This window comes from Pavona decussata, unplaced genomic scaffold, assembly GCF_977016875.1.
Source record: "Pavona decussata unplaced genomic scaffold, jaPavDecu1.1 SCAFFOLD_223, whole genome shotgun sequence".
Taxonomy (NCBI): domain Eukaryota; kingdom Metazoa; phylum Cnidaria; class Anthozoa; order Scleractinia; family Agariciidae; genus Pavona; species Pavona decussata.
In genome coordinates, this window is record NW_028145628.1 from 3318505 (window position 1) to 3423449 (window position 104945).

Sequence of the window (104945 nt, forward strand, 5' to 3'; positions counted from 1 at the left end):
TAACCTCCATAGTTTCCAGGACCTGAAGTACGCCGAAAACTCTGACATTATATGCGTCAATAAGACATGGTTGAACCAAAATATCAGCAACTCTGAAATATTGCATTCTGGCTTTACAATATTTAGGAGAGATCGGTCTGATCGAGGTGGTGGTGGAGTTGTTATCACAATCAAAACAGCCTGCTTCAAAGCTGTCAAAGAATTAAAACCTGAATCGGAATTAAAACCTGAATCGGAAGCCGAGCTGCAACAGCTTGAGATCATTTTTGCCGAAATCACTACGCTTACTGGTCAAAGAATTTTATTCTGTTTTTGCTATGGGCCACCCAATGAGGACCCAAGGTGGATGGATGTATTCGGTAATTTTCTGCATGAAGTTTGTGACCAGTTTGACAATATGGTAATTTCGGGTGGCTTTAATTTGCCTAATTTGCCAGACATCCTCTGGGACTCCATGGACAGCGCATCGGGTGTTAACGAACTCGCCTTTATTGAAACCCGCCTCTTGACATGCACACACTCAATAAAAAAAAACCCACTTGTGGCAACAACATACTTGACTTTGTAATCACGAGCGTGCGGAACCGTGTCAGTGTAACCGACATATTGTCTGCTTTGCCGCTCGCGCGCGTGGCTCACTCCTCGAATATCATGCTTTTTTTTTCCCGCACATTTTGAGCAAAAGAGAGACTACAGAGTTAATTCTCTGATACATCTTCCTGGCTAAGTGCAGTTTGTTTCTCCCAACGCCAACCCCTCCCCCCTCTTCCTCGTCTTCTCAACCCACCCAACCCCCATTCTCCTGTAAGAGAAGCGAGGACCACTTGCTGACAGGAATCATATGGATAGCATCTTACGCAGAAGCTGTTTGGGTTCGTCACGCATTCCTCCCCTCACGTTCGTCAGTGGGGGGAGGAATGCGTGACGAGCGCAAAGAGCTTCTGTGTATAAGACAATCTCATGGTAGGCTTCTTTTTCCTCAGAGTCTTGTCATGTTCATATCTCTGTGGCTGCAGCGCAGACTGGTGTGTCTCGGTTTGGTGAAATCAATCCTTCTTGGAGGTAAGTGCTTACAGAAGTCGCTGCTTTCAGCCTTTTGGGATAGTCACTTGAAAAGTAAAGAATATAAGTACAAAAATATGAAAAGAATAAAACAAAAACACAAGGCTAACCATTAGCTTAATTGCCACCTGACTGGCAGTAGTCTTAATCGGAGGATCCCCAGGCTCTCGAGTAATTACTGAGCCCAATAATGTTGTGTATCATCCCTCATTCTACAAAGTTTAACACGATAAGCGGTTATTCCGTGTGACTGTGGTAGACAAGAAACTTTACTCCACATCATCTTCCTCCTTCCAAGCCCTGGTTGTTCAAAGAGCGGATAACTTTATCCAGTGGATAAATCGTTATCCAGCGGATAAAGTTAACTCCAACAAAAACATTTTATCCGCTGGATAGCGATGTATCTGCTGGAGAAAGTACTCCACTCTTTGAACAACTGAGGCCTTGTGTAAAAAGGGGTCCAGCGGTCCAATGTACAAGGGAAAAGGGTGCAGTAATACTCTGATTGCTTTATGCCAATTCTGTGTGGGTGTCCTGTGGCATAAGTAAAACTGTACTCACGTAGCTTATAAACATATCTTCACAGATATTCCAAAACAGAAAATCTGGCTGATGGCAGCCCCGAAATGATGGTTTTCTCGCATCTCCTAACCGAACCGCCTTGTGACAGAATGGAGCGCTCTCATTCACTTCTCGAGGAAGTGAAGGGCTTCGACAGAGTTAGCATAGATCTTAAACGTTTTCCGTTCCTCTTCCCGGTGATGACGCCAAAGATTTGTATCCTGGAGAAACATACTCTTTGTCTTGGGACGCCAACATGGCCGCCGTGACGTCATGTAAAAACACTCTATACAGTAAAGATATTCAAAAGCCCTTGAAATACACCGGATGATGTAATATTTAAAACGTTTTAGACCCGATAAAACACGTGCTGCGAGTTTTTTGAACAGCTGCAAAATCATTCCTGGAAAAGCGTGTGTCAAGAGAGTTCATAACAATGATGCTTTTGTGAACGTTGGAAATAAGCATACGAGAAAAACGTTAAGCGCCGCATACTAATAAGGAGGAGGTTTTTATCGGGTTTTAAAACCACCGCACGTGATCTTTTATCGACCATTTGATAGGTCAGTGGGCTTATGGATTATTGAATTTTTGAAAAATATAAAAAAAGTGCATAAAAGGTCTTATAGGATGGCATGAAATTCACAGCTACCAGATTTTTAGCTACCCATACTACCTTTCGGCTCGGTCGCGTAAGATAGATGCTTTTAAAACTGATAATAAGAGGCCATTTCATAGCTGATGTGTACGTCATTACGAAAACGAGGCTAAGTGCAAAGCTTTCCATGTGAAAATTAGTGCTGTTTTTATATAAATGAAAAGTAAGCCTCGCTTTCATAATGAGGTTTAAAGTAACTCGAAATTGGCCTGTTGAAATAGCTATATTTCAGAAATAAGTAGGTGAAGAGTCATCCAGCCCTCGTTTATTAATTTAAGAGGCTTTCATAAGGGGAAGAATGAGTCGATTTGTAACTGATAATATGAGTTTTAATTGCTATCAAACCTAAAGGAATTCTTTAAAAAAAATGTTCTCTAAATATGTCCTACATACTAAAAATAATAAGTTATTAAAGGGAAGTGATTATATTTGTATGGTAACAAAATCTGCCTTCAAACGGAAAATGTTATACAGTCATCGATACAGTTTGAATGGGAAAAAAAAAACATGCAAATGAGACTTGCCATGTTAATTAGCAGTTTTCCAAGTAAATAATTTTTCTTATGAAATTAGGTTTCGAACTGTTTATGGAAATCTCCTCGAGAAAGTTCGCTTCATCTTCGGGACTGATCGCGCCATCGTCGGAAGGCTTGGCTCTACTTGACTGACCAGTAAATAGTGAGTTATACTTAGTAATGGACGTTGCGGAAGGGCTGCGTTCTTATATCCTCGATCCACGACTTGAACCTATCCCACAACCGTGAAGGGGTACGTACGATGTAGAGGATTTGGCAAGCTACCTTCATTACAGCATTCGTCACGGCTTGCCAGCATGTTTTGACAGTGGTTACAAATATGTTGAAGCAAAGCAAACACGTCAGAAAACACACGAAACAGATTGACAACGTAACCATAACAACGCCTGCGACGACAGAAACCGCTGCACATACGATCAGGAACGCGGGCCCAAACATGATCACCAAGGTTACAAGAAATGGTGATACCATCAAAAGAAGGATAGTTGCATATGTAAGACAAAGCATCGGGGAGTCAAAAAAGAGGCTCTTGTCTTGGTTTTCCGAGTTCGTTAGCTCGTGTCTTTGAAGCCATGCTTCTCGTGCTCTGAGCATGCGTACAGTGCACACAGTTCGATTTAGCCCAGTCTGAGCTATAAACTCCATCACTGTCAAGGGCATGACCTGAAGAATAACAAGCCGAGGCAGAGTTAATAGAAGCAACAGTATTTTCCTAAGGTGAAGTCGAAGATAAAAATCTACAGCTTTAAGATAAACTTAACTCAAACAGATCTTTGTTAAACTTAGGCCTTCTTTCAACACTAAGCTTATTAGAGAAGCGAAAATGTTGTAACTTGAAGTTGTTAAGTCAATGTTTTTGAATTCTAGAAATCACAAGAAGCTAATCTAGAGGTTGTTCAAAATATGACTTTTCGCAGACAGTAGATGGCACTCACTTCAACGGAAGCTGTCTTTCAAACGCTTTTCTTTCATTCTATGGAAACGTACTTTTCCCTTTTTCGTTTCGTTTTAAGCAAATTTGACTTTTTATTCCAATATTCCTATTTTTCGTTGATTGTGACTCACCTTTTAATATCTTTCACTCTGAAGGACAAGTTTGTTTGTAATCTCGAGACAAATGTATCTTTTGCAAAACATTTCCACCCTAAGTTTACAAAATTAATTGAATAAGCGAACTGTGACGTAATATTAAAAAGTCACATAATTCAATTATCAATTAATTACCTTATCAGAGTGGGTTTCAATCGAGTGTCAAATTAATTTTGCGTTAGCTTTGGTTTTGTTGACTGCGCTCTGTGATTGGTTAGCAAACTCGCGCCGCCCTCTCAACCAATGAGAAGTAAAACCAAAACCAATCGTACTTTGCTCACGCGTGTTTTCCCGCGCTTTGGCGTCTGATACGTGTATTTGCTACGTGTATGCGCTGTCTACGTCAGTTTTGATTGGTCGGAGTAATTACTTTAGGTTAAATTTTACGAATCATTGGAAAACCGCTATATGGAAAATTTTTGCCATAAGAAATTTGCGCGTTCGCGAGTTTCTCAGATCGTGAGCTGAATCTGATGTGGCGAAAGAAAAAAGCTCATTTACAAGAACGTTCCTGCAAATACTCCAGCGTCGCGCGCGCTTAATGTCGCTTTCTTAGCCGACGTCATCCGCATATTTCAACTTATCTCGTTCCCAGTGTCCGCGGGAAAGAGCTCGGCTGCAAACATGCACGGCAATAACGTCGTGCAAAATCCCATTGTTGTTATCAGGTCTTCCCATTTTTATTGGGGATGGGGGCGGGGGGGGGGGGGGGGCATGGGTATTGAATAATTGGAAGGCCACTTTTCACTTTATGGGATTCAGAGTCAGAGCTTCCTCTTTTCGTTTCTTTTCCCTTTTCAACCGATTTTAACAATAAAAGCCGTTCTTGAACAATAAAACTAAATATCATGAATTCCTGCTACAAATGAATGGATATTTAATACTCAATTTTATTCACGAATTTCATTACGTCGCTAAAATATATAGTTGTGCACCTACAAAATATATCTACCTTCATTGATAAAACCACCACCTCAAAATTACTATATTACGAAAAAATGTAAGCTAGCTGATCTGTTCCAAATGCATTATTGTGACTGAATATGCCATATTATAACTACCATATTATTTTTTCCACCGTGAAGCTCGGAGGGTGTGCAAACAACAATTGCCAAATGACAATATTTATCAAAAAGCTGGGTCATTGTCTAATGCAATTCCAGGGATTTGACTGGCTTAGCGACCAATAATTATCTTCTGGTTGTTCTTGCAAAGCGAAAATCAGCACGATCTAGCAATATTTCTTGATTGTTTTTTAATAAAACAATTATTCCACTCGCGCTTGTTGGATATGAGATGATTATAGCCAACTCGGCGCGCAATCTATCATCTCATATCCAACGTGCGCTTGAAGACTATATAGAGCGGTTTAGTGTTTTGGTGTAAGCAAGGCGCCAATGAGAAACGCTCTCGCGTTTTCCCGCGCTTGGCGCCGGTTACGTGTATTTACCTCGAGCTCTGATTGGCTCACTGCGCTATTTCTTGTAATTGGCCACAAAACCGCTCTATTTTACACTTTTCTGGACAAACAGTTAACGCATCAACTGTCAAGCTTTTCAAGAGAATACTATTTAAATTTGCCATTTTGTCACCAGCTGGACAACGGTAGCAAAATTTAAAAGCGACAGTCGAAAATAGTGACGTCGAAAGCCGATAATAAACTGGGATGTCTACACAGTTTAGCGAAAACCAATCTTCGGTTACATGTATTTGCTTCAAATTTTGACTGGTTCCTTTCAGTATTTACGTCTGAGTAATTCATTTGGTTTCATGACACTCATCTGGAAAACCGCTCTGAATGCCGCTTCTAACTTTAACGCCCGATTAAGCCTGATCACAACATTGAGTTTTGTTTAACCTACAACATCGTTTATTCCTTATTACTCCTGTGAGATTTGAATGATAATTTACAAAATTCCTAACATCTTGTATCTCTAAACAGTTCTCAGGAGTTGAAAAAGCCCACCCAGATAAATTTATGCCTTTCAGAAATCGGTGCATAATAGTTGTGAAGTTTATGTGTAACATCTTATCGCATTTTATATTTTCAGTGTAAATTTCTACCTTTTCTGTTATGTGATGGTATGGTATGTTACGTTACGTTATGTTATAGCTTGCAAGCGGTTCCGTTTGTGCGTTTTTCGCTGCTTGACCACACAGAAATTCGGTCGAGAGCGAAAAAAGGGAGGAGGGGGAGGGGAGAGGAATTTCCTTCCTCTCTCCTCCCCTCCCCCTCCCTTTTTTGACGATCTCGCCTCAATTTCACGTGCATCCAAAATACGGAAAGCAGAAAACTCCACGGAACCGCTTGCTTTGTATGCTAGTTATGTTATTATTCACGTCACGTTATGTTAAAGCCTAAATGTAATTGCATGAAAAATATATTTAATGTCTACGAATGAAGCAAGTCCCGTCTACTGCCGTGGAACCGTCATGAAATGGCGTGCATCATCAAAGAGCTCCCAAGGAGGGAGGGGCTGGTCCTTTTGGTGCCATGGGAGCGAGGCCACGCTTGCTGAAGTACTCTTGCACTTGTTTGGGTATTTCTGCTAACACGTGTTTGGCGAGCAATGCTGGAGGTTGCTGTGAAAAAAGCGCAATGAAGTACCACATTAGAGGTACGCTGTGTAAAACCAAACTAGCTTCCCCGACATGTTTCGGGGGACTGAAGAGATCGTTAACTAAGGTACAAAAAACAACAACAACAATCTCTAAAGATAATGTTGCTAGCAAGTATAGATCAGTGATTTGTACCACAGTTCAACGTTTACAAACTCTTTTATTCGAGTTCAGCTGTGTTAAACTTTGACTACAACTTCGGTAACTCAAAAACTTAGCGTTCTTGAACAGTTAGCAGAGGTTTATTGTAAATTCTCCAGACTGACTGCTCCACCCTTTTCATGGTTCAAAATGTCGCATAATCTTGCAAACCGCTGTAAAACAAACGCGCATTGTACTCACCGTTTTAAAATCTCTGTAAGGCACAAACTGGACTATATCTCGTTCGGCATAATGATGGCCACAACGTAATCTGTTGAAATGAAGACAGAAGGAGTGGTTACTTTGGGTTTACAGCATAAAAAGCGGTTGTGACCACTTTAAAGTATTTCACATATTTCGTATGATCTCGTGTGGGTTGAGTTTGTTGTTGGTTCTCGTCCTTGCTCCGAGAGCTTTTTCTTCGGGTACTCCGGTTTTCCCCTCTCCTCGAAAACCAACATTTCTAAATTCCAATTTGATCTGGATTATTGTCAAGCACTTTATCATGAGCCTCTGGCTCGGGTGACTGAGCAGGCACTTGACATTAAATTTACTTATTTATCTATTTATTTATTTATTTATTTATTTATTTATTTATTTACTTGTTTGTTTGTTTGTTTATTTATTTATCTACTACTTAATCAGAATTCACGCGAGGATTTGAGTAAGGGTATTTTTTGCTGCTGTTCTTGAATTCCGATTGAAAACCATTGAATGATCGACTGTAAGAAAATACATTGTGGGGATGTCGTGATACATATCTGAAAATATAGCTGAATAAAAGTGGTCACAATTTTGCGCACTGCGTTGTAAAACGATCAGAAGTGAGTGAGGTGCTACAGGAGAATAGCGGGGTTGGGCGAAAACACAGGGGTGGGGAAAGTCAAGACAAGGAGAGGGGTGGGCGAGGCAGATGAGGGATAGGACGATCAAATGCGCTTTACAGTATGGGGACACTCCAGATCGAATTGCAATTTGGAAATGTTGGTTTTTGAGGAGAGAGGAATACTGGAGTATCCAGAGAAAAACCTCTCAGAGCAAGGATAAGAACCAACAACAAACTCAACCCACACATGACGCTGAGTCCGGGAATCGAACTCGAGCCACATCGGTAAGAGGCAAGTGCTCTCACCACTGCGCCATCCCTGCTCCCCTAAAAGTGTTGAATGTAGAGTTGGATGTTGAGTCACAACCTCAATTCAAGCTATTGTTGCATCTCTCACCTTCCTTCATCAGCGTCCAGTTCATTCATGTCTTTGAAATCAGCCGGACCAACACCCACAATGATGACCGACATGGGCAGACGAGAGGCTTTGATGATCGCAGCTTTAGTATCCTCCATGTCTGTCAGCACACCATCAGTCAAGAGAAGCAGCACATAGTATTGCTGTTAAGACAACAACAACAAAATATAGCCGTGAGACGGTTCACAATTTCCCAGGTGATTAGGTTTTTATCTTACTTTGAGCTCACTTAAACCTTCACAAGAATACACATCAAATCCTTCGCCTACACATTTCAGAGATTTAGGATGGCGTTTACAGCAAACGGCAAACGCGAGATTCGCGTTTTTGTTTTCTTTTACAGTCAACCCAGGTCACGCGTGAACGATATTTTTGAAATTTGAACGGAGTTTTGAAATTTACATGTCAGTTTCGAAAATCGCCAACGAGATTTCAGATTTCCCGTATAAATTTCCCTAGTTTATTGACGGTATAAAGCTATGAATTTTTCTTTACATTGCAAAATTGAATATTTCAAGAATAACCATTGTTTCCCAAGTATTTTGAACCTTTTTTTCAGTTAATGCGTCTTTTTCGGAACATTTCCGGCGAAATGTCCAACATTCCATTCACACGTCGGACATTACAAAGAGAAATTCGAATGTTCATTTCATTCTTGGAAATACTGTTCACGCGTGACCTGGATTGACTGTAAAAATGAGCACATAGATGAAAATAGTGCATAATAATTCTGGATTTTGATGCTAACGCAAGACTACTGTATTTTACTGAGAAACCGAAAACAGCGAGCGGCAAATATAGGATAAACATGGTCAGTGGTCATTTCTGCCGTTTGGGGTAAACGTAATCCTAGATCTCTCTGTTATCTGGGACAAAACTGGAGTACATGTGATAAGGGCACTGGTCATAACAAGTTTGTTCGAAAAGGACTCACCTTGTCTGGAGTAGGGGGGTTATCGAAGACACTCCCTATCTCATGAACATTACCGACAAAATTTTAAGATTGAATCTCATTGTCATGGTTTACTGCAGGATAGAGGGATTTGAGTTTGAAGAAGGGGGATGGGTCCTGTTCGAGTATAGTTGTTGTGACCACTTCCCTACGTTGTAAGGTTTCACCCTTAAAGCCCAATATTGACAAGCATCTCATTTCTCCTTACAATTCCTTACACTTTCATTACTCGATACAGCAGGGTTTTCATGTAATATGTCAAAAACGAGGGCGAGTGCTTTATCACGGGTTCCAAATACTGAGAAACAGATGAAAGCACGAGGCCGCAGGCCGAGTGCTTTCATCTGTTTCGAGGTATTTGGAACCCGTGATAAAGCACGAAGCCCGAGTTTTTGACATGTCTTCTCAAATGAAACAATAAGAAATTAATCTCATTAAAATGCAAATGTTTGATCTCAGATGAAAAACATGTTTCATCTCAGATGAAAACCTGGTGGTGTTTCATCTGGTGTTTCATTGGGGTATCAAGATTCATCCACCTGACCGAAATGGAGGTCATTTATTGGCTTTTGACTGCATGAATTATTAATGAGTTTGAGAATACTGTTTCAAAGACAGGTACCATGTTCAGAGTAAATTGGTGCCAGTACTCAGGTCCTGGCCTCTAATGAGATCCCTTAACACATTCTCCCAACTATCACCATGAGATTATACAGGAAACACAAGGGAGAATATGGATGCTGATACTAGGGATCAAGGGTTTACAGACCATATACATACCGACGCTGTGGGATCCTTGCTCGCTTGCTCAGCAAATCTGCTCACGTGATTAACGATTGGTGCAACATTTGTTGGACCATAGAGCTGCACTTGACGAATACAGTTCTGATATGCAGCAACGATCTCTGCGATCCCTGTACAAGAGAATTATGACTATGACTTTACTGAATAAGTGAACGACCATCGCAGTTACGTTAAGCTCTTTAATTTTTTAATTCCATCCTGTCTAATCCCTCGCACAAGCTGTATAGCTTACTGCCTTCCAAGAATGAGTGCCAAGTCAATTTAAGGAGTCAGCACTCTTTTACTACACGGCGCCTCCACACCATCCATACTCGCAATTGTTTTACCTACACTATGTCCATAAAGCAATGATGTAATATTGTCTCCTTTAATTATATATTTTGTCCCTTTATATTTTAATTCTTGATTTATAGTATGTTTTAGCTTGGTATTGTGATTCATTCGTATATCTTTCATTGTAAATCAGAAGTAATTCAGCCTGTGGCTGCAAGGTTTTTGATTAATCAACTATCTATCCAATCTATCTATTCTATCCACGTTTGATTAGTTACGAAAGATTTCTTTTTGCAACTACTTAAGTTGCGTACATAACTGAACTGGTCATTCACTTATTTATTCTTTCACCCGCAGTTCAAATATATGCATTTTATGTATTCCACTTCTATGACTTGACTGTAATGCATTGCATTTACAAAGCAAGAATAAACAGATTCTCTCACAGACTACAAATGTTTAAGCCGTTTCAAGCGTGGGTTCCTTGACGACAAAACTGAACAAGGTTTTCGATTCAACTGACGATCAACGTTTAAACATGACTCTAAAACCAAGCCTTACAGATTCACGACCAGTCCTAACATAGCCCTTCACAATGGCATAAACGTTTCACGTGTCCTGTACAAAAAGATGAATAGATGTGTCGTTTTGCAGTCAGATTGATCAAAATCTCTCAAAGAATCACTACAAAAAAAAGTTAAGTGACGGGCTCGCATCAGTATATTTAAGGCCCACCTTCATTCAAAAGGCCTTGCGCGCGGCGATTGTTGTTTTCGATTATCGTGTAACACAATATTTTTTCTGAGTGAGGAATCTTCTAAAATCCATTATAATCTGCATTCATCTTGAGGATAAGTGTCAAGAAGCTTGTAAGAACAAATTTCCATCATTAGGCTGTCGTTACCTTGAATTATTAATGAATTAATTGTGCTGGCAAAACGGGACTTCCTTTCGTCGTTTTAAAAATTATTATTTGATAAGTAGGTAGAAGCCGAATCTGGCTTACCATTACAGTATGGATTGGTGGCATTAAAATTCAAAGGAAACTCATGTGAAACGTGCATTTCTGGAGGGATTCTTGCACCAAATCCTAAAGCTGGAAAATACTTATCACTGAAAAAAGGAAAAGAAAACAATATACTTCGTGAGCTTCTGATAATCATTTTAGTTCCCCTTAATATTAGATATTGTAAGCATTTTTTAACTCAATCAAAGGCATATTTTTAAAATGCATTTTGTTCTTCTCTGTGTTAATCCAACTTTATTTTTCCCTCACTGTTTTGATAATGTTGTTTACAATTTACGTTTAGGTTTGTTAGTCTGTTTGGTAGTCAAATGTTGATGCATCCCATACGCCACACTGTCGTGTGCTATATTTAAGAACTGCATAGTGATGATGATGATGATGATGATAGTGAATGACGACAACGATGATGATGACGATGATGATGAAGATAATGATGATGATGATGATAATGACGATGATGACGATGATGCAATAACGAGCAGTACTTAATCCTGTGGTGCTGTATGCACTGTGCTCAGATGTTCTACATTTAGAATCTGTCAATGAAATCCTAAAAGGAACCTAATGGACAGGACTTTGCTGTGTTGCTGTCCGTTATAATTGCTAAAACTTATCTTGTGAGCTGCTGAAGGGTTAGTAAGCACTTCTACAATCCTAAAATATGAGCATATCTTCCATGTATGGTACACTTAAGAACGGTTTGCTGTAAGGACCGACTAAGCGTATACAAAATAGAAAAAACCGATTTCCCCAAACTTTGCCAGAATAAAGGGCTTAGTGAACTACCTCTAAAAATATAAGTTTCATTTTGTTTAGAGCTTTATTTATTTTAGGGGAATTTTTTTAAGATTTTACCCATGGAGGCGGGCTAAAATCACGCCGAAGTAGGCACTTTTGTAGAAGCTCCCTTTTATACAAGGAGCCTTTTCTAGAAAAGATTAACCCAACAGAAGGAACAATTTTATTTTCTTAGATGACTAGCGGCGTTAAAGTTAAATAAAACGTAAACATGAATTTTTGACCGATTTTTTAAGTTGCGCCTTTTTACCGGTGATTATAACAACCTAATTTTGGCTAAATTCAAGGACAAAAAAAGCATTTTGGTACATCGCTTTGTCCTACGAAACTACACTCCGGGAAAACATAATCATTTCAACTAAACATTGATCGAATAAAAAATTGGGGTAAATTAAACAGCGAGTTCTCAGAGCGTTTTCAAAACATGTCACTTCAGCAATTAAGAGCGACCTTTGACCTTTTATATCGAGGGGAAATATAAACGAGAGCTCATAAACCTTGACTTTTCTTCGCCGGAAGACGCTTATTTTTACTCTGCTGGCACATTTTGAGTAAAGGAAAACTACACATTTGAATTTGAAGTTATGTACTAGCTATGAAAGATAATTTGAAAAGTAAAATTAGCAATTCAATTCGACTTTGCGTAGGCGGTTCCGATTTGTTTACTACGAAATTGCGATTTTAAAGCCTGTTTACAATACAAATACGGCATCAACTACAAGATAAACCTCATTCTACTGAATGATTAATAAATCCTTCTTACCTTAGAGATCTTTTCCTGCCTAAAAAACACGGTCCGTGTTCATTGCAAAAGTGTATTGACCGAGATCGCGGAACGCCTCAAGCCAAAGAACAAGTTAACGAAACCACAGGACTGCCAGGAGTACATTTCGTACTGAGATGTGTACTTACATCAAGTTCGGTATTACTATGACACGTCAATTCAAAACACCTTTTTTTCTTTTCGGACACTAAGATGTAATATCTTAATTACTTAAAGATCACGTAAATTGAAAAGAACGCCGTGTCCCGAAAGCTAACTTCTTTTGTTCGTTGCACGTTGTACTTGCTGAGTGTACAGTGGATTTTTTCGTGGTTGGCTACGACCACCGGAGTCAGTGGTGCTTATATATGGCTGTGTGTGAATATGGGTAGATTGTAGGGGGAACATGTGGTTCAAGTGTGAACAAATTAGCCAATGTGAAAAGCTTAATCCTTGCAAAGTGTACCAAATCCACGCAAGGGCATCTGCGTTATTGCAACACTCGAGACGCTATGTAAGACTGAAGCAAAGTTGTTTTCGGCACGGGCAGGTATGTTTTAGTGGTGTGTACTGTGTTTATGAATGCCCAACATAAATTAATTTAAAAATATTTACTCTCAAAACAAAGAGAGTTTTTTTCTTTTCTTTTCCTTCTTTTTTAACGTTGAAGGTTACAATTAACCTCTAACTCAGCTAACGTGGTTAAATGATTTACGTTTTTTATATCAAGAATCGTCACGGATCAGTAAGTTTTCGTTTATCTTTAAAGCTTGAACATCTTCTAAGGAGTAATTTTTAAACCAAAACCCTTCTGTAGCGAACTTAACAGAGGTCAAAGGCCGCAAACGTTAGTAAACATTGCGATGTTTTCGATGCGTTTACGAAACGCTTAAAATAATTTAATTTAATTAAAACTTGTTTAAAAGTCACGAAACAACTAAGCTACGGCAAACGTAAAGGCAAAAAGCTTTCTTGTTGCTCTATAAATATGCAAAGCGAAAAGTTTCCCTGATCATCAATACTTAAGTCCGTGAAGAAGGATTTTTTGCCTAAAACCACAAAAGATGTACGGACGAGCATGATAGCCTTGTTTGTTTCACAAGAAGAGAACGTGACTTATTAGATTTGCAGGCCTTCAAGGAACCGAATGTATGTGACAAGAGAAATTGAATTTATCAATTCATTCAGGTCGGGGGCGGAGGCGGGGGGGTGGGGGGGGGGGCAACAAATGTGGGCGGTGGTGAATAAAATATTAATGCATTCCATTTTTCTATATGTTAAAATTTCCAAGGTAAAAAGCAAGGTAAAGTACCTGTAGTAATTGACTGTTTTACCGTCAAAGGCATTTTTGAGAAAAGCGAAAGTCACCTTGAGCTCACTATTTGACCGAGACATCGGGACACACTTGGTATCAGATGGCGTTCAAATAAGAGGATCTGTGCCGCTCCCATTAGATGGGCATGGCATGGGACGTCAGTGTCAGGGGAGAAGGGAATATCATCTATACATGCTAACGGCTTTTTTGGGGCGTCTACAGACGGATTCCACCCAAGGTTGTAGCACCTCATATTACTACTCACCCGAGACAGTCGCCGTATCCCTATCTATAGTTTTGGTTGAAGTTTATTGTTTTATTATAATTATTACTTGTTTGTGATGCAAGGAATTTATTTCTATTTCTGTATCTTTTTTCACTTAAGACTTCGTTGGATTGACAGCAAGTGGTAAGATCACAAGAAAGAAAAAATGGGTACAGCCACAATGTGGAATTAGCCTATATCATTCCCATTTTTGTCGCAGTTTCCTAAAAGTCACGGAGATCTGACAAGTCGCAACGTTTGTCATATAAAGGTAGTTCATTATTAATGAACAGTACAGTGCAAAACGAATCACTGTTAAATAAATAAAAAGAGCTGTGCGGTCCCGGTATTGTACAATTTTATACAGTGGGATTCCTGTGGCTTTATTTGGTTAATCGTTTAGCGATCGGGCGGCTTAATAATTTTGCAATGAATTCGAATGCAGGCTATGTCTTTTTTTAGTCAAGAAAAGATCTCTAAGGTAAGAAGGATTTATTAATCATTCAGTAGAATGAGGTTTACCTTGTAGTGGATGCCGTATTTGTGTTGTAAACAGACTTTAAAATCGCAATTTCGTGGTAAATAAATCGGAACCGCCTACGCAAAGTCGAATTGAATTGCTAATTTTACTTTTCAAATTATCTTTCATAGCTAGTACATAACTTCAAATTCAAATGTGTAGTTTTCCTTTACTCAAAATGTGCCAGCAGAGTAAAAATAAGCGTCTTTCGGCGAAGAAAAGTCAAGGTTTATGAGCTCTCGTTTATATTTCCCCTCGATATAAAAGGTCAAAGGTCGCTCTTAATTGCTGAAGTGACATGTTTTGAAAACGCTCTGAGAACTCGCTGTTTAATTTACCCCAATTTTTTATTCGATCAATGTTTAGTTGAAATGATTATGTTTTCCCGGAGTGTAGTTTCGTAGGGCAAAGCGATGTACCAAAATGCTTTTTTTGTCCTTGAATTTAGCCAAAATTAGGTTGTTATAATCACCGGTAAAAAGGCGCAACTTAAAAAATTGGTCAAAAATTCATGTTTACGTTTTGTTTAACTTTAACGCCGCTAGTCATCTACGAAAATAAAATTGTTCCTTCTGTTGGGTTAATCTTTTCTAGAAAAGGCTCCTTGTATAAAAGGGAGCTTCTACAAAAGTGCCTACTTCGGCGTGATTTTAGCCCGCCTCCATGGGTAAATTTAAAAAAAATTCCCCTAAAATAAATAAAGCTCTAAACAAAACGAAACTTATATTTTTAGAAGTAGTTCACTAAGCCCTTTATTCTGGCAAAGTTTGGGGAAATCGGTTTTTTCTATTTTGTATACGCTTAGTCGGTCCTTACAGCAAACCGTTCTTAAGGTACACCTACAACCCACAATCTCTTGATTCACTCCAACGAAGTGCTAACGCTCAAAACGTCAGCACTCGAATCTCTCTTACGGTGGCCAATTTCCCTTTAGTTATCAACTCTGTTGATTAAACCAAACATTCGTTTCTACTCCCCACCAATACAGCACTGCAGTTCCCAGAGTTTTAAACTAACCCCCTTAAAGGGAACTTAAAGGGAACCTCCACTCCTACAACAAATTGAACGTAAATTGTCGGAAACAGTGTCTAAATTTTAGTTTAAAAAGTAGAAGTGACATTCAAGTGTGCTAAAAATTAGAATAAGATATGATTGTCGCCTATTTTCGATTTTAAATTTCCCAGGCGCCGCCATTTTGGATTTTATGACGTCATACAGTTGCCACTATTGTCAGTAAGCAGAAGTTCTTTTGTGTGTTCAACAATAGACCAATCGTATTATGTCATGAAATCCAAGATGCCAGCGCCCGGGAAATTTAAAATAAAAGCAAAAAAGGAGAAAATCAAATGATGTTTTGTCTGACAGAGAAATATTATTTCCATGTTTTCCAATGCAATTTGAATTAAGATTTTTTTTTTTTCAACAATTTAATGCTAATTTATTTTACGAGTGGAGGTTTCCTTTAGGTAAGGTAAGGTAATGATGGAGATCTAGCACATGTTACACTGAATAACAATGACAATTATTTGATATTAGTCTGTATTTTTTTTACATCTTTCAGTGGGAAAAGGCCATATGTAATCCTCATACAAAATTGATTCAAACAGTGTTTCTTACGAGTCATAATCCTGGCAGACTTCTCCAACAGCCACCAGCGCCCTGACGTACTCATTAGGTTCATAAGGATTCATATAATGCAGTGACTGAGGATGATTTGGATCGCCATTTGATGCTGTGAAGTCTATACCAACCTGTATTTTACCACAAAACAATCAAAACCTGATTGAGATTTACTCAGTCTAAAAGTTTCTTATCAAAGGAAATGTTTTAAGGGGGAAGTATCACAGAAATTTGGAGCTACATCAAAAATGCCAAAACGTTTTTTTTAATCAACAGAAACCTAAAAGTATTGCTCAAATTTGTTGAAAAAAGTTAGACGAACTGTTTTCAAGTTCTTCTGTTTTCGTTTCCAAAATGCACTAGAACAGGTCATGAGTTGTTCCTTTCAAGAATTCGATTGATTTCTTTTTCTTGATGTTCTAGAATTATTTTCAATTGTAATTAAGTGAACGTGTTGTCACACCATTTTAACCACAAAAGGTCAAAATCTCTGTGATACTTCCCTTTTTTAAGTAAATTTTAAAATTTGCAACAGAAGGATTGTTCCTAAAATATGAGCTGGTAGGGAATATATCCAGAGTTTGGCTGCACAGACACAAAACAGCCTGCCTCTGTAAGTCTTGAGTGCAGAGAGGGAAACAACTGACAGCTTGTGTGAAGATGATTATGAACTGGGGTATAAATAGCGAGAACATCGTTTAAGTAAGAAGGGACTAGGCCATTAAGAGCACAGAGAACCTTACAAGTAAACAATCAATTTTTAAACAATTCACTGATCCACTGGTAGCAAACAAAGAATTTTAGTATGGAGGTGATGTTATCATGTCATCTCCCATTAATCAACAAACAAAAAAAAAAATAAGCAGAACCGCAAAGTTTGGTATCTTACCGTGAAGTTAATTTGGCATCCACCCATTATGTAGTCCAAAAATGTGTGCACTTTGGTAATCTAAGGAGCAATGTAACAGGTAATATACAATTACAAACAACACATTTATTGAAGAAAGGACAGGAAAAAAGATGATTGGAGAATACATTTCTGAGGACACTGACAAGGTGGGAAGGGGTAAGGGAGGTACTCCCCTTAATATAAGCTGTAATATTACTATAACAGCTCACCAAAAGGTATGGTTTTTGGAGCTGTTTTGGCCTAAAATAGGGTAAAGATTTTTACCATTTTGGTCTGAAAGTCTCAAAACAGGTATGGATTCTAGCCTGGGGAAGGTGGGGGGGACTCTCATATCAAAGGGGCGGGGATGCTTGTCGGAAATTTTGAATTTAACCCCTAAAGGAGACCAATCTGGGCATGGCCCAAGCTTTTTTTTGACCCCTAAAAGAGACAATTTTAAAACACAGACAAATATATATTTTTACATTTCTTCACGTACAACCCTAAATGAGACCTTCACCGCTAAATATAATGACGTTTTTCGCAGAGAACCCTAAGTGAGACCAAAATCCGAAATTTATACCCCTAAGCGAGACGACGAACATCCCCGCCCCTTCCATATGAGAGTCCTCCCCCCCCCTCCCCCGGGATTCTAGAGATCAGGTCTCCAAATGGGCTTGAATTTTAGAAGCAAGGATACCAGAAAATTACATATTTTGGTCTGAAATAGGGTCAGAGTTTGGAGAAGGGAGCCACACTTTCCAGCCTGTAGAGGTGGCAAAATCATCTAAAAAATAATATAGTTGAACAAACTTGAAAGCAGGTTTCAATTGCATAGTTACATTGCATTGACTGATGTACAGGACTCCTGAATTCACATATCCTTTTTTCTTTTGTTTCTTCTTAGGATTCACCAAGTCAAGCCCTTTCTGAAAATAATCAAAGATCATTCAACCATTAAAAATAATCTGAGCTGCAGTAGGCCACAACAAGTCAAGCTACAAGTAATAATCTTATGGTATTGTAGTACGTAAGTGGAGAATGGAGAGGCTGGACTGGAGGATAACAGAGATAGGAAACTAAATGAAGATTCACAATTTGAACAGAGGCAGTTACCCGAGTCATGTTGAAAGAAGAAATCAGATCCTAGTCACTATAGGGATTAAAGCTTAACCCTTTCAGTAAACCCCAAATATCAAAGAACAAATTCTCCTATCTTGTTCCCCTACTTTTCTTATAAAAGTACTGGAGAGAAGGTATTAAAATATCAAGAAAATTCACCTTGGGTGATCATATCCTAAATTCTCATAACCTAAGGGGTTAAATAAGCATTGATATCACAATCAGAAATTTGATGATTTCTGTTAAAGCTCAATTAAAGGGGCACTGTCATGGCACTTTTGCTGTATTTTGGTCAAAACTTTTGACAAAGAACCTTTTTTCTTATGTGAAATTGCTATTACAGCACCAGGAAGAAAATATTAAGGGATTTCTCTGAGAAAGAACAAATTATAAAATGTTAGCAACTTCTCTACAATTCATAGGAGGAACTTTAAAAAACTGGCAAATTTTTTCAAGTTGCAATCCATTTCCATCCAAGCCATCCACAGCCGGGTGTCTAGAAAACTCAGCCCTAGAAAACTCAGACCTCAGACCTCAGACCTAGAAAACTCAGACCCCCCAATTCTGGAAAACTCAGACCTACAAAACTCAGACCCCCTTCAAACCACATGTAGAAATCTCAGAAGAAAAAAAGGTTGGAAATTGGAATACATTTTCATTACTGTGAAATATTATACGCTATATCGGTACAGTGTCTGCCTTTTATTATTTTACAACTAATTGCAAGATAACGAGAAAGATAACAACAATGTTCCCTGTTTCGTCTCATGACACAAATTTGCTCTTTATGAGAATAAATCGACTGATTGGCATTTGTAAATTTCTAAAATAATAAAATATTTTATACTTAAAAAATCACGGCTCGTGTCAAATTGTCTACAGTGACAATCGCCTCACTTGACAAGAAAACTCAGACCCCCCAATTCTGGAAAACTCAGACCTAGAAAACTCAGACCCCCCAATTCTGGAAAACTCAGACTCCCTTCAAACAACAAAACTCGGAAAAAGAAAAAAACGTGGTTGGAAAATGGAATTCATTTTTTTATACGCTATACAGTGTCTGCCTTTTATTATTGCAAAATAACGGGAAAGATAACAACACTCCATTCCTGTCGTCTCTGACACGAAATTGGCTTTTTATTCGAAGAGAGAAGAAAGCAAAATCCAAATCATGATACCCCTAAATATCTCAAGGACTAAAATTGTCTCAGGTTGGTGCTAACAAAAAAATCGATGGTAAGTGTTTGTAATCGACATATTGTGTTAAAAAATCATTTTACACTGTCATGTCGGCTGTGGCTTGAGCGGCGTTGTGTGACAGTCACGCGACGTGAACAGCACATGACGTTTTGGCGCGGTTTAGTGGTTTCATGTTTCTGTTTTTGCTTTATTCTCTCTTTACGTTTATTTATTTTTCTGAGTTTTGAAGGGGGTCTGAGTTTTCCAGAATTGGGGGGTCTGAGTTTTCTAGGTCTGAGTTTTCCAGAATTGGGGGGTCCGAGTTTTCTTGTCAAGTGAGGCGATTGTCAATGTAGACAATTTGACACGAGCCGTGATTCTTTTAAATATAAAATATTTTATTATTTTAGAAATTTACAAATGCCAATCAGTCGATTCATTCTCATAAAGAGCAAATTCGTGTCATGAGACGAAACAGGAAACATTATTGTTATCTTTCCCGTTATCTTGCAATTAGTTGTAAAATAATAAAAGGCAGACACTGTACAGATATAGCGTATAATATTTCACCGCAATGAAAATGTATTCCAATTTCCAACCTCTTTTTCTTCTGAGATTTCTAGTTTGAAGGGGGTCTGAGTTTTGTAGGTCTGAGTTTTCCAGAATTGGGGGGTCTGAGTTTTCTAGGTCTGAGGTCTGAGGTCTGAGTTTTCTAGGTCTGAGTTTTCTAGACACCCATCCACAGCCAAACATTATTAATTAAATAGTAGTTTCTGTGCAGTAGTAGGGTTATTGTTTACAAAACTGAACCATTATTTTGACAATTCCATCGATTCAAATATGGTTTTTGTCTATTCAAAGTGACACAAAAAATACGTGACACTGCCCCTTTAAAGGGTTAAAGACAGTCAGCTTACCCCAGACTGTTTTGTCTCTAACAATTGCCGCAGAGTAGTGTTGGTTCCCCCAATATAGTCATGTGATCCATCATCGTCATAATCATAGCAATCAATCTGGTTAATTAAACAAAAACAACGAGAGAAAAACTTAATCAGTAATGAAACGAGTACATACCCCGGACTCTTTAGTGTCAATCATTTGTCGCAGAGTAACATCCACACAACCAATCATATCATTATTGTCATCTTCATCCCAGTCATAACAGCCAATCTAGTGACGTCAGAAAACGCAACAAATTATAAAGGGGTGTATTAGCAGGTGCCGCGCATTCAAATTTATACAAAAAGGCAGTTGTTTAAAATTGGAATTAAATTGAAATTTAAAACAGTGAGGGAGAAAAAATCTTACAAAAATAAGCTAAATGTGATGTGTTGAATCAATGGGCTGGTTAGTTCGTTAACCCTTTAACTCTTAATATCAAAGAACAAGTTCTCCTATCTTGTCCCCATACATTTCTTCTAAAAGTACTGGGGAGAAGTTATTAAAATAACAAGAAAATTCACCTTGGGTGATCATATCCTTAATTGTCATGACCTCAGGGGTTGAATAAACATTGTCGCGATTGACGTAAATGCAGTTAAATGCAATTTAACTAAGTTAACAACAAAGAAAAGTTGGTATTCATTGGGCGGTCAGTAGTTCTTGGATGCTAGTTCATGCACAGAGCATGGCATTGTGAGGAGTAGCATGTTCGAGCGTCCACGGCGAAGCGTAGCAGTTTTTCTGTGGAGTTTCTGGTTTGTTTGTATCTGCTTTTCTGAAATCAGGTAGTTCAAATGACGGGAATGGTCTTGGGGACAAGCTCCCACATGTTTGATCTCTTTCGCATCCTTGGTTATTTTATTTAATATGACTTTAATCATAAAATGAATTGATATATGTACACTGTAGCCTTACCCTTATTGTTCCATCATAATCCCCACTGCAAAGAGTGTGAAGAGGGATGCTAAATGATTTCCACGATGGATTGAGATTGTTTTTAATAACCTGTGAAGTCAACATAAAATTAAGACCCCAGTGGATAAACAAAAATCACTACAGATTGTAAAGTGGAGGGATTTTTTGGGAATTTTTTTAGAAACTCTCAAATGCTCAACATATATATCTTGCTTAATTAGAACCACAAGCAGCCAAAGAACATTTTGTTATCATAGAGAAGTCATCCTATGGAATTCCTTACCAAATGATCTAAAACTTTGCAACATTGCCTTAAGTCTTGCCTGAGGATAAAGCAATTTTATTATTTTGTAACTCCACTTGATACGATGATTCTTTAAATTATTTATAGATTCATTTTATGCTTTTGTTGTATTGTTAGTATTACATTCTATTTGCATACTTTTATTTGATCAGATTTCTCATTAGAAGGCGGGACCCAGGTACCATGACCAGGATACACAAGAGTCAGTAGTGCCTACTTTTAAACTGAACATAAAGAAATTCACTTCAAGTATAATTTTCTGCCCAGCTACTCTCCTATAGATGCCCCCCTACTTCAAAACTTAATGAAAACCTGTTGATAATTTTTATTTTACATAATTTTATGTATAATTTATTTTTTACCTCTGCAAATCCCCTTGGGGAAGTGATAATAAATTACCTAATGTGCTATGTACTTTGTGAATTTTAATTATTTAGCTCTTATCCCGCTTACCTCAGTTCGATGGACAAGCAAAGTTCCACCATCAGGTTTCACTTTTGATATTTGGAGGAAGGGATCTGACTTTCCAAGAAAGTCCTACAGTAATCAAAAAAGAAACATGGAACATTAATAAACATTTTGACTCTGTATGACTTCCAACAGTGATTTATCAGAGAGTAGCTGTTAAGTTCATGAACACTGTATTGTCTTTTTTTGTTCCACAATGCAGCTTGTATCTTACTTCAGTGAAATGGCCCTGCAGAGAAGGGAAGGGGGGGGGGGGGGGATTGGGGACTCCAACATAAAAGTGACAGGGGTGATTGTCATACCTTTTAGCGGTTAAAAATTCATGGTTTGGTACCCCTTATGGTGCTAAAATCTATCAAAGGCTCCTGTGAGCCAACTCGTGAATGCAGATGACACATAGTAATTGAAATTTAGACGGATACGGAAACTTCCTTGAAAGCTAAAAGAAACTATATCTTTGCCCGATTATGTAACGAAAAATAACCATTATTGTACTCTTGTATTCTGATGCGCCGATTAAAAAAAAATCACGTGTTTTTTCTGATTCAAAGTTCATAGAAGCACGCCATGTGCAGCTACGTCATGCAAATTCGTGTCCCCGATAGTCCAGGGCTACTGGATTTTGCGATCGGGCTAGTGGATTCTAACCATCACTTGCCCGATGGGCAAGTGAAGTTTTTTTGGGAATTTAAATTACAAAATTACTGTAGGGCAAGCCGATCTCACAAAGGGAAATCTGTTCAACAAAGTATTGCATTACATTTCATGCCCGACATAAACGCGTGAAATTTTTCCTTTGGAGTTCAGTCCACGTTATCATCAAGTAAAAATAATGAACTATGACAAGCTCTTGCTAAATAAGAATTATTTATCGACCGCGTCCGTTTGCTTTCCCATAAATTACCAGTTGTAAATTTCGAAAATGAAACATTTTTTCCCTTTGAAACCTCTATGAAAGCTGACAAGATCTTAAAGTGTTCATTTCACCAGAAATTTGCATAATTTTGTTTACGATGTCAATGATGCGTGACATGGCACGTTCCGCTTTCGCGTGCAAACTGACAAATTAAATTATTTTTTAATTAAATTATTTCTAAATTAAATTATTTTTAATTCTTAAAAGAAACCGCACTTTGTAGAAAAAACGAAAAAAACCCATAACTTTGCTCAGATTCAACGAAAAATTTCCATTCTTACACTAAAATGATTGTCAAATTATTCTCTACAGAATGAATGAGAGAATTCTGACGCGTCGTGAAAAAAATTTTCACGTTTTTTTTTTTTTTTTTCACTAATTGAGTTTACGACCCCGGACTTTCTGAAAAACTAAAAAAACTTGTAACTTTGCTCAGATTGAACGATAAATCTCCATTCTTTCACTGAACGATCGTCAAATTATTCTCTACATATTGAATAAGAATTTTCTGATGCGCCGTGAACAATAAATGTTCGCGTGTTTTTTCCCCTAATTGAATTTAAAACTCATTCACTGCGCACGCCCGAAAGTTAACGACAAAACCGACCGACCGACCGACCAAGTCAACAGTCAGCTATTGCTATAACTCGTTCATTGCGCTACGCGCATTCACGAGTTAAAAATGACTTCCATCATAGGCATGGTGGAACATTTTAGGGAATTGAGCAGAAATATACATGTATGAGAGGAAGCAAAATGTCAGTCAACTGCACTGGTACCTCTTATGGTTAAAAATTTTTTCAGACCACACCCACAAATCAGAATTCTCGTACCATTTAGGGGTTCTTTTCAAAATTTCCCATGATCACCCCAGTAACTTTTATATGGGAGCCCCCGCCCCCCCGGAAATGGCTTTTAAGATACAAAGACTGAGACATTCGTACTAATTATGGAAACTTGGTTATGAACAAGACATAAACTAACACAGAAGTCCAAAGGGTGTTGGCCATCTTTTTGCCCCAACTACACATACCAGCTGTGACTGACACAAGATCCCTCACATAACCCCACAAAGGTAAGTACGAAGAGGCACTTTCAGGATCATTTTGACTAATGATCAACAGATGGGCAAATTATCAGGGAAGACACTAGCAAATTCTGGCACCTTTTTGTCCAAGTTTGTCGCTCTAAACGTCAACTGAACTATTTCATTTCCTCCTTTTAATTCCTCTGCATACACCTGCAAGGAAACAACAAGTGATCAACATTTCCTTGCTCAACTACAACCAACAACACTTTATTAAAACAGACAGTTACAAGCTGGTTATATACCTACCCGCAAATAGCTTAAGCTAGTCGAGGCAGGTAGGTATGTCTATACTCAACTAAATACAAATAAATTTGGTGTTTACAAATTAACAGCCACAACTAAAATAAAACTTTCCTCTGAAACTTCTCTGTTTTTAGAATGTATCAAGCACAAATGTACATGCATTGTTGACACTTTGAGCTACAGTGGTAACCAACATCTAATAATGTCTCAATGTCATTGCCTGATGAAACCTTTAAAACAGGAGAATAAAGGAAATAATCACCCAAAATGAAATGCCGTAGACAAAATCTCCCGACTACTAACATAAGAAATATATAGAGGACAGTGAGGAGAAAATATATGTCGACAATTGGGGCTGAAAGGGTTAATGACTGGTGCTGTTATCTGTGTTATCTGTGCTGTATCATTGCACTCACTGTAATTGTTCCAACTTGTCGACCTTTTATTTTCAAAGTCTGGGCATAGGATTTCTTTGCAACTACCTGTCAGTGAAAAACAAAATGAACCAAAAAAATTAATTCATTTTGACAGAAGGGCTTGGTCAAAAACTAGCTAAGTGGAAATCTAACTATAATATGTCGAGATAAAAAAATTTTGAAAGTTGAAAACATTAAAAATTGTTCCAACTTGTCGACCTTTTATTTTCAAAGTCTGGGCACAGGATTTCTTTGCAACTACCTGTCAGTGAAAAACAAAATGAACCAAAAAAATTAATTCATTTTGACAGAAGGGCTTGGTCAAAAACTAGCTAAGTGGAAATCTAACTATAATATGTCGAGATAAAAAAATTTTGAAAGTTGAAAACATTAAAAACAGATGATGTTTCGACGTTGAACTAACGTCATTTTCAAGTCAAAAGTGGAAATTTGTCTTTAAAATCAAATTGCTCCAAATAAATTCTAACTTCAGTTGTATTACAGGCTGAACAATATATCCTGCAAGAATCATACTTTCATATTTTATAGTAATTTCAATCTTATAAGGTTAAAATTTTAAAAATTTATTAGCCTGTTTTTTAATACTTCCAGCAACTCAATTATAAAAAAATAGGAAAAATTAGAAAAACATCATCTAGAATGTTCAAGATCAAAAATTAGACATGGAATTATGTTAGCATTCTTGATCATAGTAGGTCTGCCATATTAGCACAAATTCAGTGCAATCTTGTTTTCGTTGCCAAATTCTACTTACAGTTCAGTAGCTAGCAGTTTTCAACCAAGCCATTCAATTGATAAATGATACATCCTAAATATCCCATGAAACAAACTATCTCAAAAGAATAATATAGCATAATATATTCACCAACCATACCTGTCCAAGTGTACATTCCATGTCACCAAGGAAATCGTCATCTCCCAGAGTGCTTGTCTCATTATCAACATCATAAACTGCAAATTTCAGTTTCTGAACCATCTCAAAATAGTAATCCAAAGTAATTCCTTTGGCAAAATCTGGGTTGAGATTATTCTTTATCTTCTCTGTCCTTGCATGCTACAAAAAAAGAAACACACATTTGTTAATAAAATAATACACATACAGTCGACTCCTGATAAATCAAACCTTCGCTAACCACAGGGAGTCCACACAAACTATGTGACCGTTTGTATTTTGAATTTATAGAGGCAATGTATGGGAATATCGAAAAACCTCGTATTATCGTAATAGATTGCGATAGATATTCTCATTTAACATCAAAATAAACGTATCCTTCTATTACGCTCGAGTGAATGTTCAACGCCGTACCCTTCAAATGGCTAAAATCGCCGTCTTCAACCTCAGGAACGACAACACACAACATTTAAGGTAAAAATACGTTTATTTTGATGTTAAATGAGAATATCTATCGCAATCTAGTACGATAATACGAGGATTTTCGATATTCCCATACATTGCCTCTATAAATTCAAAATACAAACGGTCACATAGTTTGTGTGGGCCCGCTGTGCATTAACTCGAACCAACTTTTCTTACCCTTCAGGTCATCTTGTATATAATTTTACCCTTGATAACTTGAACTCCCGATGACTCGAACTTTTTTCAATTTCCCTTGACGGTTAGAGTTATCATGAGTCGCTGTACAATTTTCTTTCATTGTGTCTGATAAATTATCCAGGAGCTACTCAAAACCCCACCCTGTCTGATATTTAACAAATCGATGGCAGTTTTCTAGTATGGTCTATACTGTTATAGACCATAATTATTGAAATGAAATCATAAAAATAATGTTCAAAACTTGGTAGTGAAATCAATCACCTCCAACTTGTGGTTCCACTTGAGTTTTGAACATTTAATATGCCCTCATTTTGGTCTATAAGAGTATAGACCATAGAAAAGTACCATCAATTTGTTTTTCCACAGAATTGGCCTTATTTTCCGTTGAGAAAGCGTGCATTACATCTGACACCATTTTTATTGTCTGTACTCTTATATAGATGATAGCTAGGAGCTAGGAGTGTAAGAATTTTGACAGTTATTGTAAAATGTTAATTAGTCCTCCACAGCACACTGCTACTACTAATTAAGTGTTGTTCCAGATATACACGTATATCCAACCTTCTCCCAGCGGAACAAGTAGCTTTCCCTTAAGGAATAACTTGATATACACTGTATCACCATAGAAGCAGAACAAATCTTTTTGTTGACTTTCTAGTTTTTCCAGCCATGAGATAGAAAAAGTTTGTTGGCATTGGCAACATGAATGAATCCATCTGATGCATAGCATCAAACAAGCCACCCATAATTCCATGCTGTTACCACAATAGCAGGCAAGGATCCAGACCAGTTTCCACCAATTTACAGAAAATGGTTAGATTTTTCAGCAAACAATAAATAGATATTTTAGAATAAAAAAAATTTCCCAGGTTTAAGTGTTTGGAAAATCTCTGTCAGTGTGACTTGAAAACCCAGGAAATGGCACCTTCAGCAGTAAAAATCGGGGAGGGGAGCCAGGGGAGCATGCCCCCAGACCACCTTAGAACCTGATGCGCTTTGGTGCTTGCATCAGTTTTCCTGAATTCACACATGAAATACCATGGAGCATGAAAATTTTGCGAGAGTTTTATTTTGCGGATAATTTTGGCGATATTTTGTGGTCTGCGGGAACCAATGTTTGCCAATCGAGATGACTGAAATTTCTGGTGGGAATTAATTTTTGCGATTCATTGTTCAAGTAGCAGAAAAACCATGCAATCATCGAGAATGGATATAAAAAATCTGGCATCGCAAACGCCCTAGCAAATGGTGTTCCTTCAGATGACCCCATTCGTGCCAATCTAATGTACTGAATTGCTGTACACTTAACATTTTCTGTTCTTTACACATTGTTTTGTTTGCAATACAGACTACCATATGTGTCTAAGCTCTGGTTGCCTTTTCCAATGGAAAATCATGTTAATGTTCTTGTTTAAGGCCAATTTATAATGCCCCAGTGGCACAAGTCTATTACAAGAGACGTGTTTAATTTGACTGAAGGGAATTATTTTTTGCAGCAGGTTTTTTTTTCTGTGTGAGCTAATTTTTGTGGATCAAGGTCAATCCACAAAATCCACGAAAATTAGAACCCGCAAAATTTTCATGCTACACGGCAAGTACAGGCACCATAATTGGCTGCACCACTGTGGTGTTCTGTTCTCTGTACATACTATTATTAAATACGTTATTTTTTTTTATCATCTACTGTCACTGTATGTTTGTTTGTTTTTGTTGCTTTTGGTGAGATTAAATATAATAAACTAATTTTTATTACCTAATTTAGTGTGGGCAAGTTACATGACGAAGGTGACAGAAATGAGGGCTGGAATAAAAGATAAGATTAAAAACTAGTAGTAATCAAAGATTATAGGGTGCGTTCGACACCTTAAATTGAACCAATTTGGCAAAAATCGTGCACTTTCATGTTCGTTTCAATGTGAATATTTGTTGAGCTGTTTTTTTTTTCTGTTTTTTTTTTCTGTATATTACCCAAAACTAGCATCTTATAGCAGAATATTTCAATTTTTCGTTTCAAATTAATAACTGCGTGATCGGAAGAAGTTTCGTCCAATTTCTGTGGAATTGTTCAACAAATGGAGAGAAATGTAACAAAACAGTAGTAATTACTTTCCTTTGTCCCACTGCAGCCCTAAATTGTGCAATTGTATGGCCTGCTGCGTGACACTTTTTTAAGTGGCTCTTCTGTCCTTTTATATCTGTACATAATGTGTAACTACCAAGGTGAAATATTTGCAATAAACGAAGCTGAGTTTAAAATTTCAGCGGCTACGTTGTTGAACTTAAAAATAATAGAAAGTATTTTCGGTCCGCCTGTTCCGTGACACTGTCGAACTTTAAAACAATGCACATCATTTTTGGTAAAACGCTTTCAATCTTTGAGAAAAACGAAACTTACAGGCCAGCATACTATTTTGGTCTTCTACTTGAAAGGTATTTTACCAAAATGCCACGAAACTTACGCAACTATAAAGCCGTAAAAATGTCGAACTGAAGCGAGCTAATTTGCATACAGTTTTGACAGACATCGCAGGGCCAAAGTTATTAAAAGAGCGGATAACTCTATCCAGTGGATAAAATGTACTCCAACCAATAGATTATATCCGCTGGATAGCGAATTATCCGCTGGATAAAATAATCCGCTCTTTGAATAACCGGGGCCTGATGTCAGTTTCTGATGTGTGTATATTTCAGATATTTTTGTATTTCCATTTGATACTAACGAGGGTGAAAAACCCTCTTTACTCATATTGTAGCATCAAATGAGGAGATTAAAAGGTTTCTGAACATAGCAACAATTTTGATGAGCATGGCCTTTTCGTAGTTCCACAGGCAACAGGTGTGTAGCGCTGTCATGTTGGATGAATTTATTTCCCACAGAAAATTATTTTTATTACTGCAGCCACAAAATGTGTAATCTCTTCAATGCAATCTTTCACAAAAAAATTTCTGAAAGAAAGGGAAAAGATTCTGCAGAGATATTTCCATCCAGTGAATATTGATGAACATTGCAGTTGAAATGTGATCCGGTACCGCACATAAAACTTTCCCGATGTATGCAAATTTTGCTCCAACAAACTGCGTCTGTCAAGATTCCAACCTGTTGCTGCCTAGCAACCTTCCCTTTGTCTGACGTCATTCATACTTTGTGTTTCCCTGTTGCCTGGCAACATTACATTGTGATGTCATCCACCCCTGCAAAAAAATCTGCGGGGGATGCCAGATGTGCGTCCCAAGACCCATCACCCATCGACGACAAAAAAATCTTGACTCAAAACCGTATTAGGAAGCGTTCTTCCTACGTCGAACGCAAAAAATCTTGTTTACGTACTAGAAAAATATTTTATTATATTATTTAAGACCAGCTTGTTGTAAAGGGAAAATTCTAAGTTATTTATTAATTAAATCTTGACAACGAACTCTCCTATCTAGAAAGCAAAATATTAACTTTCGAACTTTGCTTTCACTTGCCGCCTGTGTACATATAAGCTTTATATATTATAAATAAACTTAAATTAAATTCTGCCTTCAACCCACCAGCTAAAATGTTCCGAAATCGAAGGGAATCTATATTTAAACACCCGCTTCAAGCCGGAATCTCACCTCAATCCACTTTCCATTTGCATCTTGTATGTAGACTGCACACATAGGATCTGATTTTGACGTAGTATCCTTATCAAGGAGTCCTCTACAAGACACATGAAGTTCAACGCGAGTTACACACTCCGCCATATCAAGTCAAGAGACCTGCAAACAAGCACGATTTCGATCAACAGTTGTCCGGGCTACTCTCCGTGCGTAGAACACCTTGACTGTTTGTCAGTAACGTTTTTAGGTGTGCTTCACGTCAGACGGTCGGAAGATGATTCTTTTACAGTATGACAATGTCTTTGATTTCTGTGACACTACGGATTCTTTTTCTTGTGTTATTTTTATGCAAAGGTTCCTCGAGGGTCACCACTCCTCTGTTTTCGTCGCGGCAAGGAGTACTGGGAACAAGTTTAGCGAATTGGCTTCTGGGATTGGTTGGTCAAGGTTACAGTTTACGATAAGCGCCTCTCAGTTTTTAACCCCAACTCGAATTTATATTAAAGCTTGTAGAACTGGATATTCAAATATTTCACTGGTTTGCTAGAGGTCAGGATCCCAAAAGTAAAAAATCGAATTAGACACCTTTTAAACTAAAAAGTCTGAACATACACGGCAACTTTAAGATCAGGTTAAGGTTTTTACTTTGACAACCGAATGGTGTACATGTTTAAAATTAGTATTTATGACAAAGGCAAACTCGGAAAAAATTCGAGTGCTCCTATCAGGAGTCGAACCTAAGACCACCGATTACTAGTTCGGATGCTCTACCACTAAGCTACGGGAGACTTGTGAGAGCTAAGGCCATTAAACTAGGTTCATGGGACAAACATCCTGCATACTGCTAGGATTGGAATGTCAATTGTGGCATATGCGCAATGGAAATAATGTGATGGAATATGTTAAGCCTGGTGAATAAATGAGAATGATGTATTATTCACTAAATGACAAGTTTAATAAGTTTTTGATAGGTTTTGTTTACAAAACATTTCAAGGTTTACCAAAAATTTTAAACTTTTCTTTGAGCTGTCAAATAGTAAAAACCTTATTTTGTTGGCTTTTACGTTTGACCACGGCTAACGCCGCGCCAGTCTTCAAATAACTTGCAGTTTTGAAGAATCTGCAGGACCCCCTGTTTAAAATAGTGTATTGGCGTGAGTAGCCAGCTACACACGCCAATACATTGAGTCACACAATGAGCCCAATGTGTGACTCGACTACCGTGTAGCATGAAAATTTTGGGGGAGTTTTATTTTGCGGATCGGCGACATTTTGTGGTTTGTGGGAACAAATTTTTACGGCTCGAGATGACTGAAATTTCTGGTGGGAACTAATTTTTGCAATTCATTGTTCAAGTAGCAGAAAAGTGACCGGCAATCATCGAGGATGGATGTAAAAAATCTGGCATCGCAAACACCCTAGCAAATGATGTTCCTTCATGCAGATGACCCTATTCGTGCAGATCTAATGCACTGAATTGTTGTACACTTGACATTTTCTGTCCTTTATACATTGTTTTGTTTGCGATACAGACTACTTTATGTATCTAAGCTCTGGTTGCCTTTTCCGATGAAAAATCATGTTAATGTTCTTGTTTAAGTCCAGTTTATAACGCCCCAGTGGTACAAGTCTATTACAAGCCGGAAGTTTTTAATTTGACTGAAGGGAGTTATTTTTTGCGGAGTTTTATTTTGCGGGTTTTTTTTTTTTCTGCGGGAACTAATTTTTGCGGATCGAGGTCAATCCGCAAAATCCGCAAAAATTAGAACCCGCAAAATTTTCATGCTACACGGTATATAGGACCTTCTAATTAATATGACAAAAGAAAAGACAAAAAGAGTTCTACTCTCTAAAAGCACAGCATTGTGTGTTTTATTAATCTATTTACAAGTAAAAATAATAATTTACATATTTCGCTTTTAATTGCCAAGGAATTTAAAAATTATTCACCGAAGTCGAGGTAAATATCTAGTAGTATAGACCTTATGGTATTCCAAAATGTTCGTATTCAAATTAGCCCTTCTTACCTCGTTCTTAAGCTCCAAAATCAAAATAATATTTTACCTTGAACGAGGCAAGAAGAGCTAATTTGAATGCACACAAAATAATATTAAAATGGAAGTCACTTTGGAATAAGGTTTTTTCACCATCACCACCGTGAATAATTATTTTAGTATTTTACCAAAACAGCTGGTCACTTTCTTTCCAGTCACAAATTAGCGAAAAAATAATTGCGCACGAAAGTCCGATTAGCCAATGAGAGCGCGCGAAAGTCTGATAAGCCGATCAGAACACACGAAACACATTATCCACTGGTTTGGTGTTTACATATTAATTTTTATCTTACATAATCATAATTTATATGTCGCAATGTCTTTCACGTTTGTACTCAGACTGTTTTAAAAGTCACGTCCCAACAACTACAATAATCCTTAATATACAAAAGAAAAAAGAAAATGTCTGTTCCTAACTTCTTCTCAATTTCCAACTTCACTTGAATTCGTACTTCAACTTCCGTAACATCTGCAAATATGTTTTTTTCTCTCCAATTTTATTGCCATTTTAATTTCAACGTCACGCAATGCAAGCTTAAGATAGAGTTTGTGACGTTCTCGAATTCGTCCAGTCTTCGCATTTTCTGAAATACCCTTAAAAGAGATTTGACGTATCTTTTCCCCTTAATATGTTCTTGCTTTCCATACACATTTAAGTATTATATTCCTCTTCTGTTTCAAGTAGCACAAGGAGAACATCCATCGATGATAATACAGCAGATAATACAAAACTTATACAAAGTTCAACCCTGCTTTACGGACATCTGCTGGCCTAGTATGCAGACCTCGTTACATGTATCTTGCTACCAAACCATAGATGTCTCTAAAATTAACCTGCTTGATACGGACGCTCCGTTAATATGGACACTTTTTCTGGCCCCAACAGCGTCCGTAACGGAAACAATGCGACTTTAAAGCAATATTCTCAAATTCTTCTACTAGGAAGGTCTTTGACGGTCCACAGTACAAAAAAAAAATAACTTGGAGGTTGAAGCGGCCAAATTTCTCATCACTGAATCAATGATACTTAAACACATTCAGACCAAATATTCACGGTGGACTGTAAAGGAAACACTGTAATTTGAGGGGGGGGGGGGGGGGTAACAGATCCCTAACAATTGGCCACAATTTAACTGTCAGAAACGTCGTGCTTCTTAGATGACAACTGAGGACAGGAGTCTAAGATTTAAACTGATACCTGATAACTGGCCGAAAATTTCGCTGATAACTGAGATTCCAACACTACTCATCCAGACCCTCTTATTTGCTGTTTGACGGTTAAAGTTTCATCAATTTAGGTTTTGACGCTCTACCCTGTAGTTACTGACACGATTCCATATCATAAGTTATTCATATTCATCAGAGGATTCACGATCTTCAGTGGGTAGCGCAGAGTATACGTAGGCTGAATGATCATTCAGAGGATTCACCATCTTTAGTGGATAATTGAGCAAATCATACTTCTCTTTACAAACTTGTATAAAGAATCACGTCCTAAATTCCATATCATAAGTTATTCATATTCATCAGAGGATTCACGATCTTCTGTGGGTAGCGTAGAGTACACATAGGCTGAGTGATCATTTCCCAATGTTAGTACATGGAAATCCGCACTGCTGCAACAGAAGGAAAAAAAAATAGAATCGCTGCAACTTTAATGCCGGTGTTAGTTCGATAGTTTGTTAATGTCAGTTAGTTTGTTCTTTACTTCAATTCGTTCGTTAGTTCACTACTTCATTCGTTCGTTAGTTCGCTACTTCATTCCTTCGTTAGTTCACTACTTCACTCGTTCGTTAGTTCGCTACTTCACTCGTTCGTTAGTTCGCTACTTCATTCGTTCGTTAGTTCGCTTCTTCATTCGTTCGTTAGTTCACTACTTCATTCGTTCGTTAGTTCGCTACTTCATTCGTTCGTTAGTTCACCACTTCATTCCTTCGTTAGTTCACTACTTCATTCGTTCGTTAGTTCACTACTTCATTCGGTCGTTAGTTCGCTACTTTATTCGTTCGTTAGTTCTTTCTTTCTCCTTGGTTGGTTCGTCAGTCGTTTATTCGTCCCTTCTTCCGTTACTTCGTCAGTTCGTTCCTTCGTTCGTTGGCTCTTTGGTTGATTGGTCTGTTCGTTCGCTAGTTCGTCGGTTCGTCGGTATGTCACTTCCTTGGTTCGTTAATTCGTTGAACCGACAGATTGTTAGTTCGTTACTCATTAGTTCATCAGTTCGTTCGTTTGCTCGTTCGTTTGCTCGTTCACTCATTCGTTCGCTCGTGCGTTCGTTCAGTCGTTCGCTCGTTCATTCGTTCGTTCGTTTGGCTTCCTCCATTTATGTGCGGCTGCAAGGCACAACACGAAAATATTAACAGATGAGTAGGGCGGCGTCAGGAAGAAAATAAATAAAAAGAGGGTGGCTCACCTTCTAAAGAAATCTTTCAGGAATGTCCAGTAGACCAGAGGACCAAATAAAGTATAATACACAAACATGGTAAGATCTAAAATGCTGCAACAAAAAGGAAAATAAACATTGTTGTTCTGTACAGTGTAGGAATGAGGGCAGATGCACTTTTTAACCTCTTCACAGTTCAAAGCACCAGATTCCAAAACAAAACAAAAACAGAACGAAAGAAATCGTGAAAGGAATAGCACCGCTAAAAAGCACTGCTCATTTCATTCCAAGACTTCATCCGCAGCGTCAAACGCAGAGAATCACCTTGCACGGTAAAATAAACAGCACCACAGGAATTCACTGATGAAAAGCTTTTATTTGAATGGTAACACTTAGGGGTTTTATCCACAGACTCAAAAGTTAGAACCACTTTGTGCAGCATAATAAACGGCACCATTGGAAAGTAATGCTTATTAGCTCTCATTTGAATGGTCACACTAGCTGTTACACCGGACTTCATCCACAAACTCAAAAGATAAGAAGGCATTGCTAAGTAGCTTTTATTTTAATGGTTACTCTTTGGGATTTCATCCACAGACTTAAAACTTAGAACCACTTTGCGCAGAAAATAAACAGCACCATTGGAAAGTACTGCTTATTAGCTTTCATTTGAATGGTCACAATACCTGTTACATTTTCGGATTTTATCCACAAACTCAAAAGACAAAAGGCACTGCTTAGTAGCTTTCATTTGAATGGTCTCCCTTTAGGATTCAGTCCAAGGCATAAACATGAATGCTTGGTTTATCAACCGAATCGCGGTAAAGAGATTCGAGTGCTGGCGTTTCAAGCGTTAGCCCTTCGTCAGAGCGAATCAAGCATTATTGTGGGTTGTATGTGTTTATATAGTGAGCAGTGGAGCTACGCTATTGGTGGGAGCATGGTAACCAGGAAACAAGAATAAATTTTGTAGTCGAGTGAAAAGCGTTCGTCGATTCCTTGGGGATTAAGAGTGCCGATTCGACAGATGAATTTATATTCTAAAATTCTACGGGTTTCGGTGCTACCATGATGAAGAGAAATGCCACAGACTGCCTGGGTTTGCCTCTAGAACTGACAATATGGATTTTAAGTTTCTCTGTATTGGTGCATTGCATTTTAACGACAAGTTTTTTCTTCTTCTCTCCTGCACAATCACGTGCAGATTGACTGGTCGTCGCGTGAGACATGAGACGTTTGTTCCTCTATACTATCATTGGCGAAAAAGATGAACTTGCTGTTGAAATCTACACTGTTCAAATTTGTAGACTTGGTTCATTTTACTTACCACAAACTTTCAAGAATCCTTTCATGTAACAACAAACTTGCACATCCCTGCACGACGTTGACAACACAAAGAAATGCGCAATAGACGTAAAAGGATCTTCTTGCTACAAAAAATAAAAACAACTGAACCACTGTCAAAGAAAATTTGGATTTTATTCCAGAGTATATAATGGCATGTGCATGCACCACGTGTATATAATGCAAATGCGAATGCCCGTCAAACATGGCACACATAATTCACCATTGAAGGATACATATGTTCCTATAACAAAGAGATTTGACAATTGAATACCTTTTGTGAACATATTATCATTATTATTATTATTATTATTATTATTATTATTATTATTATTATTGTTGTTGTTGTCGTTGTTGTTGGTGTTGTTGTTGTTATTATTATTATTATTATTATTATTATTATTATTATTATTGTTATTGTTATTATTATTATTATTATTATTATTATTATTATTATTATTATTATTATTATTATTATTATTATTAGAAGAAGAGATAAACAAACAAAGAACAAAGATACACAGTAAAAAAAACAGTATGGCTGAAACAAGGCCAATCACAGTGGTCCCACATTTCACAAATGAACGGAAAACTGTGTCCTTCAGGCGGAGTGAGGTCCCTTGTTTTTACGAATTTCCGTCTTTTATTTCGAAAAATGAGCTCAATCGCACCAACTGCATATAACGTTTTTTGCTCCCTGAAAGTAACGAAAAACTGAAAGTAGCGAGCCACAAAGGCTTCTAATTCTGAAAGTAATGATTAGGTCGTTGCTTTCGGAATTTTACGGTGTTAATGAAATTGATTTAAAACACAACTGGACTAGCTTAATTCTTACCAGGTATAATACAACACTCCCTTAGCTTGGTGCACGGCAGAATCACAATAATAAAATAAACCTTTCGGGAAACAAAAGTAGCATACATGTTACCAGTGAATTAGGGAGCTTTAGCAACGACGACAGCGACGGCAGCAAAATAGTCACTATTAAAATGAATTCGCGTTATTCAAACGTCGTCGCGATTATTCCAACTCACTTTTAACTTTTTTAGTTGAAATTTCCTGGGTTTGAATTCTTAGAGACCGCACCCAAGTTTAGAAAGAGAAAGGAAAGTTCGTCGCCGTGTGTTTACGTCCTCCACAAAAACATCCCATCACTAAATTTCACCCCCCACCCCCGCCCCCAACGGAAGGTTTTTTGTTTTACACCCCCATCCCTCCAGGAAATTCCAGTTTTGCCTCACATTTTGCTTCTTAAATTTTAGCTTCTCAGACCACCCGCCCACTAGGAGTTTCCAATGGCCTTCCATGGGGTGGGTATGCACAATGCCTGCATTTGGGGATGTAAAAGAACCACTAAGGATCTTATGAACCCTGGCTATGTACGACCACCCTCAGTGGACCAGCATCTGGCCAGCTTGGCGTGATTTCTCTGAAAGGCTTCCGAGTGAATGAGATCACAATTCTTTAACAGCAACTATTAGTCAATGGGATCAGCCGGGTGGTGGGAAATGTGTAAACAGTAGCTGTGAAGCGCCAATAATCACAAACTTTGCTCCACTTGTCTCCATTTCAGACATCTCAGAACCATGAGTAGATCAGTGTCCACGCATACACAGCTCATACACAGGAAGGGTTTTAGTTAGGGTTATTATCAAGCTAGGGTCTCGAGAAAAATTCCTTTTTGCTTACCATAGCCAAGAACAGTGATGTAGAAGACCAAAACAGTGATCCACCATGGCCGTATAAGTCGTAGTGCCTATTACCATAAATTCCGTTTACTCCAGGATACCTTAGAAATTCAAGGGTTGCCTGTTGAGAGGAAAATAAAAAAAATATTACTAGTAATAATCGTAGATTAGAGAGTGCGTTCGATGTCACCAGGCTATCTCGATCCCAGGCTCCCTCTCTTTGTGGTCTTTGTGATGTCATCCGCCCCTGCAAAAAAATCTGTGGGGGATGCCAGATGTGTCTCCCAAGATCCATCGACCCATTCACGTCAAGTCCCGGGGTCAAGTCCCATAAAATCTAGATTCAAATCCGTACTAGGAAGCGTTCTTCCCACGTCGAACGGAATTTGCCTTTCTTTGCATCTGCTCGTTATCGCTTCAGTGAGAGTGAATTAATTGCTTCTTATAATCTCCTTGGACTAATAAGAACTTAGTTTTAATTCGTTGTATGTAAAGTGTTAATTAATTAATGAGTACTGAACGGTGTTTCAATATAGACATTTTCATTTACCAGAATATTGAGGAAAAGCCCGCGAATTTCTCCTTTGAATTCTTTCTTAGGTAAATCTCTTATACGACACACTATCTCATTCCATAGTCTTACACCAAATTGCGAAAAAAGATTATATTGACTGCTTTTATCAGCAGTGGGCAAACAGGTACATGGGTGAGCCAATAGACTTAAGCTTAATTGTCCAATCTTTGTTTTCTTGTCTTTTAATTGCTAATGCTTACTTATTTTATTGTGTGCCTATCCTCCAATGTGAGGCTCTAGCTTGAGGCGGGGAAGAGGTGCTTACATGCATATACATACATACAACCTTTAATGACATGGTCGTGCATAAACAAAAACCAAATAATAAATTTATAGTAAATAGATTAAAATATATTTAGTAAGGAATACAATCTAACATTCTTCAAAACTAAAAAACATTTAAGTGTGGAAGCATGTTAAGGATCATGATGAATAAAATATAGCTGTGATGATGATGATGATGCTGATGATGATTGCATTCAGCATAGAAAGAACGCACTCGTAATACAAATTGGAGTGGAGATTTTATGGGACAATGAACGAATGGATCTTGGGACACATATCTGGCATCCCCCACAGATTTTGCATGGGCAGATGACATATCACCAACTTAGCAAAGGAAAGAGAGCCTGGGATCGAGATCATCGAATGCACTCCCTGATCTTTGATTATTACTCGTAATGATAATGATAATAATAATAATAATAATAATAATAATAATAATAATAATAATAATAATAATTATAATACTAATAATGATAGTGATGATGACGATGACTGCAATGACAATGATGATGATGATAATCAAGTGATGATAATGGTTTAATGATGATGACGATGATAAACGAACCTGTCCTGATGAATAGACTATAGCACATATTGATGCAACAATCAACACCCTCCGTACTCCTTTCCTCCCATCACGCATGTTGCCTAAAGTAAAAGAAATTTAATCCGATAAAGCTTTAGAGATAACGTTAACCCAAAGCTTTAAATTGACTTTACAACCTTCAGCAACCACAGGGTGCCCACACAACCTCTTATATAGGCCTCTTATAGGCTTCCCTCTCAATCATTTTTAATGGAATCAAATTACGGATAAGGGTAATTTTAACAATGCCCCTAAATTTATAACTACATGGGGGGCTGGCCTCTACATCTTGTGGAACAGTAATCAGATGGCCCACTAAATCCTCTCTGAACAAAACCTTAATAAGGTTCCAAAAAGACCCTTAGATGCTGATAAAAATTGTTGTACAATACAACATCATGTTTTACTGACGGTATTGTCATTTCATGAGGAGTACCATTTCTAACCACTTACAAAAAGACCTGAGGCTGACACCTATATAGCTTTAATAAGGTTAATTTGCACTTGATTACCTGCCCATACCCCAAATATGATCACACTCAACTCCACTGCCAACAAGAAACAGCTCAAAAGTAGCCAAAGAATCTGACAATAAACAAACATAATATTTTTGTCCTAAAAATATTATTAGTTATATAAAAATTAAGGTCAACACATTTGTGTGGAGTTCTTATGCCATACATGCATCTAAATAATTATTTTGAATATGCTGTTGATTTATGACAACCAAATGTATGGAGAAATTTACAAGAACAGGCCGACCAAGGGTAAGTTTAAGGACTTTTTTTTAAAAAAATAATGATATAAATAATAATAATAACTTTATTAACGTGTTAATCCATCTAGCTTACAAAAATATGTAACCTAATTGAGGACATCTATCTTCCTATCACTGTTATTGCAAATTGATTATTAAACAATATCAAATATACATGTATATTAATTGATTAGTTAATTAGTAATATTAATAGAAAATAACCCTATTCCTGAGTAAAAAATGTTGATACAACATATCTTATAGCATGAATTTTAATTCATAAGGATATATATACTAATAGGTCTGGAATAATTTAAACTAAGTAGAGTTTGACTGCTGCAAAAATGACAATTTTTACAATTCTCTGTGTGTTCTACCCACAGTATCGCGCAAGAGTTTGTTGAAAAATTGGTCTGCCTGTCCACCAAGTCACAGGGATACTAAGTATTCAAACACAATTTTTTATTTTTCAAAATCTTACCTTAGTTGGCAGAGCATCTTTGTGACACTGATTAAGAATGGATGACAAAAGCATGGACACAAAACATCTTACTATGCCAACAATGCAAACAAGAAAGACCTAGGGGAAAAACAAGACATCATGTACATGTACACATCATATATGCAGTTTTTTTTTTCCTAAATCATATTAGATCATTCTCAAATAAATGCTCTGATTATATTCCTACAAACTCTCATGCTTTTTATTGCAGGTCTCACGCCAGCTAGCTCACTCTTGTGGACCAATTTCTCATGCCTGGTTGAAAATGTGAGTTATTGTAGCCTTAACTGACATAATCTCCAAAAATATGTAAACTCAAACCAATGTGAGAAATGAAAAGTTTGTTAAAAGGTTTGATAAAATTGCCCTGAAAATCCGTCTCTCAATAAAAATATTGACATTGTCTCCTTTATATCCCCCTTTAGCAGTGGGACAAAAATGAAAAATAATTGCCCAAACTACTATTTGAAGAAAATTATAAAATCAAATTGGTGTATATCACAAAATTAATTGGGCACAAGTGACCTTTTTTTAAGAAAAAAAAGAAAAAAAATTAGAAATTATATATAAAAATAATAATTAATGTCACAGCCTGGACAACCTGAAGACATGCAAGTCATAAACATCCCATTAAAAGCTTACCATGGAATAAACAGTCTTAACAATGGGACACTTAATTTTATAAAGCTGTACTTGAGCAACTCCAAGTCTGTACACGAGAAACACCAGGAACAGAAAATTTGGAATCAGAAGGATGACATCAAAAATCCGGATAGCACTGAAAAAATAAAAGGGAAAAATAATGACTATTTGAAGTCCCTTTAGGAAGCGTTGAAAGTGAGAGCTCATTGAAAAAGAGGAAGCAAAAAACAGAAAGAAGATATCCAAGCTCACACTTTGTTCATGCACTCCAAGTTTTGGTTTTTTCACTTGCTCACAACAATTAGCTGCATAATGCACGTTTAATTGTCCAGAATGGGACAGTCTAACAGTCTAAGTGGGAATGTGGTTCAAAATAATAAAAACACGTTTTCAAACCATATTGTAGAGAGCGCAGGTATTGCAGGTATTGAAGCGGTGAAAGCACTTGCTTCCCACTTATTAATGTGGCCCTGAGTGAGGTTTCAAGGTGGGAGTTTGTTAATAGAGAGATTTAGCTTCACGTTTACGGCTAATGCCAAACGGGAAATGTCCAGCCGCTGTTTGTTCCAAAATGCATAAACTTGTGCTTCTCGTACTCACTTCTCTCTTTTTCGTGTTTGCTCAATAGCTGTCGCCCACTGGGTGAAGATAAGCTTAAACCAAAAAAGCTTCATTGCTTTTCATCAAAGAGAAAATTTCAGCCTGACGTTTGCTGTTTGCCGTAAACACGATGCTAAATCTCTCTATTGGTTCTCATCCTAGCTAGCTCTGAGGTTTTCTTATTTCCGGTTTTCCTCTTTCCTCAAAACCACCATTTCCAAATTTCCAATTCAACCTAGAGTGTCCTTAGTTATTGTTCTGTGGGGAGGCGGCGTGGCCTAGCGGTTAGACTTGTAATCCAGAGGTCCTGGGTTCAAGTCCTGCTCTGACCACTTGGATTTGTTTCGCGGTAGCCCTGTTTTCAAATCCAAGGCCACGCTTTGTAAATTTGAAGGGGTGCTTGGAAAAAAGCCCTAAGTGACTTCTGATAAATTGCTAGATTCTCATTCCAAATTTCATTGTATTTACTTGTGAAACAAAAGGAGAATTTGACCTTACATCAAAAGTCACTTAGGGCCTTATATTTTCATGCACCCCTTCAATTAGCCAACTGGTTTGCCTCTCACCAGTTGAGATTTTTAACAAATGCTGTGTTCAATTTTTACTAATATTAATTTTAGATTTAAAGTGTCCCCAATTAGCGCCACAGTGCAAAACACTTTGACTCTTAATAAAGTCATTTAATTATTTATTTTTTAGATATATATTCTTGACACTTAAAGAAAGTGATCTTAAATTATATAAATTTTGCCTGAATTAATTTATTGGGAAATGTTTAATCCCATTTGAAACAATGCTTCCTGGCTGCAGTTTAGCTACAAAAACACTACCCAGTATATATAGCATCAGACTTCAACAAAACAGCAACCAAAAAATAGGTACAGCACCTTAATTTGTCTCATATTGCATTTACCTTTTCATATTAAAATTTGCTTAGTTTACAAATTAGGGTATCAATGATAATTGAGTTTTATATATTAAGATCAAGCTTCAATATCAAGATAAGCCAGACTTCATAATGACCTTATAATGATCCCACATAGTGGGGAATTGATAAAGCCTTTTTGAAATAGTATTTATCTAAATCCTTCAAGATGCTGCATGATGCAATATGGAAATCCATTATTTTTTAAATTTATAAATTATGGTGTGGCCTTTGGCTGTCTCCATCAGTTTACCTAGCAAGCCGAGATCTTCCTTAATCCAACAGAAACGAAAAAAAAGACGAAAATCCTCGCATTGTTGAGCAAACAACGGACTTGGCTTTCCGGCGAGATTTATTTCAATTTTACCCACTGGAAATATAAAAACAACAACTTTAAATATTATCGACAACGAGCAGAGCTTACCTGTGATTTACCGTGCCATACAAAATGATTTGACAAGGAAGAGAGTCGATGTCTTCATCAGGAACTGAAGTTGTCGATACATTAGGGGGAAGAAGGCTCGAAATCACATTCGACGCCATTTTCAGAATCTTCTAGAAAATATTTATATGCTCTTGATCGTCAACTTGCATTGATTGCTGCAGGGTTGTTTACAAGTCCGCCATTTGGCTCAGTGCACCGGAATACCATTTTATACCACCAGTACGCTCACACAATCGGCAAATATTTCATTGTGGATTCGTTGTTTAAGCCATCATCCCGTGAAAACCCAGGCCAAAGGCAAGTAATTCACTTCTGTAAGAAATAAAGAACCTGATCTTAATTTCTAAGCAGACGTAAACACTAGGAACAATCATCACACAGTCACCACGAAGTCGCGTGACTTGGCCCAGTCCTTCGCCGTTAAACGGAGTGGCCCAGTTTTGTACCTATGTTGAATTTGATAATAATCGATTTCATTTCAAATTTAATTTAAAATGTATACTGACTCTCTTATCTCGAATCTTTCGGTTTTAATTCCACTTCTGTTCTAAACGTGAAATTGATTTTCAAAGCAAAACTCAATCATAAGGTAGCATATTTGAAAAAAGGAAAAATATACTAACAATTGCAACTACCGAGGTAACAAAACAGGAAAACAAATTGATCGAAAAGTACCAGCGTTATCGTCGATCCCACGTGGAAAGGATTGCGATCAGGCTTACATTACAAGATGGCGGCCAAGTGGTAGATAAGATATTTCGAAACGAACGGCCGGGATCCCAAGGTCTTCCGTTCGTTTCTTCTGTTTGCATTGGTGTCGGCTCTTCGTGGCGCAATAACAACCTTAATTGATTGATTGATTGATTGATTGACTGACTGACTGACTGACTGACTGACTGACTGACTGACTGACTGACTGACTGACTGACTGACTGACTGACTGACTGACTGATACAGAGAAAGAAAAGGAAACGGGGAAGTTCGAATGAAGCACGAGTTCCTATGTCATCCCGGGGCCGGGAAGGAGCTTGATATAAGGGGCTTGTCCCGCAAATAGCCACAAAGCTAATCGAGGCGGGACAAGACGAGCACGAGAACATACATGTAATGGAAAAAAAATTACAATAAATTACAAACATGCTGGAAAACGGAAAAACTTAACTTTACATAATAACGCAGATTTAGATAAGGCTATGCAACATAGGGCAAAGGCTTCTTTTTTTTCCCCTGCCCTCTCCACAAAAAAATAGACGCCTGATTGCTGGCATGAAGCGATCATCATCATCATCATCATCATTTATTTGCTTTACTAAAAAAAAGAAATCATTAAATTTGCATTAGTGGCGAGGAGACTCAAGAAACCACCAGGCTTATAAGAGAGGCCACTTCGGCTGTCATTGATACATAGGAAATATGGTGCTGCGTAAGTGCAGCTTGGTCAATTCATGATTTTATAGATAACTGAACTGCAACATTTTTGTGAAAAGACTAAATGAAGAAGTAATTGATATTGGGAGAGAGTTTCAGATTTTCGGACCTTGGTAAAGGGCTGTAAATTGCTTAAGATTTATGCGACAAGAATGCGATCGATAGCCGTTGTGGTTGGCTGTTCTGGTGCCATAATTATGCACTTGGCTACTTGTTAAAAATAAATTCAGAAACATTGGAGGTATTAATTGATTTTGATAATAAACCATAAATTTGGCTATTTGAAATGAATTAACTTGGATCGGATCGATCGGGTGGAATGGAGGGGAAGAAGGGAGCGAATGTTAACGAAGTACTTAACGACATTTTAATGCCAAGTATGTCCAGCACTGCTCGTCACTCTTCGGAAGAAATTATCTGGGTACGACTGAGATTCGTGAGAGAATTGTATGGTTTTGTCCCTTCAGCGTATAAAGATAACTCCCAATCTGTGTTCGGTATACAGTTCGTTATTTACCTTACTTCTAAGACGAAGCTTATACTGACAAGTTAGTGAAAGCTATATAAGATGTAATTATTCAAATTAAAGTTCATTTCCGAAAGGTTTGAGTTGAAAGCAGGGGCACCCAACGGATCGTTTCGGTAAATTATCTGTTCGGAAGGCCCTTAATCAACTACAATTTTCTAAAGGGAATTTTCACCTCGAACGTACATGACATGGGAAATTTAAGGCCTAGTGTTTTCGGATTGATACAAATTTGGTTTCAGGTACCGAAGAATGGTCAGCTAAGATTTTCGGAAAGGAAGTAAGACCTAAGGTTTTCGAGAAATGGACAAAGATGCCCTAGTAATTTCGAAAAGACTCAAGTTCCCCTAGAATGACCGAACAGATAAAAATATTATAGCGCGGCCTGAAATGAACCTACAGAGCTTTAAAGGCACTCCAGATAGCCTAAAATTGCGTTTCAAAGGATTTGTATATGTAATAGGACTACATGCTGTCCAATTTGGAAATAATTGGATGAGAAAAATTCCGAGGAATTTTGGCAGTCCGAGGAATTTTTTGAATCCAATTATTTCCAGATTGGATAAGCATGTAGTCGTATTACCTATTAATTATATTGTGTATTATTTAAGGGTAAAAAATAAAGCTGATTTTGTCAGGAATATATTATTTCAAAACATCTTCGGTATCCAAATTAATAGGTAATTTGGATCGGTATCCAAATTAATAGTTAATTTGGATCGGTATCCAAATTAACAAATAATACAATGGTTGCTTGAATGGGATTTCTGACTAGCAATATAATTAGAGAGAAACTGTCGTTGGGTGCCCCTGTGAAAAGTCCCATCAATTATGTTGGTACATCAAGATTAACGATCGTTCGTTCGTCTTTCCATCCGTCCGTTCGTCTGTTCTTTCGTTCGTTCGTCCGTCCTTTCATCTATCCATCCATCCGTCCGTTCGTCCGTCCCTCCTTCCTTTCGTTCTTTCCTTGGTTCGTTCATTCGTTCGTTTATTTTTTTTCCAAAATGGATCAACCAGGTTGATCCAGACCAGTTCCCACCGTTTTCCATAAAACGGTGGGTTTCAAATAGATCTTTGTGAAATTTTGCTTGTCGAAGCCAAGAAAGTGTTACTCAACATCATAGTGATAAGGAAAAACCTCATTTGCATTCACTTTCAACACACTTTTACATTCGCGACTACAAAACTAGTTTCGTCAATAGACCTCGTCATTTGGCATGTAAAAGTGTGTTGAAAGTAAATGCAAATGAGGTTTAGAATAAAGAAAATCCCTGTCGACTGACTTGAAAACCCAGGAAATGGCCCTTTCCGGAGTAAAATTTAAAAAAAATTCGTTGTGTGCTATCATGATTGTCGGAAAACGGTCACATTTTTTTTCTTGGATCTGCGCCTGTCAACCACTGCTCAAAGCAAACGGGAACATTTCAAACAGTGCTCAATGTTATAAGCCGCCAAACTTCTGCTCTCATGATCCACGCTAAAAGTAAACTGGTATTTATAAAGGTCGCATCATAACCGCGCCCAGGTCAGTTCAACGTGTCCGCAGCTGTTCGACTGTTCTTAGATTGCTCTGTCCATCGTGTTAGCAAACATGAAAGCTTTTCCTATTCTTGTTCTTGCTTTCTTGGCCGTTTGCATCCTGCCCTCAGGTAAGTGATGTTGCAATGTTAAATATAATTACAGTAATATTTGTTAGGTGCAGATTTCTGCTTGCCAGCCTGTGAAACCCTTCAATCCCATGACACGAGGCAAAGAGGAACTAAGGTGAGGAAGAAACTCTCCTGTTCCAGCGTTCTTTCACAAAATCCATCAGCGAATATCCAGTATATAGTTAACAGCTCCTTATTGTCTAAACATTTTTTTGTTCGCTTTGGTCAAGTTCCCGGGCCTCTTCATCTCATGATCAAGATATTTATAATATACTGCAGCTGCAGCTTATCGCCACCACGTGGAGACTCATGCGATCAACATTACTGAAATTGTCTGGTAAGTCAAGTCACTCAAAAAATACAAACTAGGTTTGAATCGAAAATCAGAAGCATGGATTTCCTGCCTGAGCAGCTTGAGAACCTTAAAAACCCCGAGAATTCCGTAAATTACTGCTGCCTTCACTCATTTGTATAATCATGATCGTAAGTGGAATTTTAATCGGACAAGGTAAGTATTCAGGAATTTTAATTCTCGATCTATCTCGCAACCAGTGCACAATACCGTCCCAAAAACATTTTAAGCATTCATCCACCCTCTCATTTTACATATTTTAACACACTCGAGAATTCCGTAAATTACTGCTGCCTTGAGAGTAATCTTTAATGAGGAAACCAACATCACGAAAGTGGTTTACAGAAGGGTCCTTCACTCATTTTGTTGAAGGAACTTTTTGGGGAATTAGCTGGGTTCACTTCAACAAAGATCCAATAGCTTTTTCAGTTGTTCGTCTTTATTACTCTGACAAGAGTTCAGCTTACTCTGCTCAACAATCACTTCTCTACTAAAACTAGATGGCACCCATTTTTATACTGACTCGACAACCATCTGCTTAACGCAAACTAAATCTTACGCAAGCTTTCTGTGATTGGCTGCAGAGAACTTATTTGCATCCGTGCCTTCGATCTATTAGTCAAGTCAAAGACATCTTTCTAGAGAAATATCACCACAAAGGTTGGGTTGTCCAGTCAATACAAAACAAGGAGACCAATATAAAAATTACAAGGTTCAGACTTATACAATCAGGTTTCACAAAGATAATCTGAAAAACAGTAAAAGTTGTTGTTTAAACATTGTACAAGAAGTCGATTCGTTGAAGGTGTTAGCCTTCTTCATCGAAGATGATTGGTTAAAAGTTTCCATAAATTAAATGAGTACATGGTCAACAAAATCGAAAGTTCGAATTATACATTCAGTACGTGGCTAATAGCAAAATTACAACAATAGATATTTATCTTCACAATCACTCTAAGACCATAGTATTTACTTTCAAAAACACCTTCTATTACGGACATTATTATTTAGATATCTTCATATTTAAAATGAACATCAACCACCATGAATTCGGTAAAAGAACCCAAGAAAATCTACCAAAATTGGCTAAAAATAAGAACAGTAACAATTTCCTGGAATAAACCGTCGAAGGCTCAAGTTGAGGAAAAACTTATAAAAAGTAAGGTAAACAAGGTGTTATCTTTTGTAGGAAACTTAATTGAAAATATTTTAACGAACACAAGTGCTTCCGTGGAAACATACAGCTGCTCATACCGAATTCATGACAGGAGAATTTATACATTAATCACACATTAAGAACATCTAAGTCGAACCGCGAGGTATTATTTCTAGAGAGCTGCATAACGAGTCAACTGGTCTTTTTCTGATATTCCCAAAATATAATTTGTAATAAGTTGAAACACCAAATAAAATTCCTTTAACTATTTTAACCCCAAATAATTGTGCTGTAAATATTTTTCATAATTGTCAATTTTTATCATCTAACAATTTGAACAATCATGATCGTTAGTAGAATTTTTATCGGACAAGGTAACAATGAAATAAAGCCCTCCGGGTTAAGTCGCGGCTGCCAGTACACAATACATCCCAAAAACACAAATAAAACTTACAAAACAATTCAACCCGAGATGCTTATTTTTCGACCTCGTGCTCAAAAACAGCGCGCGTGATCATCTACTGGGAAACCTAAAACTTAGGAGGCCTGGAGCGAGGCTGCCAACAGAAGTGACCGATCCAGTCTCATTTTACAGGTTTTAATGGGTAATAAGGATAGGTTACCATTGCGGAAAAAGGAAAAACGTCTTGAAAAAGCAAGCAACGTGCAAACACACTTGAATAGTCCAATTTCGATATATTAAAATTCAGCCTAGTTGTTCGTTTCTGTCCAATTGGCCAACCGGGATTAAACTTACAAATCGAAGTCTATACAATAAAGAATTGAAAAATTGCCAAAATACTTTTGAAATGTTCGTGGCTTGTCTGACGCGGTGTTTCGTCTCGGCCAAGAGACTCTTCAGAGACCTTCAGAATTTATAGGCAAACTCGTTGAGCATCACACCCAAAGTCCCGTTCGCAAATTCAATTCAAATTCGAAGTCAGTAATAAATTTTCAAACACAAAAGAAAAAGAATACATCCACGACCAAACACAATCAAATTCGCCCCAGACTGAACGCTAGACTTCCTGATTTCGTTTAATGTCAGTTTCTTTTAAAATTTGTAGGACTTGCTCGATCGTTTGCCTCTACGAAAACTCATAACATTGTAATGTTCTTAAATTTATTAAAAAAATGAAACCAGGATAAACATATTTCTGCTCTCACAGGTGACTTAATTCATAAACATTTTTGTAAATGCCGCATTCCCCACGCGGCCGGTGTGTAATTCGGCAAGGTAAGCGTTTTACAAAAGTAATCCTTCTCTCCCGCCTTCCTTTACATTTCACTCTATCCCAGTCCCTCATTTGCCTACTCGAGCGTGAAAAGAAGCCTCGCTAGCCTCCCTCGCAGGTGCTCTTTTGGCTCGTCACGCAATCTTTCCTCCTGGTTCGTTGGAATTGGGGAGGAAAGATTGCGTGACAAGCCAAAGGATCTTCTGCTAGGGAGGAGGGTCTCAATGGGGTGCAGGCATTTATGGTCGACGGCTAATATTTTAGCTTTTCTACGGCTAACGGCTAATTGCTCTCCGTTAAGTCAACTACTTTTAAAGTGCAAAATTAGTTTCCATTGTTGCAAAACACATGTTTAAGGACTGTAAGTCTCTAAGGACCTTACTCGGATGATAACCGCCTAATTTAGGGTACATCAGCCACTAAACAAGACACAAGAAGTCCAAAGAAGCGATCTCGACACCCCTAAAATGCAAAGAGTGGATAGCCTTTTTTTTTTTTACGATTAACTTTTTTTTACGACTAACAGTTAAAATTTTCCATTTTTTTTTTCTTACGCCTAACGACTAAAATGTTTTGTCATTTTACGGCCAACGGTTAAATTGAGACCCACAGGCTGATGTTTCGCTTGCTTCATTGTCCCTGACCGAAGTTTCTCGTAAAGATCGCATCAAAAATTGCCTGATTAAACGAACACTACAAGGGGTCTTGATAAGATGATTTTGTTGGAATTTTAGGGGAGATATTTCCCCCGAATTAATAATTCAGATTTCGAAAACAAAAAGAAAAACCTTTGCAATTACTATATTGGATATTTGCTGTGGTTTTCCCGTCGATTTGACCCTGATTTCGATACGAAAGGAGGAGAGTGATAAAAGCTGATCACTAAATTGCCCTAGATTTACATCAACAGAAACTCGTAACATTGTTAATCGGCGCATGCGTTGTTCACCTTGACTTTTCGCTGATCCAAGCTACCAAGCTCCAATCCCAAGCTCCCTCGCTGCCTTTCCGCACTCATTCGCAGTACACGGTTTCCCCAACCTCGTCCTCAGGGTCTTCGAGATATTCAAAATGGCGGACGACGGCAAACCCTTAGACGCGATAGAAAATAGAGTATTTTGTCACGTAACAAACTTGATTTTATCTTTCGCTTCACGTTTTCTGGGATCAAATATGGCTGCCGTATCGATACTATCAATACGCGTTTGAAACGCGAACAAAACGCGCGATTTGATAGCGAAGACGAAGAGTGTGTCACGTGACAAAATTTTGCCGCGCGTCCCGTCCTTCCCGGGGGTCTTCGCTGCGCCGTCCGCCATTTTAAATATCGCGAAGACCCTGGGGACGAGGTTATGCCTCCCATTCCTCTCCAGGGCCCAGTTGTTCAAAGCCCGATCAAGCTAATCCCTGATTAACGTGAGCTTTGATGTGAGTTTAATTAATAATCAATAAAGATTCTCCAAAAAGTCGATTAACTTTTAATCGTGGACTAGGGTTAATCGGGTTTCGAACAACCGGGCCCAGGCTACTAAATGAGCAGTCCGTTGGATGACTTTTATAATTAAGCAGCGATTTCACGCCTGCCGTTAGTATAGAACCCCTTTGCATAAGACAGTTTTTTTAAGTTCCTCCTTGGAGAAATCCCTTAATATTATTAATTCTCGTTGTGTGCCTGCGTATAGCGACATTTTTCTCTTTTGTTTCTTGTCTGGTAGCTCTTGCCGTGCAGTGTTACTTATGCAGTGACATTCCCTTTGCGTTCCCTGGAGTGAGCAAATGTGACAGTAACAAGTGGAAAAATACTACCAGCTGCTCTGGCGCCTCTGAAAGTTGCATGACCATAAAGTTCAAGTTGACATCTTCTCCAAAGATGCTAGTGTCACGTAACTGCACTAGCGGTATGTCATGTGACCCACAGAGCAACTTCTACAGTAAGTACAGAGGACTTTAAGCTTGTGAAAGAAATGCGATGTTATGTTTTAAGCCTAGTGAATAAATGATAGATGTAACTTTTTCTCAGTCAGTTACAAAGACATCAGTACTCCGAAAAACAAAATCCGAGTGCTTCTAACAGGAGTCGTACCTAAGACCTTCCAATTACTAGTTTGGATGTTCTACCCACTGAGCTACATGAGACTCGTGGGAGCTAGTAGGCCATTCAATCAAGTCTTTTTGTCGTAAAGTCATCGGTTCGACTTCTGTTGGGAGAACTCGGATTTTCTTTTTTCAAAATTAAGTATGTCTGTGTCACTTACTGAAAAAAGTACATCTGATCAACTCAAGCCAGTTCTTGTACACTCAGAGAAAGCTCATTTGTCCCATCTTTTATTATTTAATCATTTTAGTTGTTGTGGGTTTTGTAGTTCGTTGAATTTTACTGGTTTTACAACCTTATAGTGTGACAAAAGTAACCTCGATCTCCGATTCAATAACTATTCCACCTAGCTCTTCGTATTGGAAGGCAACCGAGCTGTGTGTCATGAAGTCAACATTGGTCTGTGTTTGAGTTTCAGGTTGTATATTTCTCAAGTCACCAAGCAACTGTCTTTGTTTGTCTTTATACAGTTTGCAAAATGATGAACAGTTCTGCACTCGCCCATTGCGAGGCGCGCTGTTGTCAAGAAAACCTGTGTGACCCGTATGCCCCAACCACTACCTCAAGCCCAACGAATGCTGCCTCTACTTTACCGGCTGCGAGTTTTGGCGCCATTGTGGTTTATTTTGCCCTGAATATGTTTGTCTGGTTCAACTGAAACATACATATATAGTCTCAGTTTTGGTTTTTAGTTTTACCACAGGATACTCAAAGTATGGAGAGACATTTAATTTGAATCGTGTTAACCTTGACTTAATTGGATTTGTAATGAGTTTAACCGAGTAATCTGTTATAAGAAGCGAGGCATATTCAGTGCCCAAAAAGGTCCAAAAAGGCTTTCAAAAGCTTATAGTAACAACTTAGGTAAATCAAGACATTAACTAAACATTGTTCTTATGTGTATTGGTAGTACAGTACGGCGTTTTTCATTTTAAGTTTTTGTTTCTCTTGTCACTGTTGGTATCCTAAAATAAAATCACGCTTTTTTATCTTTGGTTTTCTTGGTGAATCAGTAATTTAGTATTAATAAAGCCCTTCGTTTATACTGAACAAGAAGCTGTTAACAGCTTATACTCGGGCCATATTTGACCGCGTGGTGCGTAAGCCTACGATCTTTTAGCAGTGATAACCTCCAGCATCGCTAACTCCCCAAAATCGATAGATACAGAGATATATTGAGGCAATCTGAAGTAAACACCAGATGGTATTGCATAACTTGCAGTCAGAATGAAATATAGGGGAAAACGAGACTTGTTAAGTAGAATACCTTGTGCTTCATACCGGGATGCTTTAATTCCAGGGCTTTAATCCTTACGTTTTCACCTTTGATTTGGAGACAGAAACCATTTGTACATTGATTATTTTTCAATACTAACCGTGAGTCAGATATGTATCTGTGTGACCCGGGTCATGATGACCCTAAAAGATGGCAATTTTCGGTGTGATCGTCGTGAAGGCCACATTCAAGTGTTCTACGCTTTCTACCAAATCTTGTGGTGATCTCTGGCATTGAATTAAAACGCAAACTTTTGCGAGCGTTTTCCGTCATAATTGTTCAAGTCCGGGTATTTACAGGTTTGGACAGAAATTATTTAAAGTATAGTCATTAAAAATTTCTGAGATACTTCTCTTCATGAATGCTTAAGTCTTATTTTGAGTTATTTGCCTTGCATCCGCCATCTTGTATGTGACACGTTATTTGGTCATATACAAAGTCTTATGCATTATCTCTTGGACAATCGCGACACAAAAAATAAAAAGAAAAAAAGAACGCGACCGAGAACTTAACTCGGCGCCTCGCGGCCTCACCCTGTTTGTTCGATCGATTGATCGATTGACTGACTGACTGATTAATTGATTGATTGACTGACTAACTGTCTGATTGATCGATCGATTGATTGATTGATTGATTGATTGATTGATTGATTGATTGATTGATTGATTGATTGATTGATTGATTGATTGATTGATTGATTGATTGATTGATTGATTGATTGATTGATTGATTGATTGATTGATTTAAGGTGGGGCTCTACCTGAATTTGAGTGAAATTTGAAGAGGTTTTAAGAATGGATAGAAGAAAGAAAATGATTTTTTGAACGCTAACAGACAGTCGATAACCACGCAAGAGTACCCTAGGTTGTTAGTGGACTAACTTGGTATCTGTCTATTAATTATTAACTACAAATTCTAATTTTAAAACTTCACTAAATCTTCAACATTTCTTATTTCTTTTAATTTTACCAATCCTTCAAGAAAAATTATTTCCTTCCAAATATACCTAAAAATCACCCAAAAATTCATAAAACACCCCAAATCATTGATTTGTGTTATGAATGGAGGTTTTTTTGTATTGCTTGAAATGCAAACAAGATATTTCCATTTGACCGATTTTAAGTGGCGTGAAAACGGCTTTCAGGTGAACCCCTACCTTAATGTAATGTCTGAAATTGGCCTTGTCCGAAAAAAACACTTATCTTTTAGAAGTCCGTCTATTGTCTCAATTAGCAGTCCATTTCTCTTCGGAGATATCAACACAATAATTAGGTACTATCTCAGATTTGAAATAAAATGAACTTTTTCATTCATGCACCCATGCCATTCATCGAGAGCCGGAGTGTGACGAGCTGGTGGAGATAGGTCACGTTTATCTGGCCATTCCACAGGCAACCCAAACGTAGGATTTAAAAGTGTTACCAGCCCTGACCTGTTAACTACTTCGTAAGGGGTTTGGGCGGGAGTGGTATGTGTGAGGCGGTACTTGGTAATTGGTTCGTTTATTTTCTGGTGGCCTACGCTGCTCATGACCGCTCCGCGTCAAAAGTTATATTCGAGTGGATACCAGCACAATTTTGATGTGTACCTCCCCCACCCCCAGCTTTAACAAACTACCCCCTCCTACCCTGCCCCACTCTCTCCCTCGTCACGGGTGTGCAGCATTGATTTGTTTTTGCCCTTACTTTAGCAAGCACGTTCCGACTTATAACTCTCGCGCGAAAAAAATTCAGACATATGTTATTTCTCATACGTTCCTCCTGGAGATTCGGACTTAGCACTCTGAAAGGATCTAACGGGTTAATAGATAAATTCATTAAACATAGTTCTCTTTACACAGTTCCGGTACGAACACAACAATCTAAAGGATATATTTTTGAGCATAAACAGCATGAAAACAGAGCAAAGGGGTATAAAATCTAACACCTAGAAGGTTGTACATTTCCACGTTTTCCCAACGAATTCCAAAACTCGTGTTTTGAAGACGACGATAATTAAATGTCTTTAATTTGTAATCCTCGCGAATGGATTGACATTTAACTGTTGAGCATTTTTAACTTTAAATGCTTCTTGTAAATTGCTTAAAATTGCCGGTTTTTTGCACATTTATCTAAATTATACATAATGGCAAATGTTTGGAAGGAAAACATCTCCGTCATTCTTCCCTCCCAAAGTCAGAATTCATTCATGCGAACATTATTGCAGTTTTTTTTCTCTCACCGTGCGCTGTATACATATCCAATGATCAAACCCTTTGTAATTCTCCGGTGCTATGCAATTAGAGCAACTACCCATTCAAACTATATTATAATCATTTTTAAATGAAAGCTTTTTATTATTTTTAATTTGACATGTCCACGGCGGGAATGCCAACAAAACCGCATATTGGGAAGATGAATCAGTGATCAGTTTCACGGTTCCACATACCCAGTTGTCATTTTAGAAGAAATGTTTTAAAATTAAACTATAACGTTTTCCACCAACGTTTGTGGCAAGTTGCTTGGGAATTTCAATGCAAATTGTACTTGTGGATGTTAAAAGCATGTGTAAATGGAAGACTACATGTTAAGTTTGATGCCAGATGTCTGTGAATGTATTGTATTTTAAATTATTCATTTGTGATGCGCGCGCAGGCAGGCTGGCCTGCTTCAGTTAGCTTGCACTATCGGCACCTGAAGACTGAGAGAGAGGGCAATTTCCTGAATTTTACAGACAAATCGCAAAAATGAACTTCATCTTGGTGTGTGGACTAATCTTGTGCTTGTTTCCATTCGGTGAGTAAGTTATCTGAAGCACATAAATTTTCAATCGGTACATTCTGCATATTTTAAGTAGATTTTTTAGGCTCAAACAGGGCCCATGACTCCAAAATAGGAATAGCGGGGAACAAAATTTAGTTTTCTGCGGATAAGAATCTAATATCGCATCATTTTCTCCACTTCCTCGCATTAGAAACTGCGAACTTTTTAGTTCTTCAGTTGATGTTTATTTCGTGATATAAGAGATTTGTGGTGTCGATGTTATGCCTCTGTTAACTCATTTTGAAAAGTACACTCCCAGTTTACTTGAATGAAGACTATTTTCTTCCTCATAGGCATTACAAACCATGCGTTAGTAGATGTGCATGCCTGACAATTTTCGGGTTTTTCGTATCAACACAGTTTCACATGAAATTGTAGCGTTATTTTGGATAGCTTCCCCTGTCAGGCAGTTGCACCCTTTTAATGATTTTGCAGTCGATTGGAAATTTATTTTTCGTGAGAGTAACAAAATGGTGAGTCTATTTGATTTATCGCGCTGCATGCTGTCGACACGATCGGCCTCAAGCATACAAGCTTAGTAAACGTTGTTGAGTGAGCGAAAACGATCACATCGATTCACATTTAATATATTGGGCGTTGTCTGTTGACATTTTTTTTAAAAAGTCTGTGCGGCATGCACAGGTGTAAAATCCCAGCTAATCCCCTATCATTCACCTGTATTCATAAATTTCCCTCGAGCAAAAAGTTCCTCGCTCGATAAAATAAAACAATCTGCATTCAACCCTAACCGAAATCCTGAGAATAAAACGAAACAACCTTATAACTTAATCGTATCTGTCTGGCAAATATTTTCTCAAAACAATTATGAATTTAACTAAAATAATATATGCACGCACTTTCTACATATATAATTCACTTTCATGGCCAGCGAACAAATTAAGTTATATATTTCTGGGTATACTTTCGTTTTCATTTTCGAGCAACTCCCCAAAATTACAAATATACATGTAATCGATGATGGTACAAAATATCTACCGCTCGTAAAAATTTGCGAAATTAAGTTGTCACGGAGTAAAATTTACCAAATCAAAATTAGATAAGAGAGAATATAAGAGTTTAATCTTCTTTTATTTATTTTTTTCTGTAGATTTAAATGTTAGGTCTAATCGCTCCTATTCCTTCTCGTTTATGTTTTCGTTTTTTGTTTATTTCACGCGGAATCAAGCCAAGTGCCAACGCGCTTTTTTTATGGAATATCATAACGTAATTGTAATTTAGATTAGGTCGCTTCTCTGACTAGTCGGTCTTTCTTCTTGTGTTAAGATGCACGTGTTTTTCAAAAGTATTTCTTGGAGTCATTTAATTTTTCCCACTGGTCACAAGAATATAATCTAAGGGGCAGTTAAGCAACCTAAATACTGAATTTATCACAGTAAAGAGGAATAGTTTTTTTTTTTCAATTTACCAAACTCACTTTGCGCCATAAAACGAGCAGCTGCCAGTCTTCGTGAAAACCACCAAAATACGACGTATTGAGTCAATCGTTCTCCTACATTTTGTCTCCCAGCAGAATCGAGATTCTATAAATCCATAGCCCAGTGCATTCGTCAGGATTAATGTACATTTCATTTCAACGTAAAACCGAGAAGAAAAACAAGGCATAATTTTTTCACATTAGTCCGAGTTTGCTTATTTGCATAACTGCACTATCATCAGTACATTACAATTTGAACGGTTTAAATCTATCAACCAAGGTGACCAATAACGAGAAAGATTAGGCTTTAAAATGACATTTCTTAATATTATTATCAGTTTTAGATCAATCAACCGTTTCTACGCAATCTGCAATTTTGCAACTTGTTGTCAAATAAACCCATGTTGACGCGTGCTAGAGAACGAAACACAAGCAAATGTCAGACTCGTTGGCAAAAATTTCTACAGTGTTGGGGAGCAAGGTCACAATCAGTTGGCAACGTGTTTTGTTGTTTTTTACGCTCACATACGCCACCTTATTTTTGTCAACTGAACTCGGTGAGGATAAGAAATTACGGTCATAATGAACACAATGGGTTAAATTTTTTTTTCAAAGATCGTTGCTGACTGCAATATAAATATGAAGACTTCATTGAAACAATTAGCTTTGGTCACTCTCTTTGGCACTTTGGCACAAGATAATACACCGCTGACTGCCGGCATTATTGAGCTTGTGTAAAAAATTACCATTAATATGTGGTTTTATTATTTGCAGAAATTATCTAAGTGTTCGTCATTTTATCACTTATGCATAATGAATAAAACAATTTTCATATAGTATTCACATAAAACATGGGTACTATTCAGTAGAAACCGTTGAGATTTTAATCAGAGCTACTTTGTCTATTGTAAGTTCCTTTTCAATAAAGCAACTTAAAGTAAATTAAACTGATACCAAAAGAGAGTCAAACGAAATTGACGCGACCATAGGCACCGCCCTAAGGTCCAAACCCTTACATTTTTATATACCACATTTTAACGAAAAAGGTAACCTTTCATGTAAAAGATTAAAAAGTACCGTGAGGCTAGCTGCGACAGATAACCGATCGAGGCTGAGTACTTTTTTTAACCGGGCACTGGTTTTGTCAAGGTTAATTGCTCCGTTTGGTTTTAGCTGTTTTAATTGCGGAAGGACAAAAATATCTCAGAGATCGGTAAATTTCGGATGGCCTATCAGACAGAGTTGCTGAAGCTGTGAAGCTGAAGATGAAAAAGTTTTAGTGAAGCAGCCAGTTAAGAATCAATTGTTGAAAAGTGATTATTAAGAATCCAGCTGGTTATTGCCGGCTGAGTTGTCGTAGAAGCTCACGCCATCATCCTCAAGACAACAAATGGGTATCATACGCTTTGCCCACCAGACCATACTTTTGGCGTGTATTCGTATTTTCTCGAGTTTGATCTAGCTTGCAATGGACGCTGTAGGGGGGGGGGGGGGGGGGGTTATTAAAAAATATATATTTCCATGAGAAACGATTATCCCTCTTTGACTTCGTGTGCAAACTAGTTTGCAGTTCAATACAGAGAAAACGAATACGGTCTATCGATTCTACACCAAAGAACTCCTACTTCCTGAGAAAGGCGGCAACCTTATGACGTTATAAAATCCAAAATGGCGGCAAATGGAAAATTTATACGTGAAAGTCGGCAACTGAATCACATCCCCATGCTATCCCCATTTATTTCAACTATTGTTTTGCAAATTTAGACACTATTCCCAACAACTTAACGTGTCAATTTGTTGTTAGAATGAAACTTCACTTTTAAAACCAGGTTAAACTCTGGCCTGTGTGCGATTGAGTTTCGCCTTTTTAATAATTCTACAGCTTCCTCGCTCAAGTGCTACGTTTGTGGAGATCAAAATAGCCCCTGTGGAGATCCTAACGTTAAAAGCAGAGATTGCGGGTTTATGGAAGACCGCTGTTTTACAATGGTCATGAGTATGGGCCAAGTAACTCAAGTGAAAAAGAACTGTTCTAATGCAGCGTTATGTCCAGAGTCAAGCCAGGGCAATCGTGAGTAGAATTATTATTATCAATCAATCAATGTTTATTTTCAAAAATAGCATAAGTAGTGGTTTGCTTAGTACCCAGGCCTCTTTCCTTTTTTTTTTTTTTTGTTGTACTTGACAATTTTATCATACAATTGCAATGCATTATTCAGCAAACCTTACATACGACAAGACGCTGTAGGAGATGATAAAAGAAGCAGAGACCGATACAACGTAGAATTACGTTTTAAAGGTTACTATATTTCGGCTGGCCAAACCAGCCTTCTTCAGTCTCAAACATACCCTGAGGAAGAAAGGCCGTGCCTTTCGAAATATTGGAAAATATACTTCCCTGACCGTGAAATCAGCCTTGCTCTTTTTTTTAGATTATTTGCTTTACAATTTTTTTGCTGATTAGATCCTTCACTACAGGATCCGGTACGTTTATTTTGTCACGGTGGTCCTTGCAAACACAGTTTATCACTGGTTTTTACTGAACATTCTTCAGGTACATTTAGAATTTGCATTGGGACATACGCTGTAGGAGAGTATACTTGGGGTCGTTGTATAAGGCGTATTTGCGCATGTACGCTAGATCAGTCCTTGATGACAGGTGAACGATAAAAGGCTTCCTGAGTCTAAGGCATCACTTTGTATTTACGATAAACGAGATGTAGTTCAACCGGAAATGTCACGCAAAGGATGAGTAAAGCCCAACACATAACTTAACATGTCGGGTGTTGTAGCCATTTGTGCATCTATCATAAAGATGAATTTTTGACGACAAAGGAGTATTTTTGCTAATACCTTTCCACACAAATACGCTTTAATAATTATCCATTTAACAGAACGACAACTTAAACTTTGTCACGTTCGCGATCAATCGACAAATTGTAACCGGATAGTCTTGCCCCATTCTCGTTCCCAGAGCGTACGATCTTTTGGTCAGCGGTTGGCAATTTTAAAAAACGTTGGGGCTCTGGGGACGAGAATGGTTTTGCCCCCACTCTTAGTGCATGCGCATCAGAGCCCGATTGCACTTTTGAAGCTTACGAAGAAAACAGAGTTTGATACTTAGGTTCCACAGGCCACAAGACACCCAAGTAATGACCTCTCTTTCTTCAATACATTATTTATAACACACTGCTTAATACTTACCGCTACTTACTTACACTACTCTACATTGCTTACTAAAATCACTCATTTTTTACTTACAGCACATTACAGAGGGTACTGAAGGGATGAAATGATAACTGGGATTTGGAAAAATAGGATTTGGGTACTATGAACAGGTGCACATCCCGAAAAATGTTAATTTTTTTTTTTCGATAATGCGAGAGCCGAAGGCGCGAGATTCTAGGGAGAGTCCGACTCCTTCATAAAGTTTTTGAAATTTAACTCCTTAAAGCTAAGTGCCATTTGCTGTATGGTTTTTAGGTTACCGGGAATTTTTTTTTAATCTAAAAATATATATTTCTCTCCGCCCAAATACACTTTAAAAACCTCGTGTTAAAGACGTTTCACGCGAACAACATCCGCCAAAAAAATTCTGAAGAAGAAAGGCCGTGCCTTTCGAAATATTGGAAAATATACTTCCCTGACCGTGAAATCAGCCTTGCTCTTTTTTTAGATTATTTGCTTTAAAAAAATTCTAACCTAAAAATACTCCCACCCCAATCGCAAATGTAAAGCCCATGAAGGGTCTTCGCGGCTCCCTGTCACAATTACCGCTGAGTAACTTGCGTAGGTGGAGGAGGGGGTGGGAGGTACCGGTGGGGGTTAGAATGAGGAAGAGGATAGCAAATGAGTTGAGATGTATACCAGCATGGTGACTGCTTACGCTGGTGAATTTGATACAACAGAGAGATTTAGAATTGCATTTACGCCAAATGAAAGAAATGACCACGTGACCATGTTTATCCTACATTTGCCGCTCGCTGTTTCCAGTTTCTAAGCCGTTAAAATTAAGTAGTTTTGGTTAAGCATCAAAGGCCAGAATTATTTTGTGCTATTCTCACCGTACCAATTGACTTATTTTGTCAAGAAAACAAACGCGAATCTCACTTTTGGCCAGGCAGGCAAATAAGATTTTGAATAAAAAATGTTTCTTATACACGTATCTAAACGCTTTTGACGGTTTTTATTACAGTTTGTAACCAGATGAAAGGATCCCAGCCAGGCATGGCTTGTACATTCACCTGCTGCGAAGGGGATCTGTGTAATAACGCTACTGCTACTCCTGCTCAGCCATTGCTATCTGCCATTACCCCAGCGGTCCTCCTGCCATCGGCCGTTGCTACAGCGGACACTGCCTTACTGGCAAGCGTGGCAGTGCCCACAGTGTCATCGATCAGCGTTTCAGCTGACAACGCGTCCTTGCCTAGCAGCAACACTACAACCAATACTACCACCTCCCCCCCGGGAAGCAACGAGCCACCTTCCGCTGGCGTCCCAGAATTCACAGCAACATTTGGCGCAATTTTTCTTGGAATAGTACTGGCTAGTATGGCTGCTTTGGGCTACCTTTGAACAATTGAATCTGCCGTAAAACTGGAGACGCAACTTTTCCTGCTTAGCAGAGGTATCTAGATTAGAAGCCCAGGAAAATCCCTTAAAAATAAGATGAAATGATTGTAGTGTTTTCATTTGTTATATTACATTAGTTTTTAGGATTTGCAAATTAGAATTTTAGAATTAACTTAGCATTTATATATGCAAAGTTTTAAGAGTAGTAGCTAAGAGTAGTATATCATGGTGTTCTTAACCTGCATTGTAATATTTTTAAGAAGGGCTCCCTTTGACAGCAGGAACATTCAGTCACTGATAGGGTTACTCTCAATAAATGAAGGCCTCTCTTTCTTGTGTGAGCGACAGCAGCGTCTGAAAAGTATCTAAAGCCCCATTCACACCAACAAAACATGTTTAATTAAACCAGGTTTAACAAAATGAAAATTAGTAACAGAAAGCTGAACCATTGGCTTTGACATAGGATTCAAGTAAACTGTAACTTATGCTTTCATTTGTGCTAAATCTGTAGTCGACAAAAATCCGAAAGCGGCTTTTATGAAGGAAACAATTTTAAACTGTGTTTAACTAAAACAGCTTTTAAACGTGTTTAAGCCTTGGTGTGAATGCGGCATAAGTTTTGAGGAGATGCGAAGTTTACGTAACAGGACGGCTGATGTGGTGGGACGGCAAATTGTGCTTGTGTGACCAACGTGACCGCCAAGTATTTGCGACTCTAGATTGTAACATTCCTACCACTCGTGGTTTTCAGGTTGTCACAGATGAGAGAAAATCAGTTTTAGTCGAAAATCGCCGAAAAATGTGAAGGTACAAAGATGTCATGTTGGTCACACAAAACGATATTTCACCGTCCTCTTCCCTCAGCCGTCCTGTTGCTTAAACTTACTAATATTTGTTGGGGACTGAGTCTCGGTTGTTTTATTTTATGCGCCAGCGAGGGCGTGAAGACAATGGTAACCCTATAAGTGGTAGAGCATCCGAACTAGTAATCGGAACTCTTAGGTTCGACTCCTGGTAGGAGCACTCGGATTTATAATTGCAATAATTTTCTATTCTTTCCAAGATTGTATGCTTATTATCTGACGGTTTGATTACTGGACTTGTAAATATTTGTAATTTTAATTTGTGTTTTGTTTATCGTGGCGTACCTTTAAACTAACTTACAGCTATCTCAGATGCGTTTTTATCTAAGCAGACTGACCACGTCAAATCAAGTTATAATTGTAATTGTAGTTGCACTTATGGTTTGGATAGACGAGGAAACACTGTTGCAGACGCAAATGTTGCTCAGTTTAACCGCGCGAGAAATAAATGTCAGTACGGACGCAAGAAAAGGTTTTGAATCAGGTCAAAAGCATTCTTGTTTCGGGACGCAACCCTAAGTTTGCTTCTGAAGCGTACGTTTCCCAGTTTAGCCAACGAGGAAACAATTATAAAGACAAGTAGCTAATTATCTAAGATTGTAGTTAAAATACTTACTTGTAGTCAAAAGATAGCAGCAAGAAATTTATTGAAATATACGTCCGGAAATCATTCATGGAGGGATTAAATAGTTTTGACGGAATGCGGGATACGGGATTTCGGAAACTGAATGTAAGATGCGCTTGCATCTAAAGGGAAAGATTTAGCTTACACGAAGGCAAGGATTTGGTGCGCTCGAGGGGAGAGATTTGGCTAGTGTCGAGGGAAAGATTTGTGCGCGGAACAAAAGACTCGCAAAGGAAAAGGAAATGTTATTACAACGAGAAAAGTAACGAGGCAGATTCAATTCAACGGTCTTTATTTGCAATGCGTGCTCTTGCACAACCGTACTATTCCATAACGAGCCTTGTTTTTTAAATTGATTGTTTACAAATAGAACGAAGCATGTTCTGTTATATACAGTCTTTACTAACATTACTGCGACAGGGCATAACTACAAAATTAAGCTGGCGATACTTAAATTCCCAGCTAACAAATGCAAAGTGTGGCCCAAATCGCTATAGGTTGCGCTTTTCAAGGAAACGCCAATAGGTATTGGACCACAGCGTGTGACCTAAGAGTTAATGCAATGTCTGAATCTTTCAAAAGTGCCAGTAGTCCATTTTCAGAAATGGCTGTCCGTTCGGGCCATAAATACACTGCAAGCAGACGGGATAACGTGGGGGAATTCTCCCCTCCATAAGTTACGGTGTCTGCCGCCACGAAGGGTGTCGTTTTTAAGCTGCTTTGGCTTGAAGAGTGGAAACGGTAAGGATTTTAGAGGCCATGTCTGACAACGGGTACTGGAAAATTTAACATTTTATTCTGATACAGAGTCAGGGTGTGGAGGACTTGCGATATCCTCACAACATAAAAAATGCATGTTTACAAAACATGTTTCTAAAAACAAATAACAAGCTTTTAACCAATATAATCAGTCCTTGAAACCTACTGAGAATCCGGCAATGACGCCATAACTAAACTATCAGACTGATGAAGGGTCTTTAATTATTACATAAGCCAGGGTAACACCTTTTGTCAGTTCTATTCCACAGAGATATAATCCTTTTTTTTATCCGGAGATAGTCAGTCACAACTTAGAACTTAGAATGTAAAAGGCCATTTCCGAGTTGCTGTGAACCTCATTATGAAAGCGAGGCTAACTGCAAAAGCTTTTCATATGGAAATTAGTTTGCATATGAATGAACACTAATTTTCTTAATAAAAAAGAAGGAGAAGAAGAAGATATTTTTATTTAAAACAGGGTTATTCCTTCAGTAATTATAAAAACAAAATTACTGTTATCAAAGGAAGCCCTTTCATAATGAGGTTCACAGCAACTCGGAAATGGCCTATTCTAGCAGATTCTACGCATCCCCTGACTTACAAGGATGTTGTGGTAGTTGCGCCCTGCACTAACGAGCAGACACCTATTTTTCTTAGTTAGGGATAGTAAGGCGAGCGAACCACACGAACGCGCGCGATCCCTCCGCGCGTCGAGTCTCCTCGCGCGGTCGCGTGGTTCGCTAGTTTTGCATACTGCACTAAGGGAAACAAGGGATTGCTTGTCGCGTACAAGTTTGTTTCATACCCTTTAAAGTTTGTTTCTGTAATTTAGGTTGTTAACTGGTCAATATTTCTTTTACATTACTCTGTCAAAAGTCAAAATCTCACGTGGTTAATAATGCCTGGGCTCAAACTGGTAGCCGTCAACAACAAAAAGTGAAACTGAATTAAGACTACATTCCCACTGGCAGAAACTGCTTGCACTTTGTCTGTATTAGCCAGAGTGGTGCGCAGTGAGCTACTGAATAACACACGTTGCGTTTTTCCAGAAGTCCAGGATGAACTAATGTTAGTCTTGGTTGGTTTGGAAATTTGGGTTGTTGAAGATGGTGGCACACTTATTTTCAACGCGCGGGTCAGTTTCACGTGACTCGTTATCGCACGCGTGATGTTCGCACGTGTTATTGCACTTGCAAGGCTCACACGCGTTCCTCGCGTGACAGAGCTTCGTGTTGGCTGCAATGTCTTGTTATTACAAAGATTTCCAGTACAGCATTGAATTGAGCAGGCGTTAACAAACCCGTATGTGTTGTCACAGTGTAAGGTTTCCAAAAATGTACAATGCGCTAAAACGGAGCAGTTCTTTATCTTCTCCACTATCCTTCCGATCAAAGGATAGTCCATAATCTTTGTGACAGTGTAACAGGAGTCGTACACCAGTTGACCGGAAGGCTTGCATTCAATCTCGGTTGAAGTGTTCTCGCATTTTGTGTTGAGGACTCCTTGACAAGAGAAACACCTGATTGACTGTGCTGTGGACGAATTTAGCAATAGTGACGTTAATTAAGTTTTGTTGGTTTTCATCTACTGGGAATTAACCTGGCCTTTGAATGGCACGAGTTGTCTTTGATCGGTATGACACAAACAAACCTTCCTGTTCCATCCTTAAACGTTCGTGAACGCTTAGAGCAGTTTTCGTTAAAATCAAAACCAAAGTAATTATTCTGGCCAATCACAGTCGATGCAAACACTGCAATAAACCAATCAGAATTCGAAGCCAACACATGTAACCGGCGTCACGCGTGGGAAAAAGCTTGTGAGTAAGCCACGCTTGGTTTTGGCTCATTGGTTGACAAACTGGCAGGAGTTTTGTCAACCAATCACAGATCCAGGAGCCCTGAACTCCTGACAAGAGCGTTGTAAAGCAAAACCAAAGCGAGTGCACCATTACTTTAGATATTCAATTAAAAATTCTCGAATTTTTATTACAGTATACATTAAACTTTGTCTAAAATTGCGCACCCGTATTTAAGAGTACTTTTCTAGTTTACCGGCTGAATGATAAGGTTGTGGCGTGCGGTTAATTATTCGCCCCGTTTTTATCTGGCAGTTGTTTAAGACTCGTGACGCCCCCAATGCAAGGATTAAGCTGATATAAATCATGCCTTGAATGCTTAAAAATCTTATGGGACTTAAAGACTTATGGGTTCTGTGTATTAAAGTTCGCTAATCCAATCTTGAGTGAATTACTAATTAAACCACGTAGGATAAACCACTGGCGCCAAAATTCTTACCAGGAATAAACATTGAAAAATACAGATTATATCGTTTTAATTTCATTTCTTGCTTTCTATCAACTGTGGTTTTTGTTCACTGAAATAGCAGAAAAATCTTCAAGGCGAGGAGGCGGGATTTCATATCAAAAAGAGATGCCAGTTTTTAGTAATAAATGTATGTATAGAGAGAAATTCAGTTCACTGACGGAGACATAATTAATGGAAGAAAAGAATATGCAATTGATAAGAAAAAGTTGAATGTGTGGAAGCAAAATGAGAAAGAACATTGAAGCATTTTTCCAGGGAAATTGATTTAAGTTAAACCTCAGATCTAAACGTTAACTTCCACACTTCACGACAAAATTTAAGCGCTTATAATTAAAGCGGAATTAGTTTCGTCCTCTTTCCTTCCGTTTTTCTCACGCTCTGTTAGTTCTCGCTTTAATCAATGTAACATTTAAGTTGTGTTTGACATGGATATCATAATGTTGATCCATTTACCACGCAGCAACGCCTGATCGATATTAATAAAGGTAATGAAAGTTTAAAAAGTGCGGAAGATTATCGCGTCACTCAAAACTAAAACTATATATTATTTTCACTTGTTTGCTAAGGAATTAGGTGAACCGCTAACAATGATTTGTTGTATTTGATAGATTAACAGCGTAGGTAATGAAACTCTAATGAAACTCGACTTCTTTGAAAAAATAAACGAAGGAGGGACAAGATTCCTTTATTGGCCAATGCATGAATAAAGATGAATGTAGATACAAAGATTGGAAGACATTTCAATCAATAATATTTTTCTTGCAGAAATTTAAAATCATTGATGGAAAGAGGAAAAAACTATCGAAAAAAAAAGTAAAATCACACACGTTTCCTGCACCAGATCAGTATTGATTTAAATTTGTTTCCACAACGTGGGTATTGGATTTGACTTCTGAACTTCCGTGAAAGATATTCTAAAAACAGATTATTGGCCGCAGATGATATTATGATATAGCCCAGCTTAATCTGACAAGGAATCTCACTTGTACACGCAAAAGTGACGATGTTTCGGAAAACCTTGGGGAAATGACGAAGGAAAAGCAATGAAGAATTCAAGAGAGACTGTTATATTTACCTGAGTGTGGTATCTCGGCTTAGTTTTCGGCAAAAGGTACTTTTTTACCTCAGAATCGATCACGTTTTTATTAAACACAGAAAACTAATTACCGCCAAAGAAAAGGGAAATGACTGATATATATAATCTACACACTCTCTTGCAACAATGGAAGATATTAGGCCGCAATAAGTTGTTTGGTAAACACTTATGAGAGTTTCACATGGCCTATACAACAGTTGAGGCAAGATCCCGGGGAAGATGAAAACTCAAACTTGAATAAACTTCGAAACAGGTTAAGGAATAACTGGCGTGTCCAAACTTACCCTGTCAAACTGCAATGATGTGGTTAAGTTTTGAGTACAAGAAAGGCTTTCTACGTTAAGTGAAAACTTGAATCGAACACGGCATGTTAGCGAAGCTCGTTGCTAACTTCAGTAGTGTGAAAACACAAAGTTCGTGATAAGAGGAACATTGCTAAACACTTAAAGCGGAAAAAATTGAAAGGCTAGCACGCAAATAACATCTTGACCACCTCGAGAATAAAGATGAAGGAAAAAGCGCAAGACTGGGCTTCCTTAGGATACATGACGAATGAATAACTTATATGTTTGTAAAATGAAAAGAAAAAAACTTACCCGGATTTATAATCAAAATAGAAGACCATAACAAGAAAGCGATGGTTGAAATGAACCCCATCTCAGCAGCTTGTTTGTACGGAATGAAAGCACACGTATATCTTACAGCTCTGTTTCAACTGCTTTCAGCCAGTTCTATGGCGACTCCGCCCCTGATGTCAAAGGGCATTCTTGACGTAAAGTAGTTGATTCCTCATTCAATAAGACTTGGATTTAACTTGACATTCTAATTACTTTGTAAACGAAAAGAGTTTCGGCTGCTATTAAAAACGCCTTTTGGAAAAATAACTTTTCACTTCTGACGAAAAGGATACAAAAGTAGAGGAATACACCCAAAGTTAGACAACGTAGGTTCAACAAAGCAAGAGCTGATATGATTTCTCGTGGGCCGCCCGGAGCAATTGATTTCTTATGCTTGGGTTTTTCTCGTAAAGACTTTACTTGTAGATTTTCTGTCCTCTTCCTGTTCTTGCATGTTTCCGTCGCCGTGATCCTTCGAGAAAAGGTTTAATTATATCAGTACAGTCGACTCCCGATAACTCGAACCCTCGCTAACTCGAACCTCGCGCTAACTCGAACCAATTTTCCTTTCCTTTCAGGTCATTTTCTATATAATTCTACCGTCGATAACTCGAACTCCCGATTACTCGAACCTTTTTCAATTCCCCTTGAAGGTTCGAGTTATCGGGAGTCGACTGTAATTACAGTGTAATTTTTCTTTTTTTTCTTCTTTTCTCGCCTCAGCTTTCTGCGCCAATACCTGAGTTGTAAGCAGTAAGACTGGTAACGAGAATGAGGCAGCCTCTGTCTTTCACTGAGCCCGCGATGCCTTCCCATCTTGCTTTGTTCTGCCACGTCTCTATTCAGAGGGTCACCATTTTGTCCAAATTTGCCGGATTTTGATCACAAAATGCAGTATTTACGGCGAGACAAGAAAGACGAGGAAGACGGTAAAGGATTTTTTAAATAACGATTTGCCATATATCTGAAGAAATAGTTTGTAATCACAAGTTTTTTCTTGGTTTAGGGTCACAATCTAACCCATTTCAAAATCTTGACAAGAGTGCTGTTTTACAGGAGGTAAGGGTGATCTTGATGTTTTACATCAAATTCATCTTTCTTTTAGCCTTCTTTTCATCATTTTTAAACATCTATATATACTTAAAAATTTTATCGCGTTTTCTAGGCCCGAACATTCAACGAGACTCCGATAAATCCACGAAAATGCATTCATATCTTGACGAAGATTCTATATGTTCTCAACCAGGTTGGTGCAATTTAATCTGTTGATGTTTGGATACCAGCTTATATTTGTAAAAGAGGGAAATGGAGTGGAGGCTTCTGAGAGAATCTAAAGTACAATAATTCCCCCAAGATTATGTTGAGGAAATTGAGATTAAAATGAAAATTACTTGACATCAATCATATGTATGCTGAGACACCCTATACCGGCCAGGTTGTATCATTTTTATGTAGGTTATGCCAAAGATCTTTGGCATGGGTTTCCAAATCACTCGGTTTTCTGGCGTACAATCATGGTCTTTGGTAGCAGCGTAGGACTGAGGTTATGCCTGACCTTAGATTATCTCATAGAGGTAATGGCATGAAGAAAAATTACCTGGGCTTTTGAAAACTTCAACCATTCAAATGAACTGTTTTTGTCCAAAAATTTCTAAAATTTCTCTCCCAGTGTAGGAATTAGAGTCTACGGGTAGATGGCATATATTTTCCTAGCTAGGCACATTGCGGCTGCTTGGCGTGGAACTTGGAAATTCTTGGTGTATCTTCGGCATGGGATGTACACGGAATGCTCCCTGGCTTTTACCCACTACATTTCTCACTACCGTTTCTCTATTTCAATAAAATTGAGAACTTCCCCATGAGAAGTATGATTTATGAATATATACTTTTGATATAAAAAGGGCAATTATATAGCTTGCTCATATTATAGTGGTAAATTTGTTTCAAGGAAAATTTAACTTACTAATCATCCTTTTTAATGGTTGCTTTCCAGGGACAGCACCTTGGTACAACAGAAGCTACAGAAGCTTTCTTTGCCATAACAAAGCTATTTCAATCCAAAGATGTAAGCTATAAACGTTCTTCAAGTACACTACAGCAATGGCTGCTTTTATACCAGAGGATGCATTATCCGTATGGATGAGCTTGGACAAACATTTTTTGTTCATCTGGTTATGCGTCTTTAGTACAAAGATGGGCACAAGACACATTATGCATCTGGACAAACTATTTTCCATTGTGCGTTCAAGATGCACAATGGAAGATAGTTCGTCTAGATGGATAATGCGTCTTGTGCCTGCCTTTATACTAGATCAGAGACGCATAACCAGACGAACAACAAAATTATTAATGTTTGCCCAAGTTCGTCCAGACAGATAATGCATTCTCTAGTATAAAGACAACAGCCAATATTACATATATACAGTTTGTGATAAATAATTTTTACGATTTCATACACATACAAATAAAGAAGAACAAACAAGAACACATTGCATTGTCATTTCAAGGGCTGAATCCTTTATAAGGTTCATTTATAACCTAAGGTTGTCTGACTCCTAGCCACTAAGTTACCCTACTGTTAAGTCCAAGAAAATGCTAGGCGGTATAGCTTTTGTGGTGGCTGCTTCCAGGGTATGAAATCTTCTCCCAGAGGAACTGAGGCTCTTCAACTGTATGGACACTTTCAAAAGAAATCTTAAAACCTACTTTTCTAAACTAGTGTATTTTAACTTTACATGTAACTTGCCATATTCATATAACATTTAATATTGTTATAAATTTTGAAATGGCCATATTTTTGTAGGTGTATTTTATTTTGCTATTGTGCATATTGTCATGTGCATTTGGTCATTTTCTTGCTCGTATGGAAAGTATGCAATACAAGTTAATAATAATTATTTTAGTAATAATAGAAACTGTCTTTATTTACTTTGGTAATTAGGTGATGCTTCGTAGGATGGTTTACTTGGCTATTAAAGAGTTGGCAAACATTGCAGAGGATGTCATCATTGTCACCAGCAGGTAATGAATCTATTTTAAATTCTAAGCAAGCACATCAAAATGCTGTCCAGACTTGGGAAAACAGAACTTGATGTGCTCAGTACATAAATCTGAAAAGCAGGCTTGTCACAGTTATTGCAAGGATCTCATTATGATATTCCATGATCACCTAGAGTGACTTATAAACTTGAGCGAACAGAGTTTTCTACCTTACACCTACTATGTGTTATTGATTTTTCCCATCATTTTAAGATAGAAATAGATTTAGTTTGATAAATGAGCAATTTCTAACATTGAAATTGTTTTTTGTAGCTTGACAAAGGACATGACTGGCAAGGTATTTTTCTTTTTTTGTTCTCTTAAACCTCAGTGTTGTTTTGTTTTTAACTGACTGTCGAAAATTTATATGCAAAGTGTTTAAAATAAAATAAATAAATTTTGTAAATTTTTATAGAGATGATCAAATACACTTAACAGTATGGGGACAATCTCCAGATCAAATTGGAATTTGGAAATGTTGGTTTTTGAGGACAGGGGAAACTGGAATACCCAGCAAAAAACCTCTTGGAACAAGGATGAGAACCAACAACAAACTCAACCCACATATGACGCTGAGACCGGGAATCGAACCCAGGCCACATTAGTGGGGCGCAAGGGCTTTCACCACTGTGCCATCCCTGCTTGCCTACTAATTATATTTAGTTATGGCTATGTTTGGTAATAATACTATGGTGTTTGTTTACAGGAGGACATGTACCGTGCGAGTGCCATCAGGGCTCTTTGTAAAATCACTGATGTAAGTCAATGGCTGATTTGTTATGATTCTTATGAATAATAATTATTGAAACAATGAAAAAATAAAACAACAAATGAAAAGAAACCAAAGAGGAATTGGCATGAATGAACAATACTATAAATGAATTGCAGAAGAAGTAATTTTAGTGTTTATAGTAGATGAGGTTCATGCTATTTGAGCTGACCTAAATTACTTGGAAATCACCTCAATTATTTAACTGCAATCATTCTCCTCAACTTCAACTGAAAGAATTGGATTCATGTAGAGAAGAAGTTCCAATACAGATTACTGTAGATTACTGTAGATTACTTTATTTTCAAATGCCATTCTTTTTTTTTTTTCGTATAAATTCTTTTGACCATCTGGGGCAGCTGCTTTCAGCCGTCACAACTATTAAGTTAACTTAACTACAAACTGAAAAAATAGGCCTTTGTAGCCCGCAGTTAGCAGAGCTATTCTAGGCGGGCTACTTAAACTGACAATATATAGTTAATAAGCTCGCACACACACACCCACACACACACACAATTAAGCCAGACATACATAAATTGCATTAGCCTAAGGGGAAAAATAACAGGTCAAAGAGAAAGCTAGTCAGTTAAAATACAAATATAAGCTAGAAAGGTCAATGTAGCCCCAGTCAACATTGGTCTCCTCAGTTTCAAGTATTTTCAAAAGCAGCTGAGTCAGCTTGCATTTAAAAGGTGCTTTTCTTAGCTTGCGACATGTACATAAATAGATAATATTATTCTGTCACTTTTGTTTTGCAGAGCACAATGTTGCAAGGTATTGAACGTTATCTGAAGCAAGCCATTGTAGACAAAAATGCCAGTGTGTCAAGTGCTTCTTTGGTCTCCGCTCTGGTAAGTTATGTTTTACTTCAATGTGTTCACATTTCTCTTACACCTCTTTTTCAACTACCATTAGATATGACTCATCTCAAAGTTAGTCACTAGTTCCATCTTTTTTGTGTATGTGTGTGTGTGTGTCTTGGTTCCAGAGTCTCACTGCCAGAGATGCATACATGCAGTGTCTCTTAGTATGATAACACCTTAGTTTAGCACTCTACTTGTCTTTCTGCATGTACCTGTCTAGTTATCTGCCACTTAATGTGCCACACCCTTAGCGAATCAATCAAACAATCAACCAGGTGCAGCACTGAGAAACAGAGGAAATGTGCATCACACAAGGCTTATATTAAGCTACCTCCAATTTAACTGCAGTGCCCGGCCTCACTAAACCTTCAGGGCCTAGATTGACCTCACCAGTCATGAGTTTTTGGACCTACAGTCCCAGTTCATCAATCTGAAATTGAAGTTGTGGTCATTTTTTGGAAACTGAATGAGGAACATCAATTCAATAAATTTGACATCATTCAATTCCTTAAGCCAAGATGACTTGTAAATTCTGATGGAGTTTACTGTATTTTGTTGCAGCATCTGATGAAGCCAAACTATGATGTGGTGAAACGTTGGGTGAATGAAGCTCAGGAGGCTGTATCAAGTGATAACACCATGGTCCAGGTATGGAAAGTCCAGGGAATTGTATCTACAAAATTATCACTGGGAACTTATTAGGATAGGTCTGGTAATGTAGTTGAAGCTTTTAGCTAGAAGTTGAACATTGGTTGTGCAAGGAGCACATCTCCAAAATACATGTACAAGAAGTGGCACAAAATTATTTTTTTTTGTAACTCATGGAGTGATGTTCTTTTTACTTCCTTCAGTATCACGCTCTTGGCCTTCTGTACCATGTAAAAAAAACAGATCGTCTGGCTGTGTCCAAACTCATCTTCAAGTACATCAAGCAGTCCTTGAGATCTCCTTATGCTGTGTGTATGCTGGTAAGCTCTTACACTATAATAAGGATTGCCTATAAAAAAGCTCTAAATGATCTCTGATAAATTGCTAGATTCTCCTTCCAAATTGTCTTGTATTCACTTGTAAAACAAAAGGAGAATTTGACCTCACGTCAAAAGTTATTCCGAGCACCCTTTCAGTTATCAGTGGTGAAGAATTTTACTTGTATTGGTACAAAAACTCGTCCAGTAAGTGCTCAATCTGACAATATTATGTGCTTTTTTTCTTGTGCCCTTGCTTTAGATACGTATTGCATCAAAATATCTTGATGAGGAGCCTGAAGGGTAAGTGCATAAATGCTGTGTATTAGTGTGTTTTTGGATGCCCTCCTTTTGAAGAAAATTTTGTTTACAACTATTTATTTGCTATCATTTTGTATTGGACAGTGCTAATTTTTTCCATATTAATTTTTTTTTTGTTATTTCAGTGCTGAAAGCCCCCTATATGACTTTTTGGAGAGTTGCTTGAGGCATAAGAGTGAGGTAAATGCTTTTACATTAGTGTACTATACATGTCTTTCCTTCTTTGTTGTCACTGCATTCAGCTACAAGATCATTAGGTAATTTTCATTTGGTGTGTTGTTTATGCAGATGGTGATTTATGAAGCTGCTCGAGCGCTGGTGAATCTTAAAAACCTGAAGTCCAGAGATTTGTGCCCTGCAATTTCAGGTACGGTGGTTTGTTGAACTGTTTTGATGAACAGTGACAGTAGCAAATGCCACTGCAGTTGTCCCTGAATTGTTTAATTACAACATAATGTTTCAAAGTGAAAATATTCTATATGAATGTGGGATACGAAAACAGATGTGAAACATCATCTGTTTTCCTAAGCTAAAATGAATGTGATCATGTCCAGGATTTTGATTCAGATTATCAGGTGAACTGATGTTGGTGAAAGATAACATGAGAGAAAGTCTGGACTGATAGCAGAGATACTAAAATATTTGTTTAAAATGGATGAGTAACCAGGAATATACATATTAAAAGCCAAAAGTAGCTAAGGAGTGAAATTTGTGCAACAGACTGTAGTACTATTCTAGCTTCTCAGAATACTTCCTACCCTTTGTAGTATTACTGACAGTCTGATTAATGCGTGCATTTGCATATGTTCCTACAGTGCTTCAGCTTTTCCTGAGCTCACCACGCCCAACCCTAAGGTTTGCTGCGGTGCGTACATTAAACAAGGTCGCCATGACGCAGCCTATGTCAGTGACAACTTGCAACTTGGATCTTGAAAACTTGATCACAGATGTAAATCGCAGCATTGCTACACTGGCAATTACTACACTGCTCAAGGTTGGTTCTTGTTTACACAATGCTTTCATCTCTAGAATAATGCTGTCAACAACAACAACAACTTTAAAAAAGCATGGGTTTATGTTAAGAGATTTGTGTACTTCTTGTTTTCAGACTGGCAATGAGAGCAGTGTTGATCGTTTGATGAAACAGATCTCATCGTTCATGTCAGAGATTTCTGACGAGTTCAAGATTGTGGTTGTTGATGCCATCAGGTCAGTTAACAGAACACCACATGAGCAATTACTGTACCAGTAGGAAAAAGTGTTACAAATTTAAATATAGAATGGTAAATATATTTACAATTCATTCAGAATTAATAATCTGTTGTTCTTTGTCAGGTCATTGTGCCTAAAGTTCCCCAGGAAACACCACGTAATGATGAACTTCTTATCTTCGATGCTGAGAGATGAGGTTTGTGCCACATGTTAGTGTTGATCCCAGGTATCTGTTGAAATGGCTTTTCTTTCACCTTTTTTCATGCACTTTTGGTTTCAGCAAGGGATTCACAAAACGTCATCACATGATGACAATTTGTTAACCTCCAGATCAACAACATTGGAACTTGTGATGATTGAATTATATAAAACCATTGACTCTAATGACAGGGTCAGAAAAACATTTTTTGTTGGTAGTTGTACGGGACAGGCTACTGCACGTTTGCAAGTTCTAGCAGTGCATGAAATGGGCTGAAAAAAAGTTATTTCATCAGATGTCTGAGATCATTAGTATGTTGAATTGTTAAATAATGTAATTTTCTTCACCCTCTCCCCTTCAAGATATGTTTCTTGAAATTGACAGTTACTTGCATTACTTGTAATGTGGTAATTCCTAGCTAGTATGTAGTGAGGAGTTGATTGCAGATACAGGAAGGTGCCATTGCTGCAGCTGTCTAGTAAATGCCGATCCCAACCCCCCTCCCTCTGCCTCAAGATTATGTTTCATGGTATTAAAGAATGCTCAGTTGTGATGGTTGATGATTTCAGGGAGGATTTGATTACAAGAAGGCAATTGTTGATACAATCATCACCATTATTGAGGAGAATTCTGAAGCCAAGGAAGCAGGTACAATGCTATTTTGTCATTTGTTTACAATTTCCATCTTACCTTTCTTTGCTTTGATTTGAGATGCCTTATCTTTTTCTCATTATTTGTGCATAAGGTGTTCATTGCTTGGAGACAATGAATTATTTCCAGCAACCTTTTTATCAGAAATATGTGTATTTACATGTAATTTCCTTGTCGTTGTCATCATTATCACCATCTTTCTTGCTATGCTTTATTTTGAGATACTTTACGTGCTTTCCATTTTGCACGAGGTGTCCCATTTGGAGCTTGGAGACAATGAATCATTTCCAGCAACCTTTTTTATGAGAAATGTGTGTATTTAATTTCCTTGTTGTCATCGTCGTCATCACCACCATGTTTCTTGTTATGCTTTGTTTTGAGATACTTTATGCTCTTTCCATTCTGCATGAGGAATCCTATTAGGTGCTTGGAGACAATGAATCATTTCCAGCAACCTTTTTTATGAGAAATATGTGTATTAAATTTCATCGTCATCATCATCGTCGTCATCACCACCATGTTTCTTGTTATGCTTTGTTTTGAGATACTTTATGTTCTTTCCATTGTGCATGAGGAATCCTATTAGGTGCTTGGAGACAATGAATCATTTCCAGCAACCTTTTTTATGAGAAATATGTGTATTAAATTTCATTGTCATCATCATCATCATCATCATCATCACCACCATCTTTCTTGTTATGCTTTGTTTTAAGATACTTTATGTTCTTTCCATTGTGCATGAGGAATCCTATTTGGTGCTTGGAGACAATGAATCATTTTCAGCAACCTTTTTTGTGAGAAATATGTGTATTAAATTTCATCTTCATCATCATCATCATCATTACCACCATCTTTCTTGTTATGCTTTGTTTTGAGATACTTTATGTTCTTTCCATTGTGCATGAGGAATCCTATTTGGTGCTTGGAGACAGTGAATCATTTCCATCAACCTCTTTTTTGTATGAGAAATATGTGTATTTAATTTCCTTGTCATTGTCATTGTCGTCATCACCATCTTTCTTGCTATGCTTTGTTTTGAGATACTTAATGTTCTTTCCATTGTGCATGGGGTGCCCTATTTGGTGCTTGGAGACAATGAATCATTTTCATCAACCTTTTTTACCACCACTGTTATTTTTTTTTATTTTTTCACTCTGCAGGACTGGGTCACCTGTGTGAGTTCATTGAAGACTGTGAACACACTGTTTTGGCCACGAGAATCCTTCATCTGTTGGGCCGTGAAGGACCTCGCAGTCAGAATCCATCTAAGTACATCAGGTTCATTTACAACAGAGTGATCCTTGAAAATGCTGCAGTGAGAGCAGGTACACACCATGGAGTTTACATGAAGTAGATAAATAAAAATTAAGGTTAAAAACAATGAAAGTGACCAATCACTTTGTGAAGCCCACAGCGCTTGCTAATGCTGTTCTTTTGTTCAATTATTAATTTTTCTCAAGAGATCAGTCAACCAACAAGCTCATTAAATTCTCAACTCAAGACTTGGAAGACTTGTCTATAAAGTCTTGAAACTTGACCCGAGACTTGATTCTCAAACTTTGAGAATTGATTGTCAAAATTGTCGAAAACTGAGAATTGAGTCCCAACACTTGGGACTGTAAATTTACGTTTGAGTAAACTACCAATGGCATCACCGTAACAACTTTTTACTCAATTCTAACCCACAAATCAGGTCAATCACTTGAATGATGTTGCTATAACAATAATTATCCTTAAATTTTAACAAAAGTTACTTGTAAGCAGACCTCCTTCATCAGGATCATAATGTAAGCCAACTACTGATACCTCTGAGTTTAAACCATTATTGTGTTCAACTGCTTTTAGTCTCAAAAAAACGTAGCTTTCATGTAACTGAAAATTTGGAATGATGATTACTAGTAGTTAGTTTTCCTAAGGAACCTTCTCTGTTATTCATCAGCTGCTGTGACATCTCTTGCCAAGTTTGGAGCTCACTGTGACAGCCTGTGCTCCAGCATCTTGGTGCTGCTGTCAAGGTTGGTAGAAATTCATTTTGAAAATACCGGTAAAGAATAGGTTATGCTGACCAAAGGAGAAGGCCGTGAGTATTGTTCAGTCGGGTCCTTCAGATATAAGAAATCAGTAGAAATCCCCACAGAAGTACACAGCTTAGTAGTATGTACTGAGAGCCTCTCAGAATAAAACAGGAGACCCAACTGCTGAGATTGAAGTTGTTTTGTACATAACAAATTCTTCTGTATGATCTTGTAAACATGTCAAGGAAGGATTGTCCAGCAGTCCCACTGGACACAAATTTGGTTTGTCCCTGACAAGCGAGTGAGTGTTATTATCAATTCAATTCAATTCAATTTATTAAAGCACATTTTTCACGAAGGTAAGGCAAGAATGCACTAGCCCGCAAATAGCATAGGCTAATCTAGGCGGGTAGTGCAGTTGATTAGTATATATTTACAGAATATAATTTAAAGATATACCAATAATTAATGTGTAATAAGTTAAGTAAAAAATAATGACTGTCTAAATTAAAATTAAGAAAGTTTCATATTAGCTAATCATACCACTGATATTGAACTTTTTAATCAGAGTGTTGACGTCAACATAAATATCCTCTTGATCAAGAACTTTTAGTAATCTGGTCTGAAGGCATTTCTTAAAGGAGGCTTTAGTTTTTGCACGGAAAGATTCCGGTAATTCATTCCAGATTTTACAACCTAATCTCGAAAATGAGTGGCTCAGTTGTGTCAGCTGATGAGACCAAGATGAGACACCGCTGAATCTGTCTTTTTTTTTTTTAATTCAGGTGTCTTCTGGATACTGATGACGAAGTGAGAGACAGAGCTACGTTTTATGTGAATATTCTCAAGGAAAAAGAAAAGGCATTGTCCTCTGGCTACATTTTGAACGGTGGGTAAAAAAATTCAGTTAAATGTTTATTAAATGGGTGCTTGTGATCAGTATGATTAATATCGTTGGAGGGGGCAGTGTTTTCTGAAGGTAAAAACCACTATATTTTCAAAATTCTAGTTTGATGCAACATCTGAGGCAATGTATTTTTTGTTGTTATTGTTGTTGTTTTTTGCAGTAAGTGTAACCCTTGTGAAACTGCGTTTAGTCAATTTCATTTATTTTGTTAATTTTCATTTCTTCTGTGCCCTAAAGTCGTGTTTTGAATACTCAGGCCTCCAAGTGTCGATTGTTGGTTTGGAGAGAGCTCTGCATGCTTATGTAAAGGACTCTTCTCACACCGCACCGTTTGATCTGAAGACAGTACCTCTGGCTACCACACCTATGCAAGACCAGGTGGTCAAAGCAGGAAAACCAGGTTAGATTATTTACATGAAGGGTATTTCTCAAAGCTAAATAAATGTTGGGTTTTATTGCACCACAAAAAGTTAATTTGCTCAAATATTGTTCATTTAAATGGTCACAATTTCGGATTTCATCCACAGACTCGAACATTACAATCACCTTGTTCAGGTCGATAAACAGCACCATAGGAAAGTACTACTCAGTAGCTTTCATTTCAATGGAATGGAAATTTAGAATTTCATCCACAGACTCAAAAGTTAGAACCACCTTGTACAGCATAATAAACAGCACCACAGAGAAGTATTCCTCAGTAGCTTTCATTTGAATGGTCACACTTTAGGATTTCAACGATAGACTTAAAAGCAAGAACCACCTTGTGCAGCATGATAAACAACACCACAGAGAAGTACTGCTCAGTAGCTTTCATTTGAATGGTCACACTTTAGGATTTCATCTCCAGACTCAAAAGGTAGAACCACCTTGTGCAGCATAATAAACCGCACCACAGGAAAGTACTACTCAATAGCTTTCATTTAAATGGAATGGAACTTTGGGATTTCATCCCCAGACTCAAAAGTTAGAACCACCTTGTACAGCATAATAAACAGCACCACAGGAAAGTACTGCTCAGTAGCTTTCATTTGAATAGTTACACTTCAGGATTTAATTTGACTGTTTGTTACCTTCATGCTTTAGTAATTGAGACACCATCTGCCCCCACAAAGGCCGCCGCTCCTGTAGCAGCCACTAGGCAGGATGTTTATGCTGGTAAGTCCCCCTTTTGTCACAGTCAGAGAAAATGTTGAAACATTTTCATCAACCCTCTCACCCAGACATTTCATTAAGGATCTAGCCTAGCACCAAAAAGGTATTTATGGTTTCCTATCTGTTTTCCAGAACAACTTGCAGCCATCCCTCAGTTTTCCAAGCTTGGTCCGCTGTTCAGGTCCTCACCCAAGCCAGTGGAACTCACCGAGTCAGAGACTGAATATGTAGTGAACTGTATCAAACATGTCTTTAATGATCATATCGTTTTCCAGGTGAGTTGGTTTGACGAATACCTTTTACAGCCAAAAGCCGTTTTTACATACGTTTTAGGGGCGTTCGTATAAAACGAGTTCATTTTAGGCGGAATGTGCGCATCAGGAACAAGAAAATCACCCGTGGTGACATGGCGAGTGTTCATAAAGCGGTTTTGTCTCTAACATTGTCAAGGCAAATTTGAAGTAATGTATCAAACACGTTGAAGAGTGTTTGATCCGATTTCCAAACACAAAGAAGTGTATTGAAAAAGCGAGCCGCAGCCGAGTTTTTTTTTTTTTTTTTCGGTTTTGTTTTTGTTTAGGTGTAAATGGAAAACGGATGAAACACTCTTTCGATAGCTTCTCAAGTTATATACATGATTCAGCCCCCACGGCGTCAAATGTTTCTTGTCGGCAGAGCCCTCTCATAATGACCATTGCACAGGCAAACTACTGATCAATCTAGTACCCAAAGTCCCCAGGCTCTTTGACGAGCGGTTTGTCTCCAGGAGAGACTCTGGGGTACTGGAATTTTATTACTGCAGGATTTCTGCGGTAAAACCATTCAAACTGTTACGGGACAGCCAATCAAAACATTTAAACTTTTTCGAACTCTTCAGAGTCTCTCCTGGTGACCAACCGCTGGCCAAAGAGCCTGAGGACTTGGGTACGAGATTGACTACTGATATTACTTGGTTTAAACCATTGTTGTGTTCAACTGCTGCTACCGTTAAATGTAGCTTTCATCATAGTTAGTATGCTTTCATGCAACTGAAAATAAGTTGTCTTCGTCATTGTAGCAAAAATCTAAAGACGTGTTGGGTTTGGATGGCGATATGTCGAGTCGACATCGACCGCCGTCCTTTGTCACACAACAATGCAATGACTCAGTGGTGTTATTTTAATATTTCAGTTCGACTGCACCAACACATTAAATGATCAGGTATTGGAGGATGTCAAGGTAGAGATGGAGCCATCCGATTCAGACTTTGAGGTGGTGTGTTATGTCCCTCGCCCCTCGCTTCCTTACAACTCGCCAGGGACAACTTACACGCTCATCAAACTACCGGAAGATGGCTCGTCAGGTTGGTCAACAAACTAATTGCTTTGTGTTTAGCTAACCAGGGCTTGTGTGTACTTGTAATAGGTTGCGTTTACCATGAAGAAGTTTGAATTCGTACGCAAAGTGACGCATGCTTTTTTTTTTATCTTGTTTTGCCACGCCCACGGCACCCATTCAGGATGATCCACGTTGACCTCAGTATACGCAGGCACGGCCTCACGTCACACACTCCCCCCCGGGTGGAGTCCGTATCGTGACGAGCCAAACAACTTCTGTATAGAAGGCTAGCGTCAGTATTGTTTTCTTTGGACGCGGCCTCACGCAAAACAGAAAGATACTGTTGTGGTAACATGACGTTTTGTTTAGACTGCGCACATCAAGCGTTAAGTTCCAAAATGGTTAACCACATTCAGAATTATTGCAATTGTACTTCTTGAATTCACGCAATAAAGGCCTCACTGTAATCGCTGACCGTCTTCAACTGTCTAATCATGATGGTTTTCTTTTTACAGTAACCTGTACGTTTACAAACACGTTGAAGTTTGTAGTGAAGGACTGTGATCCTAGCACAGGTGAACCTGACGAGGAGGGCTATGAAGACGAATATGTGGTACGTAAACCCCAGTGCCGATCAACCTCTTATTTCTCCTTACAATGTCACTGCTTGATTAAACATTTAAGTCAGGAGAATAAAGGAAATAATCGCCTAAGATGCCTTGATTTTAAGTCAAAATCTCCCAACTAGTAACATAAGAAATATATAGAGGACAGTAAGGAGAATATTCATGATGATATTTGTGCTGAAAGGGTTAATGCAGGAGTGTCGGGTGAAACAGTTAGGAAAAGTAAGGCTAATTCTCTGCCCCAACATAACCCTTCACGTTTTCTCCATGTCACTTCCCCTTCCCCCCCCCCCCTCCCCTCCTTCTGGGAAACTACTCCGTACATGTGTCAATTTTCGCCCTTTGTTTACTTGTATCTTCTCACCCCCCACCCCCCAGCTTGAAGATGTCGATGTTCTTGTCGCTGATCACGTGTCGCGAGTGCACAAGACCAACTTCCTGGCATCCTGGGAGGAGATTGGTGACGAGTGCGAGATGCAAGACACTTACGCTCTCACCCAGATGAACAGCCTTGAAGGTAACCAAGCCATATTTAAACTAACACAGACACTGCGCTGTATTTTGGTCAAAAAATGCTTTAATAGTGCATGCACAAAGATTTTTTTTCTGCCACAAGATTGCTCTTAGATCACTGGGAGGAAGATGTTAAGTGATTTCTTTAACCAATAACAAACTGTTATCAGTTTTAGCTAGCTTTTTTCATAGATTAATTAATCTTTAAGTATAACTAAGCTATATAAAATTTAAATATTATCGTATATTACACTTTTTATACTACATTCCTCTATTTTTTTTTTCTTCTTTGGCGCATTTTCTTTCCTTTTTTGACCTATGACATCTGATATGTATTTTTAAAGTGCCCCTGGGGCGATTTCTTCCAAATGCTCAGGAAGAACTTAAAGAATTAGCCAATCTTTTTCAAGTTGCAAGTACACGTAACTCGACCAAAAGCACAGATTTTGCATTTTGTCCACTTTGCTTTGTAGCAAACTAACCTAGTTTCTGGAACTGTATTCTGCAATTGCGAACTAAATAACAGCAGAATACAGTTTATGAAGTAGAATCCATATGAAAATTAGCCATGTGGAATTTTTCGTGTTGAGCCAATGACGTCACTTCCTGTAATTTGAGCCTTAACTTCCGGAACAAGGCCAAGTAATGGCGGCCGTGAAATCTCAAATAAAAAGCTAAAAAAAAAATACTTCCAATCGCCGTAAAGGATTGAAATTTGGTAACATGAGTAAGAAGGTCATATTCTACACGAAATGCAAAAAGATGGAAAATGAAATTTTCGTCCCAGGGGCACTTTAACGGATGAATAAAGATTTATTTTTTTTTTATTTACTTAGCGATTTCTTCCAAATGCTCAGGAAGAACTTAAAGAATTAGCCAATCTTTTTCAAGTTGCAAGCACACGTAACTCGACCAAAAGCACAGATTTTGCATTTTGTCCACTTTGCTTTGTAGCAAACTAACCTAGTTTCTTCTGTTTGGATTTTTTTTCTTTTTTTTTTTTCACCTCAACAGAAGCCGTCAAGCAAATCATCGAATACCTGGGCATGCAGCCTTGTGAGCGATCAGACAAAGTCAACCCGGATAAAAATTCCCATGCTCTGCTTCTAGCGGGGGTGTTCCGAGGGGGACACGATGTCCTGGTCCGTACCCGGCTGGCGTTTGACCAGGGGGTTACCATGAACATCACAGTTCGTAGTGATAATGCCGTCGTTAGCGAGGTTATACTCTCAGCGGTGGGATAAGATGTTTACTGGATTTCAAGGAGAGCCCGTCTAGCTGAATTAATGTGTAACGTTAACTTTCTTCAATTTTACCTTGCCGATAAATAACCAAAAAGTGTCCGAAGACGCTACGAAAACTTCCGATGAACCTCCGAGTTCATAAGTTTTCCGATAATGACCCAAAGTCAGTCTGGCTTACCAAGAAGTTCTAGTGGCAACGAAGAAATTTTTCGGCGGTATATTACTGCACAATTCTTCATAGTTTCTGGTCGGTTAAATTTTTTTCGGTGTTGTAAAACAACTTAGCAACCTAATGGCTCGATTGATCGGGTCAAATACGATGCTTGGAAGTCTTAAAGAGCTTTGTGGTCATATCGGTCCGTGATGTTACTAAACATAGCTGTCTGATTAAAATTAAAAAAAATCAACTTATAATTGTAAGAGTTTTGTTAGGTGGTGTTACAGTGTAACAGACGCATAAGCAGTTTGAAATAAATAACTTGATTCTACAACCTTAGCTTGTGTGTTTTCCGTTTAATCGATCTTCATCATAAACACTTCTTGTTCAAAATCAAGATATCATTTCTCTTTAGTGGTAAGCACACCTCTACTTGTGTTAGAATTGGAGAATTTAGTTTTGTGCCTACTAATAAAGAATTATTTTTGTGTGGTTTATAACTATGCGGGGAAAGCAGATCTTAGCAAGGGCTATTGAAATCCAAAAAGGAAATTAGGGGTAACCACGCATTTTTTAGAGATAATTAAGCAACAATTATTCTAAAATACAGTAAAATACCAAGTAATGTATGACGTCTTTTTTTCCAAATTGAAGCTTTATTGTGTCTGAAAAAGGCATGGTTACTCCCAATTCTTTCTGGATTTCAATAGCCCTTGCTAAGATCTGCTTTCCCCGCATAGTCAAAAACCACACAAAAATACTTCTTAATTAGTAGGCACCGTCCTTACCCCTAGGTGGCGTCCCTGATCTATTCTGGAGTCACATTTGATTTCCAGGTTCTATTTATTGTCTTGTAGCTTTGCTTTATAAGGTACCCACCTCCAGTCTCTGACGCAACTTTTAGACGCCGTTTAGCTTTAAGGCTATGAATAGTACACAATACCCGTCGACAATTTGACAAGGACATGAATGAAACGCTTCTCTCCCTACGATGTTTTTGACCGACTTGCCAACCTTAATATCAATGTGACTGTTACTGAAATGTAGTCAATGTGTCTTCCACATGGCATGTGTGTGAAAAAGCGAGAAAAAAAACAGCCGACAGCGGTACATCCGGACCTGCCAGAGCGTTGTGCGGTTCGCTTATGCCACCTGGAGATGGTTCCGCGCTACTTTCCGGTACCTTGTCCCCGACAAGACGGTGAGGGAGAGAAAAGTCGTCCCCTAGACCATATGAGACAGATCCCTTTCGTTGGCACCTCAGTTCCACCTTACTGACTTAAACTGAGATATATATGGCAATGTAGTCATTTTGTCTTCCATGTTATGAGGTTTGAGCATGTGCACGGATTAAAACGATATAATGACAGAAGGATGACTCGTGGTCAAACGACCTGTAGTCTTGTCTTGGACTCATTTTACCTTATTTCATTCTTACAATTTTTATCGCCGTTTTCCCGAAAATGATTGCTCCTTCGATGGATTGTTGACATTGGAATACCTCTGTATATATACGATGGTTAAAAATTGTCGTTATGTCTATCCAGCGGCTACAAACTACCTGTAGTGACCTTCTCAATGACTAACAATTGCCGTCTAACTGTCCAAATATGATTCGATTGCCGATGAATGCCGTGTTTAAGGAGCAGATTGTACTCGTAAAAGTAGCATACTGTTCTACTAGCACTGCTCGCATTATTATTATTAGTAGTAGTAAGCTGTGAACCTTGATGTGCTACAGGTACTCTGGATTGAGATGGTTTACTAATTCTTTGAGGCGGTTGAGACCAACGAAATCTGTAAACTTCGGCTTGTTTCCGAAGGCGAAGTAAATAATGGTGAATAAATTGGTGAATGTTCGTCTCGGGGAACATTCATTAATATTTGCTGAGCTTGGGGTGAATAATTGTTTTAGTATAATTATTCAGGTGATTATCAGGCAAACGAGAAAGCAACCGAAAAATGTCAATCAGTTTTATATGTTTCGGTTTGCTCGTCAATGAACGGCTTCTCGTATTCCGGGACACATCACATACTAGATCGATCGAAGCAGAAAGAAACGAAAATGCTTTATGCTGTGACTATGCGATTGGTCAACAGACTCTTGGATGAAGTTTGTACACGAGTATACACATATTGCGAAGCTGAATTTTTGCGGTGATTGCCTAAGAAAGACTAAAAAAGCAGTGTAAAGTTGTACTTATCGCTGTACTCGCTTTTAATAATTGTCTTACAACTGTGATGGCTCATTGTTTTGCTGCGAAACTTTGAAAATTGCTAATTTTCTGTTCTATTTGTTTCACCTGCAGACCTTAAGATTGCACTGATTTAGCATTCTTTCGTCTCCTACAGGCTGATTTGCTGGCTTCCCTGTCTGTAGAAAATAATCATGGAAGTCACTGGTCAACCAAGGCCTAGTGAGAGTTGCGTAAAAAAAGTAAGTAGGAGAGGCATTTTGTTACGGAGTTGAAGTCATACAAAAGGTGGCGGCCTTCCCGACCACTTGAAAACTAGCAAGGGAAACTTCAAATATCAGACGGTTTTTAACGCGTTCAATGAAGTTCATGAAAATTTGAATCAATGGGGGTTTGAAATAATTCTTTGTAATTCAATATTATAAGAAATTCCGTCGACGTAGTATTGATGTCTCACCTCCAAGAAAGTATGGGGACATTATAGGAGAATTTGTTATTTGACTGATTAGGGGTTAAAGGGTTACTAGCAATATTCTGCTGTCGGGCAGAATGGACAGAATATGATACTATGCTAAACTAGGTATTACTCTCAAACGAACATGAAAGTGCATTCCTATCATGCCTCTAGTTTGTTCGGTCTACATTGGGAAACCAATTTCTCAAGCCTAGAACTAGACTAGGCCCTGAAATTCTAGATAAAAGACACTCCACTGATTTGTTGGTCAAACGTCATAACCAGTTTAACCTCGATTTCTACCATGTTACTCTAATATCATCTAACATGGCATACACGTACTAAGCGTTTCGTCATTGTTAGCAGCATCATATTGGAACGTTCAGCCTCGAATCATACATACACTGTAAGCAGTTGTATAAGTGATACCGCGTTACCTGTGTGAAAAACTGGGATTAACACTTTAGCCGGGTGTCAGCTCGCTTGTGGCCACGGGATATGTACGTGACGTTACCTAGCAACCTTCTTTAAGGAAGTCTGTTAAAGTCTGTCGGACACAATTACAATATTTGCAAATTTATCATTGAAATGATCGTGTTTTGGTTTCACATGATCTAAAGGACGAAAGGATTCACTCAGCGTAGATTTACATAATCTTTTGTTATGACACCAGCAACTCTAAAACGCCAGTTTATTTGATTAATTATAATTGGCTACTGTGTACTTTTTCGAATCCTGGGGAATCCCCCACAATTAAATCGCCAGCAAATGGAGGCGCCTCCCAGCTGTCAGCTGAGCGAACAAGTGAGTATTTTGTTATTGTCATGTGATATTTCGTAACATGTTTCTTAAATCTGTTGGTTTTCTGTTCAAGAACTATAATGGCGGTTTTCTCGTATACTTCACAACACTTTTTTAGGAGCATGGCCGAAGTGTACCAAGTTGACAATGCAAAAACTCGTTAGACTAATCACATGACACAACTGAGGCTTGTCGATGAAGTTCCTTCTTCGCTTATACTGCAAATGAAGTTTTTCCGGCCCTCAAATCGCTTTTCAGTTGAGCATCAAGTTCCCGTGAATTTCGTTCCCGAAATTTTTCCCGCGGTTAACTGCAAGACTTACAAGTATTTAGATCACAAGGATTAAAAACTGGCATCGCGATCTTTCTGGCGAAAAAAAAAAAGTACAAACATGGATATATCTGTACGTGACAAGAACATTTTCCGTGTTCCGCCTCAAGTTCTACGAAAAGGAAACTTTCGGTTTCGGCAAATACATTTATTTGCTTCAAGAACACAAGAAATGTTAAAGGACTCGTGGGCTTTTCTGTCCTGTTTATATTACAGCTTTTTCATGATGGTCACGGGTGAAATCCAGCGGAAATCATGTCGAAATTCTGAATTCAACATTTGATGACTCCGGGTCTCGCGTGAACAATGCAGGACAAAACAGTTTTTGCGTGAGTGGCGAGGACTTTGAACTTGGACTTGGTTATAGACTAATTGAATTTACAACTATTTTATCAACGGGCGACTGCTTCAAAAACATATTAGCTATGATCGATGTCATGCCATTTTGAACCGCTGGTTTGTTTTAGCTTCTTTTGAAATATTCCGGGCACGTCTCGAAGTACTTTATTACGGTGAATTTAAAGCTAATTCGCAATGGTGACCAGACAGGATTTTTCATAACTGTAAAATAGTCATTGCTCTAGTTTTCTGTGTTTTTTTATTTTATTTTTCAAGCAAAAAAAAAATGTTTTTCGACATTTTTTGTGCCAGAGCAGATCGCATGTTTTTTTCGCTGCCAAAATTAAAAGTTACATAATCTGCGGGGGCGTCCCTGCGTGGAGGGAAGTTTTCAGGGGCATAGCTTGTCCACGAGAGTAACTGGCGCCATCTTCCTCGAAGGAAGTTTACCTTCTCAAAGTCGGGTCTCGTTTTCCGCTTTCTCGTTCATCTAAACAAATCGTCGAAAAGCAGAAGTTTTAGAAATAGACTTGATTTGGCCATTGTTTATATCTTTCGCTTTGAGTTGTCGTGGAACATAACGAATTTATGCCTCGAATGCGTCCCTTTGTTTGCACTTCGCTGGCCGCGTAGTGAAAGCGTTCATTTTGGAGGCGAGTCCTTTCAACGGACAAGAAACAACTCGACTGGGGCTGTAGAATTTCTGTTATCCACGAAGGACTCAGAGCAAGGCCAAGCGATTCATCTCTCATTTCGAAAGGAAGGCTACGCAGCGATTTTAAGCGGTTTTGCGTCGACCGAATTTGGACAAATTCAACGCTCGAGTTATCCGGTGCGCCATTATCGGGTTGGCCATTGTTCACAAAACCGGATTTTGTTCGTGCCGTTGCCGCGTTGGTATGAGAACAATCAGGTTTAAACCAAACGGAGTCCAAGGATCTGTCTCGGAGGTTAGTGTTTGGGAACACTAACGAGAACATTTTCATCAAGACAGGATTATTTCATTTTGGGTTTCAGTGACATCGCGGCAAAGCGAAAATTATCGCCGAACGCTGGCGTGTTCGATGTCGCCATTTTAACGACTCTTGGTGTGGTCGAAATTGCTTCGTACTTCGCTGGATTTCAAAATCGCTGGAGTCTTTTGGCTTCAAAACAAGCGTCTTTTATTCGTGACTGAAAACAAGTTCTTCTGGAGTCAGATACTCGCTCTCGTGCGAGCGAAATTGGAGGACTTCAGTCTTAGACGTTTTCCGTTGATGCTCTGAGCGACAAGCGCGGCTTTCTTTGCTAGAACGACGAGCCACGAAACCGTCATTTGCGAGGGGAAAAGCCATATTGCCAAGCACTCTGCGTTTGTATTTGGCTCTTCGTGAAGTATGTTTTGACATCGTGAAAGAATTATGTTGGTGAACGTAAGAGAACTTATTGACAATCTTCGGGCGACCAAGCCGCCGTATGAATGTCCTTTGTGTCAAAAGATATACAAGAGTTACAGTGGAATTGAATATCATCTACGTGTTTTCAAACATGATGGTACTGAAGTCATAGGATCCACACCGACCTCTTCCAAAAAAGGAAAGGGCCGTGGAAGGAAAAGTGTTAAAAACAAAAAACCTCCACCTTCGCCTCCAAATGTGAGTGTGCCGCGAGAGACGCTAACATACGCGCAAGCACAAGAAATTGTTGAGGTGGAAATCGATGGTTTTCCTCAAAGAATTCACATAAATGATCAGCTAGACATTATGGACAATGGTGAAATTTCGAATTCCACACCGGAGTTGCCACCAAAAACTGAAGAAACATTTGCGTTTGAAACTATGTTGATCAAACCGCTCACGGATGCCAAAGCGAATGACAAGAAAGAAGAAACCGGCGAAAACAACAAAGCGAGTTTGCCACTAGCGGAATATGGCGAAAATCGTGAACCAGGATTTAAGCAGCCTGATGCACCAGCTAGATCAACCGCTTATTTTCGATTCATCGAACAGACCACCGAAGAATTGGACGAAATGGTGGAATATGACATGGACGAGGAAGATTATGTGTGGCTTGACACGATAAACGAGAAGCGAAAGAGCGAAGGAATTGCACCAGTTTCTCAAGAAGTGTTCGAAACTCTAATGGACAGACTCGAAAAGGAGTCTTACTTTGAGAGCCAAACTAATTGTGATCCAAACCAGTACATCGATGAAGATGCGGTGTGCTGTATTTGTAACGACGGTGAGTGCCAAAATAGTAACGCAATCCTTTTCTGTGACATGTGCAACCTGGCCGTACACCAGGAGTGTTATGGGGTACCATACATTCCCGAGGGACAGTGGCTTTGTAGGCGTTGTTTGCAGTCGCCTTCAAGGGCAGTTGACTGCGTTCTGTGCCCAAACAAGACTGGTGCTTTTAAACAGACAGACACTGGAAAATGGGGACATGTCGTGTGTGCGTTATGGATTCCTGAAGTCTGCTTTGCAAACACAGTATTTCTGGAACCTATTGACTCTATTGAGAATATTCCTCAGGCAAGATGGAAACTAACATGTTACATTTGTAAGCGACGACATGGTGCATGCATCCAGTGCTTTAAAACAAACTGCTATACAGCTTTTCATGTTACTTGTGCACAACAGGCAGGGTTGTACATGAAGATAGAACCTATAAAAGGGGAAAATGGTCAGCTTACTGTGCGCAAGACTGCATTTTGTGATGTTCACACCCCTTCTGATTCAGAAGTAGGAAAGGAAGAGGAACAGAGTGAAGATGAAGTTAAGGAAAAAGCAAATACTTCTAAGAGCAAGACGCCCAGCAAAACACCAGCAAAAGCAACCAGTAAATCGGCGAAATCAACTAAATCCAAGCGAAGCATCAAGAAGTTTAGGAAGCTTTTGGCTGAGAAAAAAACCACAGCAGTGCCAATTGTCAACATCCCATTTATTCCTGCCCACCGGTAAGACCTTTTGTATTCATAGAAGTAATGGCTTTGATGTCTAAATGACTTGGTTTTTGTTGTTGTTGTTGTTGTTGTTGTTTTTTTTTTACCTTTTTCGCTACCTTGAGAGTAGATTAGCATTTCGAAGATTTTCTGTGTGTATACAACTGTCTCTTAGCAACTTTATGTACTTAAAAGCTCACATCTTAGTCAGGTTTTATTTTTAAGTTTTATTTTTAATGGACAACATTGTTGTGCTATTTGCAGTTGTATATTTTCCTTTTTACAGTGTTTGGTAATTTTTTGCATTGTATGTCAAACTATACCAGGAGGGCTGAAAGGCAATTCACTTATAAATTTTAAGGCAGTAATATTTGTATTTAAGATTTCAGCATTTTGTGCATACATCTGGTTGCCAAGCTAAACTAGTCATATTGTTGGTCAATTGAATTAATAACCTGACAATTTGGTAAAGAGTACAAATTCTTTACCCATTTGAAGACATGTTAATTGATTTTTCTTGAACTATTGTCCATTTCAAACTTTTAGTATGTATTTTTAGTGTATATTTACACAATTAGTCTATTTTTAGTCTAAATTCATTGAAATGTGTTTAAGATCAAGACAAAATTGTCAAAATTGGTCCCTTAAAAGAAAATATTTGAAATAGTGACCTCCCCGCTCCCTCCACTATTGTGATCATTTTATGATGAACTAGAATAAAAAATATTTGGATATGAACAGTGAGCAATATAAATACCTTTTTTGAAATAATTGCCTTCTTGAATAATCAGCCCTGTAGGTGTGAGAAAAACAATTATCGCCCCAAGCTGTTATTCAGTGAATACAGTAAATTAAAAGCTTGCAATTTGCTTGAATGTTTTTTGTTTCCTTTTTGCCTAAGGTGAGAAAATTTCAGACATTGAGTTACTAAAAGCGTGGATGTTGGTGGTTGTTTTTGTTTTTAATTGTGGGGGGTCAAGTCTTTTTACTACTTGTATTTTATTGTTGTATATCCTGAATCTAAATGCGGGTAAACAGAGCTTTCATTAAGGGCCGGGCAGCAGGCAAATTGACTGTCTGTGAACATGACTTTGCGGGGCTGCTTTTAACATCTCAACCAACTTTTTTCAATGAAAAGACGATATCCAAGTTAATTAACTATCCTGCCCAGCTGTACCAACCACCCACCCACCTGTTCAAAATCTTAATGAAACCCCTGGGTGAACTTCTTTGAAATTTCCTTGATCTTGCATTGAGATTTTAAACTGTCGAATGAGGATGATGTCGTTGTTGTTGCTGTTCTAAACTTTCTGTTTTAATTAACAGGCTGAGTAAGATTGTGGGTCGTGTAGCAATGGCTCGCAAGGCACAGTTTATTCAAAGCTTACAGAGTTACTGGATGTTAAAGCGGCAGTCAAGAAACGGAGTTCCATTATTGAGAAGACTCCAGGCTAGCCATCAGAGCCAGAAAGCTGGTGCTGATGAGGTAGGATTAATGTGAAAATTCTCAGCACTCGATGGCATATATATATATTAACAGACTCTCTTGGAGAATTTCGTTTTCAATCAATTGTTGTATTTTCTTGAGTTGCCTAGGGTTTTTTTTTTCTTCTCATTTGCTTCCGTTATGGATTTGTAACAAAACATCAGAAAGGAGAAAGGAACTTTGAATCAGTTATTTTGACAGGAGTAGGTAACATTACCTCCTGTTATTAGTTGTTATTTGTTACATGTAAATTCTTCTTGCTGAGATGTTTCTCCTTGGTGATAGTTCCTAATTTGTTTGGGTTTAATGCGTAAAATGGATCTATGTGAATAATGTTTCTTTTCCAGTGCTGGTTATGTCATTTTGGTGCAAGTTAACAGCAGACATAATTATTGTACTAATTTTCTTTAGTCTGCCACCAACTCTGAATTTAGTAAAAATCTAGGACATGGCTTTAAACTTCATAACTTCTTGTTTATAATTTTTGCTCTCCACTCGCTGAAAACCCCAACTGATGCATTGATATGTTTTACTCTACAGTCAAGTGAGAGATCACTAAGGATCAAAGCAATGAAGGAACAGTTGCATTTTTGGCAGCGTCTGCGGCATGACCTGGAGAGGGCTCGGCTGTTGGTGGAGCTAATCAGGAAAAGAGAGAAACTTAAACGAGAGCAGGCAAGTGTCCTAAGGCCTGGCTAAACGCTCCCCCCAGTGGCTAAAGGAGAAAACAAAGGGTCACGCACTGCACATAATAATAAACTGACGTTGTTGCTAAGGAAACATTTTTAATCAGCAGTACTGGAAACTAGTCAATATTGCTTTCATAGTGGCTAAACTGGGAAACACATGTCTCACTAACAAAAATTTGTGTCCGGAAAGCAAAAATGTTTTTGACCTGAGGCAAAAACATTTTCTTGTTTCCGAGGAACAAAATTTGTTTCCGCAACATTTATTTCCTGTGCAGCTAAACTAAAAAAGTTTGCTCTACTCTCCAAAACAGTGTCCTACAACTGTCCTACAACTGGCCCAATGGCCAACTCTATCTATTTATTATAAATTAGCCATTTTTATCTGTCTCCATAAAGCTTTCCACGATAGGTTACCTGTCACATTAATCGACCTGATTTCTAAGAAACGGGCCACAAACTATTCAACCCGGACTTGCGCTTCTTTAATTGTTCCACGCTTCAACACGCGTTACATGAAGGACTCTGTCGCGTTTAGAGGCTCAGTCCTGTGGAATGCAATGACCAACAACTGTATTGCCCTGACAAATAACATTCCTTATCGTGACCTCAGGCTAAAGCTTAAATCTCAAGCTAATTTTAATGAATTCAGCTTTAAGATAACGTCTGCATCCACTTGTAATTTTAGAAAAGATGACTTTGTATATATTTAATTTTATGCTCATGATTTCATATTTGTAAGCGTTAATTTAGTTCAAACATTTTGTCTGTATATACCCTTAGTTTTTAGCTTCTTTAGTTTACTTGTAATTAGTTAATTGCAAACGACCCCACAAGCTCATGTAGCTTTAATACTCATCGTTTTAAAATAAAGGCTATCTATCAGTATACTGATCCCACATTAAATCTTGACCAAAAATCTTCTTGTTGAGAATAATTTTACTTTTGAGGGTAGTCAATGTAAAAAACAAAGAGGGCAAAGCTTTTTGTTAAGAAATGTTCATTGACAGTTACATTGTAAAGTCAACACTAATTCTGGATCAGGATGCCCACCCAGTTTTCAGTTCCTGGCTAACTTCAATACACATGTCTCTCGTACAATTCTCAAAAGATTAGTTAATTGTCATAGATACACACCTCGGCCCCAAGAAGCATGCTAAAAAAATTCCTCCAGTTTTCATTTTATGTGCTCTTGAAGTACACAAGTCTTCAGATAAAGGGAGGCATGGCTCTGATTTTTTTCGTCTCTTTGTTAAACAATTAGGTTAAGGTGAAGCAGCATGTGGTGGACCTACAGCTGCAGCCACTTAACATTGTGCTTAGGAAAACCCTTGATCTTCTGCAGACCAAAGACCCTGGAGAAATCTTTTGTGAGCCTGTTGATACTGATGAGGTAAGAAATTGAAGAAGCTCTAAAGAATTAAGGGCCAAATGAGGAAAGTTTGACCTCTACTTCAAAACAAACAAAAGTAGTCTAATTTATTTTTATTCTTCAAGCTTAAGGTCTGTGGTTTCCTTGTATGTTCGCTGAATTTCAACTTACCCTTTCTTCTTTTTTCAGTTGAGCCAATCTCGTCCCCAGAGTCCTCAGGCTTTTTAGTCAGTGGGTGGGCGCCAGGAGAGAATCTGGAGAATTAAAAAATTTAAATTTTTTGATTGGCTGGTCTGTTTAAGCTCCATAATGGCTTCCATTGATTTACTGCAGAAATCCTGCCGTAATAAAATTCCAGTACTCCAGAGTCTCCTGGCGACCAACCACTGGCCAAAGAGCCTGAGGACTCTGGGTACGAAATTGCAGTCGAGCCTCCTGTAAACGGACACCCTTGGGGCCAGAAAAAGCATCCGTTTAAGAGAGGTGTCTTCTTATAGAAGGTTAAAAATGTAGTGTTTGTATGTAGCTGAGAACATGACCAAGTGTCCGCTTACGAGAGGTGTCTGCCTGTGGAGGTTCAACTGTACTTGCTGAAAGTGGAAAGAAGCTCAACCTTCAACTCCTTCTCATTCCAACATGCTTGGATGCAAAGTTTCTGAAGTCTGCAGACTGTTAATTTTTCCTCTTGTTTTTCTCAGGTTGTAGACTACCTTGATTTCATTGATGAACCAATGGATTTCTCAACAATTTCAAAACGCATTGAAGATAATCACTACACTGCAATGGAACAGTTTGAGCACGACTTCAACCTGATCATCACCAACTGTATGACGTACAATGCACCAGATACTGTTTACTACCGAGCAGCACTGAAACTGCGGGATCAGGGTCGGCCTGTAGTCCGTGCAGCCAGGAGGCAAGTGGAACGTGCAGGTATTGATCCAGTTACGGGGCTACACACTGATGAGCCACCTACCCTTGCTGACAGGGAGCCCACTGAGGAAGGTGAGCTTTAGTCTTTGCTGTTTTGAGGTTGCCTTTAATTCATGTTTCGGCTGTTAAGGCCTGTGAATGAAAGCGTGCATTGAAGTTATTGTCTTTGTCACATTAGTGTCTGTTTAAAATTAATACTTTCAGTAGCTAAGGTTCAAAATTACAGTGAACAGCATCTTGAGGGGTACTTCTCTTTTTGAAAGTTTGAAAAGTAGATGGCAAAATTAATGCTAGACAGCATAGTAGGATTAACAGGGAGCTTGCTGTACATCTCTTACATCAATATGCTGGGTGGACTGAAAATGTCAAGGAATACAGCTATAGCTTGATCTTGGAGAATTTCTCTGGCCATCAGCTGAGACGTAGTGGGTGTACTCAAAATGTCACAAGCATCAGTCTAAACGAAAAGCTGTGGTTTTATGATCCAACTGTGTTTTACACAGTTTCATTGATGAATGGATGATCTTCTGTGTTGTTTTAGATTTTATCCTGACGGAAGAACAAAGAAAGGAAATGACGTTAGAAGAACAGTTGAAAGATCTGCAGGAAAAACAGGACATGACTCAAGCCATCAAACATGGAGGTATATCCTGCAATCTTTATATTTATATATCATAATTTGCAAAGGTTTCCCATCGTGCAAAAATTAATACAAGTGTAGTGTAGGTGTTGAGTAAAAAAACAAAAAGAAAAAGAAGGTACACTTACATGTGTAAGTGAAATAAAATTAAAATTAAACTGGTTTTTGGTTGAAGTGGGCAGCCATGGCTTATTTGAAGGCTGCAACAGTTTCCAATTAATTCAGTGGAAAGAGCATTCCAGTCTTTGATAGTTCTGCCGTAGAAACTCTATTTATAGGTGCTATCAAAGTTCTTTGTTTTACTTTCTTGTAATTCTTTGCTAAGTGTTGTTGTTGTTGTTTTGTTTCTTGAGGTGTGAGAGCAACAAGAGTAAGAATACTTCGAAAAGAGATAGCACTTATCAGGAGAAAACTTAACCAGGAGAAGAGACAACTGTCGGAGTCCAGTGGTATGTTTGGACGATTTTGTGTTTGGATGACGATAGTTTTATAATTGTACTCACTGATAGCAAAAGGTTGTAAATCTGTACACGCTCAAAGCAAGTCACATTTCTGATATTTTGTGATGGCAACATGACTAAGAAAATATCTTAACCAGTATGTTCTCTCCTGTTTCTACCATTAAACGTTTAAAATCTAAATGCCACATACCTGTTTTTGTTGAAGCAGTTCATTGTCACAATTAATATTGTAAAACTGTCAGAACAACCTAATATTTTTCTTCCAAGATGTTAGTCTAAACCGTTTTCAAATGTTGCATGTAGGAACGTTTCAAAAAAAGGTCACCTTAGGAAGCTAAGTGTATCAAAAAATAGAGGTAAACAATAATTGCAGAAAATCTGTCGTTCATTTTATGGTTTATTGCCAATAAATAATGGATAATATCTTGGTACCCTAGTTTTTAAGGTAGAACGGTTTGTGTTTGGTGCAGATGTCATAGCACAACACAGACGTTTTTGGAGGGGAAAGGAGTTTGAGCAAAAAAATACAGTGCGCACTTGTTGTGGAAAAAACTTGGATTTTAGATCAAATACTAGATACAGTGGAACCCCGATTTTACGATCGTCGATCTAACGATATTCTCGATTTAACGATCAACATTCTGTGTCCCGGCAACAGTTATTTATAAGTGGGGAGTTCGTTTACAACGATATCCCGATTTAATGATATGATTTTGCTGTCCCCTTGCCATATCGTAAAATGGAGGTTTCACTGTACTTTGTTTTTCTTTGCAGTCGGAGGCTTGGATGCTTCTAATCTGAGTGAGCCTTGTCTGTCACCATTGGAAGGAGAACAGCCACTAAAGAAGTTCAGACCTATTGATGAGAATGAAGCAATGAATGGGCCAAACCCAAGCAAATCCCTGGACACGGATGATCATCGGTTATCAGGAGACAGTCTATTGAACAGCAGAGCCACTGCTAACCCCAGCCCTGGCACCAGTCGACGGAGTGGGATCCTCTTCAACAAGGGCAGGCACAGGGCAAGGCGGAACCTGTCAGCAGGGGCGGATAAATTCCCTTTTGACATCTTAGCCACACAGAACCACGGGCTGAAAACGTTTGAGTCTGATCGAACGTTAGATAATGAACAAGTGAGCACGGAGGCACATGTGACTGAGAATATTCGCACAGACGCGGCCGGGGATGAGCATGATGATGGTGTGTTTGAGGAACGACACCAACCGGCACCAAAGGAGGAAAAAAGACCACAAAAACGAGCACGGAATGAGAGTTTAGGCAGCAGTGAGACATGTCATGTGCCTAAAAAAACCTACAAAACAGAACTGGGCAAGTTGATTGAGGATGCTACTTTGCCCATGTTTGATACACCGTCTGATAGAATGAATAATCACTTTGCGTTCACGAATGGATTACGACAGCGCTCGTATCGTTCGTACACCAGTGGCTCAGAGTCGGACATCGGCGATATCCGAATGAATGGTACTCGTGCCTCTCGGGAGTTGTGTCGGAAATTATCGGCGTTGTCGGAAGACGAACTCAGTACGACGGACACCGAGAACAGTTCGGCAGAGAATCGGGCAATCAATGGACCTGTGGATGGGAGGCGAAAAAAGAAAGCTGCGCCCAGACCTCGAAAGACGACGTCTGATTCCGAGATCCCGGACCTGCCTCCTATGCAACCGTTGGATTTGGTGTGGGCCAAGTGTAGAGGCTATCCCTCTTATCCAGCTTTGGTAAGTAAGCTTTATTATGTGCAATTTGTTCACGTGCTTTTCTCAAGGGCGATTTAGACGGTACGATTTTTGCTTACGACTTTCACATGCAACTAGCTTACGCCACGACTTCACCGCAAATGGTGTTGTATAAATCAGAACTACGACATCATAACGACAGACCCTCACGAGTCGAAAATTGTCGTAGCGATTTGAAACATTGTTTTAAAATCCTACAATTGTAAGTGTAGACAAGGTTGAATGACGAGAGTTGTGTGTGATTTTTTTGCATGACGCGAGCAGCACGCGCTCTAGAAATCGCACGCGACAGTGGTAAGCAAAAGTTGTACCGTCTAAATCAGTCTTTAGGGAGGCCGCAAGTTTATTCTTGATTTGTGATTGGTTTCAAAGGCGGATTTAATAGAATCCTGCAGAAAGCCTTCGGTGTGCTGTTCTTTAGTGATAGTTGCAGTTTCATCGCTTGAAAGGAAAGAAAACGACCGCGAGTGAAACTTGCCATTTGTTGCAAGTCTACGACTTTGCAGTGAGCTTTATATTTAAAGCAAGTGCATGGTCAAAGCCAGTTTCAAAAGAAACTGAATTTACAAGGACTTGGAATTACATTCCTGCTCAAGTTCTTTCATAATTCCGAAAGCCAGAAATTTTCGCGACAGTGTCTAAATTTGTGCGACATTAATTTTCGCGTTTTTATACTGAAATGTGAAACTTTAACGTTGCAAAAATTTAGACAAACAAAGAAGAATAACATGTAAGGAAAAGTAACAAGTTGGGGATATTGGTTTGAATTGTCGTTTTCTTTAAATTACAGATCATCAATCCTCGGACTAAAAAAGGCTTCTTACACCGTGGCGTTCCCATCCCCGTCCCCCCTGAGGATGTGTTGAAGGAGAGAGCCATTACTGATGAACATCTTTATCTTGTGCTGTTTTTTGACACCAGACGGACATGGTAAGTACATGCAATTACACGCGGCGGTTTTTGTAAGTAATCCATTCATCGTTGAAATTCATACTTAACGTGACCCCTTGTCGAGTACACGTTTAAAAGTCTTTGCATTGATGATTGTCTTGAAAAGAAGCACAGATCGCCATGATTTTACCTATTGCAATTTAGATGTAACATGACGTTTTGTTATGTTGCTATAGGCAATGGCTGCCGCGCCACAAACTCGAGCCGCTAGGACAACACACAGAGCGGGACGAGAACAAGCTACAAGAGGGTCGAAAGACGTCCATGAGAAAATCTGTTATGCAAGCGTACGAGCGTGCACTCATTCACAGAAACCAGGTGGAACGAGGCGGCTCTCGGGACTCCGACGACGACGACGATGATGACGACGATTACGAAGACAACGACGACGATTCACGAATAAATGAAAACGGAAACGACGGAGATGAAGTCGAGGAGAGCGAGAACGAAGATGAAGATGATGAACATGATCCTTTAGAGGAGAATGGATTTGTATAGAGCTGATTTTAAGCTGCGTTTACTTTCGGTTTTCAAATGTTTCTTGGTCTTTTTCAATCTCAACTAACATTGGACGAAAAGATGAAAATTCCTCAGTCATAGCTACTATTTGGCAAGGGAGTTTGGCAGGTGTTAATTCCTGTTGCTAGGATGTCACGAAATTTACCCTACACCCATTCTCTGCAAATTTTTTTTATTACTGCAATCAAACGCTTCTAAATTTCTCGTTCTTTCTAACGAGACCTTTTTACTCAACTTCCTGATGTAAAGCCACGAGATTGAAGAAAGCAATAAAAGGTTTTTTGATAAGTAAAATGTTCAGAACAATTAGCTAGCAAGTTTAAGAAAATAGTGTTTTTAAAATACCGCACACTGAATATGAAACTGTACAATTGTATTTATACTTAGAAAATTCCACATGTAAATCTTAATCCTGTGCTATTTTTTCCTGGAAGATAACTGTTTTTTAACAAATCGAGTGTTACCCGTGGAAACACAGTGTGCTGTGTTGTAAATTCTGTTCATTCGTGTTTGTATATCTTGTAAATCCCAGGGTCAATAAACTCGTCGATTCTGAAACAAGTGCGATGTAGCATCTTCATGTTCTTTCGAAACGGGGTCTCAGGCGACAATTTGGACACTTTCTAGCCCATGCTTTTTCTATATCGAGTGCACCCTCTTTGTCTCGTGTCCACTTTAATTTTGCTCAGAGGCGCATCGAATTTGACACTTTTACCTTTCCTCTACAGTTAACTCTCGTGTATATAGCGTATTCCCTCGTGACCGTCATTTGGTGTCCGTAATAGCGATCTGATTTGAAGATGTAAAATACCACTATGAGGAAGAAGGAATATGAACTAAAATACCACGAAAGCATTGAAAATGCAGCACAGCGGAAGAGCTCTGCAGATCGAAACGGAAACCTTGGACATCATTTCTGCCGACGGAAATGACCAACGGGAAAATATAAATATGCCATTCAAATGTCCGTTTTAACGAGAGCAAATCAAAAATGTTAGTTTCGGACCACAAGAAGTGACCGTTGTCCATGCATTTCTTTGTAGTTTCGGCCATAACCGATGGTCGAGTCAAAATTCGGAGATGCGAAACAAAGGGGCGTAAGTGGTACGGTAATTTTGGAGGGAGAGAAATGGGCACTTTATTTTTAAATTGAATAAGCAATACGTTGGCAACCATGCATTTTGATGACAGTACCGTGGGTTTGGTGCCTAGTTCCTAGGCTCCTCTCTCTATCTTTCGTCTCGGTCAATCCGTTTTCGGGTCACGTGATCCTTGGTTGTTCGCCTCGGTTACGTCACCCAAATGAATTGATCGTGAGGGCCTGGGAGAAAGCCGTACAGGGACAAGGCAAGCTACACACCAGTTTTACGATGGCGTCATTTACTACAACTACCAGAACTCTTCAGTTGGTGGTCTTCCGTTCTTAGGGATATTATCTAAACCTCATTAGGATTACAAAATTTAAACAATGAAGGAAAAACAAAGAGGATTCTGGCAGTTGTAGTAAAATAACGTTATCGTCAAAGTCATGCATTAATGCGATCTGACCAAAAACTTCCTATAATCCTCAGACTCCCAACTGCACAAGCCGCGAACCTCGCATGCGAGGGAGACTACGAAGCCCATAGACCATTCTCGAGTTGCTTTGAGCCTCATTATGAAAACGAGGCTAAGAGCAAAGTTCTTATAAAAGATGATAAAAAGCTTTGCACTTAGCCTCACTTTCATGATGAGGTTCACAGCAATTTGGTAAATGGCCTGTTCTTTATACGCGGCCGTAATCTCGTACCCCGATCTCAGTCGTCGGTTCGGGAATGTCGAAATGTGAGATCTGGTAAAGTTCGATACAACGCCATTTCTGGTTGGTTACCAGAATTAAGAATGCCTCATTCTAATCTGCTCTGTGATTGGCTCTTTCCTTCTGTGTTTGGTTTTCGCTCAGTTTGGGGAAGAAACAAAAGCACGGAAATGTTTTCGCTCCGATTAAGATTGTCATGCGACGTTTTAATACATACATGCCTTTTGTGTGGGGAGAGAACAGTGAGAAATTGTTTTTTCGGAAGACAACAGCGACTTTAGCCGAAAAGAGTTTGCAGTAACGTTCAAACGGCCTTGCCAAATTACACAAGTTTCCAACACGATGGATATAAGCTTGCTTACTTTTGGGGATAAAATGGAGGTAGGTCATATATTTTTTTTTTTGTTATTTCTTGACAAAAAATGATTTTTTTTAAAATGATTATTTATTTAGTAAACGCAAATTAATTTCCCCAAAATACTTTACCTTGAGTTCCTGAACACGCGCGCCGCATTTGCTAGCATATTTTCAGTTTTTGTCAACTGCTAAAAGACTATTTTCCTTCTATAAATTGAACTGGACTTTGAGTAAGAGACTTCATAATATAATATTAGTCCTTTCAGACCAGTGTGCTTATTCCTTCAAGATCCATACAACATCTCTCATAGGACTCTGGAAAAATTGATAGTGTCCACACAATATTATTATTCATCTGCTGGTGAGATCAATATCCCTCCCACCCCTCAGCTAAGAGAAATGAAAAATGTCCGACTTATGACCGCCAAAATAATAGTAATGAAACCCGTACTACAACAGAGAACACCTTGTCTGAACCGACTAGGGCTCTTTATGTAAGTGTAGTTAGTTTAATTTTATCCCCTCTCTCCCACCTACTGAGTTAAAAAAAATTTGGATCCAAAATATAAAACTAGCCTTCCTCTAAAATAAAAATGGGGACATTGGTTTACATGTCTGCACCACCTAATGTTTTGCAGGTCTATGCTTGTGATAGCCTTTAGAAAAGAAGTAGTTTTAAAAGGAGGACATGCCTCTTTGGATTTGACATCACTTATAGTTTTTAGAATCTTTTTGCCATTGTTCTTTTCTTCAAGATAGGGGAATTTCTCCATTATTTTATCATTAGTATGGAGTCCTTGAAGTACTAAACACACTCCATTTACTACTTCCATTGTTAATCCTTAGCACATTCTCTGATACAAATAGTTATCACTGGCCTCAGTTTCTCCTTTATTTCTTGTTAACTCTGCCTTAATTTCTTCCACCTGATTTCTAGGGAGAAGCAAGTTCCTAAAGTTCCTATCAGTGATGTGAATATCTTCAAGGGCTAAAACAGCTGGACACAGCTCAACACATAATTAAGAGCAATGACAGTCATTTCGGACAACAGATATCACAACAGCTGCATTTCTCACACAAAAGCCAAAACCAAAGTGGTTATAAGCAAAAATTTTCCCCTACACAGATTTCTGGGGTATTTACACTAATCTGTCATGATATTGGGTTGCATTTCTTCAATATTTGCACCAATATGATTGTTGTTAAAGTAAAGTTTTGATGTAGCAGGCTTCCCATCTCTTCCACTTTCTTGGAAAAAACTTTCCATGGTTTGCGGAAGACCAAAATGAATAAATTATTATCCTTCCAACACAATGAGAATCAAACCCCATTCCCAAAGATTGTGGCAAATAATATTCATTTTCAGTCTGTAGAGACTGAGCCAAAAGTGCATTTTGAGGAATTTGGGGAGTAAGGTAGAACTGGTGATCCCCAAGCTTTTCACCCAAAAAGGCACCCCCAAATCCACACAGTACTAATGATGAGTAAATAATAGGCTGACAGGCTTAATTTTTGACATTGGTGGTGATAAGTTCATCTGCTATGGGCGAAAATATGTAATCAAACTGGTCAACATTACTTTGTGTTAAGATAGGAGGGCCTTTGTAGTACTCCATAAATCTTTCATATTCAAACTTTGTATGATTGTAGTTTGGTTGTTTTTCTGTTGCTGTTGTTGTCATGACAACAATCTTCGCTGTAGGGAATACTGAGGAAAGTGTTCCTCGTTTGCTGTACTCTGAAGTTGTGAGCCCTGAACAAAGATGCAATTAATTAAGAAAACTGGGATGTTGTTATTCTTTCCATTAGAATAAGACAATATAATTACCAGAAAATGGATAATGAGAAGGCTGAATAAAAAGGGATTCTCAAGTAACTACATGTAAGCCCTTTTTGACGCATGGGGTGGTGGAAGGACGAAGCATAAAAGAAGCTGCGATAATCACCAACAATATGGCTCTGTATTTATTAGCTTTTAACCTTTAAGCCTCAGTGTCAACATACAGTTTCTCCTTACTGGTCTCTACATGTCCATTTTTCATAGTAGCATTATAGGGAGGTTGTTGAAATATCAAGAAATTTCACCACTGGTGATCTCATGACCTCTCCTTGATTGTGTATTGATAAATATTAGGAGAAATTTTGATACTGATCACTACTGGGGCTTAAAGGTTCAAGGTTCACTGTTCTGATATTTTTTGTGTACTTGTGTGAAAAGTCCTTGAACATAATTTTGTGTTGCTGGTCTTAATATTAAGAAAAGTTAGGACCTGACATGGGTGCAAATATCAATACAAGAAAATTTTTTTTGCTCAAGGAATTGGCATCAACAAGGAATTTTCATCCAAGACAGACACTGTTTTCAAAGTTTCTTTTCCCCACCACTTCTCTGCAGTGGGTTTGTGTCTGACAGTTTAATTAAATGTTGTTTCCTGGCTATGGAAGGCCATGGTTAAGGAATACTTAGGAATTCATGGTTACTGAAGATCAGCTTACTGTGAAAGCTGTTGTTTTGCTGCAGAAATGGGTGACAGTTCATTAGAACACACAGACATGCACAGGAAAACAAATAGTGGAAATATTTTTTTTTTATTTGTTTTCTATTTATCTGCCATTTGCTACTTTTATGAGCCCAAAAGACCTTCACACCTTCCTATTATTATTGTTATTATTATTTTTTTTTTGCTGAAATCAAGGATCCCATCAGATGTGAGTGTCCAAGCACCAAGATAGCTGCTTTGGACATAAAGAACCTGGTATTATTCTTAGTGTATCATCCTCTATGCATGTACAAATAATGCAATGCTCAGTACAACAATGATTATTTAAGCAGCTCATTGTGCCTTGCAAATCAAATGCAGATAATGACCTTTGTTCTTCATATCAAGAGTCAAATATTATTAGACTTGTGTATTATGTGGTTCTAATTTTCGAGTCTGTGGACTCCTATGTGTAAAATTATAACCTTTATTAACTTGTCATCAAAGAAGCAGTCGAGGGGGCATGTCCCCTAAACTTAACATAAATTTCAGGTGAAAACTTTTCAAGTGTTATGTGATAAAGGTGAATCAAGAACCACTGAAATAGAAAGCTCATCACTACCAAATAAAACTCTAATGGGAAACTCATAGGGACTTGCTCTGTTTGCTCACATGTTGCAAGTAACCAAACATTCTTCAGATCCCAAATCCAGATGTGGTACCTCCATTTCCCAAAAGAAATTCAAACTTCCATTTTTGAGAAAAAACCCCCTTTAAAACAGCAAGGGTGTACTCAGTATTTTAATGTTGGACATAATTGGGCGCCTACCATTTACACGGACAGGTCTTTCTGGTTTGCTGGTATATAACCAAGACAGTAGCATGGTGTTAGGGCTAGGATGGTTCATGGTTCATTTATTTCACACTATTTACACAACATTAACCTAGAAAGAAAAGTATTACAACAAATGATTACAAGATAAAAATAAATACAGTACAAATTATAAAATGTGTGTGGTGGTCAAAGTA

At 38.3% G+C, this 104945-nt stretch overlaps 8 protein-coding genes across 13 annotated transcripts in view; 5 read left to right on the forward strand and 3 right to left on the reverse strand.

Moving 5' to 3' along the window:
• The window catches only part of LOC146459210 (dol-P-Man:Man(7)GlcNAc(2)-PP-Dol alpha-1,6-mannosyltransferase-like), a 10715-nt gene extending 8006 nt beyond the window's left edge, over positions 1 to 2709 (forward strand). For all 4 annotated transcript variants that reach the window (XM_085089987.1, XM_085089988.1, XM_085089990.1 and 1 more), the window contains 2 exons: positions 984 to 1062; positions 1649 to 2709. In XM_085089987.1, the coding sequence (XP_084946113.1) occupies positions 984 to 1062; positions 1649 to 1892 (323 nt within the window). In that variant the 3' untranslated portion in view covers positions 1893 to 2709. The remainder of the gene's footprint in view (positions 1 to 983; positions 1063 to 1648) is intronic.
• A 2063-nt stretch (positions 2710 to 4772) lies between these two features.
• Positions 4773 to 30282, reverse strand: LOC146459211 (copine-3-like). 2 transcript variants are annotated; one of them, XM_085089986.1, is made up of 15 exons: positions 29908 to 30282; positions 25627 to 25806; positions 24732 to 24797; positions 24148 to 24222; positions 22052 to 22135; positions 21295 to 21384; positions 20355 to 20450; positions 17979 to 18065; positions 17137 to 17196; positions 16245 to 16378; positions 10946 to 11052; positions 9643 to 9776; positions 7890 to 8053; positions 6868 to 6937; positions 4773 to 6489 (listed from the first exon to the last, which is right to left on the reverse strand). In XM_085089986.1, exons 1-15 carry the CDS (start codon positions 30034 to 30036, stop codon positions 6358 to 6360), a joined length of 1608 nt encoding a protein of 535 aa, XP_084946112.1. In that variant the 5' UTR covers positions 30037 to 30282; the 3' UTR covers positions 4773 to 6357. The 2 variants fall into 2 exon arrangements, with proteins under 2 accessions (XP_084946112.1, XP_084946111.1); XM_085089985.1 differs by lacking the exon at positions 20355 to 20450 and adding an exon at positions 20512 to 20607.
• A 2525-nt stretch (positions 30283 to 32807) lies between these two features.
• LOC146459212 (transmembrane protein adipocyte-associated 1-like) lies at positions 32808 to 43053 on the reverse strand. 2 transcript variants are annotated; one of them, XM_085089991.1, is made up of 10 exons: positions 42654 to 43053; positions 40705 to 40840; positions 40042 to 40140; positions 39316 to 39388; positions 38783 to 38865; positions 37360 to 37479; positions 36506 to 36566; positions 35654 to 35756; positions 34357 to 34440; positions 32808 to 33562 (listed from the first exon to the last, which is right to left on the reverse strand). In XM_085089991.1, exons 1-10 carry the CDS (start codon positions 42770 to 42772, stop codon positions 33460 to 33462), a joined length of 981 nt encoding a protein of 326 aa, XP_084946117.1. In that variant the 5' UTR covers positions 42773 to 43053; the 3' UTR covers positions 32808 to 33459. The 2 variants fall into 2 exon arrangements, with proteins under 2 accessions (XP_084946117.1, XP_084946118.1); XM_085089992.1 differs by having other exon boundaries at positions 33317 to 33559; positions 42654 to 42917.
• Positions 43054 to 46126: 3073 nt separating this feature from the next.
• On the forward strand, positions 46127 to 52107 carry LOC146459213 (uncharacterized). The gene is made up of 3 exons (XM_085089916.1): positions 46127 to 46280; positions 50739 to 50954; positions 51589 to 52107. Exons 1-3 carry the CDS (start codon positions 46223 to 46225, stop codon positions 51774 to 51776), a joined length of 462 nt encoding a protein of 153 aa, XP_084946042.1. The 5' UTR covers positions 46127 to 46222; the 3' UTR covers positions 51777 to 52107.
• A 2920-nt stretch (positions 52108 to 55027) lies between these two features.
• Positions 55028 to 62735, forward strand: LOC146459214 (uncharacterized). The gene is made up of 3 exons (XM_085089893.1): positions 55028 to 55168; positions 58513 to 58701; positions 60826 to 62735. Exons 1-3 carry the CDS (start codon positions 55120 to 55122, stop codon positions 61203 to 61205), a joined length of 618 nt encoding a protein of 205 aa, XP_084946019.1. The 5' UTR covers positions 55028 to 55119; the 3' UTR covers positions 61206 to 62735.
• A 230-nt stretch (positions 62736 to 62965) lies between these two features.
• LOC146459215 (uncharacterized) lies at positions 62966 to 68039 on the reverse strand. The gene is made up of 2 exons (XM_085089891.1): positions 67466 to 68039; positions 62966 to 64981 (listed from the first exon to the last, which is right to left on the reverse strand). The coding sequence occupies exons 1-2, from the start codon at positions 67524 to 67526 to the stop codon at positions 64326 to 64328; spliced, it is 717 nt and encodes a 238-aa protein (XP_084946017.1). The 5' UTR covers positions 67527 to 68039; the 3' UTR covers positions 62966 to 64325.
• Positions 68040 to 68287: 248 nt separating this feature from the next.
• On the forward strand, positions 68288 to 83773 carry LOC146459216 (coatomer subunit gamma-2-like). The gene is made up of 27 exons (XM_085089760.1): positions 68288 to 68415; positions 68493 to 68545; positions 68652 to 68732; positions 69480 to 69551; positions 70428 to 70507; positions 70799 to 70823; positions 71232 to 71282; positions 72053 to 72145; positions 72719 to 72805; positions 73009 to 73125; positions 73385 to 73425; positions 73569 to 73623; positions 73732 to 73810; positions 74259 to 74437; positions 74552 to 74652; positions 74779 to 74851; positions 75424 to 75502; positions 76666 to 76830; positions 77445 to 77520; positions 78306 to 78409; positions 78684 to 78827; positions 79511 to 79582; positions 79712 to 79854; positions 80750 to 80921; positions 81412 to 81509; positions 81901 to 82039; positions 83050 to 83773. Exons 1-27 carry the CDS (start codon positions 68376 to 68378, stop codon positions 83277 to 83279), a joined length of 2649 nt encoding a protein of 882 aa, XP_084945886.1. The 5' UTR covers positions 68288 to 68375; the 3' UTR covers positions 83280 to 83773.
• Positions 83774 to 87962: 4189 nt separating this feature from the next.
• Positions 87963 to 99843, forward strand: LOC146459217 (peregrin-like). The gene is made up of 10 exons (XM_085089761.1): positions 87963 to 90494; positions 91806 to 91965; positions 92506 to 92640; positions 93916 to 94044; positions 94722 to 95028; positions 95498 to 95599; positions 95950 to 96045; positions 96832 to 97793; positions 98602 to 98741; positions 98939 to 99843. Exons 1-10 carry the CDS (start codon positions 88957 to 88959, stop codon positions 99258 to 99260), a joined length of 3891 nt encoding a protein of 1296 aa, XP_084945887.1. The 5' UTR covers positions 87963 to 88956; the 3' UTR covers positions 99261 to 99843.
• The last annotated feature ends 5102 nt before the right edge of the window (positions 99844 to 104945 follow it).

Bases quoted from the DNA above. Each gene is read 5' to 3' on its own strand.
- LOC146459211 (XM_085089986.1), bottom strand. From the start codon at position 30,036: ATGGCGGAGTGTGTAACTCGCGTTGAACTTCATGTGTCTTGTAGAGGA. The intron at 11,053-16,244 runs GTAAGAAACACT...TCCTTTTTTCAG, and splicing joins GTCTGCCAGGATTATGACTC to TGATAAGTATTTTCCAGCTT. The intron at 8,054-9,642 runs GTATGTATATGG...TTGTCTTAACAG, and splicing joins GCAAGGATCCCACAGCGTCG to CAATACTATGTGCTGCTTCT.
- LOC146459212 (XM_085089991.1), bottom strand. From the start codon at position 42,772: ATGGCGTCGAATGTGATTTCGAGCCTTCTTCCCCCTAATGTATCGACA. The intron at 38,866-39,315 runs GTAATCAAGTGC...CTTTTACTTTAG, and splicing joins CATATTTGGGGTATGGGCAG to GCAACATGCGTGATGGGAGG. The intron at 37,480-38,782 runs GTTCGTTTATCA...TCCTCTCAACAG, and splicing joins TAGTCTATTCATCAGGACAG to GCAACCCTTGAATTTCTAAG.
- LOC146459213 (XM_085089916.1), top strand. From the start codon at position 46,223: ATGAAAGCTTTTCCTATTCTTGTTCTTGCTTTCTTGGCCGTTTGCATC. The intron at 46,281-50,738 runs GTAAGTGATGTT...CTTGTCTGGTAG, and splicing joins CGTTTGCATCCTGCCCTCAG to CTCTTGCCGTGCAGTGTTAC. The intron at 50,955-51,588 runs GTAAGTACAGAG...GTCTTTATACAG, and splicing joins CCCACAGAGCAACTTCTACA to TTTGCAAAATGATGAACAGT.
- LOC146459214 (XM_085089893.1), top strand. From the start codon at position 55,120: ATGAACTTCATCTTGGTGTGTGGACTAATCTTGTGCTTGTTTCCATTC. The intron at 55,169-58,512 runs GTGAGTAAGTTA...ATAATTCTACAG, and splicing joins CTTGTGCTTGTTTCCATTCG to CTTCCTCGCTCAAGTGCTAC. The intron at 58,702-60,825 runs GTGAGTAGAATT...TTTTTATTACAG, and splicing joins AGAGTCAAGCCAGGGCAATC to TTTGTAACCAGATGAAAGGA.
- LOC146459215 (XM_085089891.1), bottom strand. From the start codon at position 67,526: ATGGGGTTCATTTCAACCATCGCTTTCTTGTTATGGTCTTCTATTTTG. The intron at 64,982-67,465 runs GTAAGTTTTTTT...ATTCGTCCACAG, and splicing joins TATTTTGATTATAAATCCGG to CACAGTCAATCAGGTGTTTC.
- LOC146459216 (XM_085089760.1), top strand. From the start codon at position 68,376: ATGCAGTATTTACGGCGAGACAAGAAAGACGAGGAAGACG. The intron at 68,546-68,651 runs GTAAGGGTGATC...CGCGTTTTCTAG, and splicing joins AGAGTGCTGTTTTACAGGAG to GCCCGAACATTCAACGAGAC. The intron at 73,811-74,258 runs GTACGGTGGTTT...ATGTTCCTACAG, and splicing joins TTTGTGCCCTGCAATTTCAG to TGCTTCAGCTTTTCCTGAGC.
- LOC146459217 (XM_085089761.1), top strand. From the start codon at position 88,957: ATGTTGGTGAACGTAAGAGAACTTATTGACAATCTTCGGGCGACCAAG. The intron at 91,966-92,505 runs GTAGGATTAATG...TTTACTCTACAG, and splicing joins AGAAAGCTGGTGCTGATGAG to TCAAGTGAGAGATCACTAAG. The intron at 98,742-98,938 runs GTAAGTACATGC...ATGTTGCTATAG, and splicing joins TTTGACACCAGACGGACATG to GCAATGGCTGCCGCGCCACA.